General features: G+C 45.3%; 2 protein-coding genes across 2 annotated transcripts; one reads left to right on the top strand and one right to left on the bottom strand.

Annotated features, from left to right (window-relative positions):
* Positions 1-45,877: 45,877 nt before the first annotated feature.
* On the bottom strand, positions 45,878-46,459 carry LOC121268976 (small proline-rich protein 3-like). Its single transcript, XM_041173278.1, has one exon. The coding sequence runs from the start codon at positions 46,457-46,459 to the stop codon at positions 45,878-45,880; it is 582 nt and encodes a 193-aa protein (XP_041029212.1).
* A 14,545-nt stretch (positions 46,460-61,004) lies between these two features.
* On the top strand, positions 61,005-122,412 carry LOC121269028 (glial fibrillary acidic protein). The gene is made up of 10 exons (XM_041173413.1): positions 61,005-61,147; positions 70,999-71,403; positions 78,138-78,198; positions 82,132-82,227; positions 83,137-83,298; positions 104,865-104,990; positions 106,914-107,134; positions 111,550-111,593; positions 118,140-118,225; positions 121,450-122,412. Exons 1-10 carry the CDS (start codon positions 61,050-61,052, stop codon positions 121,489-121,491), a joined length of 1,341 nt encoding a protein of 446 aa, XP_041029347.1. The 5' UTR covers positions 61,005-61,049; the 3' UTR covers positions 121,492-122,412.
* Positions 122,413-144,179: the final 21,767 nt, after the last annotated feature.

The raw sequence follows: 144,179 nt of genomic DNA, 5'->3' as shown, positions 1-144,179 counted from the left end.
TCCCATATGCTGGTGTGATGGGGGCCAGCCCCACCTTAAAGGTGTTGAGAGCACATAGAGAATGAAAGAACTCTGTGGCGCCTGCCCATGACATTCTGGCAGCAATGACCAGCACTGCCGAGGTGCAGGCATCAGGAATATTTCCAGCGAATATGAGGCTGGACAATCACTGTGGTCTGAAGGCTGCAGAGAGCACAGGGAAGAGGCCCTGGACTGAGACACCTGCCTTTACCTTGTGCAGAAAAGTTCCACATCTGAGTGACACGGACCCTGCTCATCAGAACAAGGAGCCATAGGCAGAGTGGCATTGTTAGGAGTTTATTGACAATAGTAAACATTATGTACCCACGCCCAGCAACTCCTTTTACCTAACTTTCCTAACCCTGCTGCTACCTCTTGGTGCTCCCTGGACATCCACAGTGGAGGTGGAAGCAGCCTGCTGACTGTGGCTCCCTATCTGTGATGACTTTCGCGGGTGTCCTCTGGAGAGCCGAGACTTGGAGGGCCCTGGCCTGCTTTTGGGGTCCTGCTGTGTGGCAGTGGCACCTACCTCGGCCTGTGGAGCTGGAGCTGGAGAGGTCATAGGAACATGGGATTCGGATGGGCCAGTCGCTCCCAGATTCACCTTGATGGATGGGACCTGGAGCGTACACCTGCTGATCCTCCTCCCTATGGGTGCCCAAGGGCTGACTCCGTGAGTGGAAGGGGTAGCTGGAGTGAGTTTGAGCTGCCCAGCACACCTCTCGCATACGCACTGTTGGAGGCCAACTATGGCATCTGCAATGGAGTTAAGCTCGTGCAGCAGTGCAAGAGCGATGTTCTGGACCAAGGTCTCCATGGTGGCTGCCACCCTGCCAGTGTTGGCCTCGGTGTGTTGCAGTGCTGGTGCTATCACCTCAGCCTGAAGGTGGACAGGATCTTCCATCGTGTCTTGCAATCTGGAAGTCCTTGCCTCCGCCTGCTGTGGATCAGACAGTGCGATGTGCTCACCAGATTGTGATCCCGAGGCTACACTAAAGCTAGGTCCCACTGAGTTGTGTGGCTCTGCGCTGGTGGAGGATGTGGGTGAGCGCTGTGATGGGACTTCACGGAGGGTGCCTCCAGATTCCTCTTCAGAGGTTTCTTCAGGACTTGACTGGAGGCCCTGGGTCATGGGCTCTGTCAGCTGCTTCCCAGATGTGCCTGTGAAAGCAAGGGGGGATAATTAGTGCATGGCAGTGGCCTGTGAAAGAGGACACATCACTCACAGCATGGTTGTCTGATGGATGTTGCACTGCTGGATTCTCACTTGGTAGAGCAGCACTGACCTCACCGTCAGCACAGGACCGGTCCCGGTCATTGCCGGCCAACTGGATGGCTCTGTTTTCGAATTCTGTCAGAACTTTGATCTCTGGCATCCCTCTACCTGTCTGCAACCTTTCCCTCCTGTTGTGAGCCAATTTGTCCTGCATGGAGAGTATATCAGGATGCTTGTCGGGCCAGATGATAAGTGTGCCTGTCCTGTGTTGGTGGTGAGTGGTCCCATGGACTGGATGAGGACAATGACGGTGAGCGTGAGAGAGTGAATGGTGATGTCCCTTGAACTGGCAGTGAGTGAGGGCCCTGTGGGTGTGTGATGGGTTTATGAGTGTGAAAATTGGGAGTGATGAAAAGAGTGACTTACCCTGGTGGAACGGAGGAGATCATTCATCCTTTTGTGGCACTGGGTGGCTGTCCTCCTCTGCAGGGCATTGGCGCTGACCACCACTGCCACCGCCTCCCAAACCGGGTTGGTGACATTGCTGCCCATCCTGCGGCCAGAGCGGGAGTAGAGCACATCCCAGCGGCCTCCACAACATTCGGCAGTCACTCGGGACCCCCCATCGTTGAAGTGGGGGCTGCAGTCTTTTTGCCTTTCCTGGCCATGCCTCCCAGGCAGCGGTGGTGAGTTGGTGGTGATGAGCACTTTGATGGCGGCTGCCTTTTAAAGATGGCGGCCGGCAAGATGCAACAGCGGGGTGATGGTGGGTGGGCGAATGAGAACCCGATCACCATGGAAATGACATGTTTTGCAGGAGTGAATAAATAATGAGGTGGGTTCGTGATGATACGGCATAAAAACACGCCATTTTCATCAGCAGGTAGGACACCATTTTACCCACCCACTGCCGCACTTAGTGCAACTCTGGGAAAATTCCATCCATTATTAGAGACAGTTCGACCACATACTACAAGATGCTCTGGATAAATTTAATCATAATACATAGGACATAGGAGCAGGAGTCCCACATGGACTATATCCTAAGGTCTAAAAGAGGTGGTTAATGAGGTAGTCGAGGTGCAGGTGTTAATTTTCCAAAATTCACTAGATTCTGGAAAGGTTCCATCAGATTGGAAAGTAGCAAATATAACCCCTCTATTCAAGAAGGGAGGGAGGCAGAAAACAGGAAACTATAGGCCAGTTGCTTGACATCTGTCATGGGGAAGTTATTAGAAACAATCATTAAGGGGGTTATAGCTGGGCACTTAGAAAAACTCAAGGTAATCGGGAAGAGTCAGCATGGTTTTGTGAAGGGAAATCATGTTTACCCAATTTATTGGAGTTTTTTGAAGGAGTAACATGCGCAGTGGATAAAAGGGAACCTTTAGACGTGCTGTATTTGGATTTCCAGAAGGCATTTGATAAGGTGCCACATCAAAGGTTATTATGGAAAATAAAAGCGCATGGTGTAGGGGGTAATATATTAGCCCGGATAGGAGATTAGCTGGCTGGCAGAAGACAGTGCGTATGTATAAATGGGTCTTTTTCTGGATTGGCAGGATGTGACGAGTGGAGTCCCACAGGGGTCTGTAATGGGGCCTCAACTTTTTATGATTTACATCAATGACTTAGATGAGGGGAGTGAAGACATGTTAGCTAAATTTGCAGATGACGCAAAGATAGGTAGGAAAGTGTGAAGAGGACATGAGGAGGTTGCAGATGGATATAGATAAATTGAGTGAGTGGGCAAGAATCTGGAAACAAAAACAGAACTACCTGGAAAAACTCAGCAGGTCTGGCAGCATCGGTGGAGAAGAAAAGAGTTGATGTTTCGAGTCCTCATGACCCTTCGACAGAACAAGTTCTGTTGAAGGGTCATGAGGACTCGAAACGTCAACTCTTTTCTTCTCCGCCGATGCTGCCAGGCCTGCTGAGTTTTTCCAGGTAATTCTGTTTTTGTTTTGGATTTCCAGCATCCGCAGCTTTTTTGTTTTTAAGAATCTGGAAAATTGAGTTTAATGTGGGAAAATGTGAAGTTGTTCACTTTAGCAGGAAGGAAGTAAAGCAGAGTATTACTTAAGTGAAGAACGGCTGCATAATTCCGAGGTGCAGAGGGATTTATTGCATGAGTCACAAAAAGTTAGTATGCAGGTACAGCAAGTAATTAAGGCGGCTAATGGAATGCTAACCTTTATTACGAGAGGGATTGAACATAAAAGTAAGGATGTTATGCTTCAGTTATACAGGGCATCGGGGAGATCGCACCTCGAATACTGTGTGCAGTCTTGGTCCCCTTATTTAAGGAAGGTGTAAATGCATTGGAGGCGGTTCAGAGGAGGTTTACTAGATTGATACCTGGAATGAGTGGGTTGTCTTATGAGGAAAGGTTGGACAGACTGGACCTGTTTCCAAATGGAGTTTAGAAGAGTGAGGGGTGATTTGAATGAAGTTTACAAGATCCTGAACGGCCTTGACAAGGTGGATGTGGAAAGGATGTTTTTTCTTGTGGGTGAGTCCAGAACTAGGGGGCACTGTTTTAAAATTAGGGGTCACCCTTTTGGGACAGAGATGAGGAGAAATTTTTTCTCTCAGAGGATTGTGCGATTTTAGAACGCTCTGCCTCAGAAGGTGGTGGAGGCGGGGTCATTGAATATTTTTAAGGCAGAGGTAGATAGTTCCTTGTTAGACAAGGGAATCAAAGGTTATCAGGGTTAGATGGGAATGTGGAAATCGAAACACAAGATGATCAGCCATGATCTTATTGAATGGCAGAGCAGGCTTGAAGGGCTGAATGGTCTACTCCTGTTCATATTTCTTATGAGTAGGTCATTCAGCCCTTCGAGCCTGCTCCACCATTCAAACAGATCATGGCTGATCATCTACCTCAATGCCATTTTCCCCACTCTCCCCATATTCCTTGATGCCATAGGTATCCAGAGATCTATCGATTTCTGTCTTGACCATGCTCAATGATTGAGCTTCCACAGCTCTCTGGGGTACAGAATTCCAAAGATTTACTGCCCTCTGAGTGAATAAATTCCTCCTCATCTCATTCCTAAATGGCCTGCCCCTTAATCAGAGATTGTGTCTCCTGGTTCTAGACTCACCAGCCAGGGGAAACATCCTCTCTACATCTACCCTGTCAGCCTCTGTAAGATCACCTCTAGTTCTTCAAAACTCTAGAGAATACAGGCCCAGTTTCCTCTCTCTCTCCTCATAAGGCAATTGTGCCATCCCAGAAATTAATCTGGTGAAAGTCTGCTGCACACCCTCCATGGCAAGTACACCTTTCCTTAGGAGACCAAAACTGCACACAATACTCCAGGTGCAGTCTTGCCAAGGCTCTAAGTTACTGCGGCATGACATCCTCACTCCTGTACTTAATTACCCTTGTGATGAAGGCCAACATACCATTTGCCTTCCTAATTCCTTGCTGCATCTGCATGCTAACTTTTAGTGACTCATGAACAAGGACAGCAAGGCCCCTTTGGACATCAAGGTTCCCCATCTCACCATTTAAGAAATACACTGCCTTTCTGTTTTCTCTACCAAAGTGGATTGCTTCACATATTCAAATTATATTTCATTTGCCATGTCCTTTCTGGTAAATAATGACATCCACCACAAGCAAACATGTAAACAGAGTGAAAGCACCTTTCGAAGTTGTAGGAAAGCACAGGGTTTTTCAACTAGTCCACAAACAGGCCAAACCTGGATCACAAATTATAGTCATACACTGCAGTAACATCCAAAATATGGCAGCCCCTCAATAATAATTTACCATTATGTCACACATTTAACACAGCAAAACATTCCAAAGATTCACAGCAGTTACTGGACAAATTTTGACACTTTAACTCAAACATAGATATTAGGACAGGGTTGATCCAAGAGGCAGGTGTTCAGGAGCACTTTAAAGAAGGAGAGCAAAGCACAGAAGCACAGAGCTTAGAGTTTCACATTTTTTTAAAGTAAGTTCCTTTTGCACAACCCGGCCACTGAGTGGAGCCATATTATCTAAACAAGAGGTTCTCAAATTTTAGCTATTGCATACCCACTTCCAGATCTATCAACTGTCCACACATCTCTACTAGGAAACAAGTTTGTAGGTTTAATATTTTTAACCCCTTTAACACTCAAACATCGTTCATAATATAAAAATTATCATACACATATACACTTTAAACTATGGCTTAATAATATGACTTACCATCAATGTGAAGGATAAAGTAGTTTGTTCAAACACAGGCATGTGAGGCATTTGGAGATACAGGTTTGAGATATAGATATAGGCCTTAGTTTGGGTCATAAGTCATTTTCTACATAATGGCTCCACTCTTCCCCTAAACTCGTCTACACCAGTCAAATTAAAGAACAGTTCAAAAATATCAACCATAATAAATTCCATTAAAAAACAAAGTCACAGTGATAAAGATCAATTCATGGCTTTTAAGGAAGTTAAGGATCATTTTAGACCAAAAGAAAAGGCTTATAATGTTGCAAATAATAGTAGTAAATCTGAGGATTGGGAGATTTAGAAACCAGCAAAAGGTCACCAAATAGCTGCTAAAAAGGGAAAAGATAGAACATGAGAATAAACTAGCAAAGAATACAACAAATGATTGTAAGAGCTTTTATAAGAACATAAAAAGGAGGAGAGTAGCTAAAATAAATGTTGGTCCCTTAGAAGCAGAGACAGAAATGAAGAATGAAGAAATGGAAGAGACATTGAAAAAAATATTTTATACTTGTCTTCACAGTAGAAGATACAAATTACATCCCAGAAATAGAGATTAACTAAGGGGATAATAAGAGTGAGGAACTTAATGGGTGCAATAATACAGGGATGGGGCAAACATCAGACAACCCCCAGAAACCATGTCGGCATGGAACTGACAGGCTTCCCGCAGACCTGCTCCACAGCCATAAAATGCTGCAGAGCTGATTAATGAGGGCTGAGTGGTGCTTCTGCCCCACACTAGGGTGGACATCCCACGCTTTGGAGTTGCTGGTCAATCCAATTGGTCAGCAACTCCATCAGCCCTGGCATTGATAGGAGAGCATCAGTGGCCACTGCCAAGACTCTGGTGAAGAAAGAACTCCCAAGGCCTTGGATCACTGGAGCAGGTCAGTCCAGGGCCTTGTGCTGGGAGGATTTGGGAATGTTAGGGAGGGAGGTAGTGAGGGGAAGGAGGGGTGGGTTTAAGGGAGGAAGCAGGTAGGAGGGCCCCCACGATTAGCAAAGGGCAGCCTCCGAAGAGCGACCAGCCCCTTCCTTCCCGCACTTTAGACATTTCAGTTCAAAAATTGGACTTTCCACTCTCGCCTAGCTACCCATGCCAAATGCTTTATGGCATGGTCAGCATGTTATCAGGGTCAATACGCTTGATAACAAGACTAATTGACCCTGAATTGTTCATTTAAATATGGTGGGCACGTTGCCAATTTCAGCACCTGGACAGCCCCTGTATTAAGGGGGTGAACTCAGGCATGGGCAGGAAGGTGGTGGAATGGGCACCCCCCCCTTTTTATGTGCCCCCCCCACCTCCAACGAGAAACATGCCTGCCAGGGACATGTAAAATTCAGCCCAATGTAATTAATATCAGCAGAGAAAAAGTATTGGAGAAACCTAAGGGGTTAAAATCTGGCAAATTCCCAGGACCCGATAGCCTACATCTGAGGGGGATCATATTTGTAACTAATAGGGTAGGTAAAGGGGAACTAGTATATATATAAATATAGATATAAAAACAAAAAACTCCGGATGCTGGAAATCCAAAACAGAAACAGAAACAGAAATACCTGGAAAAACTCAGCAGGTCTGGCAGCATCGGCGGAGAAGAGAACAGTTGACGTTTCGAGTCCTCGTGACCCTTCAACAGAACTAAGTAAAAATAGGAGAGGGATGAAATATAAGCTGGTTTAAGTGGAGGGGAGGGGTGAGGGGGTGTTGTTAGGACAAGCAAGCAATGATAGGAGGAGATAACTAAAAGATGTCACAGACAAAAGAACAAAGAGGTGTTGAAGGTGGTGATATTATCTAAAAGAATGTGCTAATTAAGAATGGATAGCAGGACAAGAAAGGTACAGATAGCTCTAGTGGGGGTGGGGTGAAATAAGACTAAAAGGGCATAAAATGTATAGATAAATGATGGGTGGAATACATTTAAAAGTAATGGAAATAGGGGAACTAGTAGATGTAGTATACATGGATTTCCAAAAGACATTAGATGAGGTACCAAACAAAAGGTTAACATGCAACATAAGGGCTCATGGAGTTGGGAGAAATATATTAACATGGATAGATGATTCATTAATGAACAGGAAGCAGAGAGTAGGGGTAAACAGGGACATAGTGAAGTTGAGAGGTTGCAACTAATGGAGTGCTGCAAGAATCAGTGCTGTGCCCTAAGCTATTTACAACCTATATTAACGAGTTAGATGAAGATACAGCGAGTAACCTTTTTAAGTTTGCTGATGATACAAAGCCAGTAAACTGTGTGGAGAACACAAAGAGGCTGCAAAGAGATATAGACAGGTTAAGTGAGTGGGCAACAAGGGATGGAGTATAATGTGGGGAAGTGTGAGGTTATTCACTTTGGATGTAAGAATGGAAGAGCAGAATATTTTCAAAAGGCGTGAAACTTGTAAATGTTGATGTCATAGACACTTGGTCATACGCATACAAGGAACACAGAAAGTTAACATGCAAGTACAGCAAGCAATTAGGAAAGCAAATGGCATGTTGGCTGTTATTGCAAGGGGATTAGAGTATAAGAATAAGGAAGTCTTGCTACAATTGTACAGGGCTTTGTGAAGCCCCAACTAGGATACTGTGCACAGTTTTGGTCTCCATATTTAAGGAAGGATATATGGAGATGGTACGGAGAAGGTTCACCAGACTGGTTCCTGGAATGAGACGGTTTCCCTATGATGAGAGACACTAAATTGGGACTAATTCCACCTCCATACATCACTTGACTTTGCCCCTGTCTCAGCTCATCTGCTGTTGAGACCCTCATCCATGTCTGCATTACCTCTAGATTTGACTATTCCAATGTACTCCTGATTGGCCTCCCAAATTCTACTCTCTCTAAACTTTAAAGTCATCCTAATCTCTGCTGCCCATGTCTTAACTCACAGCAAATCCTGTACCTCTATCACCCCTGTGTTCGCTGACCACATTGGCTCTTAGTCAAATGAAAATCCACATTTTTGTTTTCAAATCCCCCCATGGCCTCAGCCCCTCTTATCTCCCCCAGCCCCACAACTCTGAGATACCTGTACTCCGCTAATTCCGGCCTCTTGTATATTTGTGATTTTAATTGTTCCATTATTGGTGGCCATGCCTTCAGCTGCCTGGGCCACAAGCTCTGGAATTCCCTCCCTACACATCTCCATTTCTCTACCTCACTCTCCGCCTTTAAGATACTCCTGAAAACCTACCTCTTTGACCAAGCTTTTGGTCACTTGACCTAATATCTCCTTACATGGATCGATGCCACATTTTGTTTTAAAAAGCTCCTGTGAAGCACCTTAGGAAGCTTCATTATGTTAAGTGTGCTATAGAAATATAAGTTGCTGTTCAGAAGAATTAAACCTGCAAGATTCTGAAGGGGCTTAAAATGGTAGATGCTGAGAGGTTGTTTCCCTTGGCTGAGGTATTGAGAATGTGAGGGCACAGTCTAAAGATAATGGGCTATTTAGGATTGAAATGAATATACCTGACACCAGATTCACAAAACAGTGCTTCACTTGGGGAATTCTGCCTCAGCAGGGACTCCCAGGAGGGCAGCTGAAATGCTTCAGGGATCTCCTCAAAGCATCTCCAAAGAGGTCAAGCAAAACCGCCAACTCATGGGAGCTTCTGGCTTGTGAACATCCAAAATGAAGAAGGCTCACCCGAGAAAGCACTGAACACGTCGAGAGTCTTTGAGATCTGCAGAGACGAAGTTGAAGAGTCAGAGGGAGCGCACAAACCTCCAAACAATTCTCCAAGTAACATCTGCCTCACATGTGGCTGATTCTGCAGATCGTCCATGGGACATATCAGCCATCTCACAACCCACTGAACCAGAGTGGAAACAAGGCATCCTTAATCCTAAGGGAGTGCCTTAGAAAAAGAAGGAAATGTCTCTGAAAACCCATCTTTTCAGTCAGGTTTCGATTAACCCCTTTAATCTCTCCCTCCATGGTTCACAGTCCCTTTCCTGACAACCACTTGAAAAGCTACTTGGGATGTGTTGTGTTACATTAAAGGTGCTATATGAATGCAAGCATTTATTTGAATTTGTTGTCCAGGCTATTGTGTCTGCATGCCAATTAGTTGAACATTTTTCATCAAGACAATACCCCACTAAATGTTGGTACCATCATGTACACATTTATATAAAATATAAATGATATATTTAATTAATGCAGTGTTACCACTGCCACTCCCTTTGCCTTTTGTTCCATGATATCTTGACATTTAGTCTCTCCCACTGTCTATCCAATCCCAGAGCTTCCATTTTGTTCTTCCTCCCCTTCCCTCCTTTCAATGACATAAAACCCATCACATTTCTACTTTCCATCCAGTCTGAAGAAGAGTCACATTGACTCAAAATGTTAACTCTGTTCCTCCCTTCACAGATGCTGCCAGACCTGAGTTTTTCTAGCACTTTCTGTTTTTTATTTCAGATTTCCAGTTTTCACAGTATTTTGCTTCTATTAAGAGAGATGCATAGGCATAGAGGGCTGGATTTTGGCTACTGAGGTGGGTAGACTCACTTTGGCTCTCAGCCAAGCCTCATTATGCACGCTTGGCTGAGAACCTTGACTCTTATAAAAACATCATGTGAATTTGTTTACACAGGTGCAAAAAGTGTTGACTTTGCTTGGTTGGCATCTCAATGAGTTTACAATAAGTTGATATTTTCCTGTAATCTCTTTTGTCAATGTCTCAATGTTTATTTGCGCAAGATGAAGAGGTGTCAAGTGCTAAATCTTCAGCTATTGATACTTTAATGGACTGTTTGATTCACATTTTCAAAGGGTTATAGGAACAGCAGTTTGCTTTCCAAAAAAGTATGAATGGGATTTTTTTCTGAGCAGTTTCACAAATGCCATTGCTACCATAGGGTTCATTGCTTCTGTACACGGTGTATACTGGGAGAATGGGCATGGGAGGACCATGAGTTGGCACAGAGGGTATGAGGGGCCATGGGAGTGGAAGGGGTATGAGCCAACATTGAGTTGGCATGGAGGGGGCATGGGTACATGGGTAAGACCTTTCATAGTTACCTTTCAAAAGGTTCCTGAATCCAGACTGTGATTCATGACTCCTCTGAGATATGTGAACCACAATTCATGACGAAGCTGGCCTGACTTTGTGAAAAATGCAGGGGGCTAGGAGATGCCAAGTCTACCCCCCACCCCTCCCCCCGCCAATTTAGCTGGTCAGGTCAGGAGCGCAGGCTCACTACCCACACCCTTATCCCGCCAAAGAGAAAATCGTGGATGACAGAAATGAGGGTAGGAATCCTGGAATCGGGTCCTGCCCACCATATTTAAATGGCTCAGGAATCATTCCGACTCTGTGGAAATCCGTCAATAAAGAGAGAGAAGCAGAGAGCTTCATTCTTCATCCTAATTTGATTTATTAAAGCAAACTTTGAAAGCAAATGAATCCCCTTTGAAGGACGTGGTCAGGAAGGAGGAGGAAAACAAGTTAAGGGTTATCATTATTAGCTGTTGGGAGAAGGAATAGAAGTGCAAAGTTGAGTGAAAGGCAGCACATTGAAGAGGGGGAAGAATTAAAAGAGTTTAGAAGGTCAAAAGGAGAAGAGGCAGGGGCTGATAGGAAGGGGGTTGTGTAGTATAGAGGTGAACAGCTGGGGCCAGAATTGGACTGTAGGGGTGTGGGGAAGCAGGAGTCATTTGGGGGGAGAATGGGAAGAGAGCTACCAAAACCACCTGCTAGCAGTGTCACTCCTACAACAGCACACCTTCCAGAGCAGAGGAAACAGAAATGGGAAGAAAAAGAAAGAGGGCAGCAAAAGAAGCAAGATGAGTGTGTAACTAAGTGAGGGAGAAGTAGAAGTGAAGGAGAAAAGGGATGGATGCTGAACAGGAGAGAGACCATGGGAAGCAGCAACATGGATAGTATATGGATTAATAACATATATCAATGTGTTTGTAACTCTCTTAACAACCCCCCACCCTCCTTCCCACTATACCCACCCCCCCACCCCCCCCCCCCCCCCACCCCCAACCACCACCACCCCACCACCCCCACCCCACCTTCGGTCTGTCCACAAGTATTACCCAGACCTCCCTGTCGCTTGCCACTTTAACACTCCACCCTGCTCTCTTGCCCACATGTCTGTCCTTGGCCTGCTGCATTGTTCCAGTGAAGCTCAACACAAACTGGAGGAACAACACCTCATCTTCCGACTAGGCACTTTACAGCCTTCTGGAGTAAATATTGAGTTCAACAACTTCAGATCATGAACACCCTCCTCCATCCCCACCCCCTTTCCGATCCCCCTTTTTCCAATAATTTATAATTTTTAAATAAATATATATTTTTTGAAATATATTTTTCTTTTCCCACCTATTTATATTATTTTAAAATTTATTTCCATCCATTGTTTTATCGCTAACTTTTAGCCTGTTTTGATCCCTTCCCCCACCCCACCCCCACTAGGGCTATCTGTCACATGCTCATCCTGCTTTCTACCCTTAATGTCACCATTAGCACATTCCTTACCTAATATCATCACCGTCAACACCCCTTTGTCCTTTTGTCTATGACATCTTTGGCAATCTCTTCTTTGCCTCCACCTATCGCTGGCCCTCTATCCAGCTCTACCTGTCCCACCCGCCCCCACCCACCACCCCCACCCCCCCCCCCCCCCCCCACCCCACCCCTTAACCAGCTTATATTTCACCTCATTTCTATTTTTCTTTAGTTCTACATAGAAACATAGAAACTAGGAGCAGGAGTAGGCCATTCAGCCCTTCGAGCCTGCACCGCCATTCAATATGATCATGGCTGATCATCCAACTCAATAGCCTGCTCCCGCTTTCTCCCCATACCCATTGATCCCTTTCTCCCCAAGGGCTATATCTAACTCCTTCTTGAAAACATACAATATTTTGGTCTCAACTACTTTCTGTGGTAACGAATTTCACAGGCTCACCACTCTCTGGGTGAAGAAATTTCTCCTCATCTCAGTCATATCCTGACTGTGACCCCTGGTTCTGGACTCCCCCACCATTGGGAACATCCTTCCTGCATCTACCCTGTCTAGTCCTGTTAGAATTTTATAGGTTTCTATGAGATCCCCCTCATTCTTCTGAACTCCAGCAAATATAATCCTAATTGACTCAATCTCTACTCATATGTCAGTCCCGCCATCCCAGGAATCAGTCTGCACTCCCTCTATAGCAAGAACTTCCTTCCTCAGATAAGGAGACTAAAACTGCACACAATATTTCAGGTCTTACTAAGGCCCTGTACAATTGCAGCAAGACATCCCTGCTCCTGTACTCGAATCCTCTGCCTATGAAGGCCAACATACTATTTGCCTTATTTACCGCCTGCTGCACCTGCATGCTTACCTTCAGCGACTGGTGTACAAGGACACCCAGGTCTCGTTGCATATTCCCCTCTCTCAATTTATAGCCATTCAGATAATAATCTGCCTTCCTGCTTTTGCTATCAAAATGGATCAAAACCTCATATTTATCCACATTATACTGCATCTGCCATGCATTTGCCCACTCACTCAGCTTGTCCAAATCACACTGAAGCATCTATGCATCTTCCTCACAGCTCACTCTCCCATCCAGCTTTGTGTCATCTGCAAATTTGGACATATTACATTTAGTTCCCTCGTCTAAATCATTAATCTATATTGTGAATAAACCATATCCACTGGCTCCCCCTCATTAACTCTACTACTTACATCCGCGAAAAATTCCAATAGATTTGTCAAGCATGATTTCCCTTTCATAAACCCATGCTGACTCTATCTGATTCTACCACTGTTTTCCACGTGCTCAGCTATTAAATCTTTTATAATGGACTCTAGAATTTTCCCCACTACCGACGTCAGGCTGACTGGTCTATAATTCCCTGTTTTCTCTCTGCCTCCCTTTTTAAATAGTGGGGTTACATTAGCTACCCTCCAATCTGTAGGGACTGTTCCAGAGAATCTTGGAAGATGACCACCAATGCATCCATTATTTCTAGGGCCACTTCCTTAAGTACTCTGGAATGTAGTTTATCAGACCCCGGGGATTTATTGCCCTTCAATCCCATCAATTTCCCCAACACCATTTCCCTACTAATATTGATTTCTTTCAGTTCCTCCCTCTCACTGAACCCTGTGTTCCCCTACATTTCTGGTACATTATTAGTGTCCTCCTTTGTGAAGACAGAACTGAAGTATGTATTTAGTTGGTCAGCTATTTCTTTGTTCCCCATTATAAATTCCCCTGTTTCTGACTGTAAGGGACCTACATTTGTCTTCACCAATCTTTTTCTCTTCACGTACCGATAGAAACTTTTACAGTCATCTTTTATGTTCCCTGCAAGCTTACTCTCATACTCTATTTTCCCCTTCTTAATCAATCCCTTGGTCCTCCTTTGCTGAATTCTAAATTGCTCCCAATCCTCAGGTCTGTTGTATTTTCTGGCCAATTTGTATGCCTCTTCCTTGCATCTAATATGATCTCTAATTTCCCTTGTAAGCCATGGTTTGGCCACCTTTCCTGTTTTACTTTTGCGCCAGACAGGAATAAACAATTTTTGCAGTTCACCCATGTGCTCTTTGAATGTTTGCCATTGCCTATCCACCATCATCACTTTAAGTAACGTTTCCCAATCCATCATAGCCAACTCGCGCCTCATACCATCGTAGTTTCCTTTATTAAGATTCAGGGCCCAAGTCTCAGAATCAACTACGTCACTCTCCATCTTGATGAAGAATTCTATCATATTATGGTCGCTCATCCCCAAGGGGCCTCGCACAACTAGATTTCCAATTATTCCTTTCTCATTACTCAATACCCAGTCTAGGATGGTCTGTTGTCTCGTTGGTTCCTCAATGTATTGGTCCAGAAAAACATCCCGTATACATTCCAGGAATTCCTCCTCTACGGTATTGTTACTAATTTGATTTACCCAATCTATATGCAGATTAAAGTCACCCCTAATTATAGATGTTCCCTTATAACATGTGTCTCTAATTTCCTGTTTAATGCCTTTCCCAACATTACCTCTACAGTTTGGGGGTCTATATACAACCCCCACTAACGTTTTGTGCCCCTTAGTGTTTCTCAGCTCTATCCATACAGATTCCACATCCTCGGAGCTAATATATTTCCTCACTGTAGAACCATACAACCATAGAAAAGTTACAGTGCAGGAGGAGGCCATTCAGCCCATCTTGTCCATGCCAGCCTGAGGACACCCAGGTGCCCTTTCTAATCCCACCTTCCTGCACCCGGCCCATAGCTCTGCAGCTTACAGCACTTAAGGTGCAGATCCAGATACTTTTTAAAAGAGTTTAGAGTTTCTGCCTCTACCACCAACTTGGGCAGCGAATTCTAGACACCCACTACCCTCTGTGTAAAAAAGTTCTTCCTCATGTCCCCCCTACACCTTCTGCCACTTATCTTGAATCTATGTCCCCTGATTCTAGAATTCTCCACCAAGGGAAACAATTTTATCCTGTCCACTCTATCCCCCTCATAATTTTGTACACCTCAATCAAGTCACCTCTCGGCCTTCTTCGTTCTAAGGAAAATAACTATTGCATTAATTTCCTCTTTAACCAGCAATGCAACTCCATCGCTTTTTCTTTTGTCTGTCCTTCCTAAATACTGAAATACCCCTGGATGTTCAGTTCCTATCCCTGGTCACCTTGCAGCCATGTCTCTGTAATCCTGACTATATCATACCTGTTCACATCTATTTGCACGGTTAATTCATCCACTTTATTGTGAATGCTCCTCAGGTTAAGACACAAAGCCTTAAGGCTTGTCTTCTTAACGTTACTTGTCTTTGTTCCCACTATTTCTCACTGAGGCCGTGTTTGATTCTTGCCCTTGATTTCTCTATCACTTTTCTTATTCCCCTTTCTGTCTTTTGTTCTTGTCCTTGATTCCCCCTCTTCTGACTCCTTTACGTTATTTCCCATCCCCCTGCCATTTTAGTTTAAACCCTCCCCAAACACTCTCTCAACTATTCCCCCTAGGACATCAGTCCCGGTCCTGCCCAGGTGTAACCTGTCCAGTTTGTACTGATCCCACCTCCTCCAGAGCCAGTCCCAATGTCCCAGGAACCAGCCTCTCTCCATCTCTTCAGCCACGTATCCATCCGATATATCCTGCTATTTCTGCTCTGACTAGCACGTGGCACTCCTGAGACTACTACATTTGAGGTCCTAATTTTCAACTTACTTCCTAACTCCCTATATTCTGCTTTTAGGACCTCATCCCTTTTTTTACATATGTCGTTTGTACCAATGTGTACCACGGCCACTGGCTGTTCACCCTCCCCCTTCAGAATATCCTCTAGCCGCTCTGAGACATCCTTGACCCTAGCACCAGGGAGGCAACATACCATCCTGGAGTCTCATTTGCGACCACAGAAATGCCTATCTATTCCCCTTAAAATTGAATCCCCTATAACTATTGCATTCCCACACTTTTTACTCCTCCCCCATGCAGCAGAGCCAACCGTGGTGCAACAAATTTGGCTGTTGCTGCTTTCCCCTGAGAGGCCATTCTCCCCAACAGTATCCAAAGTGGTATATCTGTTTTGCAGGGGAATAGCCACAGGAGATTCCCACACTGCTTGCCTAGTCCTCATGCTTTGCCTGGTGGCCACCCATTCCCTTCCTGTCTGTGGACTCATTGCCTGCGGTGTGACCACCTCTCTATGTGTGCTATCCATGATGCTCCCGGCCTTGCAGATGCTCCACGGTGTCCCCAGCCACCGCTCCAGCTCCAAAACCCAGGCTTCCAGGAGCTGCAGCTGGAGACACATCCCACACAAATGCTGGCCCCGGGCATTGTAAATGTGCCCAGCTTCCCACATAGAGCAGGAGGAGCACACCACGGCTTTGAGCTCTCCTGCCATGACTTACCCCTTTAAATTAAATTAAAACTTTTGGAAGATACTTAATATCAATCACTCTCAGGCCCTTCTTCCCTGCTCCTCGTTGTTATAGAATATGGCCCCTTCAAACGATGAACCACAAACTAAGACCTTAAAAACTCTAAGCAATAAAAGTAGTAAATGCTTGCCCGGCCGTACTCACGGTACTCAAAGAATCACCTTGTTCCCTCCTCACCGAACTCCCTCAGTCACCCCTGATCTCCCAGCATCTCTTCAACTACCAACTCCCCTCTCTCCTCTTCAACTCCCGACTCCTCTCACACTTCTCTTCAACTCCTGGCTCCTCTCATGCTCCTTTTCAACTCCTGACTCCTCTCATGCTTTTTTTCAACTCTCTACTCCTCTAGGTGCTGCTGACTGCATGTCCCAGAGTCCTCCTCTCTCACTCTTCTCTTGGTGCTGCTGACTGTCTGTCCCAGAGTCCTATTCTTCTGATGAAGCATCATAGGGACTCGAAGCGTTATTCCACTCTACAGATGCTGTCAGATCTGCTGAGTTTTCCCAGCTATTTTTGTTTTTGTTTGAAATCAATGAGTAACACTGTCACACTCCCAGACAGTGAAATCAATGAGTAACACTGTCACATTTCCAAACAGTGAAATCACTGGGGAACACTGTCACACGCCCAGACAGTGAAGTTACTGAATAACATTGTCAAACTTCCAGACAGTGAAATCAATGAGTAACACTGTCACACTCCCAGACAGTGAATCAATGAGTAACACTGTCACACTCCTAGACAGTGAATCAACGAGTAACACTGTCACACTCCCAGACAGTGAATCAATGAGTAACACTGTCACACTCCTAGACAGTGAATCAATGAGTAACACTGTCACACTCCCAGACAGTAAATCAATGAGTAACGCTGTCACACTCCTAGACAGTAAATCAATGAGTAACACTGTCACACTCCTAGGTAGTGAATCAATGAGTAACACTGTCACATTCCCAGACAGTGAATCAATGAGTAACACTGTCACACTCCCAGACAGTGAATCAATGAGTAACGCTGTCACACTCCCAGACATTGAATCAATGAGTAACACTGTCACACTCCCAGACATTGAATCAATGAGTAACACTGTCATACTCCTAGGCAGTGAATCAATGAGTAACACTGTCACACTCCTAGGTAGTGAATCAATGAGTAACACTGTCACACTCCTAGACAGTAAATAAATGAATAACACTGTCACACTCCTAGACAGTGAATCAATGAGTAACACTGTCACACTCCTAGACAGTGAATCAACGAGTAACACTGTCACACTCCCAGACAGTGAATCAATGAGTAACACTGTCACACTCCTAGACAGTGAATCAATGAGTAACACTGTCACACTCCCAGACAGTGAATCAATGAGTAACACTGTCATACTGCTAGGCAGTGAATCAATGAGTAACACTGTCACACTCCTAGGTAGTGAATCAATGAGTAACACTGTCACACTCCTAGACAGTAAATAAATGAATAACACTGTCACACTCCTAGACAGTGAATCAATGAGTAACACTGTCACACTCCTAGACAGTAAATAAATGAATAACACTGTCACACTCCTAGACAGTGAATCAATGAGTAACACTGTCACACTCCTAGACAGTGAATCAACGAGTAACACTGTCACACTCCCAGACAGTGAATCAATGAGTAACACTGTCACACTCCCAGACATTGAATCAATGAGTAACACTGTCACACTCCCAGACATTGAATCAATGAGTAACACTGTCATACTCCTAGGTAGTGAATCAATGAGTAACACTGTCACACTCCTAGGTAGTGAATCAATGAGTAACACTGTCACACTCCTAGACAGTAAATAAATGAATAACACTGTCACACTCCTAGACAGTGAATCAATGAGTAACACTGTCACACTCCTAGACAGTGAATCAACGAGTAACACTGTCACACTCCCAGACAGTGAATCAATGAGTAACACTGTCACACTCCTAGACAGTGAATCAATGAGTAACACTGTCACACTCCCAGACAGTAAATCAATGAGTAACACTGTCACACTCCTAGACAGTAGATCAATGAGTAACACTGTCACACTCCTAGGCAGTGAATCAATGAGTAACACTGTCACACTCCCAGACAGTGAATCAATGAGTAACACTGTCACACTCCCAGACATTGAATCAATGAGTAACACCGTCATACTCCTAGGCAGTGAATCAATGAGTAACACTGTCACACTCCTAGACAGTAAATCAATGAATAACACTGTCACACTCCTAGGCAGTGAATCAATGAGTAACACTGTCACATTCCCAGACATTGAATTAATGAGTAACACTGTCACACTCCTAGGCAGTGAATCAATGAGTAACACTGTCACACTCCTAGACAGTAAATCAATGAATAACACTGTCACACTCCTAGGCAGTGAATCAATGAGTAACACTGTCACACTCCTAGGCAGTGAATCAATGAGTAACACTGTCACACTCCTAGACAGTGAATCAATGAGTAACACTGTCACATTCCCAGACATTGAATTAATGAGTAACACTGTCACACTCCTAGGCAGTGAATCAATGAGTAACACTGTCACACTCCTAGGCAGTGAATCAATGAGTAACACTGTCGAACACCTGGACAGTGAATCAATGAGTAACACTGTCACACTCCTAGACAGTGAATCAATGAGTAACATTGTCACAATCCTAGACAGTGAATCAATGAGTAACACTGTCACACTCCCAGACAGTGAATCAATGAGTAACACTGTCACACTCCTAGGCATTGAATCAATGAGTAACACTGTCACACTCCTAGACAGTGAATCTATGAGTAACACTGTCACACTCCTAGGCATTGAATCAATGAGTAACACTGTCACACTCCTAGACAGTGAATCTATGAGTAACACTGTCACACTCCCAGACAGTGAATCAATGAGTAACACTGTCACACTCCTAGACAGTGAATCAATGAGTAACACTGTCACACAGAAGTAAGATGTTCTTACTTCTCCCAGATGTTGGGCTGAAACCTCTTAAAAATATATTATTAAAAGAATGAATTAATGCTGGGCTGACTCTGTAGATTTGTCAGAATTTGTGAAGTGTGATATTCATGTTGATGATTCGGAAGTGCAGAAGAATGACATTTAAAGTGAAGCACAAGATATGGAAGGAAAGGGAAACATAAAGAATTCCATAAAGTTATAGCATAGAATCAGGTCTTCTATTACATTGGTCTTGTCTGGTGTTTAAGCTGCATACTAGACTCCTCCCAAACTGCTTCTCTTCCTTTCCCCCTTGTCTGATTATCTAGCTTCCTCTTAAGTACGCTATTCAAGTCACGTCAACAACTCCATGTGCTAGTGAGTGAGGTACTCTCACCAATCCCCAAAGAAGTTTCTCATAAATTACATATCCTAGTTTGATAAAAAGCAAAAAACTGCGGATGCTGGAAATCCAAAACAAAAACAAAAATACCTGGAAAAACTCAGCAGGTCTGGCAGCATCTGCGGAGAAGGATATAGTTAACGTTTCGAGTCTGTATGACTCTTCAACAGAACTAAATAAAAATAGAAAAGGGGTGAAATATAAGCTGGTTTAAGGGGAGCCGCGGGGGGGACAAGAAGAGCTGGATAGAGGGCCAGTGATAGGTGGAGATAACCAAAAGATGTCATAGACAAAAGGACAAAGAGGTGTTGAAGGTGGTGATATTATCTAAAGGAATGTGCTAATTAAGGGTAGAAAGCAGAACAAGCAAGGTACAGGTAGCCCTAGTGGGGGTGGGGTGAGGTGAAAGGAAGGGATCGAAATAGGCTAAAAGGTAGAGATAAAACAATGGATGGAAATACATTTAAAAATAATGGAAATATGTGGGAAAAGAAAAATCTATATAAATTATTGGAAAAAAACAAAAAGGAGGGGGAAAATTGGAAAGGGGGTGGGGATGGAGGAGAATGTTCATGATCTAAAATTGTTGAACTCAATATTCAGTCCGGAAGGCTGTAAAGTGCCTAGTCAGAAGATGAGGTGCTGTTCCTCCAGTTTGCATTGAGCTTCACTGGAACAATGCAGCAGGCCTAGGACAGACATGTGGGCAAGAGAGCAGGGTGGAGTGTTGAAATGGCAAGTGACAGGGAGGTCTGGGTAATGCTTGCGGACAGACTGAAGGTGTTCTGCAAAGCGGTCGCCCAGTCTGCTAGTTTTGGACTCTCCCACAGTGTAAATATCTTCTGCACATCTTTCCTATCAAATCTCTTCATAATTTTAAAGAACTCTGTCAGATCACTGTAAAATCAAAGAATGATAGACCACAGAAGGAGGCCATTCAGCCCATCTTGCCTGGAAAGTCCATAAAATCCCATTCCATTTCTCTCTCACCTTAGCTCAATGACATCGGGAGGAACTGAGAGGAGATTCTGCTAGGGGATTATCAGAAGTTAGGAACTAAATTGAGAAGCAATCCCCCAGGTCATAACCTCGGGGTTATTACCCTGGCGCCAGCTAACTTGCATGGGGTTAGATTGTTCAGGAATGTAAACGTGTGGTACGGGAAGGAGAATTAATTTCATGGGACACTGACACCAGTGCAGGAACAGGAAAGAGCTCCACCTGTACTGGAATAAAATAAATATTCCATCCGAAAGGATATTCAGGGCTGTTGATAGGAGGAGTTGAAACTCATAAGAAGGGGAGACAGATATGGTGAAAACAACAGAAGTCTGATGATAAAAGAAATAGGACCAAGGTAAGGAATTAGGGTAATATCGGCAGTCAGGGAATAGATACAGTTATAGCACATAAACATACAGTGACGGTCAGCAATGAATTGAATTGCCTGTACAGCAATATGCACAGGATCTGAAACAAAACCAGGAGAACTGGAGGCAATAATTTACAGAGATGAACCAAATGTAAGGAGGATAACTGATATCCGGCAACAAGAACAGGATAGTTAAATATCACGGGATATATTTTATTTAGAAAGGGAAAAGGAGGTGGGGCAGCCAAGCTACTTAGAGCCCAAAATGGCAGCAGATACACAAAGGTATGAATAATATTAAGATGGAAACAGAATCCATAAAGATTGAGATAAAAAATAAGAAAGCACTGATCACAATAATAGGGATATTCTACAGACCACCAAATAGTGGAAGAATAATGTCATCAAATTTTTGAAATGAGTGAAATACATTGAATAATAATCATAGGAGATTTCAACTCTTCCCAAACAAACTGACAAGATGAGGTAGAGAAGGGGAAAAGAGTGTTAGATATAATTCAAGCACACGGACTGAATGAAGGTTATAAAACAGAGATCCTTTATTCCACTGACATCAATTCTACTGACATCAATTCTTCATAAGCATTAATGGAAAAGCTTAACTCAGAGAAATGAACTATTTACAATGGATCCCCGCAGCCAACACTCTGGATCCACCAGGATACCACTGAGAGCTTAACTCCTGATCTGTAATCAGCCAGGTAGCAGAGTTCAGTTAGCAGAGCTCCTCTTACTAATTCCCTGTGACTAAATGGGCCAGTTTGCCTGGTCATCCAGACTCAAAGAGAAACTTCCTCCCCTCGTGGCTTCTTGGACTCAGGTGTGATGTCCCGTTGCACAGTCTAGGTCTCCAGCAGCTGCAATTCCCAATTTTCCCTCCCGGTTCTTGAGCCACTATCAAAGGCTTTGGGCTGCCCTAGTTGTAGCCTTGCCTCTTACCACTCTGGAACACACAAGTGCTGGGCCTCTGCTTCTGCTCCTTGCTGCTGCTCTCTCTCTCTCTCTCTCTTTCTCCTCGTGGCTTCTAGCTCCACACCTTCTTCACCCCACACTCTGGGATTCAGGCTCCACCCACAGCCTCGAGAGAACATTGCTTCTTGCCCCAAGGTAGCCCACAGGGCCACCAGAGACAGGTGTCTGGCGTCCTCCCAGGACAACACTATCTGCTGGTGGTGTCCCAGTGCATCACAGGGAATGTTCCTATAGTAATTATGGTTTTATTTAGTATGTAATGTACCTTTAAGAATAATAATTGTTAGTAAAGATCACATGACCTGTAGTAACCAATAGGAAAATAGCATAAGCTACCTCAGAAGTCAGCGTAGAAATAGAGTTGGAGTTGAAAGCACAAGTGTAGTTGCTGCTAAGTATATTGTAAATAAACCTAATGTTTCCACCCAAGAAGAGACTGCAGATCACCACTATCACTAATAGCACAATTCAGCCATCAAACAACAAAGTGGTGACAAGGTTAAAACAGGATTGAATAGAAGAAATCAAGTTAAAAAGAAATCGGCACTGTACCTCACCCAGTGATTGTAAGTAGCAAGCTCTGTTAGAATTGAAGATGTTATCCCCTCTCAAAATGTCACAATTTGGGAGAATTGACCCTTTTGATCCAGCCACAGACGATTGGTCTCAATACATAGAACCCCTCATGTTCTTTTTTCAAGTGAATGAGATTATGGGGGAAGAGAAGAGGTGAGCGATCCTCTTGCGTACTTGTGGAAGCAAAACTTGCAGTTTGATTGAAAGTTTGATGGCATCCAGTGCCCCAGATTCGAAGAATTTTGATGAATTGGTAGACTTCATGAAAGGTCATTTTCAACCAAAGTCCTCAGTCATGATGCACAGGTTCAGGTTTAATTTGCGAAATAGAGCCCTGGGTAAGACAACTGCATGCTACGTGGCAAATTTGAAGCAGCTAATGGAACATTGTGAGTTCAGTATGACTCTGAATGACATGCTCAGGCATCGTTTATTGTGTAGTGTGAAAAAAGACATTATTCAGAAAAGATTATTGACCGAAGTGAATCTGGATTTCAAGAAGTCACTAGAGATAGCGCTGGCCATGGAAAGCATTGTAAGAGATTCACAAGCAATACAGGGTGCGCAAAATGGCACCATCCTCCACATTGGATGGGAAACCTCTGCTGAAAGTGACGCCAAAAAGTGAGACTCTGCCGAGAAGCAGGAAACAGCCCCCCCGCTGGCTGAAAAATAAAGAAAAATAACTTAGCAGCGAAATCGAAAAATAATTTTAATAGAGGTGGGATTAGTCTTTTAGCGATTGGCAGTTTTTAAAAAGTCAAATGCTACCATTGTCACAGAAATGGACATATGATGAGGCAGTGCAAGGAAAGATTCAAACAGGCTTGTGGACAAAAGAAGAAGCCCAATGAAATCTACAATGTAGAAGAGCCTGAAACAACAAATTCAGACATTCACTCATTGTTTAATCTGAAAGTTGGAAAGACAGACAGAACCAATATTTGTCACAGTGAAAGTAAATGGCAAACCTGTTAGAACGGAAGTGGACATGGGAGGTTCCACGACAGTAATTGGGGAACATACCTTCAGATATCTGAATAATGGTGAACATCAATTAAGTTTGGAACTAATAGCGCCCAAGTTAAAAACTTACACAGGTGAAGACATTCAAGTAAAAGGCATAAGCAGAGTAACTTATAGAAGCCAATCAGCAAAGCTACCAGTGTTAGTATTGAGAGGCAGAGGGCCAAGCCTTCTAGGGTGAAATTGGCTAAAGGAAATCAACAACGATTGGCCACTGAGATTCCAGAAGGAAGCTGGAAACATTCCTGTTTTGAAAAAGGAGTGTGTAAGGACTCAACAAGCTGAAGAAATGCAGGCTGTCTTAAACCAAACTCTGGAAGAACGGCAGAAGAAACTCAAAGAGACCCTGCTTGATGACAGAGCTCGAGACGAGGTGAGCAACCTTCACAGGGGAAAAGAAAACCTGTTGAAAGACCTTCACACACAACAAGATTCCCTCCGGTCAAAGTTTGTACCTCTGGAAAAGTATGAAGAGAAACAGAAAGAATTCAGCCCCTCTCCGAACAAACTGAAGAATGAGTTGGCAGAGAAGACACAACGATGCTCGATTTTCCAGGAGGCAGCAAACAAATACAAAAAAGAGATGGAACGGCTGAAGAATCAGCTAAATGAAGCCAAAGAGGCTTCAGGAACAAAAGTCACAGAATTTTCCAAAGAAATAGACAGATCATGAAATTTTGGGACACTCAGCCACTGAACTCAGACAAGTTCAGCTTGCATCTGAGAGAAGTCTGGCCAATAGTGAAGTAAAAAAGGCCGAGTTTAAAGTTTATGCTAGAAAGAAGAAGGTACATAGAAATAAGATACAGAAATACTGATGGGACCTTAATTCTGGCAGCATACCTTCATACATAGGCCTGACAATCAACTCGCAAACGCTGATGTCCTCAGTCACTTGTCTTTACAAGAAAATGATGAGCATGTACCAGTTCCACAGGAACTTGTCGAACTGTTAAATTTCTTAGATTCCTTGCCAGTATGTGCTCAACGGGTCAGAGACAGGACAAGTCGGGACCCAGCCCTACCTCAACTATGAGAACAAGTGCTACATGGTTGGTCACAAACCATACTTCAACAGAAGACATGAAATAATAGGATTACAACATATTGTGGGGTAAATGAGTGATAGTCCCTCCAAAGGGAAGGGAGCCACTTTTAATTGAACTACATAATGCCCATCCAGGTATGGATGTGGTTACACATTGACTATGTTGGACCTTCCCTGGGAACAATGTTTCTGCTCATTGTCAATGCCCATTCAAAATGGTCGGACGTATTTGAGGTGAAGTCACTAACATCAGGCGCTACAATTGAGGAACTATGTCAGAGTTTTGCCATTCACAGACTACCAGAAGTAGCTGTTTCTGATAACGGCGCGGCATTTACGAGTGCTGAGTTTGAATAGCTTATCAGCCTCAACAGTATCACTTATGTAAAATCTGCACCATATCACCCTTCCTCAAACGGACTGGCCAAAAGGGCGGTTTAAACATTCAAGTCAATTGTAAGAAAGCTAACTGGTGATTCCTTGGCAACCAAGCTAGCACGCTTTCTTTTCCATTACAGGACCACCCCTCACACAACAACAGGAGTCACACCGACGGAATTATTGATGAAACGCTGTCTCAGGATGAGATTGAGCTTAATAATGATGAATTTAGAGGGGAAGGTGGAAAGGAGTCAGGGAATCCAGAAAACTAGACACGACTGGCATAGTCACAAGAGGAAATTTACATGGGAGAGCCGATATACGTGAAAAACTTCGGGGAAGGACCAAAGTGGTTACCGGGTGAATTAAGTGCAGTGACTGGACCTCTATCTTACCACGTGGGGGTGGGAGGCCAGATCATCCATAAACATGTGGATCATTTAAGGAAGAGAGAGACAAATCATCAAGAAATGGCGCCACCAATGACCATGGCTGGGTGTGCGCTTCCTCTTGAGGATATTCAGGATTAACATGTCTGTTGTTCCTGTAAGAACCGAGGATACAGAACCGCGAGTTCCCAACGAAACATCTGACGTTCAAGCAACTCCAGAAAAGGAGGCTCCTGACAAAGAATCTGAAGTTGTGGCATTGTGGCATTCCACACGTACCTGGAAACCACCTGAAAGACTAAACTTGTAAATTCCTTACCCAGTGTAAATATTATGTCGTCTTGAAAAATATGTAATTATAAATATAATATGTATAGCTGAATTAAAGGGAGAGCACTGTAGTAATTATGGTTTTATTTAGTGTGCAATGTACCTTTAAGATTAATACTTGTTAGGAAAATCACATGATCTGTAGTAACCAATAGGAGAGTAGCACAGCTTACCTCAGCAGTCAGTGTAGAGTTAGAATTGGAGTTGAAAGCATACTTGTAGTTGCTGCTAACTATATTGTAAATAAACTTAATGTTTCCACCCAAGAAGTCTCTGTTGATCAACTGTATGACTAAAAGTACAACTTAGCCTCCCTACAACAGTCCCACAGAGGGTGGAGCCAGGAATCTGGCCCCATGCCAAAGTCGGAAGCCGGGATGTCGAGATCCCTCTCACCTCCCTCGCTTCACCCTGTTTGAGAGTTGTCATCCCAGTAACCACACATACCTCATAGTAAATGTTCACTAAGAAATCGTGTGATCAGCAGATTTGACTGAGCTGTGATAGCTAACACATTCAAATACATATTGGTGGCAGCACTTCCTTTATGCATTGTTGATATGGAGAAATGGTGAGGATTAGGATGATATCCAGCAATTTTCAGTCCCTCACCTGTACTGTACTTTCAATAGGATTCAGGCTTTGTGATGAGTCAAGCACATAAGGGTCTAGGTCGTTCATCTCACCAGGAGCAGTATAATAGGTAGTGCTTGTTACTTCAGTTTAGCCTCCCTGCCTGATGTCTCTGCATCTTTTGCCAGTGCTGATGCCAGCCTCCTCACACTGGGTACACCTCTTGGATTCATGACACATAGGTCATTCCAGGATTCCCCATCATTGTCCAACTCTCCATCACTTGAGCCACTGTCCATTGACACTTTAGGTTCACTATACTATTAAGTGGGCTGCTTACCTCAAAATCAACAAGACATTTGGCCTTGAACAATGCCCCTCTGTCAACTGTTTTCTGAGTTTGCCCTCCAGCTATAGGCTCAACAACATACGCATGTCCACAAGTTCCAAGACAGTCGATAACATTGTGGGTTCAGGATCCCTGCAATCCTGTACCTTATATTCCTCTTCCAGCAGAATACTCTGGTGCCGATTGGAAGGCCTATCTTGCCAGCCTTGTGACTGTATAGCAGTTTTCTTCACAGTGCCTCTTTCTCTGTCCTCTTGGATGCCGTCTCAAATGCCTGGTTTCATCTCGCATTGACTGAGTCTCTTCCAAAGAAGAGACAGTGTGGACAATAGACTGTGGGGGAATGTGGGGCACTGCTATAAGCATAGACCAGCCCTGGAAGATACTCAGGCCACTTGTCTTCACTCAAAGTGGTATGAAATTTGAGGGGAGGCAATAATGTAGTGGTATTGTCGCTGGACTAGTAATCCAGAGACCCAGGGTAATGCTTTGGGGACCTGGGTTCAAAACCTGCCACAGCAGATAGTGGAATTTGAATTAACTGTCTAATGATGACCACAGAACCATTGTTGATGTTGTAAAAACCCATCTGGTTCAATGTCATTCTTACCTGGTCTGGCCTACATGTGACTCCAGACCCACAGCAATATGGTAACTGCCCTCTGAAATGGCTGAAAAGCCACCCTGTTGTAACAAACTGCTACAAAATCACAAAAAAGGAATGAAACCTGACTGACCACCCAGCATCAACCTAGGCACCAGAAATGAAAGTGGCAAACTCAGCCCCATCGATCCTGTGAAGTCCTCCTTACTAACATCTGGCGGCTTGTGCCAAAACTGGGAGAGCTGTCTCACAGACTAGTCAAGCAATAGCCTGACATAGTCTTTCTCATGGAATCATACCTTACAGATAATGTCCCAGACTCCACCATCACGATCTATGGGTATGTCCTGTCCCACCAGCAGAGATGGCGCACAGTGGTATACAGTCGAGAGGGAGTTGCCCTGGGAGTCCTCAACATCGACACCAGATCCCATGAAGTCTCGTGGCATCAGGTCAAACATGGGTAAGGAAATTAATTACCATGTACCGTCCTCCCTCAGCTGATGAATCAGTGCTCCTCCATGTTGAACACCACTTGGAGGAAGCACTGAGGGTGGCAAGGGTGCAGGATGTACTCTGGGTGGAGGACTTCAATGTCCATCACCAAGAGCAACCCAGTAGCCACTACTGACCAAGCTGGCCGAGTCCTAAAGGACATAGCTGCTAGACTGGGCCTGCGGCAGATGGCGAGGGAACCAACAAGAGGGAAAAACACACTTGACCTCATCCTCACCACCCTGCCTGCCGCAGATGCATCTGTCCATGACAATATCGGTAGGAGTGATCACCTCACAGTCATTATGGAGATGAAGTCTCACCTTCACATTGAAGATACCTTCCATCATGTTATATGGCACCACCACCATACTAAACGGGATAGATTTTGAACAGATCTAGCAATTCAAGACTGGGCATGAGGCGCTGTGGGCCATCAGCAGCAGCAGAATTGGACTCAAACACAATCTGTAACCTCATGGCCTGGAATATCCCCCACTCTACCATTACCACCAAGCCAGGGGATCAACCCTGGTTCAATCAAGAGTGCAGGAGGACATGTCAGGAGCAGCACCAGGCATACCTAAAAACAAGGTGTCAACCTGGTGAAGCTACAACAGAGGACCATGTGCATGCCAAATTCCATAAGCAGCAAGTGATAGACAGAGCTAAGCAATCTGACAACCAACGGATCAGGTCTAAGCTCTGCAGTCCTGCCACATCCAGTCGTGAACGGTGGAGGACAATTAAACAACTCACTGGAGGAAGAGGCTCCACAAATATCCCTATCCTCAATGATGGAGGGGCCCAGCACATCAGTGCAAAAGTTAAGACTGAAGCATTAGCAACAATCTTCAGCCAGAAGTGCTGATTGGATGTTCCATCTCGGCCTCCTCTGGAGGTCCCCAGCATCACAGATGCCAGTCTTCAGCCAATTCGATTCACTCCACGTGATATCAAGAAACGACTGCAGGCAATGGATACTGCAAAGACTATTGGTTCTGACAATATTCCAGTAAAAGTACTGAAGACTTGTGCTCCAGAGCTTGCCGCACCCCTAGCCAAGCCGTTCCAGTACAGCTACAACACCAGCATCTACCCGGCCATGTCAAAAATTGCCCAGGTATGTCCTGTACACAAAAAGCAGGACAAATCCAACCCGGCCAGTTACCGCCTCATCAGTCTACTCTCCATCATCAGTAAAGTAATGGAAGGGGTCATCAACAGTGCTTTCAAGCGGCACTTGCTTAACTATAACCTGCTCACTGACACCCAGTTTGGTTTCTGCCAGGGCCACTCAGCTCCTGACCTCATTACATGAACAAAAGAGCTGAACTCCCAAGGTGAGGTGAGAGTGACTGCCCTTGACATCAAGGCAGCATTTGACCAAGTGTGGCATCAAGGAGCCCTAGCAAAACTGGAGTCAATGGGAATCAGGGGGAAAACTCTCTGCTGGTTGGAGCCATACCTAGCACAAAGAAAGATGGTTATGGTTGGTTATGGTTGTTGGAGATCAGTCATCTCAGTCATCACTGCAGGAGTTCCTCAGGGCAGTGCCCTCTGCCCAACCATCGTCAGCTGCTTCATTAATGACCTTCCTTCCATCATAAGGTCAGAAGTAGGGATGTTCGCTGATGATTGCACAATGTTCAGCACCATTCGCGAGTCCTCAGACACTGAAGAAGTCCATGTCCAAATGCAGCAAGACCTGGACAATATCCAGGCTTGAGCTGACAAGTAGCAAGTGACATTCATGCCACACAAGTGTCAGGCAATGACCATCTCCAATAAGAGAGAATCTAACCATCGCCCCTTGACATTCAATGGTATTACCATCAATGAATTCTCCACTATGAATATCTTGGGGGTTACCATTGACCAGAAAATGAACTGAACTAGCCATATAATACAGTTGCTACAAGAGCAGGTCAGAGACTAGGAATCCTGTGATGAATAACTCAATTCCTGACTCTCCAAAGCCTGTCCACCATCTATAAGGCACAAGTCAGGAGTGTGATAAAATACTGCCCACTTGCCTGGATGAGTGAAGCTCCCACAACACTCAAGAAGCTTGACACCATCCAGGACAAAGCAGCCCACTTGATTGGCACCATATCCACAAACATTCGCTTCCGCCACCAACAACACACAGTAGCAGCAGGGTGTACCATCTACAAGATGCACCGCAGGAGCTCACCAAGGCTCCTGAGACAGCACCTTCCAAACCCATGACTGCTATCATCTTGAAGGATAAAGGCAGCAGATAGTTGGGAACACCACCACCTGGAAGTTCCCCTCCAAGTCACTCACCATCCTGACTTGGAAATATATCGCCGTTCCTTCACTGTCACTGGGTCAAAATCCTGGAACTCTCTTCCTAACAGCACTGTGGGTGTACCTACACCACATGGACTGCAGTGGTTCAAGAAGGCAGCACACCCCTACCATCTCAAGGGCAACTAGAGATGGGAAATAAATGCTGGTCCAGCCAGCGAAGCCCACACCCATGAATGAATTTTTTAAATACAAATTGGAATTCTCTATTCCAGAGAGGTTTGATACTCAGTAATTGACAAAACAGAGGTCAATAGATTTTTGGGTACACAGGGAATTAAGGTATATGTTGACAGTGCAGGAAGGTGGAGTTAGGTAGAAGGTCAGCCACAATCATTATTGAATGCAGGAGCAGGCTCCAAAGGCCATGTTACACACTATTATCTGTGAATATCTAGGATCTATTCAGCTAGGAACTAATGTGTTATGTGTAAGTGTTCCAGGAGGCCACATTTCATGGCTGCCCTAGAGGATCGTGTGAAGTTTCACAGAACCAGTTTAATCTGGCCCTTCTATTGTACCAGACAGCACGGCAAATTAAATATAAAGGTCAGAATTTTTCACCGAGTGGGCAGGCGCGTGCCCGACCTGCTCAAGCGTAAAATAGCGCCTGATAGAATCATAGGGTTATACAGCACAAAAACAGGCCCTTCGGCCCATCATGTCCATGCCAGCCATCAAGAACCTATTCTAATCCCATTGTCCAGCACTTGGCCCATAGCCCTGTTGGGCGAGTCTCCTGACATCATTGCACAACATTCCGGTTGGCACATGCACATTAACCTCGGAAGCGCGCCCGCCGACTATTAAGAGGGCTAATAAACCTATTAATGGCACAATTAACTGGGGTTTTTCACTGCCCATCCAACGTTATGGTTGGTGGGCAGGCAAAGCAGCCAGGCCACCTTTGCATTTTTCAGGAAACCTCATCCAAAGGCGGGATCGAAAAAAATCTATGCACAGAATTTTTATAATGTCTGTGCTCAGATGACTGCTTGTGTTGCAAGGACATTTTTTCCGGATGTAAAAATCTTTATTTGATACTTTTGAAGTCTTCAGCTCCCCGAAGCAGCTCTCTGCCTTCAGGGAGCTTTCTGTGAGTGCTCTCCCACCCCCGCACTGACTTCAGCACTTGCCCTCCTCCTGCCCCCAACCCAGGCAGCGCTGATCATATCAGCGCACACTTCATGCTGGCTGGCAGTTAATTGGGGCCGATAGCGGGCAGCGGGCCATTCCCTGGCCACACCCAGGCCCACCGATCACGTCCGCACGCCAACGTAAACATCCTGCCCAAAGAGTTCCTGATCTGTCCAAGCTTAAAGTGTGATTATCACCAACATCTGGGAACCAAAGGACAACAAGGACATTTGACAGGCCGGATGGTCTATTCCAGTCCCTATTCCTTATGCCTTTAAAAATGTAGAATGGTCGGTAACCAGATTTAAGTTAATTGTCAGAAGAACCAGAGATGACAGGAAGCCAAAGATTTCTGCAGCCAATTATTATGATCCGGAATACAACTCTCCAAGTGCAGCTCGCCAGGTGCACATCGCCAGGTGTGAAATACGTCCGTGTGCAATCACACTGCTGTGCCTGGATAATCCAGCATGAGGGGATGATTCCGGCGAGCAGGGCCTATAACGAGATGCTAAAGTATTGAAATTAGGTTCCCAACGTGCAGTGGTGGGAAACGCAGCCCGCCACTGACGGGCAGAGCAGATGGTTGCAAATTATTTTCGTGGCAGCGTAAAAGCGATTTTTGGCCTTCTTGACATATTGTCTGCTCATGCCCACCTGGCCCACAGCCAACAGGAGCAGACAATTCCAGTCAGCATGTGAGTGTAAATGAGAGAGTGTGAGTGTGACAGAGTGAGTGTGAGTGTGACAGAGTGAGTGTGAGTGAGACAGAGTGAGTGTGAGTGAGTGAGTGTGAGTGAGAGAGTGTGCGACTGAGTGTGAGTGTGACAGAGTGAGTGTAAATGAGTGAGTGTGAGTATGACAGAGTGAGTGTAAATGAGTGAGTGTGAGTGTGACAGAGTGAGTGTAAATGAGTGAGTGAGTGTGACAGAGCGAGTGTAAATGAGTGAGTGTGAGTGTGAGTGAGAGAGTGTGAGTGTGACAGAGTGAGTGTGTGACTGTGTGTGAGTGAGTGTGAGTGAGAGAGTGTGAGTGCAAATGTGAGTGAGTGCGAGTGTATAAGAACATACGCCAATATATGTACGGACATACAAACAAGGAGCAAGGGTGGGATTTTACATCCCACGGGCAGGCCCGCACCCAATCCAACTGGCCATAAAATAGCGCAATATTTTGGTCAGTGGGTGAGCGCTAGAATTTGTAGCGTGCCCACCGACAATTAAGAGGCTTATTAAGGCAATTAATCAATTCATTTAAACCTATTTTTCGGCAAGGCGGCCTTTGGATTTTTTAGGGAACCTCGTCCACAGGTGGGATGAGGTTTCCAAGATTATTTTTTTTTCAAATTTTGCCATAATTTTTATAATATTATTCAGCTTCCTGAGGCAGCTCCCTGCTTTCAGACACCCCCGCGCATGCACAGACTTTGGCGCTCACCCTCCTCCTGCCCCCATCCCGGCAGCACTGAGCTCCTCAGCTCACCCTCCATGCTGGTTGGCTGTTAATTGGCCAATCAGTGTGAAATCACGGTCGGGGGCCAATTGCGGGTGGTGGACCGTTTTCCGGCTGCTCCCAAGCCCGCCCACCGCGCCTGCCCAGTGACCCGAAAATCCTGACCTAGGGGTAGGCCATTCAGCCCCTCGAGTCTTCTCTGCCATAATTTAAGATTGTGGCCGACCTGATAGTAACCTTAAATCTGCATCACGCCTACCCCCAATAACTTATAACTCCCTTGCTTACCAAGAATCTATCCACCTCTGCCAAAAAAATATTCAAAGAATCTGCACCCACTGCCTTCACACTCCCTTTGAGAGAAAAAATTCCACCTCATCTCCATTTTAAATGGGCGACCCCTTGTTTTTAAACAGTGACCCCTAGTTCTAGATTCTCCCACAGGAGAAAACATCCTCCCCACATCCACTCTGTCAAGAGCCCTCAAGATCTTATATGTTTCAATCAAATCACCTCTTACTTTTCTAAACTCCAGTGGATACAAGCCTAGTCTGTCCAACCTTTCCTCATAAGACAACCCGTCCATTCCAGCTATTAGTCTGGTAAACCTTCTCTGAACTGTTTCCAACGCATTTATATCCTTCCTTATATAAGGTGACCAACACTGTACACAATACTCCAGATGTGGTCACACTAGTGCTCTGTATAACTGACGCATAAACTTCCTACTTTTATATTCAATTCCCTGCAATAAATGATAACCTTTCCTAATTACTTGCTGTACCTGCATACTAGCCTTTTGTGATTCGTGCACTAAGACACCCAGATCCATCTTCACCTCACAGCTCTGCAATCTCTCAACATTTAAATAATATGCTTATCCTTTATTCTTCCTGCCATAATGAACAAGTGCACATTTTCCCGCATTATACTCTATTTGCCAGATCTTTGCCCACTCACTTAACCTATCTATATCACTGTGTAGCCTCCTTATGTCCTCTTCACAGTTACTTTCCTACGTGTGTCATCAGAAAATTTGGCAACCATCCCATCCATCCCTTCAACCAAGTCATTTATATAAATTGTTAACAGTTGAGGTCCCAGCACTGATCCCTGTGGTATAACACTTGTTACATCTTGCCAACCTGAAAAAGACCCATTTATGCCTACTCTCTGCTTGCTGTTAGCTAGCAAATCTTCTATCCATGCCAATATGTTACCCCCCTGCCATGAGGTTTCATTTTCTGCAATAACCTTTGATGTGGCACTTTATTAAATACCTTCTGGAAATGTAAGTGGAGTACATCCACCTGAACACCCATCCCCCTTCATACACACATATGTTACTTCCTCAGAGAACTCCAGTAAGTTGGTTAAACATGATTTCCCTTTTGCAAAACCATGTTGAGTCTGCCTGATTACCTTGAACTTATCCCAGTGCCCTGCTATAACTTCAATAATAACTTTTAACATTTCCCCTATGACAGATGTTAAGCTAACTGGCCTATAGTTTCCCACTTTCTGGCTCCCTCCCTTTTTGAATAATGAAGTTACATTTGCTATCGTCCAATCTAATGGGACATTCCCTGAATTTAGAGAGTTTTGGAAAATTAAAACCAGCACATTAACTATCTCACTAGCCACTTTTTTAAGACCCTAGCATGAAGTCCATCAGGACCTGGGGACCTCTCACCCACAGTTCCAACAATTTACTCAGTGCCACTTCCCTGGTGATTGTAATTTTCCTGAGTTCCTCCCTCCCTTCCATTTCCTGATTTATAGCTGCTTCTGGGATGTTACTTGTATCCTCTATAGTGAAAACTGATGCAAAAAACCTGTTCAATTCATCTGCTATTTCTTTGTTTTCCATCATCAATTCTCCAGAGTTACTTTCTATTGGATCAGTGCCCACTTTGTTAACTCGTTTCTTTTTAAAATATTTATAGAAACTTTTACTATCTGTTTTTACATTGCTGACTGGCTTTCGCTCATACTCTTAAATTTTCCCTCCTTATTAATCTTTTGGTCATCCTTTGCTGTTCCTTATATTCTGTCCAGTCTTCCACCTTCTGCTTACCTTTGCACAATTATACTTTTTTCTTTTAGTTTGATACTATCTTTAATCTTTCTGGTTAACCACAGATGGCGTGTCCATCCCTTGGTCTTCTTCTTACTCGTTGGAATGTATCGATTTTGTCCATTCTGAAATATCTCCCTAAATGGTCTCCCTACCTTTGCCCATCTGACTTTCCCAGTTTATATGCAGATTAAAATCTCCTATGATTATCACAATGCCTTCCTGACAAGCTCCCTTTATTTCTTCCTTTATGCTCCACCCTACCATGTACACGACTCCCACAAGTGACTTCTTGTCCATCCCATTTCTCATCTCCACCCAAACTGTTTCCACATCCTGGTTTCCTGCACTTAGGTCATCCTTCTCTATTGTGCTAATACCATCATAAATTAATGAAGCCACACCTCTACCTTTTCCTCACTTCCTGTCCTTTCTAAATGGTCGATACCCTTTAATATTCAAGTTCCAATCCATGTCCTCCTGCAACCATGTCTCTGTCACAGGTATCAAATCATACTTATTTATTTCTATATGCGCTTGTAGCTCATCTGTTTGCTTTGAATGTTTCGTGCATTCAGATACAGAGCCTTTAGTCTTTTCCTTTTATATTTTTTTAACCCATAGTTTCATCTATTGATTTACTGTTAGATTTGTACTCTCTATAGCTTCCTATCACATTTTTTTTTCATTTCCCATAACAATACCTTTCTCTTTTGCCTTGTCTCCGCTCATTGATTTACCATAGCTTCCTAAATTTGTACCCTTGCCTCACTACTTAGTTTAAAACCTTTTCTACTTCCCTAGTTATGTGATTCGCAAAAATACCAGTCCCAGCACAGTTCAGGTGTAGACCGTCACAATGGTACAGCATTGGTGCCAGTGCCTCACAAACCGGAATCCACTTCTCCCACACCAGTCTTTGAGCCACACATTCATCTCTCTAATCTGATTTGTCCTATGCCAATTTGCACGTGGCTCAGATAATAACCCAGAGATTATGGCCTTTGAGGTTCTGCTTCTTAATTTGGTGCCAAGCTCCTCATAATGACTATGCAAGAACCTCCTTCTTTGCCCTACCTATGTTGTTGGTACCTACATGGACCAGAACAACTGGGCCCTCCCCTTCCCACTGCAAGTTCCTCTCCAGCCCCAAGATGATGTCCTGAGCCCTGGCATTGGGTAGGTAACACAGCCGTCTGGACTCATACTTTTTGCTGCAGAGAACAGTGTCAATCCCTCTAACTATACTGTTCCCTACCACCACTAATTTCCTTGTAACTCCCCCTACTTAAATGGTTTCCAGTACCATGTTGCCATGGCCAATTAGCTCACCCAGCCTGTAGCCCCCACTCTCATCCAAACCAGCTGAAAAAACCTCAAACCTGTTGGACAATTGCAAGGGCTGATGCCCCTGCACTCCTGCCATCTGGGTCCCCTTAGCTGCCTCACTTACAGTCACACCCTCCTGTCCCTGACCACTGACCAAATCAGAAGAGACAGTCTTAAGGGGTGTGAACACCTTCTAGAATAAAATGTCCAGGAACTTTCCCCCTCCCTGATATGCTGCAGTGTCTGCAGCTCAGCCTCCAGACCAATAACTCAGAGCTGAAGCTCCTACAGCTGCAAACACTTACTGCAGATGTGTTTGCCCTGGATCACACTGGTATCCAGAAGCTCCCACATCTTGCAATTGCAGCACATCACCTGCCCTGCCATTCCAATATATGTAAATTAATTAGTAATTGCTAATTAATTAATTATAATGAATAAAGCCTACATTTCCTAATAGGTTTTGGCACTGCCAGTAAACTTTACAATATTGATAAAACTAGTAATACCAGTTCCTGGCTTACCTGCTCCTTCTGCTGCATCCAAGTGGAAATCAAATACTGGAGGTTTCACCGAACTCTCCACTCAGCACACTTTACTTCTTGCAGTAAACCTTACCTAAAGCACCTCTTTCACCCATGCATCGACTTCCCACTTTGTACCAAATTCCTAAATATACTCACTCGGTCTCTGTCTCACTCAGGCCGTAGACTCCCCGCACTGACTGTGTGCCTCTTATGAGTGTGAGTGAGTGCAAGTGTGTGTGTGAGTGAGTGTTTGAGTGAGAGTTTGAGTGTGTGTGAGTGAGTGCAAGTATGTGAGTGAGTAAGTGAGTGAGTGCTAGTGAGTGTGTGTGAGTGAGAGTGTGTGATGTGAGTATGTGTGAGTGTATGTGTGTGTGAGCCTTGTTCCATGATATTTTACAATCAGGTTGTGTACCTCTGGAAAAATCACAATAAACTGGCTGAGTCCTGAAAGAGGATTTGTTTCAACCATTATACAAAATGGAAAGCTCCACAGGAGCTGGAAGACTTTCTCAGTCCGATGTGACAGTTGGCACTGAGCCCAAAGCCTTTTCACACATAATGAGTGATTTTGCATTTCTTGATGATCCAGTGATACTGCCTGTTTGACACTGCCTCTTCATCCCCGCACTCTGCCCTAACCACACTCTGTATCTTTGAGTTTACACCCTGAGGGGGGCAATCTCGTGGACTTACAGACAGCTGAAGAAATTCATTCATTGCATAAAGCCCATGCCTGTTACCTTATCACTGAGCTATTCCTAGAAACAGCAAGTACCTTTAACTCTGTTCAAATTGCACTCTCTGGGAAGAGCCTAGCTGCACCCCCGCCTACCAACTCCAGCCCCCATCATCAAGTTGCCTGGAATACCAATATCCCCAAACCTGCGCTCCCCCTCTCCTGCCACCAAATAGCCTAGAATTACAATTGTCCTAGTCCTCCGTGAAAAGCCTGGAATACTAGCTCCTCCAATTTTCCCAATATACCCTGGAGTACCAGCTCTCCCAATCTGCCCTGCCTGTGCCAGAATACTAAAATCCTCTCCAGTTCCCCTGTCTAGAAATGGATGAGAATTCCCCAATATAGTCCCTTGGTCCCTTTCCCTGTAAACATGACGACAGAAATAGCTGAAAATAAGCACACTAAAGCTCTGGACAATGTGACCAGTGCATCAGAATTGTTGCCAGCTCCCCAGTCCCTGTACAGTTCCACAGCCTACTTTAATTAGAAGGCATTGACTAATGTCTGCCTGGGCTCACAGATCTAGGAACAAGTTTTCTGGAACTCACAGAATAGCCATTTAGATTATAAAAGAGTGATAGATAGATTTGTATAGTCAAGCTAAGCACAATCAGATCGTTGCTAAAATTAGTAGCATCAGGAGATTCAAGGTAACTATGCTAGTCACATGTGACAGTGAAAGAATTTCATTAAAAGTGTCAGTGGGGCGAGCCAATCATGGGGCAATGGGAGAACTTGACAGTTTTAGAGAATGATTCCAGACCATGTCCTCACCAGAAAATGGCATCTTTTTCAAAAGAAACCCATTAGCCCAATCCAAGTGTTAGCAAAATAAGACTTGCATTTAAACAGCACCTTTTATGACCTCAACCGCTTAACAAACACTGAAGTACTTTATTCAAGCAGTCACTCTGGTAATATTGACAATTTGCGCCCAACAAGCACCTATTAACAGCATTTTCCTTTAGTCGTGTTGGCTGAGTGAGAAATATTGTCTCACCAGAGAGAGCTCCCTTGCTCTTCTTCAAAATATATATCTATGACCACCTGACAGGGCAGATGGGGCATTTGTTTAATTCCATAACAAAAACTTAAATAGCTACTTATATTTACATAGCAACTTTAATGGAATAAAACATCCCAAGGTGCTTCACAGGAGCTTTATGAAAATAAATGTGAAACCAAGATACATTAGGAGATATTAGGTCATGTGGCCATAAGCTTGCTGAAAAAGGTAGGTTTTAAGAAATATCTTAAAGGATGGACTGTGGATTAAAATTACAATGGCTGCATTTTGAAAGACATGTCTACTGGAACAGTGTGAGGTGTATTTACAATGTTGCTGTCCTGGAACAGAGTGTGCTATGAAAGACAGGATGGTGCCGAGGAGGAGTCTGGTCTAACAGGGAACTGCCTGGCAACATTTGTTATTGGCCCCTGACCAGGTGACCAGGGTTTGTGTGAAAGGATTGCAGAAAAAAGTTCTTGGCCTGAAAAGAGAAAAGTCCGAAAACCTCTTTCTCCTATGTGTATGAGATTCCAGTAATTCTACAATAATAGCTAACTGTTTTACATTTCATCTCTCTGTAACCTGCTCTCTCTCTGTAAAACCCCTATCAAGAGGAAAAGGGGAAAATCACCAAGTGGGACATTGAAAAGCAAGTGCTCAAGCAGTGAACTAAAGACTGAAAGTGCTGGGAAGACCACCTTGTCTCATCGACAAAAAATGAAGAACAATTTGGAAGACATCGATCAAAATCAGCCCATCAAATCCTGTCTCTGGAATTGGTGCTATTGAACTGTTTTATTCCACCCTTAAAACCCATGTTTTTGTGTGTCCTTTGTGTCTTGTATGTGTGTGTATAGGAATTTAAGAAGGGGTAGAGTTTAGGTTATAGAGTTAGAAATTAGCAGTTCATGTTTCTTTATTTTGCCACTGGTTAAAGACAATTTGTTCAATAAAGTTATTTACTTATTAAGTTTACAAACCTGGTGTTCATATTCTATTAACCTAAGTTAAATAACTAGGTGGTTTGATCAAACTTTTCACATTTGTGGTGACTTGGGGAGCAGTGGGGCTTGATATTACAGCGCACTATGCTCAGTGAGTCATGACACCATGCTCACTCTGAAATCTAATATGCCACATCACCTTGTTGGTTCTTGGATATATTGTTGCAGAAAGTTGTCCAGGATTAGTAAGTTTGCAGATGACACAAAGATTGGCCGGGTGGTTAATAATGAGGTTGAGTGTCTTGGGCTACAGGAAGATATAGACGGGATGGTCAAATGGGCAGATAAGTGACAGATGGAATTTAACCCTGAAAAGTGTGAGGTGATGCACTTTGGAAGGGTTAATTTGACAAGGAAGTATTCAATGAACGGCATGGCATAGGAAGTTCTGAGGAACAAATGTACCTTGGTGTGTGTGTCCATAGATCTCTGAAGGCGGAGGGGCATGTTAGTGGGGTGGTGAAAAAGGCATATGGGACACTTGCCTTTATCAATTGAGGCATAGATTATAAAAGTAGGGAGATCATGTTGGAGTTGTATAGAACGTTGGTGAGGCCACAGCTGGAGTACTGTGTGCAGTTCTGGTCACCACATTATAGGAAGGATGTGATTGCACTGGAGGGGGTGCAGAGGAGATTCACCAGGATGTTGCCTGGGATGAAACATTTAAGTTATGAAGAGAGGTTGGATAGACTTGGGTTGTTTTCGTTGGAGCAGAGAAGACTGAGGGGCGACCTGATCGAGGTGTACAAGATTATGAGGGGCATGGCCTGGGTGAATAGGGAGCAGCTGTTCCCCTTAGTTGAAGGGTCAGTCACGAGGGGACATAAGTTCAAGGTCAGGGGCAGGAGGTTTAGGGGGATGTGAGGAAAAACATTTTTACCCAGAGGGTGGTGACGGTCTGGAATGCGCTGCCTGGGAGGGTGGTGGAGGCAGGTTGCCTCACATCCTTTAAAAAGTACCTGGATGAGCACTTGGCACATCATAACATTCAAGGCTATGGGCCAAGTGCTGGAAAATGGGATTAGGTAGGTAGGTCAGGTGTTTCTCACGTGTCGGTGCAGACTCGATGGGCCGAAGGGCCTCTTCTGCACTGTGATTCTGTGATTCTGTGATTCTGTGAACGCGCTTGAGACATTTGCTACCTTTCTGATATGAGTTGGTCCTCTCATCCCAATCTATATGAAAGTTAAAGTCCCCATTAAAATCACAGGAGTGCTTGGTGAATGAGACGGTGCAGCCAGGTTTCGGGCAGCAGAGTTTTGAATGAGTTGTAGTTTATGGAAGCTGCAAGATGGAAGGCTATACAGGGAAGAATTGAAACTGTCAAGTTTAAGGGTAACAAAGGCATGAATGAGGGTTTCAGCAGCCGATGAGGTGAGGCAGGGTTGGGGACAGGCGATGTTATGGAGGTGGAAATAGGTGGTCCTGGTGATGAGTGAACAAGGGGTCAGAAGCTTAGCTCAGGGTCAAATGGGATGCCAAAATTGTGATGACTCATCAATTGGTACCTTTTGTGTAATGTGATCTCTGTCCCAGCCAGGGACTGATTCAGATCTCTCTTGCTTCACTAGGTGAATCAGCATTTATTACACAAGCCAGCAACTTGTTCCAACACCATTAAAAGGTATTACCTCATTACTCATCTTGCTTCTTTGTGAGGGACCTTGTGTGCAACTTGGCTGCTGCAATTGGGTACAAAACATGGTGATTTATTGGCTATTTAGCAATTTGGGATGTCCTACATAGATGAAAGGTTTTATACGAATGTGAGTTTTTTTTAGTTCCTACAGGGCTCCGACTAGGTTTCTATCGTCCAGTTTCCCTGGGTATAATCAGTAATGCAGAATTGACCTTCAGTCTGCTGTCAGCAATGGGTGTGCATTATCTACACATAAAAATCTTGCAACTCTCAGCTTTGGTATTTTGTGAAATGATTACAAATGAAATTGTCACCCACGCAAAGTGTCACACTTGTACCTGATTGGTTTCTAAATCTATAGAATGTATTAAAAACCTTGCCTGAGAATCACACCCGCTGTAAACTTTAGACATTTTCCACCACACTTTAATCTTACATCCCAATTACACTGTCAACTCTCCAGTCCAGAATGTTTCAGACCAAATCACTTCTGAATTTTGGAATTTTCCGGATTATAGATTGATGTTAGAATGCCTGACCGCAAAGTGTGTGGACTAGAAAAACACCATAGATATGAATATTTACCTGAAGCATAAAACAGTGATAAAACAAAGTACTACTACAGGAAAACTAATTAATATAATTAAAAATTATCGCTGAGAGGTATTTCTAAATTTGAAACCCTAATTAGTCACAAAAAATATAATAAAGGTGGCAGGCCAGGTGATGTGTTGCAGCTGTAGCATATGTACCTGGTGTGATCCACAACATATCTGCAGTCAGTGTCTTTGGAGGAACTTTGGCTTCGAATTGAACTCCTGGAGCTGAGATGACTGGCCTCCAATAACCACAGCCATCTGCCTTTGTGCTAGGTATCACTCCAACCAGTGGAGAGTTTTCCCCCGATTCCCATTGACTCCAATTTTGCTAGGGCTCCTTGATGCCAGACTCAGTCAAATGCTGCCTTGATGTCAAGGGCAGACACTCTCACCTCACCTCACCTCTGGAGTTCAGCACTTTTGACCATGTTTGACCCTAGGCTATAATGAAGCTGAATGACCTTGGTGGAACCCAAACTGAGCATTGGTGATATACCTGCCCTGGGAGTGTTTGATGGAGACAGTGTAGGAGCTTTATTCTGTATCTAAACCCCTGCTGTACCTGCCCTGGGAGTGTTTGATGGGGACAGTGTAGACAGAGATTCACTCTGTATCTAACCCTGTGTTGTACATGTCCTGGGAGTGTTTGATGGGGACAGTGTAGAGGGAGCTTTACTCTGTATCTAACCCCATGCTCTACCTGCCCTGGGAGTGCTTGATGGGGACAGTGTAGAGGGAGCTTTACTCTGTATCTAACCCCATGCTGTACCTGTCCTGGGAGTGTTTGATGGGGAGAGTGTAGAGGGAACTTTACTCTGTATCTATCCCCGTGCTGCACCTGTCCTGGGAGTGTTTGATGGGGACAGTGTAGAGGGAGCTTTACTCTGTACCTAACCCCATGCTGTACCTGTCTTGTGACTGCTTGATGGGGACAGTGTGGAGGGACATTTACTCTGTGAGATTTAACCTGCCCTGGGAGTGTATAAAGTCCAGAATTCATATAGCAGACCTCTTAAAGATACTTTCAGAGTGAGTGCCTCATTCTGCTGGTGTTATGTGGGGATTGACTCCCACTGCAGAAGCACATTGGCTTTTGTATGTACTCATCCACAGATCACCTGATTGAATGGGTGTACATTACAGAAAAATGGCATGTTACCCATGCTGGACTGGCTGAGGCCCTGCTGCTGGTTATCTGTCATGGGGCCTCCTAAGTATAGTCCGTGAGAAAAATCGGAGGGAGTTTCACTGCCACAAAGTTTATTTGGAAAAGGGCTGATTGGGGCTGATACACATTGTTTATTCTGCAGCTCTGGCTCTGGAAATCAGGACATCGTTTGTATCTTTGAGCCTGGCTGCTCAGTGTTCTTCAGGTCCCTGAGCCACACAGAGAATTCACAGACTCGAGGGCTTAAATCAAAGGGTAAAGAGAGAGCAGGGGTTTCTCTAAATCAAGCCTCTTTATTGCTATTTAAACTTTTAACTGTTAATTCGCACTTTTTGTGGAAGTGAACCTCTCCATTGTAAATCAGGATTCTCTAAGGTCCGAATGATCCACAAAAGTATCTGTCTTTCTTTCAAAGCAATCAGGGATCATTTTTAGGTTCAACTGAGACACTCAAGAGGGGGTTAGATGATTGATTGAAAAGGAGCAATGTGCAGGGTGATATGAAGAAGGCAGGAGAATGGCACTAGGTGACATGCTCCTTCAGAGAGCTGGTGCAGACACAATGGGCTGAATGGCCTCCTTCTGCACTAAAGTAATTCTGCGATTTTGAATGAATGAGCTAGTGTAAATTGACAATGAGGTAATAGCTGGTTTTACATCCCCTTATTTCCACTTAAATAGAGATTAAACTCAGTAGAGGTGTAAAATGGCCTGCTGACTTATTGTCACCCATTTTACACCATCGCAATAAGATATACACCATTTAGCTGCTACAAGGTTTTTTGAGTTTTTTGAGCATCCAAGGGGTGCTAGTGCAATGGAGCACCTTGCATTTCAGCAGCAATTCTGGGCAACACCAATAGCAAGGCAACCTGAGTATGTTTATTCTTTCATGGGATGTGAGCATCATTGGCTAGACCAGCATTTATTGCCCATCGCTAATTGCCCTTGAGAAGGTGGTGGTGAGCTGCCTTCTTGAACCACTGCAGTCCATGTGGTGTGGATACACCTATAGTGCTGCTGGGAGGGAATTCCAGGGTTTTGACTCAGCAACAGTGAAGGAATGGTGATATATTTCCAAGTCAGGACAGTGAGGAGAATCTCCAAGTGGTGGTGTTCCCATGTATCTGCTGCCCTTGTCCTTCTAGATGGTAGAAGGCACAGGTTTGAAAGGTGCTATCGATGGAGCCTTGGTGAGTTGCTGCTGAGCATCTTGTAGATGGTACATGCTGCTGCTACTGTGCACCAGTGGTGGGAATGAATGTTTAAGGTGGTGGATGTGGTGCCAATGAAGCGATCTGCTTTGTCCTGGATAGTGTTGTGCTTCTTGAGTATTGTTGGAGCCACACTCCTTCAGATAAGTGGAGAGTATTCCATCACATTCCTGACTTGTGCCTTGGATATGGTGGATAGCCTTTGGGGAGTCAGGAGGTGAGTTACTCACCGCAGGATTCCCAGTCTCTGATCTGCTGTTATAGCCACAGTATTTATATGGCTAGTCCCATTCAGTTTCTGGCCAATGGTAACCCCCAGAATGTTGATAGTGGGGTTTCAGCGATGGTAATGTCATTGAATGTCAAAGGAGATGGTTAGATTCTCTCTTGTTGGAGATGGTCATTACCTGGCACTTGTGTGGTGTGAATGTTACTTTCCACTTGTCAGCCCAAGCCTGGATATTGTCCAGGTCTTGCTGCATTTGGACATGGACTGCTTCAGTATCTGAGGAGTCGTGAATGGTGCTGAACATTGTGTAATCATCAGTGAACATCCCCATTTCTGACATTATGAATGAAGAAAGGTCATTGATGAAGCAGCTGAAGATGGTTGGGCCCAGGACACTACCCTGAGGAACTCCTGCAGTGATGTCCTGGAACTGAGATGACTGACCCCCAACAACCACAACCATCTTCCTTTGTGCTAGATATGATAGCATTGGAACCTTTGAATAAGTTCCAGAATGCTGTGCTTGGACAGTGAACTGTGACATTGTCCCGATCATCTCCTCTTATCTCTAAATCCAACTATTGCAACCTTTCTCAGATGTTCATTATGTTGTGTTCAGCCCCTTTACCATCCCAATATTGTCAAACTGTTTGCCTGACATCCAGTTTCCAATTAAACATAATTTTGTGCAATTGTGCTTTGGGAAAATCAATGCCAATAATTTCAGCTCCCACCTCAAAATCCATTCTCACCTCTCTCCCACCTCATCTCTCTCCCACCTCATCTCTCTCCCACCTCAAAATCCATTCTCATCTCTCTCCCACCTCATCTCTCTACCACCTCATCTCTCTCCCACCTCATCTCTATCCCACCTCAAAATCCATTCTCATCTCTATCCCACCTCATCTCTCTCCCACCTCAAAATCCATTCTCATCTCTATCCCACCTCATCTCTCTCCCACCTCATCTCTCTCCCACCTCATCTCTCTCCCACCTCAAAATCCATTCTCATCTCTCTCCCACCTTATCTCTATCCCACCTCATCTCTATCCCACCTCAAAATCCATTCTCATCTCTATCCCACCTCATCTCTCTCCCACCTCAAAATCCATTCTCATCTCTCTCCCACCTCATCTCTCTCCCACCTCATCTCTATCCCACCTCAAAATCCATTCTCATCTCTATCCCACCTCATCTCTATCCCACCTCAAAATCCATTCTCATCTCTCTCCCACCTCATCTCTATCCCACCTCAAAATCCATTCTCATCTCTCTCCTTTCCCACAGTTTGAGGCTGAACCAGACTATTCACAAATGTGGTGTCTTATTGGTTCTGAGCTGAGTTTCTCACCCCATGTTCTCTCCAGTACCAAGGCCACCTGGATCCACTTCTGTAATATCTCCCAACTCCAACATTACCACAGCCATCTGCTGCTGACCTGCTCATCCATTCATTTGTTGCATTCAATCATGACTATCTCAATGCTTTTACTGTCCCACTTCTATACAGTCGGTGACCCGCTATTGCACAGGGTCAGTGTCCCACTGTTGGGCACAGCCAGTGTCCCGCTGTTGGGCAAGGTCAGCACCCTGCTGTTGGGCACAGTTAGTGTCCCGCTGTTGAGCACGGTCAGTGTCCCGCTGTTGGGCACAGTCAGCGTCCCGCTGTTGGGCACAGTCAGCATCCCGCTGTTGGATACAGTCAGTGTCCCACTGTTGGATACGGTCAATGTCCCGCTGTTGGATACAGTCAGTGTCCCGCTGTTGGATATGGTCAGTGTCCCGCTATTGGATACGGTCAGTGTCCCGCTATTGGATACGGTCAGTGTCCCACTGTTGGATATGGTCAGTGTCCCGCTGTTGGGCACGGTCAGTGTCCCGCTGTTGGACACCTTCAGTGTCCCGCTGTTGGGCACGGTCAGTGTCCCGCTGTTGGATACAGTCAGAGTCCCGCTGTTGGATACAGTCAGTGTCACGCTGTTGGACACGGTCAGTGTCCTGCTGTTGGATGGATGAGGAAAGGCATACGGAAGGCACTTGATAAAGTCTCTCATAAGGGACAGCTTGCTAATGTTGAAGTTCATGGTATTGAAGGCATTTTATTAATGTGATTAAGAAATTGGCTGAGTGGCAGGAGATAGTGGGTAGGAGTAATGGGCAGGTACTCTACTTGGCTGCATGTGACTAGTGATGTCCCGCCAGGATTTGTGTTGGGGCCTCAACTAATCACCATATTTATTAACAACTTAGGTGATTGGAAACAAAGACCATTTATGGCTCAAGTGCTCAAGGACCAACTCCGCTGGGGCCCATGGACGGGAATGACCCTATCAAGGAAAGGGCAGCATCTGTGTCTGGTGACTGTGGTCCTGAAGGGTTCAGCTCACAAAGGAAGCCATAGGATCAAGAGAAGTTAAAGTTTCTCCGCTGCATCTCCATGATATCACCCCATTCACAGAGCGCAAGCGATCTGCCATCAGCCAGACAGGAGTCAGACATTCACATAACCTGTGTGAGGGTCTATGGAGTGTCTCCACTGCACATCGTCATCATCCTCCTGGAATGGAGGGACTATGGGCATCCGCTGTGCCTCCATGGCAGGAGCCTTATCACAGAGGGTATGTGCACTGCCATTAGCCAGGCAGGAGTCAAACATTCACAGATGCAATGTGAGGATCTATGATGCCTCCACACTGCATGCCACTGTCATCCTCCACAAGTCTAGCAGCTATAAGGGCCTCCCAAGCACGCCTGGCTCATCCGGTCAGTGTGATGGCCTCAACACCATCGCCCTCTTTCAAGAACCTCCTCATCTCAACCCCATCGATATCCTCCTCATTGGAGAAGATGTGCAGCTCTTCCAGCTCATCCTCAGTCAGCCCCTCTCCCCGGTGCAGCACCAGGTTGTAAAAGGTGCAGCAGGCAACACCGATGCATGACACCATCTGTGGACTGTAGTTCACGGCTCCACCAGACCGGTCCAGGCACCAGAACTTCATTTTCAGCATCCTGATGGCAGCTGCATGGGTGTCATCAGCCACGTCCTTTGTGGGTAGCCCTTGTCCCCGAGAAGCCATCCCTGCAGCTTCTGTGGATCCTGGGAGATATCAGGGATCTGAGACCTGCTGAGAATGTAGTAGTCATGGACAGTTCCTGGGAACCCTTAGCAGACCTGCAGGATGTGTTTCTGGTGGTCGCACACCTGCTGAACATTCAGCAAGTAGAAGCCCTTGCGGTTGATGTAGTTGACCGCTTGTTGCCACGGAGATCTGAACGCCATGTGAGTGCAGTTGATGGCACCCTGCACCTGTGGGAAACCTGAGATCTAGGCAAATCCCAGCGCTCTTGCATCCTGGCTTTCCTGATCCTGGGCAAAATGCACAAAGTTCTGTGCCTTCGGGAAGATGGCGTACAGGACCTCATGGATGTATATGTGGGTGGAGGCTTGTGAGATCCCACGGAGATCACCTGTGGAGCCCTGAAAGGAGCCACTGCCATAAAAATTGAGCGTCGTGGTCACATTCATGGCCACTGGCAGTGGATGCCCTACATGTCCCCGTGACGGCAAATCCTGCAGCAGCTGGCAGATGTGACCAACCAGTTCCCTGGACATGCAGAGCCTTCAGTAACTGGCTCTCAATCATCTGCAGGATTGACAAACACCATCTATAGACCCTGGGTCTAGCTGGGTGCTCACCCGCGACAATTCACTGTGGCTGTTCAGTGGCATGTACCACCCAGCCACCCCTTCTTCTTGAGGGTGCTGCTCCTCCCTCTGCCCAGCCAGACGCCCCCGTTGTTCTCTTCCCCTTCCTCCCCACTCCTTGTAAGCCACGAGGCATACAGCTAGGTCACCAGGCTCCATGTTCCTGATGTAATCCTCCTGCAGGATGAAAGAGAGAGATGCATGGGTTAGCTTGGGTGTACTAAGAACCTCTCTTGGTTAAGTCTGAAATCCCCTTAACTCATCCCAGCAAGTGCTGGCCACCACTTGGATGGCCAGAGTTTAGTGAGTTGCATGGCTGCCTGAAACCACCCCCATCCCCCTCGCCACCTCCAGTCACCTCCAGATTGGTAGCAGCTTTTCCCATTGGACTGCATGCTGTGTTCTCAGCTCCTGACCCACACTGCAAGGCTGCACTGTTAGCTTGAACCAACAGGGAGACTGGTCCAAAGCGGGATGATGACACTGTAACAGTCTGTGAGCACCCCCAGCAGTGATTGCTCCATGGCCAGTTTTAGCAAGGAGATTATACAACTTGTCCAGTCATCCGATTGTCCTGCAGTCCACTAAAATGCTCATTAGTTTGCAGTCTGTGCCCAAGGGGTGAAAAGCTCTGGAACACTTGGTGCCACTTTCATGCCTCTGTGTTGCTTGAATGGGCAGATAAGCTAGTGGCCCGACTCCAATCATATCAATGTGGCTGCGTCTGAACTGTCTCAGCTGTGAAGGAATGGTTTCCCTAATGCCTGGCTGTTTCCCTCCCACACGCCTCCCACACGTGCTTGTGCACTGCCCTCAACTGCTGTGCCCCCCGTACCCCCCCAACTCACCTCAACTGCAGTGCCCCCGCACCCCACTGTCAGCCAGTCTGGAAAATACGACTTGCCTGTGACCTCACCTGAATGTGCAGCACCTCAACCTTGATGTTTAACACTTGGCCCTCACGAGCACTGCGCAACATTACTATGTGCTTGCCTCTGAGTTCACCTCAAAGTGGAGCCCACCAGATGCATGCCTTATAAATGCCACTGTGCAACACGTTGGCATCTCGGATGGTCCAATGTGGGAAGGTGATTCCAATGAGCTGGGCATCTAATGATACGTAGATGTATCAGAATGGGATTCCCGACATGTGGCAGTAGAAAACGCAGCCCACTATTGATGGGTAGAGTGAATGATTGAAAACTGGTTTCATGGCATCGTGAAACCAATTTTTGGGCTTCCTGTCATATTGTCCGGTCAGGGCCATGACACCCGACTCCAAAGGGCACGAAAAATTCCACCCATTAAGTGGGAGGATGGACACACCAACACCAGTGTCCTTTCACAAGCAGGCACCACAGGCATTGAGGCTATAATCTTCCACCATCAGCTTCGGTTGGGTTGGTCATATAATTTGGATGTCAAATACTAGGCTCCCAAAGCAGGTCTTCTTCTCCCAGCTCAGTCAGGTCAGATACACCAGAGGAGGACAGAGGAAGAGCTTCAAGGATGTGTTGAAAGCCAACACGAAGAAACTCAACATTGACATTAGCTCCTGGGAGACCATTGCCCTGGACCGGACCAGATGGTAGCAGAGTCTATGAGACCCAACAACAAAAGGAAGAGGAAAATGAAAGCAGCGAAAAGAACACGCTGTGACCCGAAATGATAACACACAACCAGGCATCTCGCATGACAACAAATGCCCCATGTACCGTAAAGTCTGCACATCCTGAATCAGCCTCATCAACTACCTTCAGTCTCATGGAAGTCAATCATCCTCACTAGCGAGGGATAGCCAATAATAAGAATAGATGGTGAAATACAAAGCTACATTCCCAAATATGTCATTGCCACAAAGGTAGGTGAGACAGTGAGTAGTGTAGATGAAAGCACAAAATTACAAAGAGAAATAGTGAATGAACAAAACTGGAATGAGGGGCTTGTCCTGTGAGGAGATGCTAAGTAAATTCGGCTTATATTCTTTGGAGTTTGGAAGAATGAGAGGCGATCTCAATGAAACCTACAAAATTCTGAGGGGCTTGATAAGATAGATGCTGAGAGATTGTTTCTGCCGGTTGGGGAGCCTAAAACATGGCCCACACTCTCAGGATAAGGGGGCGATTATTTAGGATTGAGATGAGGAGAAATTTCTTCACTCAAAGGGCTGTGAATCTTTGGAATTCTCTACCCCAGAGGGTTATGGATGTTCCATCATTGAATACATTTAAGGCTGGGATAGACAGATTTTTGGTCTCTCCAAAACTCTTGGGAATTAAGGGATATGGGAAGTGAGGAGAAAAATGAAGTTGAAGCCCAAGATCAGCCATGGTCATACTGAATGGCAGAGCAGGCTCGATGGGCCAAATGGTCTACGCCTGCTCCTACTTCTTATGTTCTTGTGACAGATTATGTGAGTGTGCAAAACTGTGTCAGATGAAATTCAATGTAGAAAAGGGTGAGATCATCCACTTTAGATCTTAGAGAAACAGACTGGAATATTTTCTTGCATTTATATCATGTCTTTAATGTAGTGAAATATCCCAAGGTGCTTCACAGGAGTGTTATCAAACACAATTTGATACCTAGCCACTTAAGGAGATATAGGGCCAATGACCAATTGCTTGGTCAAAAGTTTTAAGGAGTATCCTAAAGAAGGAAAGAGAAGCAGAGAGCCGGAGAGGTCGAGGGGTGGAATTCCAGGTCTCAGGGCATACGTAGTTGAAGGCATTGCCGCCAGTGATGGAATGATTAAAATCAGGGATTTTCAAGAAGCCAGAATTAGAGAATCTTAGATATCTCGGATGGTTGTGCGTATGGAGGAGATTACGGAGATAGACAGGGGAAAGTGAGAGACTAGGACTTGTGGAGGAGCAAAGAGATTTAGCGTCGCATGTGCATAACTCACTAAAAGCTAATGCTCAGAGACAAAGAGCCACAAAGCCTTTATCTCAAAAGGGTTGAAATACAAAGGGGGAAAATGTATGCTTCAGTTATACAGGGCCTTGGTGAGACCCAATGTGGAGTACTGTGTGTCTGTATGCACAGACTGATACACTAGCTTTGGAGGGGATGGAGTGCAGATTCAGCAGAACAAGGCTTCCATCAGATGAAAGGTCATCAATGTGAAAAATTAACTCTGTTTCTCTGTCCACAGATGCTGTCAGAGTATTTCCAGCATTTTCTGTTTTCATTTCAAATTTCCAGCACTTGCAGTATTTTGTTTTTGTAGCAGAATTCTGGAATTCTCAAAAGTCTGTGCATGGTACTTCCAAGACTGAGGTTGTTTTTTTTATTATCTAAAGGAATCAAAGGATATGGACCAAGGTAGGCAGACAGAGCAGAGGTACCGGTCATCCATGATCCAGCTATATGGCAGGAAAGGCTCGAGAGATTGGATGACCACCTCCTCTTCCTGTGTAACAAACTCAAGAGGTTGAATGGCCTCCTCAGTCAGCTCACATCAGTTCCAAACTGTACTCTTGAATTTTGATCCAATACGTACCTGATTTCTAGTTCACCTCTATAAAAACCCAGGGATCAATTCCCACTGAGGAGGCAGCCTCCAACTCTCCAGACTCGCTTCGGTAGAGAGGTCCCCGAATGCCACAACCTTCATTCCAGAGTGGGAGAGGGGTGGGGTGGGGGGGATGTGGGTGTGAGACAGAGTTAGACTATCGTATCCCAGGAGCAGAGCGTAAGTGGCCACAGAGGTGGCGGAGTGCCGAATCTGGCTGATTAAAAGACCCGCCTCATTTCTCTGGGACATCAGCCCGGTTGCATGGGAGGCAGTTAGGCCCTCTAGCCCTTACTCCCCACACCCCCTTGCCCAGAACTCTCTCCCCATGCCACATTCATGAACTCCATGACAAATGATGCGCCCCCATCCCATGTTCCCTTATAGGTCCCATGACAACATGCAGGAACTCACCAAGGCTCCTTTGACAGCACCTTCCAAACACACGATTGCTACCATGTAGAAGGACAAGGGCAGCAGATACATGGGAACACCACCATCTAGAAGTTCCTCTCCAAGTCACTTACCAGCAGGAACTATATCGCTGTTCCTTCACTGTTGCTGGGTCAAAATCCTGGAACTGCCTCCCTAACAGCATTGTGGGTGTACCTACACCACATGGACTACAACGGTTCAAAAAGGCAGCTCACCACCACCTTCTCAAGGAGCAATTACGAATGAGCAACAAATGCTGGCCCAGTTAGCGGTGCTCACATCCTAGAAATATATTAAAAAATACCTCCTACCCACGCCATGGCCCATCATACCGTCCATGTGAACTCATGCCAACTCATGGCCCTTCCATATCCATTCACCCAGTATACACTATATACAGAACCAATGAGCCATGAAGTAACAATAACATTAATGGAATTGCTCAGAAAAAAACGCCTATTCACAAATCTACTTTTGAAAAAAAATTGCTGTTCCTACAACCCTATAAAAGTATCAATCAGACAGGCCATTAAAATATCAGTAAAGGGATTCAAACATTTCATATCTCAATCTTCTGCAAATAAACATTGAGATATTGACAAAGGAAATCACAGAAAGAACAACTTATCATAACCACTTAAAGATGTCAATCAAGCAAAGTCAACATTTCTCTCCAGTTGTCAAAACAGAACCCCTGCTAAGGTAATCCTTTTATGAATCAGGGTTCTCAGACAAGCATGCATAATGAGGACATCCAGTTCTACTGAAAGAGCCTGTACACCTGTCCTCATTATGTATGCTTGGATAAGAGAATTTTTGGAAGAAAATTCTATGGACTAAAGATCCTCTGAGAGAAAAAAATTCTCACCACCTCCATCTTAGAAGGGAGACCCCTTATTCTTAATTATTTACCCATTGTTCTACTCTCGCTCACAAGAGGAATCATCCTGTCCGTATCCACCCTATCAATGATCTGCCTGATTGACACTATTATAGGGTTGCAAGAGCAGTAGTATTTTTCAAAAAAGATTTATGATTTTTTTTTCTGCATAATTCCACACATGCTATTGTTATTACAGAGCTCATTCATTCTGTATATAGTGGGTACTGGATGAAGGGGCATGGAAGGACCATGTGTTGGCATGAAGTGTATGAGGGGCCTTGGGATGGGTGGGGGACATAAGTTGGCATGAGGGCTATAAGGAGCCATGAGTGTTGGGGCATCATGAGTTGGCACTGAGTTGGAATGGTGGCCATGGGTGGCATGGCTGGGGCATCAGTAAGGCCTTTTGAACTGGCCTTCCAAAAAGTTCCTAAATCCAGACTCTGGTTCATGACTCCTCTGAGGAGTCAGATCAGCAAGGAACTGGTTCAACTCCACAAAAGTTGCAGGGGGCTAGGAAATGCCTACCACCCCACAAAGCGCTGGCAATGATCAGGAGCGCAGGTTGTGGGCTCGCTACCTGCACCCTTATCCCAGCAAAAATTGTGTGGGCGACGGGAATTCGGGTGAGAATCCCAGAATCGGGTCCTGCCAGCCATCGTTCCAGAGTCGTTCTGACTCCTGGAAAACCCAGGTCCCAGTTGTGGTAGTGGTCTAAGGGTTCCACTTATGATAGACATACTGACAGCCAAAGGACTTGTGGCTGATTCCTTACATGTACCATCTTTCTTTCAGGGAACTTGAACCAGTCCAAATAAACAGGCAACAAATTCCCCTGAGAACTCAGAAACTTTACACATCCCAAACCATTGACAGCTTGCCTGAGGCGGCAACATCAAGGCTGTCCCACAGTATAAACAATCTGGGTTTATAGGCACTCCCTGGCTGGCACCCATCAAGAACAAAAATTAAAAACTAAAGTTAGAAAGTTGTGGAGGGAACTGACAGCTCACTTTTTAGTCTCTTCTTGTTTAATGGGGCTGGAATTGATGTGATTTGGCTCAGAGGCAAACGTCCATGTCTTTCACTGGGGCTTTGTAAATTGTGTAAATGAAGTGTGCCTGGCTACGAGGAGTTCTCCCAGCTCCTGGTGACAATATTTTTTATGGCCAGCCCTCCAGATTCAAGTTCTACATTACACAGTTCACAGGGCAATGTGGGGGTCATTGGGCCTATTATACTTGCTGTCAGTTCTAACCTTTCTGTTGGACCTTCTACTCAAATCCCCATTTCCTGCTCCTTCCTTGTATACAGCCCAGAGGACAGGTACAAGAAACAATTTCAAAGGCTAATAGAATGTTGATCTTTATGTCTAAAAGGGATAGGAGTTAGGTTACAGCTGTATAGACCCTAAGTAGACTCCCATCTGCAATACTTCCATTCTGGATATTAAGGGCTAATTTTCATCCTCAAAGCAGGTAGCAGGAGTCAGTGAAATTCCTGGCTTGGTCCACCCGCCTCATGAGAAAGTGCCAGGAAAGACGGGATTTTCATTGTTGGGATGGTGGGAGGGGGATTTGGGCTGCAGTCGGGCCTATTGGCCACAGGAGCTGCCATGTGTAGAGGCAGGCTGTTTGAAAGGCCTGCCTCGATGCTGTGGAACTTCGGCCAGGCATAATGAAAAAAGTAAGTCCCTCTAGCCCTCACCCCTCAGACCACCTCATACCACACACACTCCCCAATGCCAAGTCCTTTTTTTCATTCATTCATGGGATGTGGGAATCGCTGGCTAGGCCAGGATTTATTGCTCATCCTTAATTTCCCCTTGAGAAGGTGGAGGTGAGCTGCCTTCTTGAACCGCTGCAGTCCATGTGGTGTAGGTAAACCCACTGTGCTGTTAGGGAGGGAGTTCCAGGATTTTGACCCAGCAACAACAGTGAAGGAATGGCAATATATTTCCAAGTCAAGATGGTGTGTGGCTTGGAGGGAAACTTGCAGATTGTGGTGCTCCCATGCATCTGCTGCACTTGTTCTTCTAGGTGGTAGAGGTCGCAGGTTTGGAACCTCACGCCACCTCATGCCCCCACACTCACCACCTATGGCTCCTCTTGTCAAGGTATGCATCATAACCACCCGCTATGGTCCCTCATGCCATCCATTCCTCTACGTCCCCACATGAACCCCATGCTAAGATATGCCCCCACTCACTCCCATGGCTTCTTATGACCTCCATGCCAAGCTATAGCCCTTCCATGTCCATTCACCTGCTATACACTGTGTAGATCCAATGGACCCAGTAGTGGCCAAAGGATGTTGTCCTGCTTTGGATTTCTGAGCTCTCAGCAAAGAATGCAAAATGAGACTTGATTGAGAGCCCAGAAATCCATGATAGTACTAAAATACCCGAGCCCCAGGGAAAACATTGCTTGATTGACAGTCTGACTCTCTGACCTCCTCTGTCAATTGCACAATGTTTACTTACGCCAGATAAAGAGGATTCAAGTGCTTGCATCTTCATCTATTGATACTTTAAAGTGCCTGGATGATTGACACTTTTATTGGTCTTTAGTAAAAAGGAGCTTTTTTTTCAGAAAGTGGAAAGTTATCAATAAAACTGAAAAGTTTTTTTAATACATCTTACTGTCATTATAAGGTTCATTGGTTCTATACAGTGGGTGAAAGGGCATGGGGGCATGAGGGGCTACAAGATGGTGTTGGAGGACATACCTTGACATGAGGGCATGAGGGGGGCCTTTAGAACTTCCTTTTAAAAAGTTCCCTCATGCAGACTATAGTTCACAACTCCCCTAAGAGGCCATGAACCACGACCCTTTAAAAATCTGGCCCAATTCCATGAAAATTGCATGGGGCAAGAACATGTCTATCTCTACAATGGAACCGGGCAGGCCAGGAGTGCAGGGAGCGACGCTCACAACCCAAGCCAGTCTGCACCCTTAAGAGGCACTCCAGAAAACCAGAAACCCTGGGAATGGGGTCGTGAAACCCGGAATCAGGTCCCAGGCACTATTGTCACCCCTCCACAGAGTCTCAACTCCATGAAAATCCACGCTTACATCTTGGAGTGTCTGCATCAAGAATTTACCTGAATGATACTGGGGCTGAAAGGGTTAATTTATCAGGACAGGTTGCATAGCTTGTGCTTGTATACCATTGAGGGTAGGATCTTAAGGGGTAATCCAACTGAAGCCTTTAAGATGATCAAAGGAGTTGATCAAGAGAAACTATTTCCGGTAGCTTGTTGGGAACCCAGTGTGAGGACACGTTCTTGTAAAACCAGAGGGAGGCCATTCGGGAGTGATGTTATGAAGCATTTCTTTATAAATTTCTTCAGAGTGGCACTAAGCGAATTGCTCATTCAGAGGCTCCATGGTCCAAATGGCCTCCTTCTGCACTGTGAGAGTCCGATGATTCTGTGAAAAAGGATGGTGGAAATCGCTTCTGGCCCCATAAAGTTGTTGAGCTGGGGTGTGGCGATGGAGGGGGGGGTCAACTGAAAATTTCAAAATGATGCTTGGTAGCTTTTTGTAGGGTTGGGGTATAAAGGGATAAGTAATCAAGGAGGGTAATTGAGGTTAAGATGTAGATCAGCCACAATCTAACAGAATGGCAGAACAAACTCTAGGGGCTGAATGGCCTACTCCTATTCCTATGATCATATTCCAATGCTTCAATCCCTCTTTAACTGATGTCACAGGGAATGTGAAAAGGCACAAAACACATTCAGGGCTTTATTTAATCGCTTTCCGTGGATGATGATCATTCGTCTAGTTAGATCAGAAGTGTCCAAACATAACAAAGACAGTCACTGTTGTTGTCCAGGTGAAACACAAGGGCCATTGCCTGAAACAGGAATGTCCCGCAAACGGCCTACAGATGAATAGCCAACTAATTTTCACTGGTTAAAATCTCAGCAGGTCAGGCAGCCTCTGTGAGGAGAGAAACAGAATTAACGGCTGGAATTTTCCAGCCCTGTTGGTGTCAGGCATCATGGCGGGCAGCGGGGGTGGGGGGGGGTGGTTGCAATATGTGGGGAGGCCAAAAATGGGTTCTACGCCATTGTGAAACCAGATTCCGATTGTCTGCTCCACCCGTCAATGGCAGCCGTGTTTCCCACCACCACACTTCAGGAACCTCATTTCATCATTTTAGTATCTCTTCATAAGCACTGCTCGCTGGAATCACCCCCAACCCTAAATCACACACCCCCCCACTCCGAGAATCACCCCCCCAGAATCACCCCCCCACCAGAATCACCCCCCCCAGAATCACCCCCCAGAATCAACCCCCCAAGAATCACACCCCCACAGAATCACCCCCCCAGAATCATCCCCCCAAGAATCACCACCCCCAGAATCACCCCCCCAGAATCACCCACCCCAGAATCATCCCCCACCAGAATCACCACCCCCAGAATCACCCCCCCCAAGAATCACACCCCCACAGAATCACCCCCCAGAATCAACCCCCCAAGAATCACACCCCCACAGAATCACCACCCCCAGAATCACCCCCCCAAGAATCACCCCACCCCAGAATCACCACCCCCCAGAATCACCCCCCCAAGAATCACCCCCCCCAAGAATCACACCCCCACAGAATCACCCCCCAGAATTAACCCCCCAAGAATCACACCCCCACAGAATCACCACCCCCAGAATCATCCCCCCAAGAATCACCCCCCCCCAGAATCACCACCCCCCAGAATCACCCCCCCAAGAATCACCACCCCCAGAATCACCCCCCCCAAGAATCACCCCACCCCCCCCCAGAATCATTTCCCCCCCCAGAATCACCCCACCCACCCCCAGAATCACCTCCCCCCAAGAATCACCCCCCCCATAATCACCCCCACTTCATAATCACCCCCCACCCCAGAATCAACCCCCCCAGAATCACTCCCCCCAAAATCATCTTCCCCCAGAATCACCCCACCCTCCCAGAATCACCACCCACGACCCCCACCACCGCCCCCCCGCCCCCGGCGTTGGATCATCTGGGTACATCAGTGTGAATGTACACCGACGTGTTTCACAACTGTACATAAGCAACGTGCACCTGGTGAGCTGCTCTTCACTCGGGACTTTGAGGTCTGTTTGCCGACCTTGCTTCAGGCAGCACTTGTGGTCTCAGCGCCAGGCTTCACAGGCAGCACCACATCACTGTTAGAGGGGCTCACGGGCAGGTCTCTCCCTCCCAGACCAGCCGTCAGGCAGGGGGTGGTCTTTCAATGGCTGCAGGGCTAGGGCTTCCTCAGGGGAGGGGGAGAAGTGGCCTCAAACAAGGGAAGAGGCTGCAGGGTGAGGGCTGTACTGGGGAAGGGGGGTATCCCAGGGTGAGTGTGGGGGCACTTGTTGATCTGTGCAAGTGGCCTCAAGATGGTGAGGGTGAGGAGGCAGTCTCCAGAGGAGATGAGGCCAGATGGAGATGTGAGGGTGTGTGTGAGGGAGTGAGTGGTGATGTTCCTTGAGCTGGCAGTGAGTGAGATGCCAGTGAATGTGTGATGGCCCTGTGAGTGTGTGAGTTTAGAGCGATGAGATGGTTGAATTATCCTGAGATCATTTATCCGCTTTCTGCACTGGATGGCCAACCTCTTGTGTGCAGCATTGGCACTGACCACCTCTGCCACCCCCTCCCAAGCCGGAGTGGTGAGACCAATGGGCCTCCTGCGGCCAGAGCTGTGGGTAGAGGACATCGTGGGGCAGGGGGTTTGGGGGTGGGGGGGGTCGGGGGGGGCCTCCACGGCATCCAGAAGGCGTCACAGGAATGCCTCACTGAATCTGGGGGTCTGCACACTTCTTAGCTTTTGGGACCACTTCTACACCGGCGCAGCCCTTGGCTGGAAGCATTGAGAAGCGGGCGCACGGCTGCAGTTTAAATATAGCGCCCGGCATGAGGAAGTGGTGGGGTAATGGCGCAATGGGCAAACCAGAGTCCAGCCGCCAGAGAGACAGCGAGTTTCCTGTGGCTGTGTAATTAATGAGACAGGAATGGGGCGATTCGATGCAGAAACACATCACTGTGGCCAACAGGTAAAACGTCCTTTTCCCCACCCGAAACTGCAAATCTGGGACAATCCCACCCTGCGATCTTTTATCAGAAAACTGAGAAAAGTTCATGATGAAATGAGTTTTGAGCGAGGGGGTGGGTGGGACAGGAAAAAAAGGAAGGTTTGCGATGAGGGTGAAGGTCAGGAGAGAATGAATGACAGAAGAGTTAGTCTTTCAAGGCCAAAGGAAACAGAGATGGGGCACAAACAGAAACAAAACACAAAAGGTGTGCCAGGAGCAGGTGTGCGGCCGACTGAAAGAAAAAAAGCCAAAACAGGCAAAGAAAATGAAACCTTTCAATGTAACCACAGGAGATGTAACACCTGCCCTTTTACCTCCTTTCTCCTCACATCAGGGCCACAAACACCCCTTCCAGGTGAAGTAGCAGTTTACATATACGTCTTTCAGTCTAGTCTCCTGTATTTGTTGTCTACAGTGTGGTCTCCTCTACACTGTGGAGACCAAACGCAGATTGGGTAACTGCTTCGCGGACTCCATTCTGTCCACAAGCATGACCCTGAGCTCCTGGTAGCCTGTCATTTTAATTCTCCACCTTGTCCTCACACTGACTTCTCTGTCCTCGGCCTGCTGCACTGTTCCAGTGAAGCTCGATGTCAGCTTCAGGAACAGCACCTCATCTTCCGATTAGGCACTTTACAGCCTTCCAGGCGCAACATTGAGTTCAACAAGTTTCCATCCATTAACTCTGTCCTCCATTTTGCTTCCTTTTCTTTGCTTGTTTCGGTTTTCAGAATCTAAGCTGAAGTTTTGCCATTGACTTTACATGTTTTCCATGAAAGGGAAAAGATGTCATGTCCAAGCCCAGACTGACCTTTGTTCTCATCATGTACAAGGTTACATTAGACTTTCATTAACATCATGCATTCACTGGTATATTGTTACAGCCTGATACTTATACCCTGTAATACACAGTCCATTGTTATATCATTAATATGATTATCACAGCCTCAGTTGTAGCCAAACCTCAATTAACACAATTTAAAAGCTTTTTGAGGTCTCATGAAAAAGCCCCATCTTCACAAGTCTTCTGGTGGGTTTCCATGTAAGGTAGTTTCTATACTAGGTAGTGACATTGACAGGGGGTTTCTAAATCAGTTTTTGTCCCTAATGCATGGTTCCTCTATCAGGCAGTTTCTATATTGGACGGGCTTTGTACTGTAGGATAATGGTTAGGCCAGAGACTTGGCCTAATAACTCCAAGACACAAGTTCAATTCCCACAACTGCAGCTGGAGAAATTTACATTCATTTTATAAAATAAAATCTGGAATAAAAAGCTAGTCTCAGTAATAGTGACCCTGTAACTACTGGATTATTGTTAAAGCCCATCAGGTTCACTAATGCCCTTTAGGGAAGGAAATCTGCTGTCCTTACCTGGTCTGGCCTACATGTGACTCCAGACCCACAGCAATGTGGCTGCCTCGTAACTTCCCTCTGAAATAGCCTAGCAAGCCACTCAGTTGTATTCGAGAAGACACTCACATCCACCTTCTCTATCCGGTGGTTTCTGTAACAGTGGCCCTGCCTCATCAGTTTTATACCTGCTGTCAAGTTAAAAACCTGTCCTATGGTGACCCACCCAGTCAAAAGGCAATATTCAATCAGTTTAATCCTAATTTATTTTTCATAGTAGTTGTGGGACCGCTGGACATTCTGAATATGAGCATTTTAATAAAGTTAGTTAATAAGAGTGGTCTGTTGGTGGACACTGATTACCAGACCGGCTTGGCCTAAATAGCCAAGTGGTTATGGTACTGGGTTTGTAACCCCAAGATCAAGAGTTCAACTCTCACAATGGCAAACTATGAAACAATGTAACTTCATCTGAAACAGATGGAAATGGGTTTGTACTCAAAAGAGCTGATTACCAGACCTAACAAAGAATGAGTATTTGGAGGGGGTGCACTAGGACCCTGTGGCATTTTCTGACACCTGGCCCCTATCCAGGGGGATGACTGTGTATATAAACAGGCTGGAAGCAGGGAGAGAGTTCAATCCTGGATCTCTAACTTGCAGCAACACACACAGACACAAGGTGGGCAAAGATGAGCTTGAGCTTCGAGTCAGTGCAGACCTCGTCTTACAGGAAGCGTTTCGGGAGTCTCAGCACAGCCCCTGCCAGCAGATACAGCTTCATAAAGAGGTACCAAATAACGCAACAATCCTGCAACTTTGCATATAATCTCAGCAAAAACCCATACAATGGGACAGACAGGCGGCAAACTGCTGGAACCTGTGCTGTAACAGTCTGACTGTAGATGAGAGCTACACCTTCAGAAACAGAAGCAGAGACATCTGGTGTTTCAAGTAACTTCCTACCAGTCACCTGTCACCTCACAGGAGGTGAATTGGTTCAGAGCTGCTGAAGGCTCTGACTGTGCAATACCTGAACTAGTTTAGCAATATTGTAAGCTATGATTTTGCACTGCCTGAATAGACCTGGTTCGGGCTTTCAATGTACAATGTTAGAACTGCTTTATCCATGTTTTTGGTTCTGTGCACTGGACCTGGACTGGTCCAGAATTGGTCCAGGCTCTGGTACAAAAACAGAAACAGAAATACCTGGAAAAACCCAGCAGGTCTGGCAGCATTGGCAGAGAAGAGCAAAGTTGACGTTTCGAGTCCTCATGACCCTTCAACAGAACCAGCAGGCTCTGGTACAGTCTGTGGACCTATTTGTATCCACCGACATTCTTTTCCAAGTGTGTGTGCTGTTTGGGTTCTGTTTAGACTGCTGTTTAACTGTTGCTAAGTTGTTTTTTTTTTCATTTTAACAGTGTTTTTATTAATCCAACTGTTCCCACAAGACAGGCAACCAGCAATCTCAACTTCATCAAAGAGTGAGGAATTTCACTACTGGAGGGGAGAGGGGGAGAGGGGTGTCACAGGGCTGGGGGTAGAGAAAGGAGTTGTTAACATGGGTGGGAGAGAAGAGGATACTTGGGTGAGAAAGAAGGGGAGGTGGGGTGGAGAAAGAGAGAAATAAGAGAGAGGGTGGGTATCAGTGGGGAGGGGAGAGAGAGAGGAGTCAGTGCAGGAGGGGAGAGAGAGAGAGAGAGAGAGGAGTCAGTGCAGGAGGAGAGAGAGAGAGAGAGAGGAGTCAGTGCAGGAGGGGAGAGAGAGAGAGAGAGGAGTCAGTGCAGGAGGGGAGAGAGAGAGAGAGAGAGGAGTCAGTGCAGGAGGGGAGAGAGAGAGAGAGAGAGGAGTCAGTGCAGGAGGGGAGAGAGAGAGAGAGAGAGGAGTCAGTGCAGGAGGGGAGAGAGAGAGAGAGAGAGGAGTCAGTGCAGGAGGGGAGAGAGAGAGAGAGAGAGGAGTCAGTGCAGGAGGGGAGAGAGAGAGAGAGAGAGGAGTCAGTGCAGGAGGGGAGAGAGAGAGAGAGAGAGGAGTCAGTGCAGGAGGGGAGAGAGAGAGAGAGAGAGGAGTCAGTGCAGGAGGGGAGAGAGAGAGAGAGAGAGGAGTCAGTGCAGGAGGGGAGAGAGAGAGAGAGAGAGGAGTCAGTGCAGGAGGGGAGAGAGAGAGAGAGAGAGAGGAGTCAGTGCAGGAGGGGAGAGAGAGAGAGAGAGAGGAGTCAGTGCAGGAGGGGAGAGAGAGAGAGAGAGAGGAGTCAGTGCAGGAGGGGAGAGAGAGAGAGAGAGAGGAGTCAGTGCAGGAGGGGAGAGAGAGAGAGAGAGGAGTCAGTGCAGGAGGGGAGAGAGAGAGAGAGAGAGGAGTCAGTGCAGGAGGGGAGAGAGAGAGAGAGAGAGGAGTCAGTGCAGGAGGGGAGAGAGAGAGAGAGAGAGGAGTCAGTGCAGGAGGGGAGAGAGAGAGAGAGAGAGGAGTCAGTGCAGGAGGGGAGAGAGAGAGAGAGAGAGGAGTCAGTGCAGGAGGGGAGAGAGAGAGAGAGAGAGGAGTCAGTGCAGGAGGGGAGAGAGAGAGAGAGAGGAGTCAGTGCAGGAGGGGAGAGAGAGAGAGAGAGAGGAGTCAGTGCAGGAGGGGAGAGAGAGAGAGAGAGAGGAGTCAGTGCAGGAGGGGAGAGAGAGAGAGAGAGAGGAGTCAGTGCAGGAGGGGAGAGAGAGAGAGAGAGAGAGGAGTCAGTGCAGGAGGGGAGAGAGAGAGAGAGAGAGGAGTCAGTGCAGGAGGAGAGAGAGAGAGAGAGAGAGGAGTCAGTGCAGGAGGGGAGAGAGAGAGAGAGAGAGGAGTCAGTGCAGGAGGGGAGAGAGAGAGAGAGAGGAGTCAGTGCAGGAGGGGAGAGAGAGAGAGAGAGGAGTCAGTGCAGGAGGGGAGAGAGAGAGAGAGAGAGGAGTCAGTGCAGGAGGGGGGAGAGAGAGAGAGAGAGGAGTCAGTGCAGGAGGGGAGAGAGAGAGAGAGAGAGAGGAGTCAGTGCAGGAGGGGAGAGAGAGAGAGAGAGAGAGGAGTCAGTGCAGGAGGGGAGAGAGAGAGAGAGAGAGGAGTCAGTGCAGGAGGAGAGAGAGAGAGAGAGAGAGGAGTCAGTGCAGGAGGGGAGAGAGAGAGAGAGAGAGGAGTCAGTGCAGGAGGGGAGAGAGAGAGAGAGAGAGAGGAGTCAGTGAAGGAGGGGAGAGAGAGAGAGAGAGAGAGGAGTCAGTGCAGGAGGGGAGAGAGAGAGAGAGAGAGAGGAGTCAGTGCAGGAGGGGAGAGAGAGGGGTCTAAGTACGGGGGCTAGAGAGCAGAGTGTCAGTAGGGAGGGGAGAGAGGCTTGTCAGTTAAGGGGAGAGAGAGAGGATCGCAGTATTTCACTGTTGGAAGGATGCATTTTTAAAAACTCGACCTTTAAGCCACTCTTTTGAATTGTACATCAAGCAGCAGACACACCCACACCCCTCCCCCACCCATCAACATAACCTGCCCACCCCAACCCCATCCCTCAGCCTATCTGCTCCAACTGGTGGGAGAGAATTTGAAGGAAATGGCACCCCCTAGTGAACTCCGAAAGTATTGCTGTTCCGACATAAGAGTTGTCCTGTAGTGAAATCCTTCAGCACTCAATGTGTATAATTGCAAAAAAAAAGAACAAACTATTTAATCACTAAGAAACAGAATGCCCTGGAAATATTATTGTGAAAAGTAGTAACATTTAACGCTCACTGAATGGACAACAGAGGGCTGAAAAAAGGGAGAGATGGGGGTGAGATGGAAGAAAGAGAGGGGTGGATGAAAGGGAATATGGAGGAAAGAAGACAGATGGAGAGAGAAAGAGAGAGGGACCGCGGACAGACAGACAGAGGGATAGGTGACAGAAGAAAAGGGAGATGGACAGAGAAAAGGGTGGGGAACAAGAGAGAGAGGCCGAGAGAAGAGAAGAGATGAGATGAGTTAAAGGGGAAGAGAGAAAGGGCAGAGGTGGAGAGATGAAGGTAAGAAAGATGAGAGAAGGGGACAGAGTGATCAGGAGAGAAGACAGCGGAAGAGAGAATGGAGCAGGTGTGCGGAGAGTACAGGGGTACTGGGGAGAGATGTAGAGAGAAAGGTGGATGGAGTGGAGGAGGTGCTTTGCCAGAGGGGTCACTGCGCAGTGATCCTGGGTGATTCCTTTCTCCTCCCAGAATCTGGATTAACCCTTTGGGAACTGCTGCCAATCCTCAGCCTCAAAATGAGCAGAATAAGATTGGAAAACGTAAATCAGGACCAAATCAAGTGGATGTAAATGATCCCTTGGCATCATTTCAAAGAAGTGCAGGGGTTTTTTTTCCCCCCAGTGTCCTGGCCAATATTTATCCCTTAATCAACATCACAAAAACAGGTTATCTCGTCATTATCACATTGCTGTTTGTGGGAATTTGTTGTGTGAAATTTGTCTGCCATGTTCATCCATTATAACAGTGACTACACTTCAAAACTACTCCATTGACTGTTAAGCCCTGAAATTGTGCAAGGTACATATTAATATTTCTTTCTTTATATTCCTCCCCTCAGCACTTTCATATTTATTGAAGAATTTGGCATCTGGGTGTGATTGGGGCTGATTGGCCAGAAAGCTGTTGTGCAGACAGCATGCAGCTCCCTGGATTAAACACCCGCTCCGAGCCTCACTGATTAATATTTCTTTCAGTTAGGAACTAAATTAGAAAGGATGGAATAAATCATATCTTTAGTAGTTGAGAGAGTCTGAAAAGTTCCATGATACATTACATATTATTTGTGAAAGAAACAAGAGGAGACAAAGGAGTGCAGGACAGTTATCAACAAAGCAGGTGGATGCTTCAAGTTTAGTTTCCCCAAACTTCTGACATTGTGTCTCACTAACTCCGCTTAAAACGGACAATAAACCCTGCAAGTTGAAAGGTTCCAAGTTTGATTCCTGGTCTGTGGAGTTAGCTGATCATCGCCAAGTGGTACTAGAGGGCAAGGACTTTGACCTCAGCACCTTGGAGTCAGGGAGGATCATAATCAGCCAGGGTTCCAGTTCACAATCTCTCATCAGTGGCCATAATGATAAGTGAGGACATGATGCTTTCCATGAACAGTAATGCTGCCAATCCTCACTCTCTAGGCTTGTATTTCAGCAATAGCTATTTCATCGGTGATGGTGTGTTACAGATCACTTGAGGAATCCGGTTGCTGTGGCAACGTACACTTTTACATGCATGTTGTAGTCTGGAGCTAAGGATAGTGACAGTAGAGGGTCCAATTTCTTTCCATCACACAGCTGATCAGGATCTCTCCCACTCTTGCCACCTGCCTTTGGTGTGTGTTGGAAGGATGTACAGGTTGATACTCAGCCTGTTTGGCCACTTAATGAACACAGGCTATTTCAGTACATGTGGTATAAGAAATAAGAATCAAAGGGCAGCAATTTAAATAAATGGCAAAAGAACCAAGCATGACCTAAGGGAAAACCTTTTAACACAGCAAGTGGTTAGGACCTGGAATGCACTGCCTGAGAGTGTGGTGAAGGCAGGTTCAGTCATGGCTTTCAGAATGAAATTGAATAAGCACTGAAAAGAAAACACGTGCAGGTCTACAAGGAGGGGGACTGGTTGAGCTGCGTGGACATGACATGTTGAATGGCCTCCTGTGCTATAATCATTCTATGATTCTACAAAAACCGGGAGCAGGAGTAGGCCATTCAGCCATTCGAACCTGTTCAATACAATCATGGCTGAACTTCCTCAATTCCACATTCCCCCACAACCCCTATATTCCTTCATTCCCTTAGCATTCAAAAATTGATCAATCTCTGTCTCTAATATGTTCATCAACCAAGCATCCACAATGCTTTGCGGTAGAGAATTCCAAAGATCCCCAACTCTATGAGTGAAGAAATTTCTCCCCATCTCAGTCCTAAATGGCCGACCACCTATTCTGAGGCCGTGAACCCATGTTCCAGATTCTCCAGACAGTTTAAATGTTTTCTCAACATCTACCCTGTCAAGCCCCTTTAGAATTTTATATGATTCAATGAGGTCACCTCTCATTCTTCTAAATTTCAGGAAATATTGTCCCAGTCTACTCAATCACCCAAAGAACAGCCTCTCATCCCTGCAGGGATCAGTCCTGTAAGCCTTTATTGTGATCGTCCAAGGCTAATCTATCTTTCCCTGGATCCTATCCACACAACAGCACGAAGTTATACTATTGAACTAGTAATGCTGAGACATGAGTTCAAACTCCACCATAACAGCTGGGTCATTTAAATTCACTTAATCAACTAATGCTGCCTACATTGCAGAGGAATGGACCATAAATGCTGGCCTTGCCAGTGGCACCCAAACTCCATGAAGAAACAAAAAGATGAAGGTACCTGTGATTGGTGTGGCTGTAGTTTCTTTGCTGGCAGTTAGATTGTGGAGCAAGAACAATGTTTTTGATGTCAAACATTTTTGCTTCTAGTGATTAAAAGCGCCTGGAAGGTGTTTGAGTTATTAAGCCCATCCTGATTGGCTGCTGTCTGTATCAATCATGTTGAAAATATTTCAGTCCTTATTAGTTTCCGTGGCTGTGGAGGAAGAAAAATGCGTGAGATGAGAAAAGTAACTTGAAGATTTTATGAGCTTATTTATAAATCAGAAATCTCACTACTTGCACACTAAACGATGGAAGATAGGAATATAAAAGCTGCAGTCAGCTGATGTTAGGTGGGTGGGTTTGGGGATGCTGCATGATTTGGTGGTGTTGCCATGCGTTTACTGCCCCTGTCCTTGTTGGTGGTAGAGGTTGTGTGTTTGGAATGTGTTGTCGAAGGAACCTTGGCAATGCATCTTGTAGAAACTACACACTGCTGCTACTGCACACTGGTGGTGGTATGAGTGAATGTTTAACTTGTTTGTTGGGCTACCAATCAAGCAGACTGCTTTGTCCTGGATGGTGTTGATCCTCTTGAGTGTTGTGGGAGCTGCACTCATCCAGGCAAGTGGAGAGTATTCCATCACACTCCTGACTTGTGCCTTATAGATGGTGGACAGGCTTTGGGGTGTCAGGAGGTGAGTTACTTGCCGCAGGATTCCCAGCCTTTCAGACTGGTCCAATTCAGTTTCTGATTAATGGGAATCTCATTTATTGTGCGGGGTCTGCTCTGTTTGGATGATCTTAAACTCTTTGCAACATAGCCCATATCGCCTACTCAATCCCTTGCGCCCTGTTATAAGTATGGGGCAAAACGCTGAGGCTGACTACTAATGTAAGTATAGCATGTCTTGCTGAAAAGGGGCAGTTGATTTATATGCTGAGTATATGTAAAAACACAATTTTGGGGCTGGAGAATGGGGTTGTCTTATACACCGGGTCGACTTATAATGATCTACGGCATTTCCTTCAGGACTCAGACAGCATGGTCAGTAGTGGCGCTACCGAGCCACTCATGGTGATGAGCATTGAAGGCCCCCACCCAGAGTACATTCTGCCACCCTCAATACTACTCCAAGGTGGTGTTCAACACGGAGGCTGAGAAATTCCTGAGCTGAGGCAGGGCGATAAATAATAATCAGCAGAAGGTTTCCTTGTCCAAGTTTAACCTGATGCTGTAAGAACTCATGGGCTCCAGAGTCAATGTTGAGGATTGTCACAGTTACCCCTTCCTGACTGTATGTCACTCTTCTGCCACCTCTGGTGGGTCTGTCCTGGGACAGGAAATACCCAGGGATGGTGATGGAGGAGATTGGGACATTGGCTATAAGGTGTGATTTGGTGAGTATGACTATGTCCGGCTGTTACTTGACCAGTCTATGGGGCTACTCTCCCAATTTGGCACAAGCCCCAAGATGCTAGTAAGGAGACCTTTGCAGGGTCAGCTGGTCTGGTTTTTCATTCCCAGAGCCTAGGCCAACATCAGGTTTATTCATCTTAGACTTTCTTTTATAGAAGTTAGATACAACTGAATATCTTGCTAGACCATTTCCAAGGGCAGTTAAGAATCAATCACACTGCTATGGTTCTGGAGTCAGATAAAGGCCAGGCCCGGTCAGGGTGGCAAATTTCCTTTCCTGAAGGGTTTTCATGATAATCAGGTAGTTGCATAATCATGATTATGGATACTGACAATTTTTATTACAGATTTACCGAACTGAATTTAATGTCCCCAAATGCCACTGTGGGATTTGAAGTCATGTCTCAGGATTTCTAGTCCCGGTTTCTGGATTACTAATGCAGTAATATAAACGCTTTGCTACTGTAATAAGCAAAAAGCAAAATACTGCGGATGCTGGAAATCTGAAACACAAAACAGAAAATGCTGGAAAAACTCAGCAGATCTAAGAGCATCTGTGGAGAAATAAAGAGAGTCATAATGGATTCGAAATGTTGACTCTGTTTCTCTTTCCACAGATGCTGTTCAACCTGCTGAGTTTTTCCAGCATTTTCTGTTTTTGTTTGTGACTATGCTACTGTTCCCGGTTAGTTGGAATCCGGTGAGCAGATATCCCAGTGGGAGTATTTGCTGTAATATAAGAAATAGGAGCAAGTATTGCCTTTACAACCCATGGATCCTACTTCGTCATTCAATATGATCATGGCTATAATTCTTTACCATCCTCACTTTCCCACCTATTCCCGTATCTCTTGATTTCTTTGGTACCTAAAAATATATTGATCTCAATCTTGAATCAATCAACAACTGAGCACCCACAGCCCCCAGGGTAGAGAATTCCAAAGATCCACAACCCTCTGAGTGAAGAAATTTCTCCTCATCTCAGTCATAAATGGCCTACCCCTTATGGTGAGCCTATGATCCCTAGTCCTGGACTTTCCAACCATGGGGGAGCATCCTCTCGGCATCTACTCTATCCAGCCCTCTCAGAATTGTATACTTTTCAATGAGATCACTTCTCATTCTTCAAATCTCAAGAGAATGTGAGCCCTTTCTACACAATCTCTTGTAGGAATACCCTCCCATCCCAAGAGTAATCCAGTGAGCCTTTGTTGGACCATCTCTGAGCCTAGGATATCCTTCCTTGCTTGAAGAAACCAAAACACTACGACTAAGTCCAGCTATAGTCTCACCAAAGCCCTATAATGTCTCCACACCCTTGACCCCCTTAGATCAAAGGCTAGCATTACATTTGCCTTCTTAGCTGCTTGCTGTGTCTGCATGTTCACTTTCTGTGATTTGTGCTCAAGGATATTCAAATCCTTCTGGATACCAACATTAACAAATATCTCGCCTCTGAAATAATCCACTTTTCCATTCTTCTTATCAAACTGGATAATTCCACCCTTTATATTATGTCACCTTCTTGCCCACTCAGTAAACCTGCCAAATCCCTTTGCAGCCTCTTTGTGTCCCCATCACAGATTACTTTCCAACCTAACTTTGTATCATCAGCAACCTTAAGTTATTTATCCTCAGTCTCCACATCTAAATCATCGCTATAGACTGAAAATGCCATGAGTCTATGTCCCACTGGGATACCAACTGTCATACAGAGAGTCTATATCCCATTGGGAAGCTGACTGTAATACTGAGAATCTCTATTAGGAAGCTGACTGTAATACAGAGAGTCTATATCCCATTGGGAAGCTGACTGTAATACTGAGAATCTCTATTAGGAAGCTGACTGTAATACAGAGAGTCTATATCCCATTGGGAAGCTGACTGAAATACAGAGAGTCTCTATCCCATTAGGATGCTGACTGTAATACAGAGAGTCTCTATCCCATTGGGAAGCTGACTGAAATACAGAGAGTCTCTATCCCATTGGGAAGCTGACTGAAATACAGAGAGTCTCTATCCCATTGGGATGCTGACTGAAATACAGAGAGTCTCTATCCCATTGGGATGCTGACTGAAATACAGAGAGTCTCTATCCCATTGGGATGCTGACTGAAATACAGAGAGTCTCTATCCCATTGGGATGCTGACTGAAATACAGAGAGTCTCTATCCCATTGGGATGCTGACTGAAATACAGAGAGTCTCTATCCCATTGGGATGCTGACTGAAATATAGAGAGTCTCTTTCCCATTGGGATGCTGACTGTAATACAGAGAGTCTCTATCCCATTGGGAAGCTGACTGTAATACAGAGTCTCTATCCCATTGGGAAGATGACTGTAATACAGAGAGTCTCTATCCCATTAGGAAGCTGACTGTAATACAGAGAGTCTCTATCCCATTGGGAAGCTGACTGTAATACAGAGAGTCTCTATCCCACAAGGCAGTGCAGTGATAGAGTGCAGACGGCATTAAGCTTATCCCCTGGTGTGTCCAGTGGTTGCTCACCTCAGCTGAGACCATCATTCAACTGTTCTCCTTCTCCAATTTTTCTGAAAAATAAGACAAAGGTTAAAATTAGACAGAAGCCTTGTTCCCTGTATCTATTATCCCATTGGAAAGGGTGGACTTCACTTAAGGGCAGGGTTGGGGTTTTCTGTGATGCCTTCTGTTGTCAATTGCCTGACAAATCTCACTGCAAGCAGAGAACCCACTTGGGCAAAGTTATTGGCAGCATGATAGAGCTCTGGAATTCATCCAGAAAATTGAATGGGAATGAAAGTGCTTACATTGGGATAGATCGGGGAAAAGTGAATCAAATCCTTGCTCCTGCTAATTGCATCTCCTTAAACAGGTCTGTTTTGCCAAGTGCCTCCAGAAGTTCCATGATTCGATTAAAGCATATCAACTATCCAGCAAAAAGTTCCGGAATGTTCCAGGAGAAGCTCGATTTCTCCCTGTCAGACGCCCTCAATGCTGAATTCAAGGAGACTCGGACCAACGAGAAGTTTGAGATGATGGAACTAAATGACCGTTTTGCCAGTTACATCGAGAAGGTTCGCTTTCTGGAAAACCAGAACAAGGTCCTGACCACTGAGCTCAACCAGATCAAGGGGAAAGAGCCCAGTCGGCTGGGGGATATGTACCTGGATGAGATCAGGGAGCTTCGGCACCAGATGGACCAGCTGAACAGCGCCAAGGCCCGCCAGGAGATTGAGAAGGACAATCTGCTGGAGGATCGGAACAACCTTAAACAGAGGTACGGCATTCCCAGATTATACTGGGCTGGATTTCTGTCTCCCAACACTTTCCTGCCCCACACGCCTGTTCTAGAGCTCGCCAATGGGATGAGAATCGGACAGGGTCTGTAATTGTCATTCACTTCACCCCAACAGACTAACCCTCAATAGGTGACAATGAACATCTGCCCCATTGTTCAAATCATAGAATTAGACAGTAAAGAAAGAAGCTACTTGGTCCATTGTACCTGTGCATCTCTTTGAAATAGCTAACCAAGTCGTCCCCCTCACTGCTCTGTCACAGCTTCTCTGCCAATCCCACCCAATTCCTAAGTATTTATCCAATTCCCCATTTAAAAGTTACTTTTGAGTCAGCTGCTTCCACTGCCCTTTCAGGCAGCGCATTCCAGATCACAACAACTCACTGGGGGACAAACCTCACCTCTGGTTCTGTTACCAATTATCATAATTCTGTGTCCTCTGACTGCTAACCCCCCTCCACTGGCCACTGCGGCAAAACCCCTCATAATTTGTGCTGAATTATTTTGTAAAGTCGCTACACCCAATGCCCACCCAAGGGTAAAAGGGACACCATCCGTATCCTCCCCTCTTGTAGGCCTTTTCAAAGTTGCACACTGTTGTGGAGGAGGTGGGTGGTTGGTTAGCTGCTGACCACTGCCCTCCACCATTCCCACCTGGCAGCTCGATGGCACATCACTAGTGTCCTGGTATCAATTCACTGAGTCTCTGTCGTCCATCTGAAGAGTTACTTGGACTCTCAGTCAGTCCCCTCCCTGCTCTATGACTTGGAGCTGGGGAGGAATGTGGAACAACCACAGTCATTCTCCAGATGGCCATGTTGGCAATTTGGTGCTTTGAACATGTTTTGCCATCAATGTCATCCTCTGAATTGAACTAAAGCACCTGGAGAACAGGATTCTAGTATCTGCAGACTTTGTGTTCCTCTCCCCTTTGGCTACACAAACTAGTTCAAGGTTGGAACTGAGTGAATAAAAGCTATGGAAGGCATTTTAAAACAGCTCAGCTAATGGTGTGGGTTCTCACTTCCATCTCTGGGGTCTGCTGCAGATTCAATATGAATGTATCAGTCAGTGTCAATCCAGCTCCTAGTGTATCTGTGACTACAGGTTAATACAATCCCTAATTTGGCATCAATTGTCAATCTCATTCTGACTGAGTGTGTATAAAATTTTATGCTGGTGCAGTAGGGGCTACTCCTCTCGTGTTAGATCTGAAGCATTTTGCTGGGGCCATATAGAGGGGGCTTTCCTTTACTTCTGGCTGTGCTGTACCTGATCTCGGGCAGCTTGGTTTTCACACTTGGTGCTCAAAACAGAGAGAGTTTCATCGCTCAGATTCCTGGGTGCAAAAAAGAACTTAGAGAACAGCTCACGGCAATTGCTGTTCCTCACTCCATTCACCTGAGCCAGGTACTCGAACCCCACCCCAACACCTGTCTGAACACTTCCTCCAATCATCCCCAAATGACAATCTCTCTCAGGCCAGGAGGGGAGAAGTGCAGCTTCCTGGGCTGAGGCCTGTGCCCAGATTTCAAAGCGGCAGTGGATATCCTCGGGTTAGTCAACACCCATATGGCAAGATGCAGTTAGACCAAAGGGGCATTGTAGTCTGACAAAGAATGCAAAGACAACTGGCGCAGCATCTCTGAGCAGACTAAGCAGTTACCATCAGGCTACCCAACATGGCACTCAACTCATCTTTAATTCTTCACTTCCATTTTCGCAGTTGGAGTTTTTGAAACATGAGATTCTGTTTATCATTTTTTAAGCCATTTTCTCCCTGCCAGGTTCCTTGGGTCTCTCGATCACCACCCCCTAAGCTTTGCCGATTGCTGCATTCAGCCCAGCCCCCAGGGGGCAGCCAAGGATGCTACCATAACCTTCCTATCTAACGAAGGAAAGTGTCTGACCTCTGCCTGAAGTGGCTTGGATAGACACCTCCCCCGCTGGAAAAATAACAATATGGGCAAAAATCTCATACCCCATCACTTAATGTAGCCACACATTGAAGACTGTGTTCCCTGTGGCATCTATTATTACAGAATATGCTTCAGAAAAAAATTTCTACTGGAAGACATCTCAATGTGTTTGAACAAACTGGCCAACACACTGTAAACTAGGGACAGGCAGAACATTTACAGTCAGGGACTAGAAAACATGCAAGTTACCAAGGCAACAGTGTTTCTTTATCCAACAAGGGGCCAGCAATCCTGCAGCAAAATATTAGCCTTGAAAGGGGTACAGCCCAGATTTACTGATGCCTAAAGTGTTAAATTATAAGAACAATTTGCTTAAAAATGCTATGCAATCTCTTGGGTTTAGAAGGTAATGGGTTGATCTAATTGAGATGCATGTAACAAACAAAGGCTTTGATAGGGGAGATACTGAGGAACCATTCCCTCTGGTGGGGGAATCCAAAACCAGGGGACATGAGCTTCACATTAGAGTCAGGCATTCAGGAGCCAAATCAGGAAGTGTTGATCCTTCACAAAGGGCAGAAGAAATCTGGAACATTCTCCCCACAAGCCGATGGATGCTGGCAGGGGGAGGCTTTCAAGACTGAAATTGATAGATCCATATTAAGTACAGGTATTACATAGTGTTAACAGCACAGGAACAAGCCATTTGGTCCAACTGGTCTGTGCTCCCATAAGCCTTCTCCCAATGTACGTCATCGAAGGCTATCAGGAGATATGGATCAAAGGCAGATAAATGGATTTGAAGTACAAATTATCTGATTGGATGGTGGAACAGGCTCAAGGAGCAAAGTTGCCTCCTCATGTTCTGGTGTGGTATTTTTCTCCCATTTCCCACACAACCTCCATGACAATTTTATTGTGTAGGGTGAAGCCCACTAGTTACCAGATAGTGTCTGCCAACATCTCTCACAGAACTCTTACAGCCGGAAATTCATCAATCCCACCGGTTAGGATTGGACTTGAATCCAGAACCCAGAGGTAAAGGTTAGTTCCTGATCCACTCCCTCAACCTCCTGAGTGAAGTTGGACATGAGGGGTCTGGATGGAGGAGGTGTAATACTGGTACTTGTAGATCAGCACATCCTTTCCAAACTACCAACTCGATGACTCAATGTACAACATTATTTCAATCACCATATGAACGTGTTTCTAAATTGCTCCTCTCCACTCCTGGAATTCTACAAATCTTGTCATCCCCTTTCTTCCCCCACATCCCCAACCTAAGAATTAAATCATTATAGGACCCTAGTCTAATGGTCCTGCCACAGAGGCTTACTTACCCCTTTCTCCACTATAGGAGCACAACAACTAACTGGGCACTGGCACCGATATTGAGTTTCAGCCTACACTAGGCAGACAGTGGCTGTTAGGATCCTTCATGACCAGAATGATGACTCAATCCCCATGAGGGATAATAAACAGACATGTTTATGTTACACAGATTCTCATTGCCAGATATTCCTCAGCACAGGCAGATGCAGTGGGGGAAGCCTATGTAAGGTTGTTGCTGAGGCACAATGATAGGACAGTAGATCTAACCCCATGCTGTATCTGCCCTGGGAGTGTTTGATGGGGACAGTTTAGAGGGAGGTTTACTCTGTATCTAACCCCATGCTGTACCTGTCCTGGGAGTGTTTGATGGGGAGAGTGTAGAGGGAACTTTACTCTGTATCTAACCCCGTGCTGTACCTGTCCTGGGAGTGTTTGATGGGGACAGTGTAGAGGGAGCTTTACTCTGTATCTAACCCCGTGTTGTACCTGCCCTGGGAGTGTTTGATGGGGACAGTGTAGAGGGAGCTTTACTCTGTATCTAACCCCATGCTGTATCTGTCCTGGGAGTGTTTGACTTCGAGTACCTGCAGTAGAAGGTGATCTAATACCCGGCACTAATAGCTTTCAAATCCTTCATCTTCCTCCAAATAAAAGGTATTGCTCTGGGTACCAGCATCGCTCCTCATTATGCCTGTCTTTTTGTGAGGTATGTGAAACATTCTTTGTTCCTGTCCTATTCATGCCCCCTCCCCCACCTCTTCCTCTTGTACATCAATGTCTGTTTTGGTGCCAACTCCAGCTTTCAGCCGGAACTAGAAAACTTCATCAATTTTCTTCCAATTTTTACCCTCCTCTCATTTTCACAAGGTTCATCTCAGGCTCTTTCCTTCCTCAACTTCTCTGTCTCCCATTTCTGGGGATAGACTTTCTGCTAATATTCATGCCAAGCCTACCGACTCCATTCTATTCTCCCAGTTCCTCTGTTCTGATGATGCTATCTGCCAAAGCAGCACTCCTGAGATATCTTCCTTTTTGCTCAACAAAGGATTTTGCATCCAGACTTAACATTGAGTTCAACAACTTCAGACTATGAACTGTCTCCTCCATTTTGATTTTTTTTTAGCCAGGTGCTGATCTGAATCTTGTTTTTTATCCTTTTGCTTTCGGACAGAGCTGTTCATCATTCTGCCATTCGCACTCACTCCGGACAAATGCTTTCTCTCTTTACTACAACTATTACCACTCCCTCTGCCTTTTGATCCATGACAGCTTTGTCATTTAATCTCTCCTGCCCTCTACCCTGTCCCAGACCTTCCCTTTTATTCTTCCTTCCCCTTCCCACTTTCAATGGAATAAAACCTATCACATTCCTACCCTCAAATAAAAGCAATTGGAGAACTGACTGCCTCAGAACAAGATTGGTGCTCATGTATTGGAATATATGATTTATAACGATAAGAGGCTAGGGACTGGATTACGCAACATTGCTTGCTCAACGAATCAAACCATCAACACCCACCGGGGCTGAAATGAGAACCCCAAAGTCTAAGTACAAAATTCTCTGGGTCCCATGAGGAACTTGTGGAGAACAGCTGCTCCAGGCAAGCACTGCCTTTCCCAGCCATGTATCACTCCAGTTCTCCTGTGCCACACTGAGTGCCAGCTGCATCCCTTGGGCTGCTCATTCTTAAGATTTATCACCCAAGTGTTAAAATCCCAGGACAATTGTGTAGGAAAAGCATGGCAGCCAACTTGTGCAAAGCAACACTCCACTAATGTCCTGTACAGAAGGAAATCTGCCGTCCTTACCTGGTCTGGCCTGTATGTGACTCCAGACCGCACAGCAATATGGTTGGCTCTTAAATGCCCTCTGAAATGGCCTAGCAAGCCAGTCAGTTCTCAAGGGCAATTAGGGAAAGGGCAATAAACGCTGGTCTAGCCAGCGACGGACCCATCCCATAAACGAATAAATAAAAAATAACAAATAAGCAATAAAGTGATGTTGGCTTGTGACTGTCTCCCTTCTGCCCTCTGCCAAGATTTTCACATTCAACAAGGCTAACTTTGGGGAAGGAATTGATGGGAATATTGAGGGGAGGTTATTCGTTTGTGATTTTAGGAAACAAAAATATAATTTATTCAAGTAGGTAATTAATAGATCATAAAACTAGTCCAAACACCTGAAAGAGAGGAGCAGCTGGAAAAATATAGGGATTGGCTGAGGCTGGTTAGGGTTAGTGTTACATATTAGGAGAATGGGTAAGAGCTATGTCATGAATGAGAACAGGAATCAACAAAAGGAGACAGGACCGAATAAACCAAATGAGAAGTTAGGAGGAAATCTTGTAACTGTTTAGGTCTGATGAAGAAAAGAGCACACGACAGGAAGAGAGGAATTTTATAGAGAGGCTCAAGTATAGTCATAAAATCAAAAAACTGCAGATGCTGGAAATCCAAAACAAAAGCAGAATTACCTAGAAAAACTCAGCAGGTCCGGCAGCGTTGGCAGAGAAGAAAAGAGTTGACGTTTCGAGTCCTCATGACCCTTCAACAGAACTGGGATATAGTCATACTGGAGAATAAGGGCAAGATGTGTACTGCCTGGTGAATATGTTACTTTAGCAATCAAAGTAGAGAAGAAATAAGATATCAGAAATGAAGGAAAGGAGGAAACTAATGGGTGATAATAAGAACAGGATGATCTACAGGGGAAAGAGGAGAACAAGTAGCTGGCTGGTCTAGATATTTCTACTGAAGAAAAGGTAAGGGATCTCAGCAATAATTTACAGAGCTCATTGGAATCAGATAATCCATCAGAGGTTAAGGTGATCGTAAACGTTGCTCCTTCATTCAAAGAAGAGGGGGGGGGACAGCAAACACTACATTCATGTGCCTGCTAGCTCAGCAACAGCACTGGGAAAAGTGCCAATGTCCATCATTGGGAACAGAGTGAGTGAGCACATGGGAAGATGTAGTCTGATTACATAGAGTCAGCACGCTGGTGTGATCGAATTATCCTAATGGAGTCCTCTGGAGGGCAAAGGAGGTCAATGGAGGGCAAGTACATGGAGTTTAAGACTTTTAATATCTGATTATAGGCAGATGGTTGGGTCACATGCAGAAAGCGTCTAAGCAGAAAATCTGCTCATTGGGAAACACTTTACTGGCATGTAGAGACAGAGGGCACTGATTGGGAAACACTTTACTGGCGTGTAGAGACAGAGGGCACTGATTGGGAAACATTTTACTGGCGTGTAGAGACAGAGGGCACTGATTGGGAAACACTTTACTGGCGTGTAGAGACAGAGGGCACTGATTGGGAAACATTTTACTGGCGTGTAGAGATAGAGGGCACTGATTGGGAAACATGAACTGTTAGAATCAGAGCTGCAGGGTCTTGTTCTTCAACTTCTTTAATAAAACCACATCCCTACCCCCCACTCCAACACTGTTTTTTTTCAGATTACAGGACGAGATCAACCTGCGGTCAGAGGCTGAGAACAACTTGGCAGTGTTCAGACAGGTATGAAACTGTGTCAGAGAAGACTGAATGTCTGGGGCTCTGAATCTCTAACAGTGAAACCGTGCACCAGTGCGCAAATGCTAGATGTGGGATTGATTAAGATAGCAGAGAGATGAATTAGTATCTGAGTTAGTTCTCCTAGGGTTCAGGACAATAGTGTTATTGGACACACATGGGCAGGACCATGAATTACCTGCATTGGACACTTTAGTGAAAACCTTTCTACTTAGAACTGACTTCAGATTCTTCAATGGAAGAACGTTCCAGTAGGTTCCATAAAGGGTTTGTGGTCCTCACCAACAGATCTTCCTCCCTATCCTACACCCCAGTGGTGGGTGGTAGCATTGTGGTATTGTGACTGGACTGGTAATCCAGAGACCCAGGGTAATTCTCTGGGGACCTGGGTTTGAATCCCACCATGGTAGATGGTGGAATTTGAATTTAATAAATATCTGGAATTAAAAGTCTAATGATGAAACAATTGACATAAAAAAACCCCATTGTCCTTTAGGAAGATTTGTTGGCCTTCATGTGACTTCAGATTTCAATGTTGTGGTGTGGGATTGACCTCTGCCACAGGCAGCAAAAAAATGTCGTTCAATTGCCTCAAGGCCTTTTAATTGTCAGTGGGCACACTGCCGACTGTAACCTACTTGGATTTCCAAAAGGCCTTTGATAAGATGCCACACATCAGGTTAATATGTTGACTGAAAGTATCTCAGAAGTACCAAGGTGAAAATGCTATTTCACTGCTGCTCTGATGGAACAGAGGAGGTAGGAGGCAGATCTCCTCAGAAGGAATCGGAATACCTGCGCTCCAAAGAGTGGCCAGGAAAAGGTACCTATAGTAACACCATCTTAGGTGTAACCTCACCTCCTCTGAGATGCCAACTTAAGTTGCAAATTGCGACAAACCAAAGATGGAAGGTCCACAACTACAAACCCTAGGCACAATGGCAACTAACAGTAACTCAAACAGAGGCATGAAGAAAACCATAATGAACAGAGAAAAAAAGCTCAAAGTGCTATTCTCGCTAAAGGGCGCAAGCTCCAAGGGGTTTTTGGTGCAGCACTTGCTTTCAATGCATCGTCAAAGGTGCCAGCATTAACCAGCACTGCAACCTGGTAAAGGCCAGAATTTTAGACCCTTCAGCCAGTGTAAACAATGTTGCTCCAGCTCAGCACAGAATTGGTGCTCCCTGTGCTCCGAAGAATGGTTATAAGCCCGAGGATTGGAAGTATTTTAGAAACCAGCAAAGGGCGACCAAAAAGTTGATAAAAAGGAAAGAAAGTAGAATATGAGAGTAAACTACCCAGAATGATAAAAACAGATTGTAAGAGCTTTTACAAGTAGACGAAAAGGAGTGTAGCTAAAGTAAACATTGGTCCCTTGGAGGTTGACAGGAGAATTTATAAAGGCAAATTAGGAAAAGGCAGAGAAGTCGGACAAATATTTTGTCTGTCTTCATGGTAGAAAACAAAAATTAAATGTCAAAAATAAAGGGTAACCCAGGGGTTAATAAGAGTGAGTAATTAATATAAGCTGAGAAAAAGGATTAGAGAAGTTTAAGGAACTAAAAGCCAAGAAATCCCAGGACCCTGATAGCTTACTTCCCAGGGTTCTAAAAGGAGTAGCTGCAGAGATAGAGAATGTGCTGGTTGTGATTTTCCAAAATCCCCTAGATTCTAGAAGGTTCCCGGTGGATTGAAAGTTAGCAAATGTAACACCACTATTCAAGAAAGGAGGAAGAGAGAAAATAGGAAGCTACTTAACAATTAGCCTGATCTCTGTTGTCAGAAAAAGGCTGGAATCTATTATTAAGGAAATCAAATAAATTAGCCAAACATGATTTCCCTTTCATAAAACCATGTTAATTCTGTCTGTTCATACTATGACTTCTTGAGTGCATTATTAAAAGCTTTTTGAGAATGTAACTAGTAGGATAAATAAAGGGAAACAAGTACATGTAGGCTACTTGGATTTCCAAAAGGCAGCTGATAAGATGCCACACATCAGGTTAATATGCAAGATAAGGGCTCGTGGAGTTGGGGTTAATATATTGGCTTGGACAGAGGATTGGTTAACAAACAGGAAGCAAAGAGTAGAGATACATGGGACTTTTTCAAGTTGGCAGTCTATGACTAGCGGAGTGTCATGAGGATCAGTGCTGGAGCCTCAACTATTTACAATCTATATTAATGACTTAGATGACGAGACGGACTGTATTGTATCCAGATTCACTGACAAAATAAAGCTATATGGGGGAATGTAAGCTGTGAGGAGGACACAGAGAAGCTACAAACAGGTATAGACAGGTTAAGTGAATAGGAAACGAGGTAGAATGTAATGTGGGGAGGTATGAGGTTATTTACTTTGGTTGTAAGAATAGAGAAGCAGAATATTTTTTAAAGGAATAAAACTGCTAAATTATGTTCAGAGAAATTTGGGCATGCTCATACAAGGAACACAAAGTTAGCATGCAGGAAGGCAAATGGCATGGTGGTCTTTATTCTGGGGGATTGGAGGTTTTGCTACAATTGGTGAGATCACACCTGGAGTACAGTGCACAGTATTAAAGGGAGGATAACTTGAACTGGAGACTATACAGCAATGGTTCACTGGATTGGTCCCTGGGATGAGAGGGTTGGCGTATGATGAGAGGCTAAGTGAACTGAGAATTTAAACTGGAGTTTAGAAGAATCAGAGATGATTTTGTTGAGACATATAAGATTCTGAAGGGAATTGACAGGGTAAACAATGAGAGGTTTTTTCCCCCCTGGCTGGGGAATCTAGAACATGGGGGCACAGTCTCAGGATAAGGGGTCAATCATTTAGGATTGCAATGAGGAGAAATTACTTCACTTAAAGGTTTGTGAATCTTTGGAATTCTCTACCCCAGAGGGTTGTGGATGTTCCATCATTGAATATATTTAAGGCTGCAATAGACAGATTTTTGTCTCTCAGAGAATCAAATGATATGGGGAGTGAGTGGGAAAGTGGAGTTGAGACAGAAGATCAGCCTTGATCATATTGGATGGTGGAGCAGGCTCGAGAGGCTGTATGGTCTATTCTTGCTCCCATTTCTTCTGTTCTTATGTTCTTGTAACCACACTGCCCAGCCTGTGCTTTGTGAGTTACACATGCCCAGTATGGTACAGACACAAACTCAGTCCAGAAGGCCCCAGGCCTGTGCTGGTATCTAATCCTGGCCAGTGCAACAGTAAGATTTCTGCAGTTGCTCTGATTGGTCCCCAGGTGATGGAGGGAGAGGAGAAAAAACAAGCGGGTTCCCTGCTCCTGAGCGCAGTCCAATAACTGGTACCGGAAAGGATCCATGTAGGCATATGGTGGGAACAGTAAAATGCCCTGAAACTGCAGACTTCAATATTGGCAGAGAACCCTCAGATTGTGGACTCCTTGTAAGGTTTCAGGCAGATGAAGATTATAGAGTGAAACTGAACAGTCCCATCTACAAACTTTCAATAGCAGTCATTTTTGGGCTTTCATTGTCTATCCTCTGATAAGATGCCACACATCAGGTTAATATATTGGCATGGACAGAGGATTGTTTAATAAACAGGAAACAAAGATGTAGGGATCCATGGGACTTGTTCAAGTTGGCAGGCTATGACTAGTGGAGTGTCATGAGGATCAGTGCTGGAGCCTCAACTATTTACAATCTATATTAATTACTTATATGAAAAGACCATCTCCACCTTTGAAACCCCTCTCTTCTGAAACTTTTTCCCTCGATGGAACCCTCTCCGAGCCCCCTCTGCACTGAAACCCCTCTCTGATTCTTCGCTTTAATACATTGTTCTTGAAACCAGTAGGGTCTAGGAAGCCCATTAGGAGGCAGCTCCCCGCTGGTGCTCTGACACACTCTGAAAGATTGCCTAATGCTGTATCTAACCCTGCCCTCCCCTCCCAAGGATGTCGATGAGGCTGCTTTGATTCGGATCGACCTTGAGCGGAAAATTGAATCCCTGCAGGATGAGATTGACTTCTTGAAGAAAGTCCATGATGAGGTAAGGACTGTCCGCCCACTGTGGTTGGGAATGGGTAGGGAGTGCCTGGGATCCAATTGGATTCTGGCTACAGTGATCCGGCTCCTTCTTCCTCACACCAACAGGTCCGCTGGCAGATCTGCCTAAAGAATAAAGAACTAGTTGGGGGATTCCTTACATCTAATGAAAACTTTAAATTGTGAAGCCACAAAGCCAGGGTTCAGCCATGTGAGTAGGAAGACCAACAGCCTCAATGACTGTTACAGGAGCAAAATACTGCAGATGCTGGAAATCTGAAATAAAAACAGAAAATGTTGGAAGAACTCAGCAGATCTGGCAGCATACGCGGAGAGAAACAGAGTTAATATTTCAGGTTTTGCAGACCCTTCATCAGAACTGAGAGCACTTAGAGATGTAACAGCTGAGAAGTAAGGTGGGAGGAAGAACAGAAGAGGAAGGTCTGGGATAGGGTGTAAGGCAGGAGAGATTAACTGACAAAAGGGCTAATGGTAATGGAACAAGTAAAGAAACAAAAGATGGCCTAGAGGACACAGTTGATCACATCATCCTTTCCAATGCCTGTTGTCCAGCTGGGTGGAACTGGTTCCATTCTTATCTATCTATTCATAGCCACAGAACCACTTGCAATGACTTCTCTTCCTGCTCCTGCATTGTTACCTCTGGTGTATGCTTGGTCCCTTCCTATTTCTAATGCTACCCTTGGGATGGGGGGAGAAGTGGCATGGTTGGGGTTGGGGAAGGGGTGGGAGGCAGTGTCACTGGCCACAGAATACCCTCATGGGGGTTGGGGGGGGTGTTGTGGGGAGCAGAGGGGATATCCCTGAGCACAGAGCACCCTCAAGAGGCAGGGTCCCTGCATGGAGCTGTTTGACTGATGCTTTCACCTGTTTCCTGATCTTGCTCCTCTAGGAGATCCGGGAACTGCAAGATCAGTTGCAGATGCAGCAGGTCCACGTTGAGGTGGACATGTCCAAGCCAGACCTCACTGCTGCCCTCAAGGATATTCGCATTCAGTATGAGTCTGTCGCCAGTAAGAACATGCAGGAGGCTGAGGAGTGGTACAAATCCAAGGTAAGCAAGCTCGATCACTCATGCTCACAGTGAAGATTAACAGCTCCATCTCAAAAAGAAGAAAGTGTTGCGTTTATAAAGAGCCTTTCACAACCTCAAGACAATGCAAAGCATCTTGATGTGTAATCCCTGTTCTAAAGTAGGAATCATAGTAAACAATATACAGATAGCAAGATTGTAGGAACAGCAATGAAATCAATGGGCAGAGAATGTCTTTTCAGAATAAATATTGGCCAGCACACCAATTCTTTGAAATAGCACTATGAAAGCATCTACATCCACCTGAGAGGGTAAATGGGAGCTCAGTTGAGCATCTCACCTGAAAGATAATATCCCTGACAATGCAGCACTATTCAGTACTGCACCAGAGGGTCAGCCTAGATTATGTGTGCCAGTCCCTGGAATAGGACATAAAAACAAAATCTTCTAACTCAGAGGCTGCCAATGGAGTCATGGCTGGCAGTATAATTCACCAACTGGGCTCCCATTTCTAATTCTTTGTTGGAACACCATCAGATAAATGGATATGGCCAGCAGGTCACCAATATACTTTGTCAGTGGGGTTGAAGGTGGCTCGACCATTTGCATAACCACAGAGGCTGGGAATGTGACCATTAACCTAAAACTAAACGTGGGGGGTGGGGGGAGAGTCTATCAGCCAATTGGGATCTTTAATTGTGAAAACGGGCAACAAAGATCCGCTGTTACTCTGTGTCTCTATATTCACTCCACCTATCAAAAAGGGTGAACTTCGAATAATAGGATCATACTTTAGTGGTGAATCCTTTGCTCACCAAATGAACCTTGTAGAAAATCAAAATCAAACAAAAACTAAACTAAAGAATGAAGTAGTTAATGATGTGTTGGTGTGTACCAGATGATTTGTTTGGGGGTGTTGGTGTGTACCAGATGATGTGTTTGGGGGTGTTGGTGTGTACCAGATGATGTGTTTGGGGGTGTTGGTGTGTACCAGATGATGTGTTTGGGGGTGTTGGTGTGTACTAGATGATGTGTTTGGGGGTGTTGGTGTGTACCAGATGATGTGTTTGGGGGTGTTGGTGTGTACTAGATGATGTGTTCGGGAGTGTTGATGTATTTAGGAGTGTTGGTGTGTACTGGATTGTGTGTTCTAGATTGTTGCTGTGTACTAAATGATGTGTTCGGGATTGTTGGTATGTACTAGATGATGTGTTTGGGAGTGTTGGTGTGTACTAGATGATGTGTTTGGGAGTGTTGGTGTGTACCAGATAATGTGTTTGGGAGTGTTGGTGTGTACTAGATGATGTGTTCGGGAGTGTTGATGTATTGGAGTGTTGGTGTGTACTGGATTATGTGTTCTAGATTGTTGCTGTGTACTAGATGATGTGTTTGGGAGTGTTGCTGTGTACTAGATGATGTGTTCAGGAGTGTTGGTGTGTACTAGACGATGTTTTCAATAGTGTTGGTTTGTACCAGATGATGTGTTTGGGAGTGTTGGCGTGTACTAGATGATGCGTTTGGGAGTGTTGGTGTGTACTACGTGTTCAGGATTATTAGTGTGTACCAGATGCTGTGTTTGGGAGTGTTGGTGTGTACTAGATGATGTGTTTGGGAGTGTTGGTGTGTACTAGATGATGTGCCTGGGAATGTTGACCTGTAATAGATGATGTGTTGTGAGTGTTGGTGTGTATTTGATGATGTGTTTGGGAGTGTTGATGTTCAACGGATGATGTGTCCGTGAGTGTTGGTGTGTCTGAGATGATGTGTTCTGGAGTGTTTGTGTGTACTAGATGATGTGTTTAAGAGAGTTGTTGTGTACCATGTGATTTGTTGGGACTGTTTGTGTGTACTGGATGATGTGTTGAGAGTGCTGTTGTTTACTAGATGCTGTGTTTGGGAGTGTTGGTGTGTACTAGATGATGTGTTTGGGCCTGTTGGTGCGTACTGGATGATGTGTTTGGGAGTGTTGGCGTTCACCGGATGATGTGTTGAGAGCGTTGGTGTGCACTAGATGACGTGCTGAGTGTGCTGATGTGTACGAAATGATGTGTTGTGTAGTGATGTGTTTCAGCGTGTTGGTGTGTGTCAGATGATATGTTGGGAGTGTTATTGTGTACTAGATGCTGTGTTCGGAAGTGTTGGTGTGTACTACATGATGTGTTTGGCAGTTTAGGTGTGTACTAGATGAAACGTTCGGGAGTGTTGCTGTGCACTAGATTATGTGTTTGGGAGTGTTGGTGTGTACCAGAAGATAGTTTTGGGAGTGTTGGTGAGTACTGGATGCTGTGTTCAGGAGTGTTGATCTGTACAAGATGATGTGTTTGGGAGTGTATGTGTGTACTAGATGATCTGATCTGGGGTGTTGGTGGGTACTAGAGGACGTATTTGGAAATGTTGTGTATTAGCTGATGTTTTGGGGAGTGTTATTGTATACCAGATGATGTGTTGGGGGTATTGGTGTGTACACACCAATACTCCCAAACACATCATCTAGTGCACACCAACACTCCTAAACACATCAGCATGTACATGGCAACCCTCCCACTACATCACCTAGTACACACCAACACTCCGAACACATCCTCTAATAAACACCACCACTCCCAAACACGTAATCTAGTACACACCAACACTCCCAAACACGTCATCAGATTCTGTGAGGGAATGATGCTGTGTACCTGATGGTGTGTTGAGCATAGGTTTTTCCAAGATGATCTGTTCAGGAGTGTTGGTGTGTACTAGCTGCTGTATTCATGAGTGTTGGTGTGTACTGGATTATGTGTTTGGGAGTGTTGGTATGTACTAGATTATGTGTTTGGGAGTGGTGGTGTTTATTAGAGGATGTGTTCGGAGTGTTGGTGTGTACTAGGTGATGTAGTGGGAGGGTTGCCGTGTACATGATGATGTGTTCGTGAGTGTTGGTGTGAACAAGATGCTGTGTTCGTGAGTGTTGGTGTGCACTAGATGATGTGTTTGGGAGTGTTGGTGTATATTAGCAGATGTGTTCGGGTGTGTTGGTGTGCACTAGATGATGTGTCGGTCATGTTGGTGTGTACCAGATGATGTGTTTGGGAGTGTTGGTCTGCACTAGATGATGTGTTTGGGTGTGTTGGTGCGTATTAGATGATGTGTCGGTCGTGTTGGTGTGTACCAGATGATGTGTTTGGGAGTGTTGGTGTGTACTAGACACTGTGTTCAGGAGTATTGGTGTGCACTACATAATGTGTTCGGGTGTGTTGGTGTGTACTAGATGATGTGTTTGGGAGTGTTGGTGTGTTCTAGAAGATGTGTCGGGCATGTTGGTGTGTATTAGATGATGTGTCGGGAGTGTTGTTGTGTACATGATGTATTTGGGAGTGTTGGTGTGTACTAGCAGATGTGTTGGGAGTACTGGTGTGTACTAGATGATGTATTTTGGAGTTTTGGTGTGTACTAGATGATGTGTTTCAGGGTTTTGGTGTGTGCCTGATGATATGTTGGGAGTGTTGTTGTGTACTAGACGCTGTGTTCGTGAGTGTTGGTGTGTACTAGATGATGTGTTTGATAGAGTTGGTGTGTTCCAGAAGGTGTATCGGACATGTTGGTGTGCACATGATGATGTATTTTGGAGTTTTGGTGTGTACTAAATGATGTGTTTCAGGGTGTTGGTGTGTGCCTGATGATATGTTGGGAGTGTTGTTGTGAACTAGATGCTGTGTTCGCGAGTGTTGGTGTGTACTACATGATGTGTTTGGGAGTGTTGCTGTGTACTAGATGATGTGTTCAGTGTGTTGGTGTGTACTAAGTGATATGTTGGGAGTGCTGATGTGTACCTGATGTGTTTGGGATTGTTGGTGCATATTGGTTGATGTGTTTGGGGGTGTTGGTGTTCTCCAGATAATGTGTTGAGGGTGTTCTTGTGTGCTGGATGATGTGTTTGGAAGTGTTGGTCTGTACTAGATGATGTGATGGGAATGTTGATCTTTGCTAGATGATGTGTCAGGAGTGTTAGTATGTACTAGATGATATGTTGGTTATGATAGTGCATACTAGATGATGTGTTTAGGAGTGTTGATGCGTACCTGATGATGTGTTTGGGAGTGTTGGTGTGTATTAGATGTGGGTGTGTACTAAATGATGTGTTTGGAAGCGTTAATGTGTGCAAGATGATGTGTTTGGGAGGGTGTGTACTAGATAATGTGTTGAGAGTGTGGGTGTGTACTAAATGATGTGTTTGGAAGCATTAATGTGTGCAAGATGATGTGTTTGGGAGTGTTGAGGTGTACGAGGTGATGTGCTCATGAGTGTTGGTGTGTAGTAGATGATGTGTTTGGGAGTGTTGGTCTGTACTTGATGATTTGTACGGAATGTTGGCGTATACATAGGCATTGAGATCTATAGCACAGAAAAAGGCCCTTCAGCCCATCAAGCCTGCGCCGGTCAAACAGGTACCTAACTATTCTAATCCCATTTTCCAGCATTAGGCCCATAACCTTGTATGCCATGGCATCGCAAGTGCACATCCAAATACTTCTTAAATGTTATGAGGGTTTCTGTCTCTATCACCCTTTCAGGCAGTGAGTTCCAGATCCCCACCATCCACTGGGTGAAAAAATTCTTCCTCACATCCCCTCTAAACCTCCTGCCCTTTACCTTAGATCTATGCCCCCTGGCTATAGGTCCCTCCAGCAAGGGAAAAAGTTCCTTCCTTTCTACCCTATCTATGCCCCTCATAATTTTATACATCTCAATCATAACCCCCTCAATCTCCTCTGCTCCAGGGAAAGTAACCCCAGTCTACCCAATCTCTCCTCATAACTAAAACTCTCCAGCCCAGGCAACATCCTGGTAAATCTCCTCTGCACTCTCTCTAGTGCAATCACATCCTTCCTATAATGCGGATTCCAGAACTGCACACAATACTCGAGCTGTGGCCTAACCAGCGTTTTATACAGTTCCAGCATAACTTCCCTGCTCTTATATTCTGTGCCTTGGCCAATAAAGGCAAGGATCCCATATGCCTTCTTAACCAGATTAACTACCTCTCCCGCTACCTTAAGGGACCAGTGGACATGCACACCAAGGTCCCTCTGATCCTCGGTACTTCCCAGGGTCCAACAATTCATTGTGTATTCCCGTGCGTTGTTTGTCCTGCCCAAGTGCATCACCTCACACTTATCCGGATTAAATTCCATTTGCCCCTGATCAGCCCATCTGACCAGCCCATCCATGTCCTCCTGTAATTTAAGGCTATCCTCCTCACTATTTACCACCCCACCAATTTTCGTGTCATCCACAACCTTACTGATCAATCCTCCTACATTCAAGCCAAAATCATTTATATATACCACAAACAGCAAGGACCCAACACCAATCCCTGTGGAACCCCACTGGACACAGTCATCCAGTCACAAAAGCACCCCTCAACCATCACCCTCTGTTTCCTGCCACTCAGCCAATTCTGGATCCAATTTGCCAAATTGCTTTGGATCCCATGGGCTCTTACATTCATTTTCAGTCTCCCATGCGGGACCTTATCAAAAGCCTTGCTGAAGTCCAAGTAGACTACATCAAATGCATCGCCCTCATCTACACACCTGGTCACCTCTTCGAAAAATTCAATCAAATTGGTCAGACATGACCTCCCATTAACAAAACCATGCTGACTTCCTTGATTAATCCCTGCCTCTCCAGGTGTAAGTTAATTCTGTCCCTCAGAATTGCTTCCAATAGTTTCCCCACCAATGAGATTAGACTGACTGGCCTGTAGTTCCCTGGTTTATCCCTTCTTGAATAACGGTACCACATTGGCTGTCCTCCAGTCCTCTGGCACCTCTCCTGTGGCCAGAGAGGTATTGAAAATTATTGCCAGCGCTCCTGCTATCTCCTCCCTGCCTCACTCAATAGCCTGAGATACATTTCACCCGGGCCTGGAGATTTATCTATTTTTAAGCCTGCCAGACCACTTAGAACCTCCTCCCTTTCCATGCTAATTTCTTTAATTTTATCACAGTCCATCTGCCTGATTTCTATACCCACATCATCTCTCTCACTTGTGAACACCAAAACAAAGTATTCATTTAGAACCCTCCTCCGGTTCCACACACAAATTACCACTATGGTCCTTAATGGGTCCTACTCTTTCCCTAGTTAACCTCTTACTCTTAATGTACTTGTAAAATAACTTTGGCTTTTCCTTTATTTTACCTGCCAATGTTTTTTCATGCTTCATTTTTGCTTTCCTAATTTCCTTTTTAAGTTCCCCCCTACACATTCTATACTCCTCTAGGGCCTCCACTGTTTTGAGCCCTCAGTATCTGCCATAAGCCTCCCTTCTTCTCTTTATCAAATCCTGTATATCCCTCAACATCCAGGGTTCCCTGGATTTGTTGGTCCCACCCTTTGTCCTTACTGGAATATGTTGTCCCTGGACTCTCCCTAACTCCTTCTCGAATGAGTCCCACTGCTCTGACGCATATTTACCTAAAAGTAGCTGCTCCCAGTCCACTCTGGTCAAATCACATCTGATCATATTAAAATCGGCCTTCCTCCAATTTAGAACTCTGATTTCTGGGTCATCCATAACAACCTTGAATCTAATGGAGTTATGATCACTATCTGCAAAATTCTCTCCAATGATACCTCCACCACTTGCCTGGCTTCATTCCCTAAAAGTCCAGGAACTCCTATGTACTAGTTTAAAAAGCTCTGCTGGATGCATTTCAAGAATTCCGCTCCCTCTAAACCTATCACACTAACCCAGTTAATGTTGGAGAAGTTGAAATCCCCCACTATTACTACCCTATCATTTTTACACTTCTCTGAAATTTGCCTACATATGTGCTCTTCTATTTCTCTCTGACTGTTTGGGGGCCGATAGTACACTCCCAGCAATGTGATTGCTCCTTTTTTGTTTTTAAGTTCTACCCATATGGCTTAATTTGAGGAGCCTTCTAAGATGTCATCCCTCCTTACTGCTGTAATTGATTCCTTGATCAATATTGCGGTACCCCCTCTTTTGCCTCCTTCCCTGTCTCGCCTCAAGACCCTATACCCTGGAATATTGAGTTTCCAATCCTGCCCTTCTCTCAACCATGTCTCTGTGACAGCAATGACATCATACTTCTATGTGTTATCTGTGCCCTCGACTCATCTGCCTTATTCGTCAGACTCCTTGCATTAAAATAAATACCATCCAACCTTGCCAAACTCCCCTGTGCCTTAACCGGCCTATAAGTTCTATGCCTTCCAGACTCACTTGCTCTCTCTTCTAATTTTGGCTGTGCATCTCCCCCTGCTGAACCTCCTCTCAGGATCCCACCCCACTGCCAAGTTAGTTTAAACCCTCCCCAACAGCACTAGCAAAATTACCCACAAGGATGTTGGTCCCATTCTGGTTCAGGTGCAACCCAGCCACCTTGTACAAATCCCACCGTCCCCAGAAACAGTCCTAATGTCCCAAAAATCTAAAGCCCTCCCTCCTGCACCATCTCCCCAGCCACACATTCATCTGGACTAACCTCCTATTTCTACACTCATGAGCGCGTGGCACCGGAAATAATCCAGAGATTACTAACTTGGAGGTCCTGTTTTTTAATCTGTTTCCTAGCTCCCTAAATTCTGCTTGCAAGACCTCATCCCCCTTTCTACCTATGTCATTGGTAGCAATATGTACCACGATCTCTGTCTGTTTGCCCTCCCCCTTTAGAATGCCCTGCAGCTGTTCAGTAACATCCTTGACCCTGGCACCAGAGAGGCACCATACCATCCTGGAGTCACACCTACTGCTGCAGAAACGCCTGCCTGTTCCCCTGACTATCGAGTCTCCTACCACTAATGCTCTTCCCCTCTTTTTCCTCCCCCCCACCCCGTGCAGCTGAGCCACTCTCAGTGCCGTGCACGTGGCTGCACTCCCCAGAGGAACCGTCATTCTCACCATTTTCCAACACAGTAAAATGGTTCTCGAGCAAGATGCACCCTGGGGATTTCCTGACTACCTGCCTGACACCTTTCTTCTGACTGATGGTCACCCATTCCCTCTCTGTCTGCACTTCCGTAAGCTGTGGGGTGACCAGGTCTAAAACCGTGCTATCCATGGACCCCTCAGCCTCGTGGATGCCCCTCAGTGCCTCCAGCTGCCGCTCAAGCTCCAGGATTTCGAGCTCAACTAGCTGCAGCTGATGGCATTTCCTGCACACGTGGTCAGTCAGAGCGCAAGGAGCATCTAGGACTTCCCACATGCTGCAGGCGGCACATAACACAGGACTGAGCTGCCCTGCCATGCCTCTATTTGAAAAAAAAACCTTACTTTAAGTTAAATATAATAAAAAAAGTTAAATTATTTATGTACTTTAAATAAAAACTAGAACCCTTACCTTTCCTTAGCTTAATCTATTTTAAACTGGAGAAAAAAAACTAGAGAAAGCACTTACCCACCACTCACCATTCAGCTATCACTTTTGAAGCTTCCCCACACTCGTGCTGGTTCTGATCTCTCCGTCACTCTCTCGCGCTGTCTTGTGATGTCACTCTTGTTATTTTCAACAAGAACTGACTGCAGGATACTCTTCCCAGGCTGCTTCACTGTGATGCTAACTGCAGGACACTCTTCCCAGACTGCTTCAATGCAATGCTGACTGCAGGACACTCTTCCGTTTGGGAGCATTGGTGTGTTCTAGATGATTTGTTAGGAGTGTTGGTGTCTACTAGATGGTGTGTTGGGAGTGTTGGTGTGTACTCGAAGATGTGTCGGGACAGTTGCCTTGTATTGATGATGTGTTGGGAGTGATGGTGTGTACGAGATGATGTGTTGGAAGTGATAGTGTGTACTAGATGATATGTTTGGGAGTGTTGGTGTTTACTAGATGATGTGTTTGGGAGTATTGGTGCATTTTGGATTATGTGGTTGGGAGTGTTGCTGTGCATTGGATGATGTGTTGAGAGTGTTCCTATGTACTAGATGATGTGTTCAATGTGTTGATGTGTACTAGATGACGTGTTGGGTGTGTTGGTGTGTACTGGAAGATGTGTTGGGAGTGTTGGTGTCTACTAGATGATGTATTGAGAGTGCTGGTGTCTACTACATGATGTGCTGTGGGGGTGTTGGTGTCTACTACATGATGTGTTGGGAGTGTTGGTGTGTACTAGATTGGTGTGTTGGGAGTGTTGGTGTGTACTAGAAGGTGTGTTGGGAGTGTTGGTGTACACTAGATGATGTGTTGGGAGTGTTGGTGTGTACTAAATGATGTGTTGGGAGTGTTGGTGTGTACTAAATGATGTGTTGGGAGTGTTGGTGTGTACTAAATGATGTGTTGGGAGTGTTGGTGTGTACTAATTGATGTGTTGGGAGTGTTGGTGTTTACTAGATGATGTGTTGGGAGTGTTGGTGTGTACTAAATGATGTGTTGGGAGTGTTGGTGTGTACTAAATGATGTGTTGGGAGTGTTGGTGTGTACTAGATGATGTGTTGGGAGTGTTGGTGTGTACTAACTGATATGTTGGGAATGTTGGTGTGCATTAACTGATGTGTTGGGAGTGTTGGTGTATAATAAATGATGTGTTGGGAGTGTTGGTGTGCACGAAGTTATGTATTTGGGATTGTTGGTGCATATTGGATGATGTTTTTTGGGGTGCTGGTTTGTAATAGATGATGTGCTCGAGGGTGTGGGTGTGTAGTAGATAGTGTGTCAGAAGTGTTATTGTGTACTAGATGATGTGTTGGGAGTGCTGGTGTGTTTTGAATGATGTGTTTGGGAGTGTTGGTGTGTACTAGATGATGTGTTGGGAGTGTTGGTCTGCACTAGATGATGTGTTTGGAAGTGTTGGCGTGCACTGGATGATGTGTTGGGACTATTGGTGTGCACTAGATGATATGTTGAAAGTGTTGGTGTGCACTAAATGATGTGTTGAGAGTGTTGGTGTGCATTAAATTATGTGTTTGGGAGTGTTGGTCTGTACTAGATGATATGCTCGAGGGTGCAGGTGTGCACTAGATGATGTGTCAGGAGAGTTAGTGTGTACCAGATGATGCTTTGGGAGTGTACGGTGTGTACTAGATGATGTGTGGTGGAGCGTTGGTTTCCACCAGATGCGTTGAGAGCATTGCTGTGTACTGGATAATGTGTTGGGGGTGATGGTGTGTACAAGATGATATGTTGTGAGTGTTGGCATATGTTAGATAATATGTTTGGGAGTGTTAGTGTATTTTGGATGATGTGTTTGGGAGTGTTGGTGTGCATTGGATGATGTGTTAGGGCTTGTTGGTGTTCACCGGATGATGTGGTCAGAGTGTTTCTATGTACTAGATGAGGTGTTGGGAGTGTTGGTGTCTACTGGATGATGTGTTGGGAGTGAAGGTGTGTACTATACGATGTGTCAGGATTGATAGTGTGTACTAGATAATGTGCACAAGGGTGTAGGTGTGTACTAGATGATGTGCACAAGGGTGTAGGTGTGTACTAGATGACGTGTCAGGAGTGTTAGTGTGTGAAAGATGATGTGTTTGGGAGCATTGGTGTGCATTGGATGATGTGCAGGGCTTGTTGGGGTTCATTGGATGATGTGGTGAGAGTGGTCCTACGCACTAGATGACATGTTGGGAGTGTTGGTGTGTACTGGATGATGTGTCTGGAATGATAGTGTGTACTAGATGATGTGCTTGTGATTGATTATGTGTAGTGGACGACGTGTTTGAGTAGTGGTGGTTACAGGATGATGTGTTGAGAGTGTTGGTGTGTATTGATGAAGTGTTAGGGCTTGTTGGTGTTCACCGGATGATGTGGTGAGAGTGATGGTGTGTACTATACGATGTGTCGGGAGTGATAGTGTGTACTAGATGATGTGCACGAGGTTGTAGGTGTGTACTAGATGATGTGTTGGGTGTGTTGGCATGTACTGGGTGATGTGTTAGGAGTGTTGGTGTGTATTAGATGATGTGTGTGGGAGTAATGGTGTGTTTTGGATGAAGTGTTTGTGAGTGTTGGTGTTCACCGGATGACATGTTGAGAGTGTTGGTGTGCACTAGATGATGTTTTTGGGAGTGTTGGTCTGTACTAGATGATGTGACCGGAGTGTTAGTGTGTACTAGATGATGTTTTGCAAGTGTCGGTGTTTACTAGATGATGTCTGGGGTAGTGTTGGTTTCTAGTTGATGACACGTTGGGCGTGTTGCTGTGTACTAGATGATGTGTTGTGAATGTTGGTGTGTACTAGATGATGTGTTTGGGAGTATTGGTGTGCATTGGATGATGCATTAGGGCTTGTTGGGGTTCATCGGATGATGTGGTTAGAGAGGTCCTACGCACTAGATGACATGTTGGGAGTGTTGGTGTGTACTGGATGATGTGTCTGGAATGATAGTGTGTACTAGATGATGTGCTTGGGAGTGTTTATGTGTAGTGGATGACGTGTTTGAGTGGTAGTGGTTACAGGATGATGTGTTGAGAATGTTGGTGTGTACTAGATGATGTGTTAGAGAGTATTGGTGTGTATTAATGATGTGTTTGGGAGTGCTGGTGTATACTAAATGATGTGTTTGAGAGTGCTGGTATGTACCAAAAGATGTGTTAGGAGTGTTGGTGTGTACTAGACGATGTGTTCAGGAGTGTTGGTATATACTAGATGATGTGTTCAGGAATGTTGGTGTGTACTAGACGATGTGTTCAGAAGTGTTGATGTGTACTGGATGATATATCAGGGTGTTTTGGTGTGTACCAGATGACATGTTTCAGGGTATTGGTCTCTACTACATGATGTGTTGGTGTATACTAGATGATGTGTTTTAGAGTTTTGGTATATACTAGGTGATGTGTTTGGGAGTGTTGATGTATACTAGATGATGTGTTCAGAGTGTTGGCGTGTACTAGGTGATGTGTGGAAATGTTGGTGTGTACCTGATGATGTGTGAGAGTGTGGGTGTGTATCTTATGATGTATTCAGGAGTGTTGGTGTGTACCAAATGATGTTTTTGGGAGTGTTGGCATGTTCTGGATGATCTGTTGAGAGTGTTGGTATGTGCTAGGTGATGTGTTTTGGAGTGCTGGTGTAGTCTAGATGATGCATTCGGAGTGTTGGTGTGTACGAGATGATGTGGTTGGGAGTGTTGTGTGTACCAGGTGACATGTTTAGGAGTGTTGGTGTGTACCTTATGATGTGTTTGGGAGTGTTGTGTCTATTAGATGGTGTGTTTGGGAATGTTGGTATCTACTAGATGAGGTGTTTGGGAGTGTTATGTTTACCAGAGAACCATAGAACTATAGAAAGATTACAGCACAGAAGGAGGCCATTCAGCCCATCTTGTCCATGCCAGCCTGAGGACACCCAGGTGCCCTTTCTAATCCCACCTTCCTGCACCCGGCCCATAGCCCTACAGCTTACAGCACTTAAGGTGCAGATCCAGGTACTTATTAAAAGAGTTTAGAGTTTCTGCCTCTACCACCAACTTGGGCAGCGAATTCCAGACACCCTCTACCCTCTGCGTAAAAAGGTTCTTCCTCATATCCCCCTACACCTTCTTCCACTTATCTTGAATTTATGTCCCCTGATTCTAGAATTCTCCACCAAGGGAAACAATTTTTTCCTGTCCACTCTATCTATTCCCCTCATAATTTTGTACACATCAATCAAGTCACCTCTCAGCCGCCTTTGTTCTAAGGAAAATAACCCCAACCTATCCAATCTCTCCTCGTAGCTACACTTTTCTAACCCTGGCAACATTCTTGTAAACCTCCTCTGCACTCTCTCCAGAGCTATTACGTCCTTCCTGTAATGTGGTGACCAGAACTGTACACAATACTCCAGTTGTGGCCTCACCAGTGTTTTACACAATTCCAAAATTATATCCTTACTTTTATATTCTATACCTCTGCCATGAAGGAGAGCATTCCATATGCCTTCTTTACAACCTTGTCTACTTGAACTGCTGCCTTCAGGGACCTGTGTACTTGGATGCCAAGATCTCTCACTTCATCTACCCCTGTTAGTATATTCCCATTTATTGTGTAATCCCTGCAACTGTTTGACCTCCCTAAATGTATGACCTCACACTTCTCTGTTAAAATCCATCAGCCACTTTACCGCCCACTCCACCAACCCATCTATATTGTTTTGGAGATTATGGCTATCCTCTACACTATCCACTACTTGGCCAATCTTCGTGTCAACTGCAAATTTCCCAATCGTGCCCCCCACGTTCAAGTCCAAATTGTTAATATATAACACAAACAGCAAGGGTCCCAACACCGAGCCCTGTGGAACACCACTTGAGACAGATTTCCATTCGCAAGGGCATCCATCGACTATTACCCTTTGTTTCCTGTTACAAAGCCAACCTTTTATCCAGTTTGCCACATTTCCCTGAATCCCATGAGCTTTTACTTTCCTGACCAATCTGCCATGTGGGACATTGTCAAATGCCTTGCTAAAGTCCATGTACACAACATCCACTGCACTACCTTCATCAACCCTTCTTGCCACTTCCTCAAAGAATTCAATCAAATTTGTGAGGCAAGACCTTCCTTTAACAAATCCATGCTGACCATCCCTGACTAGTCCATGCCTTTCCACATGACAGTTAATCCTATCTCTCAGGATTGATTCTACTAATTTGCTCACCACCGATGTAAGACTAACTGGCCTATAATTGTTTGGCATTTCCTTTGATTCCTTTTTAAACAATGGAACTACGTTTGCATTTCTCCAGTCCTCTGGTACCTCCCTTGTATCGAGTGAAGATGATTGGAAAATCATTCTCCGAGCATCTGCTATCTCCTCCCTGACTTCCTTCAGCAGCCTCGGAAACAATCCTTCTGGCCCTGGTGACTTATCCACTTTCAAGGATTTCAACCCTTCGTGTACTTCCTCTCTCTTTATGACTAACCCATCCAATATCTCGCAGTGTTCCTCCTGGACTACTATATCTACATCCTCCCTTTCCTTTGTTATCACGGAGACAAAATATTCATTCAAAACCCTTCCCAAAGCCTCTGCATCTACACACAAGTTTTCATCTTCATCTCTGATAGGTCCCACTTTTTTCTTAACTAACCTTTTGGCATTAATGTATTGGTAAAACATCTTTGGGTTAGCTTTAAGTTTACTTGCTAATCTTTTTTCATGCCCTCTTTGATTTCCTTATTCACTTTTTTACTTCCTCCCTGCGCTTCCTATATTTGTCTAGGCTATCTGCAGTGCTTAGTTCTTTGTGCCTATCGTACACTTTCTTTTTCTTTTTGATCTTCCCCTGTATTCCTCTAGACAACCAAGGGGGTCTAGATTTGGCAGTACCACTCTTATTTTTGTTGGGGACATATTTACTTTGTAAAATTAGGATCTTGCTTTTTAGTGCTTCCCACTGGTTTTCCACTGTTTTATCCTCCAGTGTTGTCCAGTCCACCTCAGCCAATCCCTTATCATTTCGGCAAAATTTGCCTTCCCCCAGTTCAAGACTTTTACTCCTGCCTTATCTCTGTACTTTTCCATGGTAGTGCTAAATCTAACTAAACTGTGATCACTGTCCCCAATATGGTCACCAACTGTCACTTCACCCACTTGCCCTTCTTCGTTCCCCAAGACTAGGTCTAGAATTCCATCTCCTTTCATTGGGTTCATCAGTAATTGGTTGAAAAAGTTTTCCTGGACACACTGCATGAATCTTTCTCCATCAGTGCCCCTTATATTGTTTGAATCCCAGTTGATATTAGGATAGTTGAAGTCTCCTACTATTATTTGAGAGTGTTGTGTGTACTAGATGATGTGTTTGGGAGTGTTGGTATCTATTAGATGATGTGTTTGGGAGTGTTGTGTGTACTAGATGATGTGTTTGGAAGTGTTGGTATCTATTAGATGATGTGTTTGGGAGTGTTGTGTGTACTAGATGATGTGTTTGGGAGTGTTGGTATCTACTAGATGATGTGTTTGGGAGTGTTGTGTGTACTAGATGATGTGTTTCGAAGCGTTGTGTGTACTAGATGATGTGTTTAGGAGTGTTGGTTTGTACTTAATGATGTGTTCAGGAGCGTTCGTGTGCACTAGATGGTGCGTTGGGAGTTTCAGTGTTTACAAGATCATGTGTTTTTAAGTGTTGCTGTGTACTGGATGACGTGCTGGGAGCGTTGATGTGTTTGTGAATGTTTGTGTACTGAAAGTTGTGTTTGGGAGTGTTGCTGTGTACTGTTTGATGTCTTTTGGACTGTTGGTCTCTACTAGGTGATGTGTTTGGGAGCATTGATATGTACTACATGATGTGTTGGGACAGTTGGTGTGTACTTGGTGGTGTGCTGGGAGGCTTGGTGTGTAATAGGCGATGTATTTCGGAGTTTCAGTGTGTACTAGATGATGTGTTTGGGAGTGTTGATTTGTGTTGATAATGTGTTTTGGAGTGTTGGTGTGCATTAGATGATGTGTTGTGAGTATTGGCATGTACTAGATGATGTGTTGCTGCATAGTTGATGATGTGTGTAGGAGTATTGGCGTGTTCCTGGACCATGTATTTCGGAGCATTGGTGTGCACCAGATGCTGTGCTCATGAGTTTTGCTGTGTACTAGATGATGTGTTGGGAGTGTTGGTGTATACTAGATGATATGTTGGGTGTGTTGATGTACATTGAATGATATGTTCAGGAGCATTGGTGTGAACTAGATGGTGTGCTTGGGAGCGTTGGTGCGTACTGGATGATATGCCATGAGTGTTGCTGTGTACTAAATGATGTGCTGGGAGCATTGGTGTTTACTAGACGATGAGCTGGGAGTGTTGGGTTGTACTAGATAATGTGTTGTGAGTGCTGCTGTGTACTTGATATGTTTGGGTGCATTTTTGTGTACTAGATGATGAGTTGGGAGTGTTAGTGTGTATTAGATAATGTGATTGGGCGATTTGGTGTGTACTCAAAAACATGTTCGTAGCGTTGGTGTTTGCTGGATGATGTGTTTGGAAGTGTTGGTTTGTGCTGACATTGTGTTTTGGAGTGTTGGTGTGTACTAGATGATGTGTTCCAGAGTGTTTGTGCGTACTAGATGACGTGTTCGGGAGTGTTGGTGTATACTAGATGATGTGTTCAGGAGTGTTGGTGTGTACTAGATTATGTACTCGGGATTGTTGGTGTGTACTAGATGATATGTTCGGGAGTGTTGGTGTGCACTAGATGATGTGTTTGGGAATGTTTGTGTGTACTAGATGATGTGTTTAGGAGAATTGTTGTGTACCATGTGATTTGTTGGGATTGTTTGTGTGTACTGGATGATGTGTTGAGAGTGTTGTTGTGTAACAGATGCTGTGTTCCTGAGTGTTGGTGTGTACTAGATGATGCGTTTGGGCCTGTTGGTGTGTACTACATGATGTGTTCGGGAGTGTTGATGTGTACTAGATTATGTGTTTTGGAGTGTTGGTGTGTACTAGATGATGTGCCTGGGAGTGTTGACCTGTAATAGGTGATGTGTTGTGAGTGTTGGTGTGTATTGGACGATGTGTTTGGGTGTGTTGATGTTCAACGGATGATGTGTCCACGAGTGTTGGTGTGTACTAGATTATGTGTTTGGGAATGTTGGCATGTACTAGATGATGTGTTCAGGAGTGTTGTTGTGTACCATATGATTTGTTGGGACCGTTTGTGTGTACTGAATGATGTGCTGAGAGTGTTATTGTGTACTACATGTTGTTTGGGCCTGTTGGTGTGTACTAGGTGACATGTTCAAGAGTGTTGGTGTGTACTAGATTATGTGTTCAGGAGTGTTGGTGTGTACCAGATGATGTGTTCGGGTGTATTGGTGTGTACTAGATGATGTGTTGGGGCCTGTTGGTGTGCATTAGACGATAGGTTTGAGAGAGTTGTTGTGTACCATGTGATTTGTTGGGACTGTTTATGTGTACTGGATGATGCGTTGAGAGTATTCTTATGTACTAGATGCTGTGTTTGGGAATGTTGGTGTGTACTACATGATGCTTTCGGTACTGTTGGTGTGCACTGGATGCTGTGTTCATGAGTGTTAGTGTGTAGTTGATGATGTGTTTGGGAATGTTGGTGCGTATTGGATGATGTGTTTGATGTGTTCAAGTTCACCAGATGATGTGTCCACGAGTGTTGGTGTGTATGAGATTAATTGTTTGGGAGTGTTGGTCTGTATTAGATTAATTGTTTTGGAGCAATGCTGTGTACTAGGTGATGTGTTCGGTGGTGTTGTTGTGTACCCGATGATGTGTCGGGAGCATAGATGTGCACTAGATGATTTGTTGGGAGTTTTGGTGTGTACTAGGCAATATGTTTGACAGTGTTTGTTTGTACTAGATGATGCATTGTGAGCGTTGGTGCATACTAGAAGATTTGTTGGGAGTCTTGCTGTGTACTGCATGTTGTGTTGGTACTGTTGGTGTGTACATGGTGATGTGTCAGAAGTCTTGATGTGTAGTAGATGATGTGTTTGTGAGTGTTGGTGTGTACTAGGTGATGTGTTCGGGAGCATCGGTGTGTACCAGATGTTGTGTTCCAGAGTGTTGGTGTGTATTAGATGATGTGTTCGGTCGTGTTGGTGTGCACTAGACGATGTGTTCGGGAGTGTTGGTGTGTACTAGACAATGTGTTCAGGAGTGTTGGTGTGTACTAGATGACGTATTCGGGGGTGTTGGTGTGTACTAGACGATGTGTTCGGGGCTGTTGGTGTATACTAGACGATGTGTTCGGGAGTGTTGATGTGTACTAGATGTCGTGTTTGGGAATGTTGGTGTATGCTAGATGGTGTCTTTGGGAGTGTTAGTGTGTTTGGGAGAGTTATTGTGTACCATATAATTTGTGTACCATGTAATTTGTTGTGTACCATGTAATTTGTTTGTGTGTATTCAATGATGTGTTGAGAGTGTTGTGTACTAGATGCTGTGTTTGGGAGTGTTGGTGTGTACTAGATAAAACATTTAGGACTGTTGGTGTGTACCTGATGATGTGTTCAGGAGCATTGGTGTGTACCACATGCTGTGTTTGTGAGTGTTGGTGTGTACTAGGTGATGTGTTTGGGAGTGTTGGTGTGTACTGTTTGATGTCCTTTGGACTGTTGGTCTCTACTAGGTGATGTGTTTGGGAGCATTGATATGTACTACATGATTTGTTGGGACAGTTGGTGTGTACTTGGTGGTGTGCTGGGAGGCTTGGTGTGTACTAGGCGATGTATTTCGGAGTTTCGGTGTGTACTAGATGATGTGTTTGGGAGTGTTGGTATGTACTAGACGATGTGTTAAGAGTGTTGGTATGTACTAGATGATATGTTAGAAATGTTGGTATGTACTAGATGATGTGTTAGGAGTGTTGGTATGTACTAGATGATATGTTAGAAATGTTGGTATGTACTAGATGATGTGTTAGGAGTGTTGGTATGTACTACATGATGCATTCGGGAGTGTTGGTGTGTACCTGATGATGCGTTTGGGCCTGCTGGTGTGTACTAGATGATGTGTTTGGGAGTGTTGGTATGTACTAGATGATGTGTTAGGAGTGTTGGTATGTACTAGATGATGTGTTAGGAGTGTTGGTATGTACTAGATGATGTGTTAGGAGTGTTGGTATGTACTAGATGCTGTGTTTGGGAGTGTTGGTATGTACTAGATGATATGTTAGAAATGTTGGTATGTACTAGATGATGTGTTAGGAGTGTTGGTATGTACTAGATGCTGTGTTTGGGAGTGTTGGTATGTACTACATGATGCATTCGGGAGTGTTGGTGTGTACCTGATGATGCGTTTGGGCCTGCTGGTGTGTACTTGATGATGTGTTTGGGAGTGTTGGTGCGTATTTGATGATGTGTTTGATGTGTTGATGTTCACAAGATGGTGTATCAACAAGTGTTGATGTGAACGAGATAATGTGTTTGGGAAGGTTGGTCTGTATTAGATGATGTGTTTTGGAGTGTTGGTGTGTACTAGATGATTGTTCGGTGGTGTTGAAGTATACCCGATGACATGTCGGGAGTGTTGGTGCATACTGGATGAACTGTTGGGAGTATAAGTGTGCACTAGATGATGTTTTGGGAGTGTTGGTGTGAATGGGATGGTGGGTTGTGTGTGCAGGTGTGTACTAGATGATATATTGGGAGTCTTGCTGTCTACTCGATAAGGTGTTACGAGTTTTTGTGTGAACCTGATGATGTGTTTGCGAGTATTGATGCATATTGGAAGATGTGTTCTGGTGTGTTGGTGCATACTGGATGATGTGTGGAGACTGTTGGTGTGTACTAGGTGACGTGTTTGGGAACATTGGTCTGTACTAGGTGACGTGTTTTGGAATGTTAATGTGTGCTAGGTGATGTGTTCGGGGGTATTGTGTACTAGACAATGTGTTCTGGAACGTTGGTGCATACTAGGTGATGTGTTGGGAGTCGTCCATACTGGATGATGTGTTGAGAGTGTTGGTGTGTACCAGAAGATATGTTAGGAGTGTTGATGTGTTGTAGATGATGTGTTCGGGAGTGTTGGTTTGTAGTAGATGATGTGTTAGGAATGTTGGTATGTACTAGATGATGTGTTAGGAGTATTGGTGTGTACTAGATAATATGTTCAGGAGCTTTGGTGTGTACCAGACACTGTGTTCGTAAGTATTGGTGTGTACTAGATGATGTGATTGGGGGAGTTGTTGTGCACCATCTGATTTGTTGGGACTGTTTGTCTGTACTGGATGTTGTGTTGAGAGTGTTATTGTATACTAGCTGCTGTGTTTGGGAGTGTTGGTGTGTACTACATGATGCATTCAGGAGTGTTGATGTGTACTAGATAATGTGTTCTGGAGTGTTGGGTACTAGATGATGTGTCTGGGTGTATGGATGTGTAATAGAAGATGTGTTGTGAGCGTGGTGTGTATTTGATGATGTGTTTGGGAGTATTGGTGAGTATTGGATGATATGTTTTGGAGTGCTTGCGTGTACTAGATGATGTGTTGGGAGTCTTCGTGTGTACTCGATGACCTGTTGGGAGTGTTGGCGTTTACTGGATGATGTGTTCGGGAATGTTGGTGTGTACCAGGTGATGTGTTGAGAGTATTGGTGTGTACAAGATGATTTGGGAGTATTTCTGCATATTGGATGATGTGTTTTGGAGTGTTGGTGGGTACTAGATAATGTGTTGTGAGCGTTGATGTGTATTAGATGATGTGTTTGGGAGTATTTCTGCGTATTGGATGAAGTGTTTGTGTGTGTTAGTGTTCACTGGATGAGGAAATAGAGAGTATTGGTGTGCACTACATGTTTTTGGGAGTGTTATTCTGTACTAGATGATGTGTCAGGAGTGTTGGTGTGCACTAGATGATGAGTTCGGGGGTATTGGTGTGTACTACATGATGCGTTCAGTGTGTTAGTGTGTACTAGATGATATGTTGGGAATCTTGGTATCTATTAGATAATGTGTTGGGTGTTTTGGTGTGTCCTTGATGAGGTGGTTGGGAGTATTTGGTGTGTATTGGATGTTGTGTTTGGGTGTGTTGGTGTTCACCGGATGATGTGTAGAGAGTGTTGGTGTGTACTAGATGATGTGTTGAGTGTGTTGGTGTGTACTAGATGATGTGTTGAGTGTGTTGGTGTGTACTAGATGATGTGTTGAGTGTGTTGGTGTGTACCAGATGATGTGTTGAGTGTGTTGGTGTGTACTAGATGATGTGTTGAGTGTGTTGGTGTGTACTAGATGATGTATTGAGTGTGTTGGTGTGTACTAGATGATGTGTTTGGGAGTGTTGGTGTGTACTGGATGATGCATTGGATGTGTTGGTATTTATTAGATGGTGTTTTGGGGAGCATTTGTGCGTACTAGGTGATGTATTTGGAAGTGTTGGTGCATACCAGATGATGTGTTGTGAGTGTTGGTGTGCATTAGATGACATCTTTGGGTGTGCTGGTGTTCACTGGATGATGTGTTGTTTGGGTTGGTGTGTCCTGGATGATGTGTTTGGCAGTTTTGGTGTGCATTGGATGATGTTTTGTGGTGTTGGTGTGTTCTTGATGATGTGTTTGGAAGTGTTGGTGCGTACCAGATGATGTTGTGAGTGTTGGTGTATATTTAATGATGTGTTTGAGTTTTTGGTGTATACTAGATAATGTGTTTGGAATGTTATTGTGTACTAGCTGATGTGTTAGGAATGTTGGTATGTGCTAGATGATGTGTTCAGAGTGTTGGTATGTTCTAGATGATGTGTTGGGAATGTTGGCATTTACTGGATGATATGTTTGGAATGTTGGTATGTACCAGATGATGCATTGTGAGTGTTGGTGTGTACTAGATGATGAGTTCGGGGGTGTTGTTGTGTGCTAGATGATTTCTTCAGGAGTGTTGGTGTGTACTATGTAATGTGTTTGGGATTGTTGGTGTCTATTAGATGATGCGTTTGGGAGTGTTGGTGTGCACTGGATGATGTGTTCGGGGGTGTTGTGTGCTAGACGATTTATTCGAGAGTGTTGGTGTGTACTAGGTGATGAGTTTGGGATGGTTGTTGTCTATTAGATGATGTGTTTGGAAGTGATGGTGTGTAATAGATGATACAATGCTGAGGGATAGCCCAGAGAGTTGGCCACTAAGCTCAGACCAGACAGATAATTCTCATCCTCACTTGTTCATTGTTGACTGCCTAACTTTAACTCTTTGTGTCCAGTTCTGTGATCTGACCGACGCTGCCACTCGGCAGGCTGAAGCCCTGCGGCAGGCCAAGCAGGAGGTGAATGATTACCGAAGGCAGATCCAGTCCCTCACATGCGACTTGGAGGGGCTGAAAGGCACGGTGAGTTCTTGCTACAAGCTCAGAGCACCTGGAAACAGCAGGGCCAGGATAACCTCAGTTATTAGCTCAGTTCAGAGAAAGCCCAAAAATAGCCAATCTGTGCTTTTGGTTCCAAGGAATATTTTGTCATCCTTGAAGGGATCGATACCATAACTGGAGAAGGAAATACCTTTCCCTTTGAGTCCCCAGTGTCAGCATCAAACCCTCCGAGCTCAGAGATAGCACAGAATAGTTGTGGTGTGAAGTTTCAACTGCCTTGGGACAGTGTAGAGGGAGATTTACTCTGTATCTAACCCCGTGCTGTACCTGTCCTGGGAGTGATTGGTGGGGACAGTGTAGAGAGAGCTTTACTCTGTATCTAACCCTGTGCTGTACCTGTCCTGGGAGTGTTTGATGGGGACGGTGTAGAGGGAGCTTTACTCTGTATCTAACCCCGTGCTGTACCTGTCCTGGGAGTGTTTGATGGGGACAGTGTAGAGGAAGCTTTACTCTGTATCTAACCCCGTGCTGTACCTGTCCTGGGAGTGTTTGATGGGGACAGTGTAGAGGGAGCTTTACTCTGTATCTAACTCCGTGCTGTACCTGTCCTGGGAGTGTTTGATGGGGACAGTGTAGAGGGAGCTTTACTCTGTATCTAACCCTGTGCTGTACCTGCCCTGGGAGTGTTTGATGCGGACAGTGTAGAGGGAGCTTTACTCTGTATCTAACCCCGTGCTGTACCTGCCCTGGGAGTGTTTGATGGGGACAGTGTAGAGGAAGCTTTACTCTGTATCTAACTCTGTGCTGTACCTGTCCTGGGAGTGTTTGATGGGGACAGTGTAGAGGGAGCTTTACTCTGTATCTAACCCCGTGCTGTACCTGCCCTGGGAGTGTTTGATGGGGACAGTGTAGAGGAAGCTTTACTCTGTATCTAACTCTGTGCTGTACCTGCCCTGGGAGTGTTTGATGGGGACAGTGTAGAGGGAGCTTTACTCTGTATCTAACCCCGTGCTGTACCTGTCCCGGGAGTGTTTGATGGGGACAGTGTAGAGGGAGCGTTACTCTGTATCTAACCCCGTGCTGTACCTGTCCTGGGAGTGTTTGATGGGGACAGTGTAGAGGGAGATTTACTCTGTATCTAACCCCGTGCTGTAACTTCCATTTTGACGTTGAGATGAAATTTAATGAAATGAAATAGAATTTAAATGAGTTCTGTATACTCGTTGAACAAGCCCTATGTTCCAATTGGAATGTGTTTGAAATGCTCTGATAGATGATTATGAAACAGATGCCCTCTCGTCGCCAGCTCCCCATTACCTCCAAAAATTGCAACGTGCGATTTAGGTGCACTTGTATTGGGGAGGAAGTGAAGAGACCCACGGGTGTCCTGTGCAGAGAACTGACATCTGCTACAGGGCACAGCCAGGGCAGTGAGCTGCCCCAGGACTCAGGGAAAGGGAGTCACTGGCTGATATAATGTCTGTCCCAGGATTCCAGGTTCCAAGCCCATTCCTAGTGGCTTAATTGGAAAAACTTTGTGGACCACAAAGCCCCAGATTCGATCACCGGTCCATGCTGTTTCTCAACCAATAGTATAAAAACCTAAGAGCTTCTAGATTAGGGAGCGAAGATCACCAGGGGTTCACGCTGCTAGGAAATGCACAGGTGGGAACAGGATTAAGCTCCCCTGTGATGCCATTCTTGGTTGAATGTCTCAGCAGCACTCCCATGACTCAATTCAGCAGATGGGGATGGTCCCTTGGTTGAGCATCTGAGGAGTCGTGTTCTAGTACATGCCAGAACCTTCTGGGAAGAGAGGTAGAGTGATAGGGGTTAAATCAGCAAAATCTGTTCAAAATAAAAGCCCAAATGTTGGGACCTGTGATTCCCTGAGCTGATATGATATCTGACACTGGTGAAGTTTATATCGCTATTCTCTGACAGAATGAGTCTCTGGAGCGCCAGTTGCGTGAGATGGAGGAGCGTTTCAGTTTTGAAACAAGTAATTATCAGGACACGGTTAACCAATTGGAGAATGACATCCAGAACCTGAAGGAGGAGATGGCCCGTCACCTGCAGGCTTATCAGGACTTGCTCAATGTCAAACTGGCTCTGGACATTGAGATCGCCACCTACAGGAAACTGCTGGAGGGAGAGGAGAGCAGGTAAGGGCTGTATGGCACCAGATTTTACCACATTTAACTGAAAAACAGAACACATTTCTCCTGTCTTCAAACCATTGGCTTATCTCAGGTTCTCTCTCTGCCAGTTATTTCCGTTCTTGTACCTGCTGATTTTCCCAGGCTTCAATGTCACAAATATTGTGATTTCTGAACCTTGGTAATGATAAGAACCCATCATCTCACCATGTCCCACAGCCTCTCCACTCCATCTAGTCCCGTACCTGCCTGGGGAGTGTTTGATGGGGACAGTGTTTAGGGAGCTTTACTCTGTATCTAACACGGTGCTCTACCTGTCCTGGGAGTGTTTGTTGGGGACAGTGTTTAGACCATAAGACCATAAGACATAGGAGCAGAAATTAGGCCATTCGGCCCATCGAATCTACTCCGCCATTCAATCATGGCTGATAAGTTTCTCAACCCCATTTCCCGCCTTCTCCCCGTAACCTTTGATCGCTTTACCAATCAAGAACCTATCTATCTCCGTCTTAAATACTCTCAATGACCTGGCCTCCACAGCCTTCTGTGGCAATGAATTCCATAGATTCACCACTCTCTGGCTAAAGAAGTTTCTCCTCAATCTGTTCTAAAAGGTCTTCCCTTTACTCTGAGGCTGTGCCCTCGGGTCCTAGTCTCTCCTACTAATGGAAACATCTTCCCCACGTCCACTGTATCCAGGCCTTTCAGTATTCTGTAAGTTTCAATCAGATCCCCCCTCATCCTTCTAAATTCCATCGAGTATAGACCCAGAGTCCTCAAACGTTCCTCATATGTTAAGCCTTTCATTCCTGGGATCGTTCTCGTGAACCTCCTCTGGACCCTCTCCAGGGCCAGAACATCCTTCCTGAGATACGGGGCCCAAAATTACTCACAATATTCTAAATGTGGTCTGACCAGAGCCTTATAAAGCCTCAGCAGCACATCCCTGCTTTTATATTCTAGTCCTCTCAAAATAAATGCCAACATTGCATTTGCCTTCTTAACTACCAACTCATCCTGCAAGTTAACTTTAAGAGAATCCTGGACTAGGACTCCCAAGTCCCTTTGCACTCCAGATTTCTGAATTCTCTCCCCATTTAGAAAATAGTCTATGCCTCTATTCTTCCTATCAAAGTGCATGACCTCAGACTTCCCCACGTTGTATTCCATCTGCCACTTCTTTACCCATTCTCCTAACCTGTCCAAATCCTTCTGCAGCCTCCCCGCCTCCTCAATACTACCTGTCCCTCCACCTATCTTTGTATCGTCTGCAAACTTAGCCAGGATGCCCTCAGTTCCTTCATCTAGATCATTAATGTATAAAGTGAAAAGTTGTGGTCCCAACACTGACCCCTGCGGAACTCCATTAGTCACCAGCCGCCTTCCTGAGAAGGACCCGCTTATCCCCACTCTGCCTCCTGCCAGACAGCCAATCTTCTATCCATGCTAGTACCTTGCCTCTAACACCATGGGCTCTTACTGAGCAGCCTCCTGTGCGGCACCTTGTCAAAGGCCTTCTGGAAGTCCAAGTTGATAACATCCATTGGCTCTCCTTTGTCTAACCTACTCGTTACCTCCTCAAAGAATTCTAACAGATTTGTCAGGCATGACCGCCCCTTGATGAAACCATGCTGACTTTGCCCTATTTTACCATGTACTTCCAAGTATTATGAAATCTCATCCTTAATAATGGACTCTAAAATCTTACCAACGACCGAGGTCAGGCTAATTGGCCTGTAATTTCCCGTCTTTTGCCTCACTGCCTTCTTAAACAGAGGGGTTACATTAGCGATTTTCCAGTCCTCTGGGACCTTCCCTGACTCCAGTGATTCCTGAAATATCACCACTAATGCCTCCACTATCTCTTCAGCTATCTCCTTCAGAACTCAGGGGTGTAATCCATCTGGTCCAGGTGATTTATCCACCTTCAGACCTTTCAGTTTTCCTAGCACCTTCTCCTTGGTAATGGCCACCATACTCACCTCTGCCCCCCCGACTCTCTTGAACTTTGGGGATGTTACTCGTGTCTTCCACTGTGAAGACTGACACAAAGTACCTATTCAGTTCCTCCGCCATTTCTTTTTCCCCATTATTACTTCTCCAGCATCATTTTCCAGTGGGGCAATGTCCACTTTTGCCTCTCTCTTACCCTTTATATATCTAAAAAAACTCTTGCAATCTTCTTTTATATTACTGGCTAGTTTACCCTCATATTTAATCTTCTCCCTCCTTATTTCTTTTTTAGTTGTCCCCTATTGGTCTTTGTAGGCTTCCCAATGCCCTGGTTTCCCACTGCTCTTCGCTGCATTGTAAGCTTTCTCTTTAGCTTTTATGCTATCCCTGACTTCCCTTGTCAGCCATGGTTGCCTCGTCCTCCCTTTAGTATGCTTCTTCTTCCTAGGGATGAATTTTTGCTGTGTCTCCCAAATTAGTCCCAGAAACTCCTGCCATTGCTGTTCCACTGTCTTTCCTGCTAGGCTCATCCCCCAGTCAATTCTGGCCAGCTCCTCCCTCATGCCTCTGTTGTTGCCTTTATTCAACTGTAATACCGTTACATCTGATTCCAGCTTTTTCCTCTCAAATTGCAGGGTAAATTCTATCATATTATGGTCACTTCCTCCTAAGGGTTCCTTGACCTTCAGCTCCCTGATCTAATCTGCCTCATTACACATCACTAAATCTAGAATTGCCTGTTCCCTAGTGGGCTCCACCACAAGCTGCTCCAAAAAGCCATCTCGTAGACATTCCACAAGTTCCTTTTCTTGGGATCCACTACCAACCTGATTTTCCCAGTCTACCTGCATATTGAAATCCCCCATGATCAGTGTAACTTTGCCTTTCTTACACACCTTTTCTATCTCCTGGTGTATCTTGTGCCCACATCCTGACTACTGTTCGGAGGCCTGTACATAACTCCCATTATGATTTTTTTACCTTTGCGGTTCCTCAACTCTACCCACACTGATTCTACATCATCTGACCCTACGTCGTTTCTTGCTATAGATTTAATTTGATTTCTTACCAACAAAGCAACCCCAGCCCTCTGCCAACCTGCCTATCTTTTCGATAGGATGTAGATCCTTGGATATACCATGACTCCTGCATGTTGGGGAAGGAAACAGTTAACTCACAAGGAGTTCAACTGGTAATTAATAGTCACAAGCTAAGTACCCATTTGGTATGTTTAAAAAGGGAGACAGGTGAAACAAGATCCCTGTTGAGTTTTATGGACCAAAAATAAAATTCTGTCTGAAGAAGCCAGTCATGGTCTTTATCTTATGGTCAAGCAGGTATTGGGACTTTATCACAACGAATATGACTATGATTGAAGATTACTGTTGCTCTTCATCCTTGTCCACCTCTCTGCTATCTTTGACACTAACAGTGACACCATCATTTTCAGAGCTCTATCCTCCACAGTCCATCTCTGTGGCACAGCTCAATCCTGATTCTACTCACAGCGGATATTTATTTCAAATTATTTTGTTCTTTAAAGTGACCAGTTCAGCTCCGTCAGAGAGAAATGGTGGATGGTCAGCTATGAACTGCGAGATTGAGTTTACTATCCAGGACTTGGCTTTACTACATGAATCTATAGTTATTGCTTCTTATAACTTAACCATTTACTGTTTAAGAAGTTTGGTTGGCACTTTATAGCCTGGATCACAAGCTTGTGAAGTGGTGATGCCAAGGAAGACCCATGAGGATGTGAAATATAACCAGTAAAACAAAACACGACGATGAAGGTTCATAGTTGGGCTTCAGCAAATGGCACTGATAATAGAACAATCAGGCTTATAGAGACTGAGGTCTTAGCTAAAAGAATAGTCTCAGGCAGTGAAACCAAGGAAAATATCCAGAGTAATTCCAGAGCAAGGTTACCCACTTGTTGCCTACAATAGAATTGATTTCAGTATTTTGCTAACGCTGCCTGGCAGTGCCTCGCTATTACCAATCATGTGATTGTTGCCACCACAACTGTCGATCCATTAACAGTGAAATCTAGATGGCCCAATATATTCTTTACCATCCTCCTTTGACGAATTTCCTGCCCTAAAGGACGTTAGTGAATTAGTTGGATTTTGACAACAATCAACTTCATCATGGTCATTATTTTTACTGACGCCATATTTCCAAATCGAGACATAACCATTGCACACTCACTAGCCCTGGCTCTGTGGGAATTCTCCACAACCCTCACTCTGAGATGTTTATACCTCCCTCTCCAACTTTAAAACCTCTGCAACCCACTTCAACATTTGCTGCTGTTCCCCTCTTACCCCCTAACTACCCTCCCTCTTACTGAGTCACTGGCGCCTGACTACCCATACTAAAGTGCTACGAGACATCTGTAGAATGAGCTCTGTGGTGATGGAAGAGTGTTTCTAACAGTCTGATAACGGGTGTCTGTTTGTTTACAGAATTTCGATGCCTGTCCAGAGCTTCTCATCTCTGCACATCCGAGGTTAGTGTGGACAACAACAAATCGCATTTATATAGCACCTTTAACATTGTAAAACATATCAACGTACTTCACAGGAGCATTATTAGACAAAATCTGACACTAAGCCACATAAGGAACCATCAAGACAGGTGACCAAAGTTTGCCCAAAGAGGTAGATTTTAAGGAGCATCTTAAAGTAATAAGGTGACATAGAGACAGAAAGGTTTAGGGAAGGAATTTCAGAGCCTAGGGCCTTGGCAACTGAAGGTACGGCCGGCAATGGTTTGTTTCTAAAGGAGTAAGCAATAAAGTCAAGCATAACTTAAACATTCAACTTCATCAGTAACACGTCCATATGTAAACTCTTGCATTAATTTAATAATGCACTCCGTCATATACAATGAGATGAAAAACTTGTTCACCAGCTGAAGGTAGTTCACTTTGTAACATGATCACCTAACTACGGTGGATGTTTTCTCTCAAGTAGGATATCGTCTGACATCAGGTGTGGTCTCATTTGCTTCGTTCTTCATTGAGATATTGATGTCAAAATCTGATTCAGTGTTTACATGCGGTGATTTTAGTGCTTTGAAGAATGACGCATTTTGTGTGATGATTTGTGAACTGTGCTAGAACAGTTTTTGTGGTGGTCACAACAATTGCTTGGATGTCACAGGGGTTTCTTTGCTTTCCAACATGACCACGTTTCACAAGCAGCTGGCTTTAGTGTTACAAACAAAAAACTGCGGATGCTGGAAATCCAAAACAAAAACAGAATTACCTGGAAAAACTCAGCAGGTCTGGCAGCATCGGCGGAGAAGAAAAGAGTTGACGTTTCGAGTCCTCACGACCCTTCGACAGAACTTCAACAGTTCTGTCGAAGGGTCATGAGGACTCAAAACGTCGACTCTTTTCTTCTCCGCCGATGCTGTCAGACCTGCTGAGTTTTTCCAGGTAATTCTGTTTTTGTTTTGGCTTTAGTGTTGTGGCTCAGAATTTCATGTTTCGCTGTGCATTTACTTCCATTTAATGCTTCTGTTCTTGCTTACATTCACATACATGTTGATCATGTGGAATAGCTCAGAAAGCCGTGCACATAGGATGTGCAAAGATGAGTGTAACTGGAGGCTTTCCAGTGGTTAAGTGAGGAGTCATTCTGAAATTGTGAAGCAAGCAATACAACTCTCGCTTCCATGACCTGCTCTCAGCTGAACCTGTGTGTAATACTTTTCTCAAGGTGCACAGAAATCTCAACTTCTCTATTAGCTCTTGGCAGACAGGGTGTGATTTACGATGAGTGAGGACCAGCTAGTTCATGAATTTACTGAACTCATCGCTGTTGAATGGTGGTCTATTATCATTTCTCACTGTTTGAGGGATTCAAACAAGATGAAAATCTGGTCAAGCTTTGGGATGACTGCTTTTCATTGAAGTTGACGTTAATATTCCCCGACTGGGAATCTGAGGTAGCCGTCAGTGACAGCCAGCAGGTGTTCACCTGTGTATAAGTCTGTGAAATCAACACTGACCTCAATCCATGGCCCTGGAGATAATTCAAACATTTTGAAAGGATCATGAAGATTTTTGACACTGTGGTGATTTTGTGTACTACCATGTGGTCAATTCCTGGAAACCAGTCCTTTTACCTACAGGTTATTTGACTTTGACAATTCCCTAGTGACTTCAGGTACTACATCGACAACACATTCCCTTAATGATTGTGAAATGAAAATGCAGTTGTTGCATTTCAACACCAAATCAAATGTGGTTGTTATGGTCAGCTTATTTTAATCATTTTGAAGACCTTGTAGTGTGTGAGAAATTTCATTTGTAGACACACTCTTTCAATCATGTCTTTCTAGTTTCATGATTCCATAGTTATCATACAAAGCTGTAACTCCTTATGTTTTATTGATGCTTTGATGTCAGCTAGTTTTAGCGATTTTGGTACCCTGTTTGGGCTCATGTAGTTAAGATGTTGTTTGGCAACCTTTACTTCACAGCTAGTAATTGACTGTCAGCAAAGGATGCCATAAAAGATAGTTCACTGGGTTGACCTTGCCTGACTGATACTCAACATGGAACTTGTACTCTTGTAGTTTGAGTATCTAACGCTCTATTTGAGTAGGTGGTTTTCTATGTGGATTGTTGAACAAGCTTACAAATGGTCTATGATTAGATATTGCTTCAGACTTGCTTCCATACAAATAAATATGGAAGTGTAAGATAACCCAACGTGATTGAAAGTGCTCTCTCTTTGAGAATAACATTGCTGTGTGAGTATAGCGATCAGTTTGTCAGTGCAGTGATTGATGGTTTTCCTGTGAGGTCAGGAATGAAGTGGCTACAGTACATGATGATTCTTAACGGACTCTAGACTCCTTGCACCTTGTAGGATCCTCAGCCTTTGCAAAAGCTTCAATTTACCGTGGATCAGGAGGTACTCCTTTACCGAGGAATTCAATTCTGTTTGCATTAAACAGGCACTTGTCTGTATTCAAGGTGAGGTTACATTCTCTAAGACAATGCAGGCAGGTCATGAGTTCGCTTTCAGTGCGACCATAGATGGAATGTCATCACTAATATTCAGCGAGCCTTCCAAGTTCTTGAAGTACAGACAGAATCATGTGCTGAAATACCTCAGCTGCTGAATTAACTCCAAGGTTGAGCCTCTTGTATTGAACGAGTCCAACATGAATGGAGAAAACTAAGATACCACAATCTTTCAAGCTCGACTTAATGGTAACCTGCATTGAGGTCAAGTTTATCATGGTGTTTAGCACCAATCACTTTCTCTATGAACACCTTTCTCATTGTGTGGTTAGGTTAGGTGACCACATATCAAGACCGATTCTAATCTGGTTCTCACTTTTGGGTTTCTTGATGACTTGTATGGGTGTGACCCAAGGGGTAGGCTCATCCCCAACTTTCTCAATAATGCCAAGATCAAGTAGACACTAAAGTTCCTGGAAAGGTAAACAAGAAAGTGTTATTCATCACCATTGGTGCACAAGTGAGAGCACATTGGAGTGTACCTGCACCTTGCATGTAACAGCTTTCAGTTCGCTGACACCAGTGAAGCGGTCACCACACAGTTGGAAAATGTTGTTGGTATGTGTAGGAATCACATATGTAACCTCATTCGTGTGTAGATCTGTTGCTGTGTGGAAGCTGATAAGTGTGACACATTCTCCAGATATGACAACGTTCATTCTCGTGTCTTTGAATGAGAATGCTGTTTCAAAAGTCCTGAGAACTTTCAGTGGTTTGTCACTGTTGTATGGGGAAATTTTCATATCCCATGGCTTGCAGAGAATGGGGAAAAACTGGAGTTTGTTGAATGTTTTGTCTCCCATGAATTGATAGGTGCTCCTGGACCTCTGAGAGCACCTATAGCCGAGCGGCCAATACTCACTGTAACATGTGGCTGGTTGCTGCGTCTGAAAGAGAGCACAAAATTATTTCAGGGTTACTTGCTTCTACGTTGGCTACATTCTGTCAGCCTTTTGCTGTGGTTCACACAAGTGGCGCCCTCCTGTTGGTATTTGTCTCAGTAGTTGATTTTGTTGATGAGTGACTAACACGAGCAAAGTGCTTGGGTTTTCCACAGGCTTTACACTGATCAGTAGCAGGTCTTTCTGTCCAGTGTGGCTAAGCACCACCACAGTGGGAGCACTCTTTGGACAAGTTGCAACTCGATTTGTGAGTTGTTGTTGTTGTTGTTGCTTTGCAGGTGATGCCCTGGCATGGGAGAGAAGAATAGTGTTCACAGGAGTGTGGCAGTTACTGTTGGCAGCCTCAACCTCTGTAGCTCGGGACCCTGAAAGCATTGATGATCTTGCTAACGCCAACAGCTCTGACAGTTTTCTGTCTTTCTCAGTGCTTTTCGGTATAGTGACAAAAGAGATGACCTTCCATTGTTTTTGGTATAGTGACAAGAGAGATGACCTTCCATTATTTGTGTTTCGATTTCCTGTTCGACATGTTCAGCACCACCAAAGTCACATTTGGTTGCTAGTTGCCTCAATCACGTGTATTATTGGTCAACTGTCTCTTATGCTTCTTGCTTAGTACATTGGAAGTCAATTATTCATATATTGTATTTTCTTGAGCGTGAAATAGATCGTTAATTCCTTTTTGGATGGGTCATAATCATTTTGTACAGGGGTGCAAGTGTCTCAAAAATATCTTCAAGTTCTTCATGTCCACATTGGAGAAGTAAGTAAGTAATCCTTTTGTTACTTGGCCAAAATCATCTTCAAAGAGGTGGGTTTTAAGAAATGACTTAATGGAGGAAAGAGAGTTGGAAATATATAGGGAGGGAACCCCAGAGCTTAGGGGCCTAGGCAGCTGAAGGCACAGCCACTGATGTGATTAAAATTAGGAATGCTCAGTAGGCCTGAGTGTGTGGATCTCTGGGGTTGTGGGGCTTCAGGGAGATTACAGAGAAAGGGAGAAGCGTGGCCATGAAGCAATTTGAAAAGTGAGATAAGAATCTTAACACCAAGGCAGTACTTGACCAGGATCCAGTGTAGCAGCAAGGACAGGGGAGATGGATGAGTGGGACCCGGTACGAGTTAGGACATGGGCAGCAGAGTTTTGGTGATCTTGGGTTTACAGAGATTAGAATGAGGGAGATTAGCCAGGAGTGGTTTGGAATAGTCAAGTCTCAAGGTAACACGAGAACAGTAGCAGTTAAGTTGAGACAAGGTCGAGGTCAGACAATGTTACAAAGGTGAAAATAAGTGGTCTAAGTGATTATGTGGTTAAAAGCTCATATTGGGGTCAAATGTAACACGAAGCCCAAAATGCTATGGTTCCCCCTCCCCCCTCCCAAGAGAACAGGCTGGCAAACATGACGTGGGGAGCATAAAATTGGATGGGGTAGCAGGGGGTGCCATGCCCTATGTTGGTGAAGCTATCCAGCTCTGAGAGGAGTAATGCCCCTCCTGTACAGGCACCATGTGCCCAATGGAGGCCTCTGCCGAAGGAAATGCTCACCTCTGCAGGTTGTCATCCTCGCCACACCCCCTCTCCAACTCCCTGTTTGCACACCTCCCCCTCACCAGAAACTGCCTGACTGACCCCATTGAGAACTCCCACATGCCTCATTATCTGCCCTCCATCGGAGCCTGGCTACATTCCAAGAAGTGGCCACCGCTCCTGGTGGCGCTATTGGGGTTGGACAGTTGCCAGCCACCTGATTGGCTGGCAGCTCGTGGAGGGGGACATCCCCCACGTGGGCGCGGAGATCTCAGTCTTAGGCAGTTAACTTCCAGATCACCGCAAAATCCGGTCATGGCCTTCTATGCCATCTGAAATGGGCTCACCCACAAATCTTCAGCTGGTGGGGTGGGGCCACCTTGTCCACAAAATAGTCCAGCCCATACTTGTGAATGTTTTGGTTCAGACTTGGATAGTTGTCAGGCAGAGAGTTGCAGTCAGTTGCTAGGGAGTGGAGTTTGACAGGGATCAAAACCTATGACTCCTGTCTTGCCAGTATTTAATTGAAGGACATTCCTACACCTCTGACATTGGATGTCAAACAACGATTTAAAGGCAGAGAAATGGTCAAGCAAGTGGAGAGAGAGACTAGGAATAATCGGAATATATATAGAAACTGATGTCATAATCTCAGAGGATGTCACTAATGGGCAGCAGGTATAGGAGAGGGGCCAAGGATAGATCTTTGGGGAAACCAGAGGTAACAGTGCAGGAGCAGGAAGAGGACCCATTGCAAGTGATTCGCTGACTGTGATTGGATAAGAATGGAACCAGGTAAGAGCAGTCCCAGCCAGCTGGACGACAGTGGAGAGGAGTTTGAGGAGGATGTTGTGGTCAGCCGTGTCAAAGGTTGTAGACAGGTCGAGAAGGACAAGGAGGGAAAGTTTACCTTTGTCACGGTCACATAGGATGTCATTTATGACTTTGATAAGAGCTGTCTCTTTACTGTAATGGGGCAGAAATCTAATTGGAGGGATTCAAATATGGAGTGTTGAGAAAGATGGGCACAGGTTTGGGACACTTTCAAGGTCTTAGGAGAGGAAAGCAAGGTTGGAGATGCTTCAGTAGTTTGCAACGATGGAAGGGTCAAGGATTTTTTTTGAGGAGGTTGTGATAATGTTGGAAAAAGGTGAACAGAAACTGAGGCGAGGAAACAGTTGACAACGTTAACATGGGGGCCAGGAAGGGGAGTGGAGTGCTCAGCAGTTTAGTGGAAATACAGTCTAGATAGCAAATGGTCATCAAAAAGATGAGTTTAGAGAAGGGGTTGCTTGATCAGGGTCAATGGTGAAAGACACCGCCATTCAGGGAAAAGGTGCAAAACCCCTCAGCCACGTCTCTATCATGGCTGAAACATCAATGGCGTAACTAAGAAGTGAAGGAACTGAGTAACAACTGCCTCGCCCTCACCACCACCTCCAAACTCAAACTCTTCTCCTAGTCCCTGCTCACTATTAGAAATGCCTCCCCCTGTCCCTGAGGAGAAGCTCCTGCCACATGTTTCTTGTCTGGATCTGGATCAATGTCCCACGATTCAATGACCTGTGCTTCCTGTTCCTGCAGAGACAAGTCTGGAATCTAAAGGCTCCACAGACATTCAAGCAAGAAGGAATATTCTGATCAAAACCGTGGAGACCAGGGATGGCCAGGTGGGTATTTGAAGGGAATGACATTCCTTTCTGTCAGTAAGGGAGTGCTGGAATCTATACACATTCTGCATGGTACTACGGGCATTGCTTGGTATTCTAGCCCACATCTCTCCCCCTATGCCCAGTGATGGAACCGCTGTTGGTCAAAGCCAATCCCAAACCTGTTACTCCCAGTCACCATATCAACACCATACAGTGTGAGCCAGGCACTCCCTGGTATGAGCTCTGACCCAGACACATGCTTCTAGCCTAAGCTACACCCAGAAAAACAGGTACAGACGACCTTCCCAAATTCCTATTAAGTCTAGAAGTAACTTTGTTAAGAACAAAATCCCATAAAGTTAAATAAAGATTAAAGACATGAATTTCTATAACGCCTTTCATGAACTCAGGACATCCGTTCTGTACAACCAATGAAGTGTTTTTGTAGTCACTGTTGTAATGCAGGAAACACTGCAGCCAAATTATGCACAACAAGATCCCACAAACAGCAATGTGAAATAGACAAGGTTTTAGTGATGTTGGTTGAGGGATATGTATTGCTTGGGACATCAGGGAAAACTCCCCAGCTCCTCTTCCAATAGTGGCTGTGGGATCTTTTACACCCACCCGAGAGGGCAGACAGAGTTTTGTGTTAGTGTCTCACCTGAAAAACAATGGGCAGAATCAATGGGTAGCGGCAGGACCAGAAGGGCAGGGCGCATCCACTCATCAGTGGGACAGCTGGCCATGAACAATCACGTGGTGACCAGCCGATTAGGTATTCCTGAGCAAGGAGCCAGGCCAATCACGCAGCAGGGATGGACAGGCAGTCAACACCCTCAGCGTTACAGGTACCGGACAGGCATTCACTCCCTGGAGGCCAGGGGCATTATTCTCACTCCCTGAGAGGAGGTTTTGGGAATTGCAATTGCTGCCACCCCTGTTCCTGTTGCCACCTGGATCCCTGGAGCTGTTGTCACTTCATATAAAAGTGGCAAAGGTCAGAGCGCAGACAAAGAGTGGACCCGCAGTTCAGTGATGCACCCTTTCAGGTTCTCCTCCAGGCTGTCCGGGGTCAGTGGGCAGTCCTGTTTGCTAGAGATGGCAGCAGGAAGCCCTCCCCCACCTGCTGTCCTGAGCTTGATACTTAGCATCAGCCACACCCTGATCTCCAGCCACCCCACCATGGTCAATTCCATCCTTGGGGTTTACTGCAGAGAACTCTTCATTGTCACAACCATATCCTTGGGCACTTGCACAGTGACGCTGGAACTGGAAGCCATTACCCTGCATCCTCCCTCAATCACCTGTGACTTCCCTTCTGATATCCTCGACCATCAGTCCATCGCTCTTGCCCTGCCTTTGATATTTGAAGGGAATGACATTCCTTTTTGTCAGTAAGGGAGCGATGGGTTCTGTCCACATTCTGCCTGTTACTACTGGCACAGGTTGGCATTCTAGCCCACATCTCTCTACCTATGCCCAGTCCTGGCCCTAATATTAGTCAAAACTAATTATGAACCTGTTTCTGACAGTCACAAATCACAATAGTGTACAGTGTGAGCCTGGAATTGCCTGGAATGACCCAACTCATCACCCTTGACCAGCTATAATTGACCTTGAGCTTCCCCTAGGCACACTGGAAATGCCCTCTGTTACACATTGCCTGACATCCATCATGCTCATCCCTCCCTCTATCATCCTTGGCCTTTCATGTTACCCTCGACTCTCAAGACTTCAACATTGACCTTCCCTGTATTGTCCAGCTTCCTCCCTCTGTCCCCACAAGCCTTCATAGGGCTGCTGCCTTCCCCCTCACTTCCGTGGTCAGTCATACCTCTTTCCCCTTTGGCTAGCACCACCCAATCTCAATCATCAATGCCTCCTCTCCGGTAGTTGAACAAAGCTCCCTATAGTGGAAAAGGGCAGCTCCGACTCACACCAAATCCACCAGGGAGACTACTTCGCCTGCTGCACTTAAAGAGTAGTGAATCTGAAGGAAGGTATTTCTTGTTCACTGATTACTTAATTGCAAAGATACACTTAATTCTGGCGAGGTTCCCGTTTAATGAGCATGCATGACATGCAAGTCTATTAAAGAGGCTCCCAATTCCATTGGAAAGCTCAACTCACTGTAAATCCAGTGCCAACTGAATTCCATTGCCGCATCCTGTCGTAGAGAAGCTGACTTTTGACCTCCCACTCAATTAAGTGGCTGCCTCATTTCCTGCTTCCAGGGGTGATTGCCAGGTCTGAGAGCATGGTAGAGATGTTGGGGGGATAGGAGAATATATCTGGGGCTTAGAGCGGTGAGGGAGTATTGCCAGGGCTGAGGGGGGGTGGTGTTGTGGGGTGGGGGGTGGGGGGAAAGTGACCAGGCCTGTGAGAGGGCGCAAACAGGTGGAGAGCGGGTACTGCACATGCGCAAGGTTTAAATGACTGAATTACAGGAAAAACAGTGTTCTGGCAGCTTTCAACCTGGGACATGGGACAGTGACAATGCTGTAAAATAAGGGCTGGATAGTCACCCTGGTGGGACTTTCTCTGTGGCATTGGAAGCAGTTCAGAGAAGGTTTACCAGACTAATACTTGGAATGGGCAGGGTATTGTATGAGAAAAGGTCGGACAGGCTAGGCTTGTATCTGCTGCAGTTTAGAAGAGTAAGAGGTGACTTGATTGAAACATAAGATCCTGAGGGGTCTTGACAGGGAGAATGTGGAGAGGACGTTTCCTCTTGCGGGAGAATCTAGAACTAGGGGTCACTGTTTAAAATAAGGGGTCACCCATTTAAAATGGTGACGAGGCAAATTTTTTTCTCTCTGAGGGTCGTTAGTCTTTGGAACACTCTTCCTGAAAAGGTGGTGGAAGCAGAGCCTTTGAATATTTTTAAGGCAGATTCTTGGTAAGCAAGGGGATGATAGGTTATCAGGGGTAAGTGGGATGCAGATCTGAGGTTACTATCAAGTCAATCGTGATCTTATTAAATGGTGGAGCAGGCTCGAGGGGCCGAATGGCCTTCTCCTTGTTTGTATGAGATTAGGAAACTCAGCTGTTGGTGAGTCAGGGTAGAAGGTCATGTCTGTTCTGTCCATCCTCATGGATTCATCCTGATGTTTTCTTCTTTGATTAAAATATTGTTTTCTTGATAAAAATAAAACTTGAGATTAAATTGAAATCCAAAAATGAGGAGATCCATTCCTAACATTTCTTCACCTGATTTTATTTTTCCCATCTATCCACAGGTAATCAATGAGTCCAGTGCAGAACACAAGGAACTGCCATGAGGGGGTAGTTCTGGCCTAGCGGAGCGAGCAGCAGCTTAGTGTGGAGATGCCACATTGGTCGTCCGCTAGCTGATCTAGTGTAGGCTGCTGTAGCCATGTGGAGTAGGTCAGAGGAGGTAGGAAGTGGAATCCTGGGATTGTGTGACACAGCGACAGTGAAAGTGGACATCGCTTCATTGAGAAATACATTTAACAAATTCAAGTTTAAAAGTGATTTGTGCTGTATTTGCAACTATACTGGAGTTGACTTAACTTGGGGTGGTTTGGTTTGATCTCTTGTACTGTAATAGTAATATTTTTAACAGTTTCTTCACATCCTTCATAATTGTAGGCAACTCTGTTTTCACAAATATTATGTTTGCTACTGGCATTACTTTGGAATTTTGATTTAAAAATGAAAAAGGGCACTTGGCCCCTCAGAACCAATGCCCCTCAGTGACTGAGGCAATGCCCCTCCCCTACCCTGTATACAGAGAATGAGGAAATACTCCCCAGGATCCTGATCCTTTCTGATAACCGTAGAGTTTTAATTTTTGATTTTGATTCAGTCTATCACTGAACCCAACATGTTTAAATGGTAGGATTAGCCATCCCAGCACCCCTCACCATCCAGTGTCAGTTTGGCACTGCATTGCCTACCTCCTGCAACAACAGGAATAATAGAACAAGTTTGATTCTAACAACTGTGTCTCCTACTCAGATTGATATCTGAATATGACTGCACCTATTTTAACTAAAAAGTTATTTTCCTGAACCTGTGTGATTGACCCCAGTAATATTCTAACATCTTTCAATATGAAGGTTCTTTGTAATTGTCCTTTGTGCTCATTGCCTCTGTCTAAAAGGCTCATTGCTTTTCTAATGCAAAGGTAACAATAAAAAAGGCTTTTAACCAGTGGAGTTTGAGTTCTTCAGGAAAAAGTAGGTGTAAATTGGATCTGATGATGTGTGACTATATTAAAGGTGAGATTAAGTGAAAGAGTTTATTTTTATTCACTCTTGGGATGATGGTGGTGTAGTAGTAATGTGACTGGACTAGTAATCCAGAGGCCCAGGCTAATGTTCTGGTGACATGGGTTTTAAATTCAATTCATTAAAAAAAAATCTTTTAAAAAAAAGCTTGTCTCAGTAGTGGTGACCACCGAAACCGTTGTTGATCACTGTAAAAACCCATCTGAATCACTAATGCTCTTTAGAGAAGGAAATCTGCCATCCTTACCTGGTCTGGCCTACATGTGACTCCAGAACCACAGCAATGTGGTTGACACTTAACTGCCCTCTGAAATGGCCTAGCAACCAACTCAGTTCAAGGGCCATTAGGGATGTGACTCAAATGCTGGTTTTGCCAGTGACACCCACATCCCATGAAAGAAAAATTTTAAAAATGTGTTGTTAGTCCATTCCTCAATGCCCTGACAAAATGGCCATCGGTCTTTTGAATGACTCGCTAGACCACTTTAGAGGATAGCTGAAAGTCAATCACTAGGTTGTTGCATGATTATTATACACTAGAGTATGGCATGCAGTTCTGGAATCCGCATTATAGGAAGGATGTGATTGCACTGGAGAAAGTGCAGAGGAGATTTACCAGGATATTGCCTGGGCTGGAGAGTTTTAGTCATGAGGAGAGATTGAATAGACGGGTTATTTTCCCTGGAGCAGAGGAGATTGAGGAGGGACATGATTGAGGTGGAAAAACTGAGGGGCATAGATAGGGCAGACAGGAAGGAACTTTTCCCCTTTGTGGAGGGATCAATCACAAGGGGGCATAGATTTAAGGTAAGGGGCAGGAGGTATAGAGGGGATGTGAGGAAGAATTTTTTCACCCAGAGGTTGGTGGGAATCTGGAACTCACTGCCTGTAAGAGTGGTAGAAGCAGAAACCCTCGTAATATTTAAGAAGTATTTGGATGTGCACTTGCGATGCCATGGCATCCAAGGCTATGGGCCTGGTGGTGGAAAATGGGATTAGAATAGTTAGGTACTTGTTTGACCAGTGCAGACTTGATGGGCTGAAGGGCCCTTTTCTGTACTGTTGACATCTATGACTCTATGACTGTGACATTGCTTTGGGACCAAAGTCACTTGCAGGCCAGACCAGGCTGTGGGCTTTCTTCCCTAAGAGATCTTTGTAAAGCAGCTTCATCAAAGAGAACAGTGCAACCTTCAGCTGTGAAGAAGGAACAGAATCTTCCCTTATCCCCTTTTGTCTCTTCAGCTACTTTTCAATCTCTATTATTTGCTATGTTACTTCATGTGGAAACAAAGGTCAGTACGACATGTCTTTAAATTGAACTACAAAAAAAAATCAGTCTTTTCTTTAAAAACGCTAGTCAAGTTTTGAATAGTTCAAATTGATTTTCTGTCAAGCATCCTCAAGGCTTCAAGGCTGAAGTTATCTCTTACAAGACAAATTGTCCTGAACATTTTTACTGTTGCAAAACTAAATTTTAAATAGAAGTAACACCCAATCCAACAATTTTAATTTAAAATGTAATTCAATTTTTATGTTTTTCCAAGTCTGGCTGCACAATCTTAAGTTGAAACAAACAGACCCAACAATCACATTCATATTTCAGAACTCCCAGCAACTTTGAAATGTTGATTCCTGTAATGAGTTATGAATTCAAAACGGATGAAAATCTGTTACATTCCTTGCCCAAATCCAAGGAACACACAGCTTCAATCTAATTCACAACCCAAACATGACTCAAGTTTCCCACAAAATATATACCTGTCTAGGTACAGAGAAGACAAGTAATAGCTGGTTCTTTCAATATTAAAGGCCGGATGACAAAAAGGGTTAACGGCTCTTATCACTACAGGAAAGGGCACAGGCATGTGCAGAAATGAGCAGCCTCTCATTCACAGGAAGCTTCCTACATTCTCACACAATACTGAAAACAAAATCCAGTTGTCAGGCCCTTAAAACAGAGCATGTCAGGATATTCCTTTCTCTCAGCAGTTTGAACTATTGCTGTGGGGCTTTTAACTTATTTCTTTTCCTTTTTAGCATTTTCCCTCCTGCACAATTTTGATTTATTTCTCCCGGCACAGAAATTACTATCAGCTAAGCAATGCTTTCAACTCCTAATTGTTTTTTTTTGCCTTTTAAACTATTCTTTCAGCAGTTTGTTTTGGTTCCCTAACTTTTTGTTGCTTTTTTAAAAAAGTTAATTCTCCTCATTTTCATGTTTCACCTGGTTTCCTGAGCATCAATCGCGGCTGCGTTGAGGCTAGAATTGAACAATAGCGGATGTAAGTGCTCCTGCAACAAAGTGGTTATACACTAGTTGCATAATTCCAAATTCCAAATTCCAACCCTGCTGGTTCAGTCACTCTGTCTCCTGATTTTTTTGATGAAAGAACTCTTGGATCTATTGGTTCAACTGCTTCATTTCCAGATCTGTTATGGGAACAGACTGGTAACACAGTTCAGTCATGAGACTAATGTGGTAAGGCCAGAGCAAGTTTAGTAAGTTTCATGTAAACTACAGCAATAAACTCGGGCAGTGATTTCCAGTCTAATGTGGTCTATATACTTCCCATATCAAGCGCCCACAACAACTCTTGCAGTTTTAGGTCTTTGGTCTCTTTTTTTTCTCTCGTTCTCTCTCTCCTTGTGTATCTGTTTTGTTTTCCCTCCATACAGCCTGGCTCAGGAAGATCTCCTCCATCCTGGTTCTTATCCAATTAACCCCTCCCTCCCCCCAATCATCTTCAATCTGGTGGTGATCGTGCCCTGACCATGCTTTTCTTGACCAATCAGGTACAATTCATGTGATCCTCACGCTATTACATAATACTACTTACAACCACATTTGTCCAACCCTCTTATCTCAAGGTTTCAGGGTCTGTTATCTCTCAGAAGGGCCTTTACATTCCATTCACACAGAAATTTTAAAAAATCAGTTCAAGTTCACATGGTGGGATTTGAGCTCCTGTTCTTGAGATTACTAGCCCAAGATCATTGCCACTATGTTACCATACACCCAACCAGACCTGCAGATCTCCTATAGTTTTGACCTGAAAAGATGGTGAGTTTTGTTTTGCTTAGTACACCAATGTGTAAAGCTGACCATGTCTTTGTTAAAGTGAAAGTGTCGCTCCTGGGAATGGTGGATTCCTGTGATGGTGGGTTATCTGGCCCATCAGAACAATAATTGACTGCAATTTCTCTAGATCATTTTAATCATTAATAAAGTAACAAACTCAAATGTGGACTAAGATGAGCTTCAATTAATGTAAATGAGATTATCTCGCTGTCTTTAGGGGTCCTGCCACAATCAGTAAGACAGAGACAGCAAAGCCAGGCACATGGCCTCCTCTTCGCAGTGTGAGTGTGCTGTTCTGCTTCACACTGAAGGAACTGCCCAACAGGATGCATTTGGGATTCTGTCCTAATCTTTCTCCACCACAAAGTGCAATCAAACACTCGGTCTACATTCAATACTAGCTCAATTCACTGGAATGGAAGTCTGCTCCCCCTGATGGCTGAGGGTCCTTTATGAAATGAGTTTGGAGCAGTTTCCTAATGGCTACATCAGCTGCCAATGCCGAGCAGACACAGCTGTATGTTCGTCCACCACCTTTATAGGGGGCAATGTGCAGCAGGGCACATGCATGGTCATCACTGGCCCTGGAATTGCAAATATTACAGCGCTGGCAGCATCAAGTGAACACCTTTTACTAAAGAGGAGCAGTCTCTTCATGAAGTTTGCAATTGCAGCCTCACCAGAGTTTCTTAACTTCCCCCTCTAGAGCCTCTTCAACTAAATCTGGGCGTGTCACCAGGAACAAGCCCCAGAGCTACAAACGGAATTGCAGCCGTCACCAGACAGATCAGAAGCCTCCCCTCCCTCTCCATCCCAATCCCCAAAAACTGCAGGGAGACTGTGCCCCAACTGCCTGCCCACCGTGGGGCTCAGAAACTGGGTGAACAGATTCAGGACCCAATTAAGGTCCAACTGGCACTGGTTCTCCTGCAAATGACATCATTGGACTCTGCGCATGCCCAGACAAGTGTGCAAGAGGTATCAGCAGCCATCTTGCACTGGCAGGAGACACAGTATTTCCTAATTCCACTCCCCAGTACTGAAGAGGATCAAAGAGGGCAACAATTCTTTCTACCAAGCAATAATGCAGAAGAGGTGGAGCCAGATGCAAGTTTTACATCAGTAAAAAATACTGCAGATGCTGGAATAAAAACAGAACATTCTAGAAATACTCAGCCTGTCTGGCAGCATGGTAGGCCCAAGTCTACCTCAGCCAGAACAGGATCTGAATTTGCACCATTGGCATTATTCAGACCCTCACACTAGCGAGCTGAGCTTACTGACCCCCAATCTTCAACAGACAGGTATAAACAGTTCATTGCTGCCCCTGTAGCCCTAACCCTGATCCACTGCCCATTTGAGTATAAGAGTGGGTGAGTTTTGTATGAAATAATCAGATTGGAGCAGCAACGTGGTGAGATGTACATCTTGGTGTAAGACTAAAAACTCAGTGCCAAAGAATTTGCAAAAAGTGAAAGGATAACTGAACAGTCAGTTCATCCATGCGAACAAGTGGAGCCTGGAGCCTGGCTGAATACTGTTCTCATTTTCTCTCGTGCCAATGTTAGGTTGAGTGGTGACTGTACTCTGGCCTCTGCAGGGTGACTCTGCTCCGGGAGTAGCCTCCGGAGGGCACTGCCTGACAGGCGGTGTCACATAGAGTCCGGGTCATTAGTTTCAGAACTCAGGACCAGTCCAGCACTGCTCCCTTCTCCCTGCATGGCAGTCTTAGGGGAGAATTTTCTCCCTGTCGGGGGGGGTGGGGTGGGTGGGGGGGGGGGCGGTGGTGCTGGTTGTGCGGGTACGGGCGCAGGTGAGCACCCAGCTGATCAGCGCCCCCAATCGGCTGGGCGCTGCCATTTTAAGTGGGCAGGCCACTTAAGACCCGCCAAGCATGATGTGTGCCCGGAAGCGCTGAGCGTTCCCTGTGCAGGCAGGGGTGGGGGTTGGGGGGGATTGCCTGAGTGGGAGAGCGAGAAAGAGTGTAGAAATCTCCCTGAGCACGGAGGTGCCTCAGGGAAATTACTTTTACTTACAAAGCATTAAATAAAGGTAAAAAAATTTTAAGAACGTGTCCTGTCGTGTGACACTGTCTCATGAGCTGGGACATGTCCAATAATTTTATTAAAAGTTTTCAAGCACTTTAAAAACGTTTATAAAACCTCTTCCTACCTGTGGATGAGGTTCCATGAAAAATGCTAAGGCTGCTTGGGCTCGCTCAGTTAATTGTTTTATTGGCTTTTTAAATGGCCTTAACAGACAGTTTGGGGGGCACACAGCCGAGTCGGCAGCACGCTCACCGAGCTGAAAATCTAAATGACTCACGGTGACAGCCGGCCACATGCCTGATGTCACCATGTGCATTTTACACCTCAGTGAGCAGGCCCTGCCCCCACTCGCCAACCCGAATATTCTGCCCTTAACAAGTTAGTATTGAATACAGAATCAGCAAATAGTTACCCAGCCCATTCCTACCATACAGATAATGTATAATCCACTCTGTCATACACTCTGTTCAATTGCAGACTCCACTCAACTCCCTGAGTAAGGTTCTGCAAAAAATCTCCTTGGTCCCAGCAAAGGTCTTCAGCAAAACCCTTACACTCATATTTAACCTTCCGAGTTATGTTGGACACCCTGACCAATTGCTTTCCTTGGCCCATTTCTGCAGCCTCCACAGCTAGGAACAACACCAAAACCCAATTCCTGTATTCATCCTCATAGAATCATAGAAATTACAGCACCAAAGGTGGCTATTTAGTCCATCAAGCCTGTGCCTATCCTATCTCTTCAACAGCAGCTGACTACCCTACACCCACTTCCCTTATTGTTCCCTGTGTCATTCTCCCTACTTATCCAGAACCCTTTTGTATAGAGGAGATTTTAAACCTCTACTGGAGGGTGAAGCTGGAATTACAGATTGGGGGCCATTACAGAAACAGCCCGAATGTCCATTCAGTAGAAGCGAGATGAAAACTGGGAGGTTTCTGTGATAATTGTCCTGTCCTCAGTGTTCGTTTTGCACCCAGGAGGAATGTCGGAAATCTGCCTCCATCTCTGCTTCAGTAGTCACTTGTGATGAGACATTCCAGACGCCATGTTTCCTGAAACTCTGAGTTACATCCTGAGTCATTTCCCCCCTGTTACCAATTTCACCAGCCGGTGGAAATAATCTTTTACTACTTAACTTCTCAAATATTTTTAATGTTGAGACCTCAATTAGATTCCCTGCTAACCTTCTCAAAAAAGCTCCAGTGTTTTAAGTCACGAGAATGTAACCTCTCATTCCTGGTATCATCCAGTAAATCCTCACTTTCTGCTTCCTTTGGCTATGATAACCTGCCCAGGTCTGTACACCATGCCCCAGCTAGAGTCCAACCAATGTTATGTTTAATTTCAACAACACTTCCTTGCTTTCAGAGTCCTGTGTGTATAAAACCCTGAATCCAAATTGTCTTTTTAAGACCATTTTGACCAGCTGCCCCATCAATAAGGATCAGTGTCTCAGCGCACTTTGACCTTGAACTAGAACTAGGGGGCATTGTTTAAAAATAAGGGGTTTCCCATTTAAGACAGAGATGAGGAGATTTTTTTTTTTCCCAGAGGGTCACAAGTCTTTGGAACTCTCTTCCCCAGAGATCAGTGGAGACAGGGTCAGTGAGTATTTTTAAGGCAGAGGGAGATAGATTCTTGACTAACGAGGGAACCAAAGAATAACTGGGGTAGGTAGGAATATGGAGTTGAAGCCACAATCAGATCAGCCATGATCTTATCGAAAGGTGGATCAAGCTCATGGAGCCTACTCCTGTTCCTAATTCGTATGTTCATTCACTTCTGTTCCTCTGCTCCATCTTACTGTTTAGGTCAACTTCCTTTCACTACTTTTTTTGTTCCATTGCTTCACGTTTCCCTGCATTAAACAGCACCTGCCACCAGTCTGGCACTCTGCTCTATTATCCATCTCGTCCTGCCACCCCCTGCGTTGCTCTTCACAGTTCATTGCGCCCCTGACTTGGTATTGACGAACTTCAATTTTATTCCTCTTTCTCCTTAATATTTTTAATGCAGCACCTTATCTTCTGAAACAATTGATGGATCAGCAGCTCCCCTTTATCTCTCTGCTCTTTCATTTAGAACCAGAGAAGCTTACACCACAGAAAGAAGCCATTCAGCCCATCATGTCTGTGCCAGTTCTATGGTAGAGCAATCCAAATCTAATCCCACTCCAACACTGTCTGTCCATTGCCCTGTAGTTTCCATTGCTTCAAATATTCATCCAATTTTTATTTAGCTGTGTAATGATCTCTGCCTTAACCACTCCCTGCAACACAACTCATCCAACACTCCAACAATCCTGAGTAAGAAATCTCTCCTAGCCTCCATGCTCACCAGAATTTTAAATTGTTGACCTCATCATCACTGTCTTTATCCAGCCAGAGGAAATAATCTTTCCCCATTCACTTTTTACAACTCACCATAATTTTAAAAACTTCACTAAATCCCTTTTTATCCTTAAATAAAAACAGGAAGTGCTGGAAAACCTCAGCAGGCCTGGCAGTGTCTTTGGAGAGGGAAACAGAGTTAATGTTTCAAGTCCACATGACTCTTCTTCAGAGCTGAAGAGAGGTGGAAATGTCATGGATTTTATGCTGTTGGGAAAAGAGGAAGTGGGGTCAGATAGAGCAAAATAGAAGGTCAGGGATAGTTTAAAAGGCGGAGGAGATTAAATGCCAAATATGTCAGGGATCAAAAGGCAAAGAGAGTGGTAATGGTAGTAGTAAAGAAACAAAGCATTGGTCCAGAGTAGGTGTTAACAACAGAATAAAGTTCAGCTCTGTCAGAAAGGAAAAACATGAAAAGAAGATACAAAATGGCTCTTGGGGAGAAACAAAATTCAAAATGGAGGACAGTGTTCATTGTCTGAAGTTGTTGAACTCAACATTGAGTCCAGAGGGCTGTAAAGTGCCTAACTGGAAGATGAGTTGCTGTTTCTCAAGCTTGAGCTGGGAGTCACTGGAACATTGCAACAGCTGGGAACAGAAATGTGAGCAAGAGAGCAAAGTGGTGAATTGAAATAGCAAGCAACAGGAAGGTCGGGGTCATGCTCACAGACTGAGCAAGGATGTTCTCCAAAGCGGTCACCCAATCTACGTTTAGTCTCCGCAATGTAGAGGAGACCACATTGGGGGCAACGAATATGGTAGCCTGGGCTGCAAGAAAATACTAGTAAATTGCTGCTCCACCTGGTAGGAGTGTTTGGGACCTTGGATGGTGAGGATGGAGGAGGTAAAGGGACAAATGTTACACCTCCTGTGATTGCATGGGTAGGTGCTGTGGGAAGGGGATAAGGTGTTGGGGGTGATAGAGGAGTGTCATGGAGGAAACAGTCCCTACAGAATGCTGACAGAGGAGGGGAGAGGAAGAAGCATTTAGTGGTGGCCTCATGCTGGAGGTACAAATGGCAGAGGATGATCCTTTGAATGTGAAGACTGGTGGCTTTCAGTTTATGCATTTGGACAAAAAAGCCTCTGTCCTTCCCATTGAATCTCCATTCCAAATCCTGTCTTTTCCTTCCAAAATACACTATTCCGCGTTTTTCTGTCAAAAGATTCATTTATGTTAGTCAGGCATAACCTGCTCCTTACAAACCCTTGCCAATTGCTATTGACCACTCTGTTACTTTACTAATTAGCCATTAACTTCACTTCATGCAGTAAGTTTAAATTTCTCCAGGTTAATTCCACAATGCTGGTTAAATTCCATCATGTCCACTAGCCTGAGTGAGAAGAGTTCAATTGAACATGGCAAAATTGTGATAATTTAATAACATTTATTTTGTGTGATGCACAAAAGACTAAAATGATATATGGGGTTGTGTTTAAATTGTGCTTAATACAGTCCAAAGTTTGAGTGGCACAAGATAGTGAAGGAAAGCCAGTCCGCAGGCACTAGAGGTTGTCAAGTCATATCTGTCATGGTGCAACCAAGTATTGAGCTGGCCATGGCACCTCTGTACAGCAATGTCTGCTTGCGCAGGTGCCAAGTAAGCCGTGAACCAATCGCAAAGTCATAAGACCATTGAACTATAAGACATAGGAGCAGAAATTAGGCCATTCAGCCCATCGAGTCTGCTCCACCATTCAATCATGGCTGATAAGTTTCTCAACCCCATTCTCCCGCCTTCTCCCCGTAACCTTTGATCCCCTTACCAATCAAGAACCTATCTATCTCCATCTTAAATACACTCAATGACCTGGCCTCCACAGCCTTCTGTGGCAATGAATTCCATAGATTCACCACTCTCTGGCTAAAGAAGTTTCTCCTCATCTCTGTTCTAAAAGGTCTTCCCTTTACTCTGAGGCTGTGCCCTCGGGTCCTAGTCTCTCCTACTAATGGAAACATCTTCCCCACATCCACTCTATCCAGGCCTTTCAGTATTCTGTATGTTTCAATCAGATCCCCCCTCATCCTTCTAAATTCCATCGAGTATAGACCCATACGCCTCAAACGTTCCTCATATGTTAAGCCTTTCATTCCTGGGATCATTCTCGTGAACCTCCTCTGGACCCTCTCCAGGGCCAGAATATCCTTCCTGAGATACAGGGCCCAAAATTGCTCACAATATTCTAAATGTGGTCTGAGCAGAGCCTTATAAAGCCTCAGCAGCACATCCCTGCTTTTATATTCTAGTCCTCTCAAAATAAATGCCAACATTTGCCTTCCTAACTACCGACTCAACCTGCAAGTTAACTTTAAGAGAATCCTGGACTAGGACTCCCAAGTCCCTTTGCACTCCAGAGTTCTGAATTCTCTCCCCATTTAGAAAATAGTCTGTGCCTCTATTCTTCCTACCAAAGTGCAAGACCTCACACTTCCCCACGTTGTATTCCATCTGCCACTTCTTTGCCCATTCTCCTAACCTGTCCAAATCCTTCTGCAGCCTCCCCACCTCCTCAATACTACCTGTCCCTCCACCTATCTTTGTATCATCTGCAAACTTAGCCAGGATGCCCTCAGATCCTTCACCTAGATCATTAATGTATAAAGTGAAAAGCTGTGGTCCCAACACTGACCCCTGCGGAACTCCAGTAGTCACTGGCCGCCATCCTGAGAAGGACCCCCTTATCCCCACTCTCTGCCTCCTGCCAGACAGCCAATCTTCTATCCATGCTAGTAGCTTGCCTCTAACACCATGGGCTCTTATCTTATTGAGCAGCCTCCTGTGCGGCACCTTGTCAAAGGCCTTCTGGAACTCCAAGTAGATAACATCCATTGGCTCTCCTTTGTCTAACCTACTCATTACCTCCTCAAAGAATTCTAACAAATTTGTCAGGCATGACCTCCCCTTGATGAAACCATGCTGACTTTGCCCTATTTTACATGCACTTCCAAGTATTCTGAAATCTCATCCTTAATAATGAACTCTAAAATCTTACCAATGACCGAGGTCAGGCTAATCGGCCTGTAATTTCCCATCTTTTGCCTCACTCCTATTACAAGGAAACCCTGCGCAGAATTTAATGCCCTCCCCTGAGGCAAGTTTGGAGTTTGGGCAGGAAGGTGTGGGGTGGAGACCCTGCTGCCTTCCCACCTCTGCCCCAACTGAGTCCAGGGCAGGAAGGCCCATGGATGACCATCCCACCTCACTGCCAACTGAGGCCCTTGAGTGGGAAATTAATGCCCACTTAAGGGCCACTTCCCACCATCACTGGTTTGCAATCCGGGGCAGAGCAGTCACCATGCAGGGAGATCCGAGTCAAACCCTGTCAAGGTTTGCATGCAGGCTTCTGGCGGGGGTGGTGGGGGGAGGGGCTGGTGGTTGTCAGGCAGCAAAGCCTGATCGAGGAACCAAGTATCAGGAAGGGGGAGACTGCTGAGAGCCATCCCCTACCCTTTCTTCTGATCCCCTGCTTCCCCCTGATCCAGGTACCCCCTCCCCACTCCCCGTGATCTCCATCCTACCCCCCTTCACCTGTGGCCTGGGTCCCTTGCTGGTCCTGGGCCTCTGGTGGGTGTATTACCGGCAGCAGCCACTGCACATGGCGGCGCTGCCTGCAACAGAAAGCTGCCAACTTCTAATTGTAAGGCAACGCTTGGGAGAGGCAGGGATTCCCCCTGGGGTCCTTGATCCTGGCAAAGTCCCGCGGCTGAGGCACTTAATTAGACGGGCCTTCCCCAAAGGAGGTGATGTGGGGGCTTTTGTTGTTGTGATACAATGTGCATGCACCTTTAAGGAGAGTATCTTAAACCACTGCCAATCATCACCATCTCAACAGGATGTGATGTATTAGTCCCATGACTTGCAGGCAGTAAGCAAGCAGCGGGGTAGGGATCAGATCATACTTAGCGTCCCAGTGAACATTATCTGCATATAATCTTATCTTCAAATAAAGAAGCCACATTATTGTGTCACCAATCCTTCTGTATGATTGGGATGTCTACGACGAAGAAAAGAAATACGTGACAGACATCGGCTCTCCAGCCTGCGACAAGACCCCCATCACCTGGATTAAATTCCGCTCCTCAGTCAATCTGTACTGACATTGACAATCGTTGTTGATGCCCTCAGTTCTTCTGCCTCTACAGATCAACACAAGTACCACATACAAGATGCCATTCACACACGTACCCAGTGGGTGACTAATGCCCAGGTCAGTATGGCACAGCATTTTCTGCTCCAGCTGCCTAAACCTGCTGCATTTCACCAAGTACAGGGGTCATTGATGGCAGTGACCATCTGGGCATCTGGGTCCTGCTCTTCCTCAGCTTCCAGCGCCACCTGTTCCTCCTCATCTCAGCATCTCACTCAGCTGGACATACCTCCTCGGGCTCCTCCAGCTGGGACTAGTAGATGTAATTATTTCAAAGGCTAGGAAGAGGGATACAGGATGTGAGGGCAGGGGGAAGGGACAAAAGATGTCAGGGTGGTGGGGAACACAGGGTGTGAATGTGGGAGAAAGGACACCAGAGTGTGAGGGTGAGGGGGCAGGGCACAGGGTGTGAGGGTGGAGGAGTGACACAGGAGGTGAAGGTGGAGGGGTGGAACTCTGGGTGTGAGGGCAGCAGGAGGGACACAGAGTGTGAGGATGGGGGTGGGACAAAGGGTGTGAGGGTGAAGGAGGAACTTTGGATGTGAGGGTAGGGGAAAGGACACCAGAGTGTGAGGGCAGGGGGGCGTGGGACATAGGGTGTGAGGAAAGAGGGACAGGGTGTGAGGGTTTACCTTCACATTATCTGCCAAAGCAACCTCTTGTCATCTTTTTGCCTTCCTGATTTCCTTCTTTAGTATTTTCTTACATTTCCAAACTCTACAAGTACCTCGTTTGCTCCTTGTTGCCTATACCTGCTATACACCTCTCTCTTCTTCTTAACCAGATCGCCAATATCCCTTGAAAACCAAGGTTCCCAATGCCTGTTAAATTTGCCTTTAATCCTGACAGGAACATGCAAACTCTGCACTCTCAAAATTTCGCCTTTGAATGCCTTCCACTTACTGAACACATCCTTGCCAGAAAACAACTTGTCCCAATCCACTCTTCCTAGATCCTTTCTCATTTCCACAAAATTGGCCTTTCTCCAACGTAGAATCTTAAATAGAGGACCAGACCTATCCTTATCCATAATTAACTTAAAACTAATGACATTGTGGTCACTGGACCCAAAATGTTCTCCTACACATACTTCTGTCACCCGACCTGTCTGGTTCCCTAATAGGAGATCAAGTATTGCATCCTCTCTCGCTGGTACCTCTATATATTGATTTAGAAAACTTTCCTGAACATATTTGACAAACTCCAAGCCATCCATCCCTTTTACAGTATTGGAGTCCCAATAATAATACATAATAATTAATCTCTCAGTCCGTAACACATCGATGCATAAAGGAGGTCACAGATGCCCTTTACAGGAAGGCCCATCATTATGTCAGGTTTGATCTGGATGAAGATAGCCAGGCTGCGAGATTCACCGGATTCACCGCCATCTCAGGTTTCACAAGGGTGCAGGGTGTAATAGGCTGCACCCAGTGGCTATACGGGCTCCATGGCAACAGGCCCTAATGTTTATAAACTGCAAGGGCTATCATTCCATCAATGTACAACTGGTGTGTGATCACCAGAAACACATACCGTACGTTTGTGCCTGGTACCCTGGGAGCTGCCATGACTCCTACATCCTGAGTCACTCCTAGGTGCCTGAGATTTTCAAGGGGCCATTACGTCTGCAGGGATGGCTGCTTGAGGATAAGGGCTACCCACTGAAACACTGGCTGATGACACTGGTGCATCGCCCTCAGAGTCGTTCTGAGGAGAGGTACAACGCTGCTCACAGCTCCACACGCTCCCTTATAGAGCAGACCACAGGGCTTCTGAAGATGCGCTTCAGATGCTTGGACCGCTCAGGTGGTTCACTTCAATACACTCCCGAAAGGGTTTCCCACATCATCGCAGTGTGTTGCACCCTTCACAATCTGGCAATGCAAAGAGGTGACCCCCCCCCCCACACCCCCACCCCACCAGAGGATGAGCTGGATGAGGATGAGAGTTCATCGGAGGATGAAGATCCAGAGGCCCAGGAACCTCAGGAGGCTGTTGAGGGTCAGTATTAGCGCGATCATGCTGTGGAGGAAGGAAGACATGGGAGACGTGCCCATGATACGTTAATCGCTGGCCAGTTCCAGGAAGAGTAAAGTTAAGGGAGGGAATATGGCCACATCTCTCCCAGTCCTCAACGCTATTCCCTTTCATCTCGGGGATGTCCACCCACTTGCAGAACGAGTCCCACATTCACACTTGCACATTCTGGCCTCATGAATCACCAGGCCATGATCTTTGCTTTGGTCGGTGGGGCCCTGTGAGTGAGATCACTCTGGGAACTGACAGTCCACTGAGGAACAAGAGCGATGCAAGTGGAGACTTGAAGCCTTCGCTGCCAACTAATGACACAAACACGGCTGTGACTGAGATGTGGACATGCCGAGGGATCTCCTCCTCCTGGGCTTCTCTTTTCTTCTGCCGCTATCACTGAGGAGACACAAATGTCTCTAGATTATCGATGCTGATGAGTTGCCCTCACTCAATGGTGTTTCCCGAGGAAGAAGGGTTAGAAACGCTTACATCACACACTTAAAATAAAGATTTAAACACATCTCCCTGACATCACACAAGGGGTGCGGAGACTAGTTCAACTGAGGTTGACATCACAGGGATGTGAATCTCACAGTGGGACACTATCACTGAGTGCGAGGAAGGCTAAACCTGGAAATAAGAGGGTTCCCAAGTACAAAATCACAACACCTTCAGTTGACAGGAACATTCACAAAATCATCAAATGTATTAACAAAAGTGCAATTTCTTTACACTGATAACACACCTGTGACCCAAAAGTGACATCAATTTTTTTTAACCTTCCTAACCCACCGCTAGGCCTGGGTGCAGCTCCGACATCCGCAGCAGAGGTGGAGGCAGCTGCTGACTACAACGTCCTGATGTCTGTGATGACCTTGGCAGACGTCCTCTGGTGGCCCCTGGCCTGAAGGGCCCCGGCCTGATAAGGGTCACCTGCTCAGGGGCAGAAGCGTCCTTGGCGGTCTGAGAAGCTGGAGAGGGTAGGGTCAGAGGCAGAGGGGGCTGTGAGCGGCTGCACAGCCTTGGAGTGTCCTGAAACGAGGCCCCCAGGGTGTCCGGCTGACGCTAATCCTCCCTGTAGGTGCCCGAGGGTCCCACCCTGACTCCTGCAGGTGATGGTGCACCCTTGGGGGGTTAAGGTGCCTCATCCCCATGATGCCTAAATCCTGATGGTGCTCACCAGGGTGTGTGGCCATTGAGTGCAGGGCCCAGCGTAAATCCGGCAAGACCTGCTGAACCAAGGTCTTCATGGTGATCGCCAGCTTTCCCATGGTGACCTCAAGGTGCTCGCACGTCAGAGCCACAACATCTGATGGAACACAGACAGACTCCTCCATCGTTCACTCGGTGGTGTTGTTGTGTACCTGATGACGTGTCGGGAGTTTAGATGTGCACTAGATGATATGTTGGGAGTGTCGGTGTGTACTAGGCAATATGTCTGGCAGTGTTTGTTTGTATTAGATGATGCATTTTTGAGCATTGGTGCATACTAGATTTGTTGGGAGTGTTGCTGTGTACTGCATGTTGTGTTGGTACTGTTGGTATGTACATGGTGATGTGTCAGAAGTCTTGGTGTATACTAGATGATGTGTTTGTGAGTGTTGGTGTGTACCAGATGATGTGTTTGTGAGTGTTGGTGTGTACTAGGCGATGTGTTCGGGAGCGTTGGTATGTACCAGATGTTGTGTTCCAGAGTGTTGGTGTGTACTAGATGATGTGTTCTGGAGTGTTGCTATGTACTAGACGATGTGTTCAGGAGTGTTGGTGTGTATTAGATGATGTGTTCGGGAGTGTTGGTGTGCACTAGATGTCATGTTTGGGAATGTTGGTGTGTGCTACATGGTGTCTTTGGGAGTGTTGGTGTGTACTAGATGATGTGTTTGGGAGAGTTGTTGTGTACCATGTAATTTGTGTACCATGTAATTTGTTTGTGAGTACTCAATGATGTGTTCAGGAGCATTGGTGTGTACCAGATGCTATGTTTCTGAGTGTTGGTGTGTACTAGGTGATGTGTTCGGGAGTGTTGGTGTGTATTTGATGATGTGTTTGGGAGTGTTGGTGCATATTGGATGATGTGTTTGCGTGTGTTGGTGTATATGAGATGATGTGTTTGGGAGTTTTAGCCTGTATTAGGTAATGTGTTTTGGAGTGTTGGTGTGTACTAGATAATGTTCAGTGGTGTTGGTGTGTACCTGATGATCTGTTGGGAGTATAGGTGTGCACTAGCTGATGTGTTGGAGGTGATGGTGTTTACCAGAAGATGTGTTAGGAGTGTTGGCACATACTAGATGATGTGTTCTCTATGTTGCCATTTACTAGGTGATGTATTAGGAATGTTGACTTGTACTAGTTGATGTGTTGAGTGTGTTGGTGTCTACTAGATGATGTGTTTGGAATTGTTGGTGTGTACTAGATGATGTATTTTGACATGTTTGTTTGTACTAGATGATGTGTTCGGAATATTGTTAAGTACTAGAATATGCGTTAGGAGTGTTGGTATGTACTAGATTATGTGTTAGGAATGTTGGTATATACTAGATGATGTGTTAGGAATGTTGATATGTACTAGAATATGTGTTAGGAGTGTTGGTATGTACTAGATGATATGTTAGGAATGTTAGTATGTACTAGATGATGTGTTAGGAATGTTGATATGTACTAGAATATGTGTTAGGAGCGTTGGTATGTACTAGATGATGTGTTAGGAATGTTGATATGTACTAGAATATGTGTTAGGAGTGTTGGTATGTACTGGATGATGTGTTAGGAGTGTTGGTATGTACTGGAATAAATGTTACGAGTGTTGGTATGACTAGATGATGTGTTAGGAATGTTGATATGTACTAGAATATGTGTTAGGAGTGTTGGTATGTACTAGATGATGTGTTAGGAATGTTGGTATGTACTGGATGATGTGTTAGGAGTGTTGGTATGTACTAGATGATGTGTTAGGAGTGTTGGTATGTACTGGATGATGTGTTAGGAGTGTTGGTATGTACTGGAATAAGTGTTAGGAGTGTTAGTATGTACTAGATGATATGTTAGGAGTGTTGGTATGTACTAGATGATGTGTTAGGAGTGTTGGTATGTACTAGAATAAGTGTCAGGAGTGTTGGTATGTACTAGATGATGTGTTAGGAGTGTTGGTATGTACTAGATGATGTGTTAGGAGTGTTGGTATGTACTGGATGATGTGTTAGGAGTGTTGGTATGTACTGGAATAAGTGTTAGGAGTGTTGGTATGTACTAGATGATATGTTAGGAGTGTTGGTATGTACTAGATGATGTGTTAGGAGTGTTGGTATGTACTAGAATAAGTGTTAGGAGTGTTGGTATGTACTGGATGATGTGCTAGCAGTGTTGGTATGTACTGGAATAAATGTTACGAGTGTGGTATGACTAGATGATGTGTTAGGAATGTTGATATGTACTAGAATATGTGTTAGGAGTGTTGGTATGTACTAGATGATGTGTTAGGAATGTTGGTATGTACTAGATGATGTGTTAGGAGTGTTGGTATGTACTAGAATAAGTGTTAGGAGTGTTGGTATGTACTAGATGATGTGTTAGGAGTGTTGGTATGTACTAGATGATGTGTTAGGAGTGTTGGTATGTACTAGAATAAGTGTTAGGAGTGTTGGTATGTACTAGATGATGTGTTAAGAATGTTAGTATGTACTAGATGATGTGTTAGGAGTGTTGGTATGTACTAGATGATGTGTTAGGAGTGTTGCTATGTACTAGAATAAGTGTTAGGAGTGTTGGTATGTACTGGATGATGTGCTAGCAGTGTTGGTATGTACTGGAATAAATGTTACGAGTGTGGTATGACTAGATGATGTGTTAGGAATGTTGATATGTACTAGAATATGTGTTAGGAGTGTTGGTATGTACTAGATGATGTGTTAGGAATGTTGGTATGTACTAGATGATGTGTTAGGAGTGTTGGTATGTATTGGAATAAGTGTTAGGAGTGTTGGTATGTACTAGATGATATGTTAGGAATGTTGGTATGTACTAGATGATGTGTTAGGAGAGTTGGTATGTACTAGAATAAGTGTTAGGAGTGTTGGTATGTACTAGATGATGTGTTAGGAGTGTTGGTATGTACTAGATGATGTGTTAGGAGTGTTGGTATGTACTAGAATAAGTGTTAGGAGTGTTGGTATGTACTAGATGATGTGTTAAGAATGTTAGTATGTACTAGATGATGTGTTAGGAGTGTTGGTATGTAATAAATGATGTGTTTGGGAGAGTTGTGTACCATGTGATTTGTCGGGACTGTTTGTGTGTCCTGGATGATGTGTTGAGAGTGTTATTGTGTACTAGATGCTGTGTTTGGGAGTGTTGGTATGTACTACATGATGCATTCGGGACTGTTGGTGTGTACCTGATGATGCGTTTGGGCCTGCTGGTGTGTACTAGATGGTGTTTGGGAGTGTTGGTGCGTACTTGATGATGTGTTTGATGTGTTGATGTTCACAAGATGATGTGTCAACAATTGTTGGTTTATACGAGATAATGTGTTTGGGAAGGTTGGTCTGTATTAGATGATGTGTTTTGGAGTGTTGGTGTGTACTAGATGATTGTTCGGTGGTGTTGTTGTATACCCGATGTCGGGAGTGTTGGTGCATACTGGATGATGTGTTGGGAATCATCCATACTGGATGATGTGTTGAGAGTGTTGGTGTGTACCAGAAGATGTGTTAGGAGTGCTGATGTGTTGTAGATGATGTGTTCGGGAGTGTTGGTTTGTAGTAGATGATGTGTTAGGAATGTTGGTATGTACTAGGTGATGTGTTAGGAGTGTTGGTGTGTACTAGATGATATGTTCAGGAGTGTTGGTGTGTACCAGACACTGTGTTCTTGAGTGTTGGTGTGTACTAGATGATGTGATTGGGAGAGTTGTTGTGCACCATGTGATTTGTTGGGACTGTTTATGTGTACTGGATGACGTGTTGAGAATGTTGTTGTGTACTAGCTGCTGTGTTTGGGAGTGTTGGTGTGTACTACATGATGCATTCGGGAGTGTTGGTGTGTACTAGATGATGTGTTGAGTGTGTTGGTGTGTACTAGATGATGTGTTTGGGAGTGTTGGTGTGTACTGGATGATGCATTGGATGTGTTGGTGTTTATTAGATGGTGTGTTGGGGAGCATTTGTGCATATTAGATTATGTATTTGGAAGTGTAGGTGTATACCAGGTGATGTGTTGTGAGTGTTGGTGTGCATTAGATGACGTATTTGGCAGTTTTGGTGTTCACTGGATGATGTGTTGTGTGGGTTGGTGTGTCCTGGATGATGTGTTCGGGAGTGTTGGTGTGTATTTGATAATGTGTTTAGCAGTTTTGGTGTGCATTGGATGATGTTTTGGGGTGTTGGTGTGTTCTTGATGATGTGATTGGAAGTGTTGGTGCGTACCAGATGATGTGTTGTGAGTGTTGGTTGTGTATTTAATGATGTATTTAATGTCCTGAGAGGAGGCCCCGGGGTGTCTGGCTGACGCTCATCCTCCCTGTGGGTGCCCGAGGGCCCCACCCTGACTCCTGCAGGAGATGGTGCACCCAGAGAGGGGGTTAAGGTGCCTCATCCCCATGTCGCCTACATCCTGATGGTGCCCACCAGGGTGTGTGGCCATGGAGTGCAGGGCCCAGCGTAAATCCAGCAAGACCTGAAGGACTAAGGTCTCCATGGTGATCGCCAGTCTTCCCATGGTGATCTCAGAGCCACGACATCATACAGAACACGGACAGACTCCTCCATCGTTCGCTCTAGTCTCTGAGTGACTGCTGAATCTCTGGCTGATGTTCTGTCGCCTGTCATTGCCTCTCCAGCATTGAGCTGGTGGCCGTTCCCAGAGGCTCATCATCTGACTCGGACTGAGTGAGTGGCTGTTCTCCAGCAGCCCTCCGAGTGTCAGAGACCTGGGCTGATCCTGCCTCCGACTGCTGCGGGGATGTGTCAGTGAGGTGTTCCCCAGAAAGTGAGCTTGACCCTAACCTACAGCTGTGCCCCATCGATGTATGTGTTTCTGAGCTGGTGGAGGGTGCAGGTGAGCGCACTGATAGTTCTTTCAGAGTTTCATCCTCAGATGAGGTCCCGGGGATCACACTGATGCTGGACTGGCCTGGGGACCTCGATGTGCTTGTGCCTAGAAAATAGGAAAGAGTTTCAGTTCATGAGCATGAGCTAGATAAGGCTGCATGTGACTCACAGGATTTGGTGAAGTGATGGAGCTGTGATCCGTACTTGGTTGCTGGGAGAGGCTGATCTCCCCTTCCCCACAGGGGCGATCCCTGTCCTACCCCAGTCAGCTCGGCTGCAGCCTCCTCAAACTCACTGACGGTGACAATATCAGCTGCCCCTCCCCCGGTCTGTGCTCTCTCGTGCCTGTTGTGCGCCAGCTTGGCCTGTATGAAGAAGAAAGAGAGGCAACTGATGAGAAGAGAGGGGGCAGATGTTGGGTGAGATGCATGTCCCCTGTGTGTGGTGAGCCCTCCCCAGAAGCGCCAGAGGATGGAGTGTGAGCAACATGATCGATGGGATGGTGGTGAGGTGAAAGTCTCGGGGAGAGAGTGAGTGTTGATATGTGTCCCTGGCTAATGATTGTTGTGAGACCCCTGAAGAGAGCAGCTGTTTGAGTACATGATGCGATAGTGAGAGGTTGATATTGGAAGGTGTTGAAGGATGACTTACCCTGGCGGAGCGGATAAGATCATTCACCCTCTTGCTGCACTGGGTGCCACTTTGGGTGCGGGTGTCAGCCATGCTGACCTGCTCCGTTATGGTGTCCCAGCCCGAGAGTTGAGGCTGTTGAGCTTCCTGCAGTCACCCTGTAGGGAGAGCATATGCTGTTGTTCCTGCACCTCTCTGACCAAGGTCTGGAGGGCCAGGTGGGTGAAGCGGGGTGCAGGCTTCATGCTGAAGTTCTCGGTCTTTCTCTAGCGGGTTGCAGACATCTCAGGCCGGCTGGAGATGTTGAGATTGTTTGTTGGACTGGTGTTCAAATATGGTGCCTGGACGTATGAACCCACCAGCTGACAGCGGGAGGACAAATCAGCCAGGGGATTCGGTGCAAAACGCGCCTCTGCATAATTAATGAGGCTCCAAGCGCAGAACCGGGTGCGAGTTTCCGGCATTACAGACAGCGGGCTGGACGTGGCCCAAACCACCCACCACCACACCTAGTTTCACTTGGAGAGAATTTCACCCAATGTCTCACTCTGTCAGTGCACCTGACAACTGCAGACTGGAGGCACCCTCACTAGTTTGCTGGGGGTGTCCTGTCTCACCTCTGGAGCAGGCACAGTACAGTCCCTCCCCGACTATTTCTGTGACCTCCTCCTCAAAGATGGTTAGGCCTCGAATATCCATAATGCTGCTTCCAGTGTGGGCCCACACCTTCTTGTTGTGGGTGTTGTTGTCCTGTAGAAGGATTGAGTGTCATCCCAATGGGTTCATGAGCAGTTCAGGAGCGTGCATGCCTATTGCAGCTGCTGAGCCCTCCCCAGTAAGTGATTAAGAAGCAGGATGTCCTGCACCAAGGAGAACTTTGAGAGCATGAGGTGGACGCCACACATTAGGTACACTTGTCCCATCTGTGCCGAGTGCTGTAACCCAAACTCCTGCCTGACATCACTGTCCCCTCACGCACTTATACTGCCTGGTGCCCTTAGGTGCCCCACTTTGAAGGGAGTAGACAGTTACACTGCTGGAGCTCAGCAGATTGTTCGTCCCTTTTCTACAGGTTGGTCAGTTCTCTTCTGGGCTCCACAGGCCCTAATCTCCAGGTCGCTGTGGTCAGTCGGGAATCCTCCTGCTGCCATCCTGGGAAACAGCACCCGCCCGCCCGCCCCCCACCACCCCCAGCTCCCCCCCCCCTCCCCCCCACCCCCCCCACCACCCACAACAACCCCCCCCCCACCACCCCCAGCTACCCCCCCCCCCCCACCCACAACAACCCCCCCCACCACCCCCAGCTACCCCCCCCCCCACCACCCACAACAACCC

Source organism: Carcharodon carcharias, chromosome 23, assembly GCF_017639515.1.
Source record: "Carcharodon carcharias isolate sCarCar2 chromosome 23, sCarCar2.pri, whole genome shotgun sequence".
Lineage (NCBI taxonomy): Eukaryota > Metazoa > Chordata > Chondrichthyes > Lamniformes > Lamnidae > Carcharodon > Carcharodon carcharias.
This window is presented reverse-complemented; position numbering and strand designations above follow the sequence as displayed.

What these genes read in the sequence shown, in the direction of transcription:
- LOC121268976 (XM_041173278.1), bottom strand. Translation starts at nt 46,459, where the DNA reads ATGAACTTCAACATTAGCAAGCTGTCCCTTATGAGAGACTTTATCAAG.
- LOC121269028 (XM_041173413.1), top strand. Translation starts at nt 61,050, where the DNA reads ATGAGCTTGAGCTTCGAGTCAGTGCAGACCTCGTCTTACAGGAAGCGT. An exon ending in CGGAACAACCTTAAACAGAG is followed by an intron (nt 71,404 to 78,137) that starts GTACGGCATTCC and finishes GTTTTTTTTCAG; the next exon opens with ATTACAGGACGAGATCAACC. An exon ending in TGAAGAAAGTCCATGATGAG is followed by an intron (nt 82,228 to 83,136) that starts GTAAGGACTGTC and finishes TTGCTCCTCTAG; the next exon opens with GAGATCCGGGAACTGCAAGA.